Source organism: Calypte anna, chromosome 4, assembly GCF_003957555.1.
Source record: "Calypte anna isolate BGI_N300 chromosome 4, bCalAnn1_v1.p, whole genome shotgun sequence".
NCBI lineage: Eukaryota > Metazoa > Chordata > Aves > Apodiformes > Trochilidae > Calypte > Calypte anna.
This window is the reverse complement of record NC_044247.1, coordinates 3,253,682-3,393,566: the sequence shown is the minus strand read 5'-3', so window position 1 is coordinate 3,393,566 and position 139,885 is coordinate 3,253,682. Positions and strand designations below refer to the sequence as shown.

At 47.8% G+C, this 139,885-nt stretch overlaps 6 protein-coding genes across 8 annotated transcripts in view; 3 read left to right on the top strand and 3 right to left on the bottom strand.

Moving 5' to 3' along the window:
* PIH1D3 (PIH1 domain containing 3) overlaps nucleotides 1–9,909 on the bottom strand; it is a 12,231-nt gene extending 2,322 nt beyond the window's left edge. Inside the window, exons 1-6 of one of the 2 annotated variants that reach the window (XM_030448847.1) lie at nucleotides 9,833–9,909; nucleotides 9,515–9,622; nucleotides 8,397–8,460; nucleotides 6,875–6,983; nucleotides 4,750–4,846; nucleotides 3,195–3,280 (exon numbers count right to left, since the gene is read on the bottom strand). In XM_030448847.1, the coding sequence (XP_030304707.1) occupies nucleotides 3,195–3,280; nucleotides 4,750–4,846; nucleotides 6,875–6,983; nucleotides 8,397–8,460; nucleotides 9,515–9,601 (443 nt within the window). In that variant the 5' untranslated portion in view covers nucleotides 9,602–9,622; nucleotides 9,833–9,909. Of the gene's footprint in view, nucleotides 1–3,194; nucleotides 3,281–4,169; nucleotides 4,236–4,749; nucleotides 4,847–6,874; nucleotides 6,984–8,396; nucleotides 8,461–9,514; nucleotides 9,623–9,832 lie in introns of those variants that run through there. The other variant, XM_030448848.1, reaches the window with a different exon arrangement.
* Nucleotides 9,910–10,353: 444 nt separating this feature from the next.
* NUP62CL (nucleoporin 62 C-terminal like) lies at nucleotides 10,354–19,320 on the top strand. Its single transcript, XM_030448836.1, has 12 exons — nucleotides 10,354–10,797; nucleotides 11,636–12,030; nucleotides 12,897–12,977; nucleotides 13,536–13,664; nucleotides 14,805–14,900; nucleotides 15,497–15,602; nucleotides 15,718–15,862; nucleotides 16,226–16,275; nucleotides 16,394–16,528; nucleotides 17,080–17,191; nucleotides 18,020–18,086; nucleotides 19,097–19,320. Exons 1-12 carry the CDS (start codon nucleotides 10,514–10,516, stop codon nucleotides 19,186–19,188), a joined length of 1,692 nt encoding a protein of 563 aa, XP_030304696.1. The 5' UTR covers nucleotides 10,354–10,513; the 3' UTR covers nucleotides 19,189–19,320.
* A 1,890-nt stretch (nucleotides 19,321–21,210) lies between these two features.
* RBM41 (RNA binding motif protein 41) lies at nucleotides 21,211–29,173 on the top strand. Of its 2 annotated transcripts, none has more exons than XM_030448840.1 (7): nucleotides 21,211–21,521; nucleotides 22,385–22,501; nucleotides 23,064–23,256; nucleotides 25,757–25,961; nucleotides 27,261–27,637; nucleotides 28,206–28,356; nucleotides 28,693–29,173. In XM_030448840.1, the coding sequence occupies exons 1-7, from the start codon at nucleotides 21,514–21,516 to the stop codon at nucleotides 28,848–28,850; spliced, it is 1,209 nt and encodes a 402-aa protein (XP_030304700.1). In that variant the 5' UTR covers nucleotides 21,211–21,513; the 3' UTR covers nucleotides 28,851–29,173. The 2 variants fall into 2 exon arrangements, with proteins under 2 accessions (XP_030304700.1, XP_008499979.2); XM_008501757.2 differs by having other exon boundaries at nucleotides 28,209–28,356; nucleotides 28,693–29,172.
* A 2,427-nt stretch (nucleotides 29,174–31,600) lies between these two features.
* Nucleotides 31,601–38,179, bottom strand: CLDN2 (claudin 2). The gene is made up of 2 exons (XM_008501711.2): nucleotides 37,248–38,179; nucleotides 31,601–31,707 (listed from the first exon to the last, which is right to left on the bottom strand). The coding sequence occupies exon 1, from the start codon at nucleotides 38,015–38,017 to the stop codon at nucleotides 37,322–37,324; it is 696 nt and encodes a 231-aa protein (XP_008499933.1). The 5' UTR covers nucleotides 38,018–38,179; the 3' UTR covers nucleotides 31,601–31,707; nucleotides 37,248–37,321.
* A 9,955-nt stretch (nucleotides 38,180–48,134) lies between these two features.
* CNGA2 (cyclic nucleotide gated channel subunit alpha 2) lies at nucleotides 48,135–54,206 on the top strand. Its single transcript, XM_030449391.1, has 6 exons — nucleotides 48,135–48,247; nucleotides 48,438–48,548; nucleotides 49,012–49,182; nucleotides 51,473–51,580; nucleotides 52,025–52,131; nucleotides 52,783–54,206. The coding sequence occupies exons 1-6, from the start codon at nucleotides 48,135–48,137 to the stop codon at nucleotides 54,204–54,206; spliced, it is 2,034 nt and encodes a 677-aa protein (XP_030305251.1).
* A 41,399-nt stretch (nucleotides 54,207–95,605) lies between these two features.
* Nucleotides 95,606–124,601, bottom strand: LOC103535678 (gamma-aminobutyric acid receptor subunit gamma-4). Its single transcript, XM_030448839.1, has 9 exons — nucleotides 124,546–124,601; nucleotides 119,167–119,315; nucleotides 118,896–118,963; nucleotides 102,468–102,688; nucleotides 101,793–101,875; nucleotides 100,945–101,082; nucleotides 99,309–99,461; nucleotides 97,009–97,211; nucleotides 95,606–95,899 (listed from the first exon to the last, which is right to left on the bottom strand). The coding sequence occupies exons 1-9, from the start codon at nucleotides 124,599–124,601 to the stop codon at nucleotides 95,606–95,608; spliced, it is 1,365 nt and encodes a 454-aa protein (XP_030304699.1).
* Between the last annotated feature and the right edge of the window lie 15,284 nt (nucleotides 124,602–139,885).

The following is a 139,885-nucleotide window of genomic DNA, read 5'->3' as shown; positions in this document are numbered from 1 at the left end:
TGGCCTCAAGTCCCCTACTATCTTCAACATGATGCACCATGGCTGGGCTTGCCAAGGGGTAAAGCATCCTCTCTGCTAGATGCAAGTCACTCAGTGTCAAAGGAGTGACTGGGGACAATAGTGCTGTGTCTTGTTTTGTGCTCCAAAAAGTGCCTCTCTGCTCAGCTCTCCCAAAGTGGTGTCTGTTGGGAGGGGGTAAACAGGAAGGACAATTTCCCTGCCTGCTGCTTCAATTTCTGCCATGCTGTTGGTGGCAGAGCCTGTGTGTGAGGAATACAACTTGTTGCAGCAATTCCTGTGGCTGCATGTAAAGTGGTGTTAGATCCAAGGAATAGTGATTTCTGGGCAAACAATACCGTTTCCTGGCTTACAGCACTCATTTTCAGAGGAAGTCTACAGCTCTTTGGGATCATGAGGAGACACTTTCTCCCCTTGCAGAGCTCTGCCTTTTACCCCCATGAAAGAGATGCAGAGCTGCTCTCACACTCACATAGTGAGGGGGACTCTCAGCTGCTCTCTCCTCTGCCCGGTGGCTGTGTGTGCATGAGTGACTTGGTATGTACCTGGGAGATTTTTTCACTCTAGAATAATGCAGAAAGCAAAGGAAAAGTTGTAACCCAGTTCAACATGAATGCTATGGGACGTGACATTCCCCTTGCCTCCCAACTCACCTGCAGTAGCAGGGCTGGAGGGAATTTTCAAACCCTTCTGTGAGCAGCAGGGTTGCATGGCTTTTCTCCATGCAGGTGTTGAGAAGCAGAATGAATGGAAGACACCACCTAAATATAAACTCTGATTCAGAAGATAAGTGATGGTAAGTGCTGTCATTGTTTGGGAGCAAGGACGTCTAAAGTGTTCACTGTAAGAGGCAAAACCAGCCTCATCAAGCCAGTAACTAAAGGCAGTGGTATGTAGCCCATTTCAGCACTAATAAATCAGTGAATGGAGATTATGCTCCCCCTGCTGCAACAGTAAAACCAGGACTCCTCAGCAGCTAGGCATCTGAGGGAGCTTTGTAGAGTAGGAATAACAGACATTCAGATACAATTTAGGGAAACTTCAGAAATAGAAACTGGAGTAGCTGCTTAGTGTTGTCAGCATCTCTGATAGCTTGTGATGTATGATAACTGAGAAACCAGCTTTCCAGTGCATTAACACTCAAGCAGAGGCTGGGTAGTGTTATTCTGACCCAAGCAATTGATTTACTTTCAAGGGAAGTGGTTGAAACGTAGGCATCAGTCTAATTTGTCATGGAATTATAGTAGTATATTACAAATATAATGTAAATTTTGAAAGTTCTTAAAAACCAAAAAAATATACTCATTGTCAGTGTCTTCAATCTTTCATGGAGAACTCACCATATTACAGTCTGCCATACCTTTAGCTGCATGAATACTTCCTACAACCTAGCCAATCAATTATTTTCCTCTGCTTCTTCACCAGAAGAATGCAGGACCCAAGTAATTGTGTTTTTAAAGTGATTACAAGCTTCTGGTTTATATGTTCCTCAAGTTCAACATGCAAGGCTCTGTTTGTCCTCTCCACTTTGATCATTGACCAAATACATGTGTTTTGTGCATGATTAACAATGTTAAATGAATGTATTTGCTCAGTAGCTATTAAGAGACACAGTTTGGTTACCCATATCTGTAGCTCTAGATTGGATCTGAAGGCTGAAGAAAAGCTTTTGCACCAATCAGCCCTTGAAGTGATGCTTTGTTTTGTGAAGTTCCTCTTATTTCATATTTATAAAGTCTCTGGGGACATAATATAGAGAAAGCAAAGTGAAAAGCAAGTGAAATGTTAATCAGAAAACATTCTTTTATTAATCAAGAAGGAACAGGAAAATATCTGGAAGGACAGCATGTGAACAGGTGACACTGAACCATACGTTGTCAAAAACTGTTCAAAGAAAATTGAGTTGTTCAACAATCCAACTGCAGCTGGTGTAAAGGAGCCTCAGATGTGCATATGGATCTCTGCAAAGCTTCAATTGTCTCATCAAGAAGTAGCCAAGGAGATTCTGAACTGTCCCCAGTCCCAGCACTGGAGGCCAAGCAAGAATATTACCACTTCCAAGTCTTGCAAGGGTAACCAAGCACCAGACTCATCTGCCACAGACTCATTGTGCTTCTGTTCATCAGCCAGAACCACAAAAAAGACTTTCCCTGGCTAACAGAATTGTAATCTGTTTTCTGATTCACAGAGCACATTAACAAGAGCACTGCAAGAGCTGGACAGCCTTAGCTTATAGCACATACGGATGCTATGTTACTCCTGACTCATTACATTTCTCCAGGGATATGAAATCTATTTCATGACCAGTTAGGCTTCAAGAAGACTTCAAACTAAGAGATTATTTCTTGCAAACTTTCTCTGTTTCTCAATGCATCAGACAGAATTTATGAAATCAAACTTCCTTGATAGTCTCAAGGTGACTTCCAATGTCTCCTCTTCAGAGAAAAAATGAGCTTTACCATTCTTGCCATCTACATGGTAGGGGAGGTGCAGCAGCAGCTTCCTGTACAAAAGGACACTGAATTTCAAGGTCTCGGGTTGGGTGAGCAGTTGACTTGATATTGAAAGTTACACTTGCAATTTGTGAACAAAAGGAATGTCCTTTCAGTCTATCTTACTCTCATGACAGGTTGTGGGATTCCTGGTGCACAGCTATACAGGCCATGAATATTTCCAACACTATTAATTTCATTGGCTATGATAACAGTTTCCAATGATGGACCGAGGGCTCTCTCCACTGTTCTTGCCTTTTCACAGTGCTGTTTAAGTAGCCAAAATCAGTCAAACATTGGAATGTTCCAAACATTGGAATGGTCTCCCAGGGATAGTGGTGGATTCCCCCACTTTGGAAATCTTCAAGGCTCAGCTTGACAGGGTGCTGAGACATATCATACAAACAATAATATGAGAAAGGTTGGGCCAGATGATCCTTGAGGTCCCTTCCGACCTAGCATTTAATGATTCTATGAAAATCCATCTGAAAGCTATTTTTGCTTGAACAGTATCACAGATTCAAAACTACTACACTATACATCTATGGATGGATTATGTTTGGTTTTGTCTGTATCTATCTGAACTTCATCTTTGCTTTCCACACAACAATCAGTTGGAAGCTTTGCTAAACCTCCTTTCAAAGAAGGTATTAACTGTACTTCTATAAATTTTGTTTCACTTACTTTTGGGGAGTTCGAAGGTCAAGAACCGTGTCCTGGATATCTAATGTAATTTCTGAGTACTTTGTCTCTGGCAGCTTGATTTTAATCTGTAGTGATAGTAATAGGTAAAGCTGAGATTAGATATGTAGCCCTACAAGCCATAAAAAGTCTTGTCTTCATTAATATTTTGACACTTGTATTTAAGAGCAACATTTTGAGCAGGTAATTTTGTATCAAGGAAAATATGACAGTGATAATCATTGCTTGCAACTATTCAAGTATTATACTGTTCAAAATCCTGAGCTGATAATGTACTTGACAGGTATTCTACATCCAGCAAACCCCCCTGGCCTTGACTATTCCAAGCTCTACTCTGTTCTTGTGAGACCCCACCTGGAGAATTGTGTACAGGTCTGGAGTCCTCAACATAAGAAGGACACAGAGCTCCTTGAACGTGTCCAGAGGAAAGGCACTAAAATGATCAGAGGGCTGGAGCACCTCCCCTATGAAGCCAGGCTGAGGAAGTTGGGGTTGTGCAGCCTGGAGAAGAGGAAGCTCCCAGGTGACCTCAGAGGAACCTTCCAATATCTGAAGGGGCTCCAAGAAAGATGGGGTAGGGCTTTTTACAGGGGTGTGTGATGACAGGACAAGGGAAAATGGTTACAAACTTGAAGAGGGGAGATTTAGGTTAGACATTAGGAAAAAATTCTTTCCTGTGAGGGTGGTGAGACACTGGAACAGGTTGCCCAAGGAAATTGTGGCTGGAAGTGTTCAGTGCAAAGCTGGATGGGACCATGAGCAGCCTGATCTAGTGGAAGATGTCCCTATCAGTGCAGGAAGGCTGGAACTAGATGATCTTTAAAGTCCCTGCCAACACTAGCCATTCTATGATGCTCTGATTCTATGAAATCTGATTACTTTTATGACAAGGTGGCATGCTTACTGGATTATGGAAAGGCTGTGGATATTGTCTGTCTTGACTTTAGTGAGGCGTTTCACAGTTTCCCACACCATTCTCCTAGAGAAATTGGGTGCTCATGGCTTGGATAGGCACGTGCATTGCTGGGTTAAAAAGCAATCGAATATCAGGGCCCAGAGAGTTGTGATCAATGGAGTTAAATCCAGCTGGCAGCCTGTCACAAGTGGTGTCCCCCAGGGCATTCCTGTTTCATCTAGATTGGATGTCAGGAAAAACTTCTTTACAGAAAAGGTGTTTACAAAAAGCAGTGCAGCAGTGTGAGAGACTCAGGTTCCTCATGTCACAAGCTCAAGTTTGTATTTAAATTAGGTATGCTTCAGCTTCTGAAAAAGTAGTCCTTGCTTTCTGTACTTCTTGTAAACTGCTTTTGTGCTGGTACCTGTAAGCAGGATTACTACACAATTAAAAATTAACTCTTGTGCCAATAGAAAAATAACTGAATTTTAACTTTGAAGCTTGGAGTGAACTGGAAGACTCCTACAGCAGGCCAAAGGCAGCAATATGGTTTGGTATTTACATTCTGTCCCCCAAGAAGGTGGCAAGGTTGAAAAAGAGAAAGAGTACAAAGAAAGAATGAGATACAGGTTCAGCTCTCACCACCATATCTTCACAGCATGCTGTGGAGGGGTCTTTCCTGTTCATCCCAAAGAAGATATCCTCTGTTCCTAGATGCTGTTTGAATAAAATCTGATACCTGGGGAAAAAAAAAATAAATTGCCTAATCATACTGGAGAATGAGCAGGAGACTAAAGGAGATTTATTTCTCAGAGGACCATAACCATCCTCACTGTGTAGTCAATCCTTTTCATGTCTTTCTTCAAGCCACCTAAACTGGGTTTCTGTCCAGACCCACGACTGGGTTAGCTAAAACACAACAAGATAAAATCACTCACTCCACCTCCCAAGGCACTCACTTTGCTGCCTCTATTTCAATCACCAGCCTTTGCAGGATCAAGAAATACATCTTAAGTGAATATGATACTAATCAACTAGTCAAACACTACAAACTCTTGGGAAATGGATATGAAAAGGACGCTGTTTCCTTATTCTGTCCTATTCAACATCTATTCTGTTTTGTCATTCAACATTTGCTTGCAGTCTAAGCATAACATTATTTTGTCAAATTTTAGTTCTTTTGCATTCAGACAACATTTATTTTCTACTCCTCCACATCAACAAGTTGTAGAAACACATACTCCCTTGCTCTTGATACTTAATGGAGGAGGAGACACAAAATAAAGGTTATATTTAGAACCAATATTGCTCTTACTAAGCTGAGCAAAATAAGTGCAGTGAGGCTTTCTCTGTGCTGTTGGAGAGGGTGCATGCAAAGACTTTTTCACATCTCCAGTTTTCATATGCATATGTAATAATTCCTAGGTCAATGACAAATCTGTAGAAAAGCTCTATCAAGTAAACAGATGAGCTGCTTCTTCTCTAGTCTGCCTGTGTACATGTAGAATTGCTCTAAAAGGTGAGGGGAGAGGGCAGAGATTGGCGGCGTTAGGGAGAGATGTTTAGTGTTTTGGTTATGCCCCATTAATCTTCCATATTGTAAGTTTCAAAGTGTTGGATTTCATTTTTTTATTTCATTAACTTGTTTCTCCCAGAGCTGTGCTGCAGAGAAAGGTAGAAGAGGTGACCGAAGTTTGTGAGAGCCTCCACAAGGAGCAAGAGCACAGCTTTTGGATCACATTTGATTGAGGGGCTCCCAAGTTAGGCGGCTTAACCTGAAATCTCCACAGCACCTGAAGGGCATGACTTACATGCATGCTGACACTCATGCTTAAGAAAAGCACTACAAACTAGCAGGTATAGTATGCAACTTCATGGGCTTCAGTCCACCTGCCCCCGAATTTAGCAGGATATGCCATCAGAACACTGATTAGAAATGGAAAGGATGCTTTGTGGATTGACCCTGAAGGCTTTCTGACCCCTACAAACTTCAACTACCATGCCTGATTGTATCTCTTTCAAGAGTGTTTTTGTGTAGTGAAATGAGGCAATCAGGTGTTGCTAATTATGAGGTGGGAGGCGTGAGCTCGTGTTAAGCCCACCTGTGCCCAATTAGGGCTGACCCCAGCTGCACATGAGCAGGATTGGGTGACCAATAAACCCTTTATAAATAAACCTTATTTAAACCTTTATAAATAAACCAATAAAGGGTTGTTGTGCAGCTGGGGTCAGCCCTAATTGGGCACAGGTGGGCTTAACACGAGCTCACGCCTCCCACCGTGTAATTAGCAACACTTGATTGCCTCATTTCACTACATTTTTGTTACGGTTTTCTATGAGCAAGGAAAAGGACTCAGCTTTTAGGTTGTGCCTTGTCAAGCTAAGATTGAATTACAAGGCTTAGAAGTGGGTAACTGGGAGTGGTTAAAACCACTCCTCACATGTTGCTTTAGATGCAACACTGACACACATCCTTCCTTGTTCTGTGACACAAGCTTTTGCACTCAAATCCAGTAGATCATCATAGAATCATAGGATGGTTTCTGTTGGAAAGGACCTTAAAGATCACCTAGTTCCAATGCCCTGCAAGGGCAGGGACCTCTTCCACCAGCCCGGGTTGCTCAAAGCCCCATCCAACCTGGCCTTGAACACTTCCAGGGATGAGGCTTCCACAGTGTCCCTGGGCAGCCTGTTCCATTGTCTCACCAATGCTGTTTAATTCATGTTTCCATTGTGAAGCCTCTGCAGGCAGTCTCTGTTCACTTACTCTGGCTCTTCTCTAGGGTCCCATATATCATCAAATTCAGATCCTTCTGGGACCTCCTCTGTATTCCAAATAGTTTTCCTGTCTTCAGATTTCCCTTGACAAGAAGCACCTGTAAGTGATAAGAAAATTCAGACCGTCATATTTTGGAATGTCCTTGTCCCTTCTTGTTAGCTGAAAGCTTAGCTTTTTCTAGGCTTTAGAAAAATCCTTGCATTAAAAGCTTTCCAATTAGTGATCACAGTCTCCTTCACTTCAGCATTTTCCGATACGATGAGAATTTGCAGAGGGAGGATGTTTGCTTTTCCTTTGCCTGAAATGTCCATTCCCCAGCTTCAATGTCAAGGAAATCATCCTTTCTTTCAGGCATAAAATATCTAGCATTTCAGGATGGGTAAAGTGTAGAAGAATAAAATGTTAATATTCCCCAAGCCCCTTGACATATTTCAGTGAGAAAAGTAATTTACAAAAGGACCTCCTCCTTGCCTAGAAATCCAGTCTTTCTCAGTAATTATCAGCCCAGATAGGGTACTGAAGACACATGGTGGTTCACAGGAAGAATAAATCCCATGGTTTATGCCTTTCCTACATGGGAAAACGTATTTTCTAGTAAGCTGGTAGAATCTCTGGTTATGGTTGGAATCCCAAGCGAAAATACTTGGCCCATTCTATTTGGCACAATTCCTTTCCTGCTTTATTGACCTTTTTTGCAGCTCATAACTAAGCTGCCCCATAATGCCAAGCATTAGCCCCAGGAAGAGCTTTACATAAACTTTGCCAAGACTAAACTTGTCCTTCTTTTCTTTCCTGAGTCCAATACAGGTTTTCAACACAAACTTAGGAACTCTTGGGATATTTGTTCTCAGTTGTTCTCTTCTTTCTAGATGATGCCAGCACACCTGGAGTCAGGTAAAGCATATAATTGTCTGGAGTTCCCAGGCAAAAAACCTTAGTGCAGGAAGGAGTGACTGAAAAGCATCTCTTTGTTGAGGGCAGCACTGAACAAAGCTTCTATTTCTTCCCACCAGTGGTCTAAATAGGGCTGTGAAATTCTGGGAGGGAATATGGTATGACTGCATTTCATAATACACTTCAGTGCTCCTCCTCCTCACAGGAAGAGGCTCCATGAAGATCCATTCAGGTGAGTTGTTAAAGACCATCTTCCTTTGCACTAACAATCCCACACAAGAACTTATGTGAAGCTTTTGGTGCTCAGTCATGATTCCCCTCAGCCCATGACCAGGCTGTGCTCTGTCCTCTCTTTATCCTTACCACATGAAGCTGCTGTGCTCTGGAGTCACTCTTTCAGCTTCTCTTGGTACATTTTGCAGCTGAGCTTTTGGTAAAAGAAGAATTTTACAGCATAATTTAAACCTGAAATGCTGTTTCTGTCCCAAAGGTCACTGACCACTCTCTTACTCTACCAGTGATAACATCCTGCAGCTGCTACAGTCTGTTAACATGGGACCAAATGCTAAAACACATATATAATACAAATACAAATAATACAAACACTCCTCCTTACCAGTGGTCTCTCTCTTTAGTGGTCCAATACTACCAGGAGTCATGGCACTAACAGAATGGTGTGGCTGCAAAAAGGGCAAACAGAACTGCAATCATCTTTCAGAGAGCCCAGCTCCATAAAAGCGGTAATGTCAGTAAGTACAAACGTTATCTGGGGACAAGCAAGTTGCTGCTAGAATCCAAAAAGTCCCATCCCCCAGTTTCATGACCAAACCACTCAACATTCTCTCTTTTTTCTCTCTCACCCAGCAGAAAGTGACCTCAGCACACTCGGTTCAAGGAGGACTCCCAGAACAGTATAACACAGAGATGTGCTTTTTGAGTAGTAGTTTCCATGGTATTTGGACAAAACTTCCACACTGCCTGACAAGAAAATGTTGCAGGCAACAAAGGGTGCTGTGTGAAGACCCCTCCACAGCATTTGGCTTCCTTTTGACAGTAGAGATCATTTGAGGCAACAAATGAACAAATTTTTCTAATAACTAATCAATTCAGTGCTAGTAGGTCACTGCAAGGCATTTTTCTATACATGAAGATTCCTTGGTTTTACAAAAGTGCCTCATACGTGCATTACATTAAATCAAAATACAGATTTCAATTTACCCAGGTTGGCTCAGACTCAGTTGACATCCCCTGTAGCATTTTTCCATTCCAAAAGTGTCATTTGTTTTACTAACAAGCTGTAAACAAATGCTTTTAAAATGAGGAATTTTTGCTGCAAAGATGCACAGCAATAATGTTAGCTTTAAAAGGCAGGCACTAAACAGCTGAAGGGTAGCTAGAGAGTCAAGGACCATATCTCCAACCTACTGAAAGGAAACCTCAGTGGTTATGCACCCCTTTTATCCCAGATACCACTACCACTGCTACTGCTAGGGCACAACTGCTGGGTCACAAATCTCTCCTTGTTTTCTGGGGGCATCTTGCTACTTATTGTCTTCTTCAAGAGGAGGTTAGCCTAAAAGTATCTTCTAGCTGTTTCTGTCAGCTCAAAACCTTCTAAAGGATTTCATTCTCTTTTTATATACTTTGGGAAAAGAGAGGTTTGCTTCTCCTTGGTAAACAAGGAGTGTTTGATACAACATGTTAAAGAAGCAGCATTTCTGAGGAAGTACTCACCACGTGTTCATCCTCATCTTCTTCTTGAGCTCCATGAAGGAGTTTGGCAAGGAACTGCAGAGAAGAGCCTGAGGACAGACTGTCCATCTGAATAGCCACTGCTCACCTCTGCAGGAAAAACAAGTGAGAGATGAAGGAAGAACAGAATGTGTTCTGTGCTGCCCATAAATCCCAATCATTCTGTGTGTTCTGGAAGGATAAAGTTTAGTCAAAGTGTGACACGCGTGCTATCTAAAGATATCTCCTGGAATGTAATCAGCCTTTCCTCTGTTCTGGGATCACGGATTCCCCATATAGCTCCCCAGACACCAGTGCAACCCCAGCTGAAGCCCCCAGTGACCGTGAGCCCCGGCAGCCCCCATGCCAACACGGATTCCCAGCCAGGGGGTGGGCAGCAGGACGCCTTGGCTTAGGTCTGACGTTGAGGGGCAGACAGAGGTCTTCACGCAGAATCTCTGCCCACACGCCTTGCTCCTGAGAGGCCTGGAACAGCCCAGCTCCCGACCCAAGGCGAGGACGAAGGAAAAGAGCGCGCGAGGGAAACTTGTCCTCGGCACCGCCCCGGTCTCCGGCGGCACAGCGGCTGCGTCCGCGCAGTACGGTCCCCGGGGCAGCCCACCCTGCCACTGCCACTGCCACTGCCACTGCCGCCCCAAAGCCCCGGTGCCGCCGCACAGCCCACAACCTCCTCCCGCCCGCCGCCTCCGAACGCGTTCCCCGTCGCCGCGGCAACGGTGGCGCCGCTGCCCCGCCCCCTGCCGCCCCGCCGGCCAATCCGCGTGCGGCGGCGGCACCAGCCGCTGAGGGCGGGAAGCGGCGGGCACAGGGCGGGGTCTGGTGCGTCATCTGTGCGCGCGCGGCGCTCTCTGCGTGTCGGTGTCGCGGGTGTCGGAGCGGAGCGGGGCGGCAGCGGGAGCCGCGGGCGCTGGGCCACCGGGCCGCCGCCTTCCCCGCCTCTGCTGACCGCGGCGGTCCTGCTTCCCGCGGGCCGCAGCCGCCATGAGCCAGTTCAATTTCGGGTCGGGAGCGGCGGGAGGCGGCTTCACTTTCGGCACGCCGAAGGCGGCTGCCACGACGGCCACGAGCGGCTTCTCCTTCTCCACGCCTGTCGCCTCCGGGGGCTTCAGCTTCGGGAGCGCGGCTCAGACGCCTGCCGGTAGCAGCCAGCCCGCCGGCCTCTTCTCATTCAGCACTCCGAGCAGTGCCGCGCAGCCGGCGAGCTTCAGCTTCGGGACCCAGGCCACGGCCGCGGCGGCGCCGGCAGCGAACGCGTTCTCGCTGGGGTGAGAGTCCCGGGGGTCGGCGGGTCCCGGCGTGGGGGTGTTGGCTTTGCTGAGCGGCCCCGGCCGCTGGGGAATAGGAGCGGGGGATGTCCTCGGGTCTGCTGTGGGAGTGCTTTGCGAGCGATCCTCGGGGGAGGCGAAACTGTTGTTTAGAATTCCCTCGCCCTGGAGCACGTTTGGAAACGCGTTCAGTGAGCCCCGCTGTTTGTCAGTGCTGCCTTCTGCAGATAAATGTTAATTAAGAATAAGCTGACCGCCCTTCAGTGTGTAATTGGGGCGTTGATGCTTGCATGAAGAAACGGTGAAGCTTTGCATCCAAGCAAAGGCCGTGTGCTTGCTGATCTGAGTCTGGAGTGCTCAGGATGTTTCCCCATCCCAGGGGAACTGTTGTGTCTTTAAGGCAGGCTGTAAGCCTTGAGGTGGTTCTTCAGAATTGCTCTTCTATCAAAGGTTGCCAGGTGGGAGCAGTGAGAAGAGAGCTCCAGAGGGGATTGGCAGTAAAAGTCACTTGAAAAAAAAAAAGTAGTGTTATGTAGAGGTAGGAAAAAGAGCACTTATGAGCAGAGAGAATAAACAACTTCACTTACCCTGCTGCAGGGGGTGTCTTCTAGTGCCTGGATGGCAGGGGGGATAATGAAGGGGAGGGGAGAGTATAAAGAGACTTAAGAGAGGGCTGCAAGTGACCAGAGTTGTAATACAGTCTTGGTCAAAATTGGAGCATTAATCTGGGCAAGTGCACAGCTTTTTTGAACAGCAGCTTCTGCTGTCAGCAAATGGTCTGTATGAAAACCAGTAAGTACTTGATGCCTCAACCAGGTTGGCTTCTTTTCTTCTCTAGGGCAAATGCACCAAAATTAAACTTCGGAGGCAGCACTCAAACTCAAGCTCCTGGAATCACAGGGGGGTTTGGGTTTGGCACCTCCGTACCAACCAGTGTGCCCTCAAGTCAGGCAGCAGCCCCTTCTGGCTTTGTGTTTGGATCTGCTGGCACCACCACCACCACTGCCACCACCACCACCACGCAGTCTGGGACAACTGGAGGGTTCACTTTTTCTGGTGGAACCACAACTCAGGCTGGAACAACCATCTTCAATGTTGGCACTGCAGGCCTGCAAGCAGCACCCACAGGGTTGACCTTTGCAGCAGCACCTGCAGCTGCTGCCACCACTGCTGCCACCTTAGGAGCTGCAACCCAGTCAACAACCCCCTTCAGCCTTGGGGGGCAGCCTGCAGGTGAGTGCCTGGGCTTCAAGTGTCAGCTGTAGTCAGGAAGCCTGACAGCACAGAGGACAGCTGGGGATGATGTGGAGGTTCTGCAGCCCTCCTGTTTCTGCTGGTGTGAGGGGAAGCAATTGGGTGGAATCAGTGGCTTTTCTGATATGCTTATCCAGGGTCTTCAGAGATGAGTAACATTTCTGCTTAGCCCTTGGCACACTATTTTTATTGGGAAGCCAGTGGCTCCAGCCTCACATGTCACTGACCTTGTATTGATTGTTTTCTCAAGGCCAGAAGGAAGTACAGACAGAAGCCCCTATATATTAGGATCCCAGCAGGTGTGTCTGAATCTGTTTGTTTCTTCATATGACAGTAGTTGCTAGAGTTTGAACATGTGCTTAGGTGGGCTGGGGAGTCTGCCTCTTGTCTGGGCCAGTCTGGTCCAGCAAAGCATGTGCTTGTGGAAGTTTCTGAGGACAGCACCTTAATCTGTCTGGTTTTTGTGATAAACCCCTGTTTACCTTCTCAGTGGCAGGAACCTTCCCACTCCTGCAGAGCCTGGCAAAAGTTGATTTTGCAGCTTTTGGTAGTCTTGTTGGTGCCAGTGCAGGCCTTGGAGGGAAGGTCATCAGCTCTGGGGTGAGGGTGATGTTCATCTGTGGTAGAATCCTAGAATTTTTTTGTAGGTATGGAGCCTGTTGGCCCTGTTCATTTCCTGGATACTGAAAAGTATTTATTATCTCAAATGTTAATGTTTTCCTTATGCTCTTATGGCTTCTAACTTGACATCACTGCTGTGATGAGCAGAAATTTCTGCATCTCTGTGTTCCTTTTATTTATGTTGCTTGTGTTGGGTCTGAACTTTGGGTCTTTGCCTTCAACAGCAGCCACTGGTGTACCCACGGCAACTCCGACCACCAGTACCAGCCAGGGACCTGCTCTGTCCTTTGGTACCAAGCTTGGAGGTAGGAAATTATTTGGGGAAATAGATCATCATTGAATTATTATGGAAATAATTACCCAGGACTTATATAAGTTCTCTGAGCTGCTTGTAGAATGCTTCATCAGCCTCTTCATCCTGGTTGGGTGGTCTGGTGTAAGACTCCCAGCATGAAAATTGAAATAATTAACTTGAAATAATAACTCAAGACTCGGTGAGTTTGCTGCCCTTCTGCGAGTGTTCTGCTAAACTGGAGTCTGGGAGTGGGCTGGAAGTGTTTGTTACCATGAATTTTCAATGGCATCTGTAACTTGGGACAGTTTATGCTGCCATAGAACTTCATATCCAGTATATTCTGTTGCATCCCATGTGCCAAGTTCTGAGGAGTACTTATTGCTGGAGCACAGTGGAAGGGAGCCCCGAGTTTAAAGGGTACATTGGGAAAGAGAGAGAGGAGAGGTAGGATATGAGGAAATGGTGTGGATAGGCAAATCTGTAGTGTGTTCTCAGCATGAATCTTCTGAAATGGGTTAGAACTTGTTGTGGTTTGGTTGTACAAGGTGGTTGCTTTCTCTGTTTGTAGTAACATCCACAGCTGCTACAACTGCTGCCACAACCACAACTTCCATTCTTGGTTCCACGGGACCTCCCCTGCTTTCAGCTATAGTGAGTTCTTCAGCATCAACACCATCCACCACCACGGGCCTCTCACGTAAGACACAATATCCTAGGTGTTTTTTTTAATTTCCTTTTCATCCACAGCTGAGCTTTCTAGTGATGATTTAGCTGCTGTCTTCCAGACATCAGTGCCTTGAGTCTGGTTAAATCTGCCTTTGACTCTTGCAGTAATAGCTGTTGGCACTTCTTTAAGGACAGCAGCCTGTGACAGGGGAGATGTAGCATGCTAAAAACAAGTATTCATGCATCTGTATGTTTGTGAGTTCCTCTGGTAATTACTGGCAAGTTTCTTCTTGCAAAATTATTTGTGTGGCAGGAAATGGTGTCTGCTGGCTGATAGCTTTAAGGCAGTAGCCCAGGTTTTTAGAGTCCTAACATCTCTTCCTCAGCCTGCAAAGAAACACTAATGCTTTAGTTTCTTTTGATTAAGGTGACCAGCCACAGTAAGTGTCAGTGTTTATCGGTGTTAATACAACCATTCCATACGTGATGCTGTCTTATACCTACCTCTGAAATTTCCCAAGGACCTTCAAATTTTATGGTAAAGCCACACTGATTACGTTCAAAGTGGCACCTACAAATTGCAGCCTAACAACTGATATTTTTAGTAGCTCTGCAATTCTTGGGTTGCTACTCCAGGTCCAAAGCTGACCCTTAATCTTGGTGTTTAAGAATGCTTTTAAACTAAGGGGGCTTCTGTGTTTTTGGGGATGTCTGAAAACTCACTCTTGGTTGATAATAGGTGAGATGTTTCCAGGCAACTGAAATGTGCCCAGTGTGTTTCCTGTAGTGTGTTGCTTCCTGCAACTGTGTTGCTTTAGCAAGTCCAATGGTGCAGAGATTGCATTTCTGGCCTGTGCCCATTGCTTATTCTAGCATTTGATGGTGGTTAAATGTTAGATAATTCAAAAGAGGTAAAGAGAGGTAAAGTGAGAGAAGCTTGGCACCTGGGTTGATAAAGGCTCCTGGAAGAACCACGGAGCATTCTGGCTGTGTTTATAGCTTCAGCCTCTTTTCCTGTGGTGTCTGGATGATTGTTCACCTAAAGAGTGGCCCTGGTTAATACAAGTAAAGAGACCAGATGGAGATGAGCGAGCAGGCTGGGCAGAGCTTTTCAAAGGGCTGCTGTATTTAATGGGTTATACAAAATCTTACTGTTGTCTTCTGTTTACAGTTGGTGCCCCTTCCACTGGGACAGCCAGTCTTGGAACTCTTGGGTTTGGATTAAAAGTTCCTGGAACAACTGCTGCTGCCACAAGCACTGCCACAAGTAAGAAACAGATGCTGGAAGCAGCTGAAGAAGGGGAGGCCTGCAGTAGAATTTGCTGCTGCAGTGTTGGGATTCAAGACTGAATATCTTTTCCTGTACACAGTTACCAGTCAGTTTTCAGTGTAGTAATTTGGATGCTGTCTAAAGCTTGTTTCTGGAGCGGCTGAGCAGAATTTGAGCTCAGTGCCTAGAAGTGCCATGTGCCTGTCTGACAGTACCATCTGATAAATTTTTGTATATTTCTAAAAACACAGAAATCTCATGCAAAGGTGCAGATGAGCTGGGTGTGCTGGTGGTTACTAGGTTTGATGCTAAAACATGAGAAGGTTGAGGGGGTGTGAACTACTGCTGTGTTTCTGCTACATAATGCCCAGGTTGAGTGCAAGCTGATGTTTCCTCATTTTACTAGAGCTATAAGTAGGGCACTTAGAGTACACTACTTTTGTGTCAAGATGTGCTTCCTTCTTGAGAGATGTGGGACTTACTTTTTGTTAAGGGGACTTATTTGATTGTGCTTAGAAGTGTATATTGGACCTTTTCTCTATTTGTTAGATAGCAGATCTCTTCTGCTGCTTGACTTGAATCTCTTCTTTCAGGCACAACTTTGACCTCTGGCTTTGCTTTGAATCTTAAGCCATTAACTACGACTGGTGCCATTGGAGCTGGGACTTCTACAGCTACTGTAACTACAACCACCACCACGTGAGTATTTCCTGACTGGGGCAAGAGAGAATATTAGTGCTGGTGGAAATGTGTGTTGTTGTATTTGTTTTGGTTGTTGTTCCTGAGTTCTGTACTGTCTGGCACTTCCTCTTAGCACCCCTCCAGTGATGACTTATGCCCAGCTGGAGAGCTTGATAAACAAGTGGAGTCTGGAACTGGAAGACCAAGAGAAGCACTTTCTCCATCAAGCTACACAAGTTAATGCCTGGGATCAGACACTGATAGAGAATGGAGAGAAGGTCAGGTGACATTCAGTAACCTGGTTGTGCTTGCTGAGATCCTTAGAGGTGTTAAGTGTTGCAGATGCAGCAAGCCATCTAGTGGGACTTCCTGCTTGTAAAAAAAATGGGTGTGAATCAGTTATATCTGGGTGCAAGACTTGCTGTGTGTGTGTTCTGGTCCATAGGTGCTGAAGCTTGGGCATCTTTTCCATGGGTTTATGTTAGTAAATTGTGTTGGGGTGGAGCTTCCAAAGCCAAACTCCCCTCATTCAGTTTTTGGTCTAGTTTTTTGTTTCTAGTAGGCATTTGTATGGTGCTAGCTCTCTCAGCTGCACCACACTTGACCTGAGTTTTTGTATTTGGATTGTCTTCTGTTTGCAGATTACTTCATTACACAGAGAAGTAGAGAAAGTGAAGCTTGATCAGAAGAGGTATGAAACTATGAAGACTTGAAGAGATGCAAAAAAGAAGCAAATCTTGCATTGTGGTATGGCAGATATAGAACGTGTATAGCCTCTCAGCTGAGTGGTTAATGTTTTCTCTTTACAGACTGGATCAGGAACTAGACTTCATTCTGTCACAGCAGAAAGAGCTTGAAGATTTGTTGACTCCTCTGGAGGAGTCTGTGAAAGAACAGAGTGGGACTATCTACTTACAGCATGCAGATGAAGAACGGGAGAGGACGTAAGACAAAACTCTGAGCAGACTAATGTCATGATCAGTGAGCAAGAAGTAGAGCTGGGATGAATGCATTGATCTATCATTCATTGGCTTTTGCCAAATACTCTAGGAAAAGGTTACTAAATTTGGCATAATCCCTGAAAATTAGTGACTATTTAGTGATCAAAGTGATGAGAACAGAACACTGTGTGTGGCCCATGCCTCATTGTAAGCCTTAAGTGCTGAATTGTAGCAGGGTAATTAAAATAAGTGTTTGTCTGGTTGAAGAGAGATGAATCTTGGCAGAATCTGGGCTAGCTGGTTCCTTCAGTTCTGACAAAACCTTACAGAAAGCCCTCAAACACTCCTGCTTCTCTATCCCTGTGTATCAAGAGAGGAAGAGGCTAGGAGTTACTTCATCTGTGTGACTGGATGCTGCTGGTGCTGCTGTTCCCATGTATCTGCCAGCCTTGCTTGGAAGGCATGGAGGTTTTGCCTGAAGTTTGTGTGATTCGTAACCCATTTTCTGAAGTTCCCTTCAAATATTCTGACCTTGTTTCCCCTGCCTTTTGCAGCTATAAACTGGCTGAAAACATTGATGCTCAGTTGAAGCGTATGGCACAGGATCTGAAGGACATCACTGAGCACTTGAACACATCAAGAGGCCCAGCAGACACAAGTGACCCGGTAAATCAAAGCTTTTTTTTTTTTTATACATTGGTAAGAGACAAAGGATGTTTTTTTTAACTCTTTGTCCACTCCTGGATACTCTGCCATGTGCAGTTTCAGCCTGGGGAAGGGCTTTTTGGCTTTTTCTTTTGGTTGTTTCTTTTCTATTAAAACTTGCTCTATAGCACCATGCAGGCCAGGCTGACTGCAGTTCTGTTAATAGTTGTACAAGTGTCTTGCTCTGGTTATTTGGTTGTCTAATTTTTGCCTAGATTACAGCTTGTCTCAGAGGCATTTCTTAGTGCTGATCTAGCTGCTGCACAGCTTGGATCATTCTTGTGGCAAATCTAAATTTTGTTCAGAATGCCCTCTGTAGCTGCTGAGTTTCTTTTATATTACTTTTCCTTCCCCCTGAAAACAAGATCTGAATTGCCAGCTCTTGCTGATATGTATTAAACTGATCTTGGTGTTCCTTGTGGCTTTTATGACAAGCTTTTTGTCAGTAAAAATTTCCCTTCAGTGTCTCAGGCTGAGATTTTTCTCACATTCCATTTTTACTTTTGCCATCTCAAGTGTAAGATGATTGATTCCTAGGTCTGAACTGACTAAGCCTGAGCCACAGGTGTGTACTTTCCACCAGTCTTTTTCCTTAATGGTAAAGAGAAGCAAAACAGGACAGTTGCTGCCCAGACTTCCTTGGGAAAGTGGCTGCCATGTTACTGGAGCTGTAGAAAGGAGAAATTTATTTGCATTGTATTCCAAAAGCAGGCACATGCAGGCTGTCTTTTACTGCCTTTGCTTTTTATGGACTGTAACCAATGACTTGCACCTTCTTTTCCCACACAGCTTCAGCAAATCTGTAAAATTTTGAATGCACACATGGATTCATTGCAGTGGATTGACCAAAACTCAGGTGAGAGTCACCTTGTAGCTTTTTTGGAATGTAAATAGACAGCATGTAGCATGTGTGCAAGTGCATTTTGACCATAAATTCCTGAAGCTCCCTGAGCAATCTTCTCTTCCCTTTCAATGATTCCATCCCTTCTGTGCTTGAATTCTTCTGATGTGCATCAAAGGCCTCTGCTGAGAAGTGGTTTCTTGGAACTGCCAATGGTTTACAAAATGAAGTCCTGCTTGAAACATATCAGTGCAAAGCTCAGGACTTAAACTTTATGCTTTGTTCTGTCAAACTAAGGTTAAATATTTCAACTTCTAAAGGGATTTCCCTTTGGAATAGGAAAACTGGTGAAAGTGTGTGTTTAATGCTGTCATTCCCCTCTTTCAGCCCCCAAGGGGAAAGCCAAATCCAGGTCCAACTGGGCAGGATGTGTTTACCTGCAAGCACAGGAGCAATAGCTGATGTTAGCCACACGTGGGGGCATGGCAGCATAAAGCAGTGCTCCTCTCATCACCACTAGATTGGCCTGACTAGCTGCAGGGCTGTGAAAGTTGGGGAAAACTGCTTTTTAAAGCAATAAATGGGCTTTTCTGGAGCTGCAAAGCAGCAGCTTGTGGTTCCTTTTCAGGGAAGGTTTGCTCAGCTCTGATGCAGTGCACCTGAACCTGCCACAAACGGGCATGGCCCACAGCACCATGGCCCACAGCACCATGGCCCACAGCACCATGGCCCACAGCACCATGGCCCACAGCACCATGGCCCACAGCACCATGGCCCACAGCACCATGGCCCACAACCTGTCCCAGGTTTCATCTGCTTATGCCTGCCAGTCCCCAGGTGCCTCAGTACTTTTCAGACAATTTTCTTTGCCCTGGAGGATTATCAGTGCTGTGTGCTGGGTATTCCTCCTTTGTGTGGTGTCAAATCTGAATGACTGAATGTTACTCTTTCTGCTTCTGCGGGCTAAGCTGTGCAGGGTTGTGTTTTGGGGTGGTTGTAAGAAGAATTGCTTGTTTCTCCCACAGCTGTGCTGCAGAGAAAGGTAGAAGAGGTGACCAAAGTTTGTGAGAGCCGCCGCAAGGAGCAAGAGCGCAGCTTTCGGATCACATTTGATTGAGGGACTCCCAAGTTAGAAGGATTAACCTGAAATCTCCACAGTAATTAGAGGTTCTTGGGGATCTAGGTCTCAAATAACAATCGGAGTTTGTTTCTTTTCTTGCAATAAAATCTGCTGTTTGTTCCAAAGCCAGGCCTTGCAGTGTTTTAGTGGTGTTCACCCGCTCCAGGCTGGGAGGCTGCATGAGGCCACTGAGGCAAAGGGCTCTGGAGTGGAGGATTGTGGTGGGGGACCCTCTGTAAAGCAGCAATACCTGGGCCCTTTACGAGATAGACAAGTAACTCAGGTTAGAAAGTGTAAAGATCATCAAAGTCAGCAGAATGGCGACCTTGAACTGCTGGAGGGAAGATCTTGGGCTGTTTCAGCACACGGTTCACAGCGTCCCTTGGGAGAGTCCTGAAGGGCAAAGGAGCCCAGGAAGGCTGGGTATGCTTTAAGGAGGAAGTCTTAAATGCAGAGGAGCAGGCCACCCCCATGTGTCAAAAGACAAGCAGTCAGGGAAGATCAGACTGGCTGGACAGAGAACTTTGTCTGGAAGTCAGAAACAAGGAAAGTTGATGGCCTTTGGAAAAGGGGCAGACTGCAGAGATGCAGTGAAGCTGTGCAGGAGGTAACTCAACTTGGCCACTGCAGTGAAAGATTAAAAAAAAAGAAATGTTTGTACAGATATATTACTAACAAAATGAGGACTAGGGAGATCTTCATCATTTATGGATGCAGGGGGAAATCTGATGACCAAGGATGAGGAAATGACTCAGGAACATGCATTCTTTGCCTCAGTTTTTAACATATAGGAGAGAGGACCCCTCAGTTCAAGAAGGATATTGAGGTCCTTGAACAGGTCCAAAGGAGGGCAACCAAGCTGGTGAAGGGACTCGAACACAGATCCTATGAGGAGAGGCTGAGGGAGCTGGGGCTGTTCAGCCTGAGGAAGAGGAGGCTCAGGGGAGACCTCATTGCTCTCTACAACTACCTGAAAGGAGGATGGAGCCAGGCAGGGGTTGGTCTCTTTTCCCAGGCAACTCTCAATAAGACAAGAGGGCATGGTCTTAAATTGTGCCGGGGGAAGTTCAGATTGGATATTAGAAAGAATTTTTTCACGGAAAGGGTGATCAGACATTGGAACGGACTGCCTGGGGAGGTGGTGGACTCTTCGTCCCTGGAGACATTTAAAAAGCGACTCGATATGGCACTCAGTGCCATGGTCTAGTGACTGTGGCGGTAGCTGATCAAGGGTTGGACTCGATGATCTCTGAGGTCCCTTCCAACCCAGCCTATTCTATGATTCTATGATTCTATGATTCTATGATTCTATGATTCTATGATTCTATGATTCTATGATTCTATGAGGAAATGGTTCATGGGGAAAAGCAGGGGGAAGTCTGGAGTATCTAAAGCTTTTTCACCTGCATGTTCTCTTTTCCTTTCAGCTGAAAAAATGAAATCTCCCTCCCATTTTGTGGTCCCAAATACGTCCTTGTTTTCCAGGAGCATCTTCCTACTTACTGTCTTCCTCAGGAGGAGGTTAGCCTAAAAGTATCTTCTAGCAGTTTCTGTCAGCTCAAAACCTTCTAAAGGATTTAATTCTCCTTTTACCCGCTTTGGGAAAAGAGAGGTAAACAAGGTTCGCGTATGATACAACGTTAAAGAAGCAGCATTAGGAAATACTCACCACGTGTTCATCCTCATCATCTTCCTGAGCTCCCTGAAGGAGTTTGGCAAGGAACTGCAGAGAAGAGCCTGAGGACAGACTGTCCATCTGAATAGCCACTGCTCACCTCTGCAGGAAAAACAAGTGAGAGATGAAGGAAGAACAGAATGTGTTCTGTGCTCCCCACAAATCCCAATCTTTCTGCTCTCTGTTCTGGCCGCACTGCCCACAACCTCCGCCCGCCCGCCGCCTCCGGGCGCCGCTCCCGTCGCCGCGGCCAATGGGCGCTGAGGGAGGCGGTCGGGAGGCGGTGGGCGGGCAGAGGGCGGTGTGCGGTGCGTCCTCTGTGCGCTGCGTGTCGGTGTCGCGGGTGTCGGAGCGGGGCGGCAGCGGGAGCCGCGGACACTGGGCCGCCGCCTTCCCCGCCTCTGCCGATCGAAGCGGTCCTGCTTCCCGCGGGCCGCAGCCGCCATGAGCCAGTTCAACTTCGTGTTGAACGATATGAAATCTCTCTTCCTTTTCCTCGGGCATCTTCCTGGTTACGTTCCCAGCCCCGCCCTCCCGGCCTTTCCGCACTACATCTCCCTGCGGTACCCGCGGCGCTACGGGGGGAGTTCGGGCTCTTCCGGGAGCTGTGGCTGCGTTCCCCGGGGAGCTGATTCCGTGCTGCAGGCATGAGGAGGTGAGCGGAGCGGAGTCGCGTTCGGGGCTTGGCGCGGGAACGGTCTGTGCCCGGGGCGGTCTCCTTGGTTTCCTTTCGAGGTTTCCTCCTATTTCGAAACGCCGAGCGTGGTGCTCGGGTAAGCCTTTCGCCCAAGTGAGGGGACGGGCCAGGGCTCCATCCTGCTCCTCACCTTGCGGGGTGTTTCCTGTAGGGACCTCAGTGCCTCTCACAGCCGCTTTCTGAGCCGCCCCACGGGGCTGTCACACACCCCTGGAGCCGCTCTGGTCCCAGAAGCGGCAGCGAAAACTTTCCCCCAAAACTGGGCGAATCTGTGCTCAATAAAGCCCAAAAAGCTTTCCTGGCTCAGACTTGGGCTTCCCCTTCCAGCCCACGGAAAGGCTGAGTGGAGTTGGTGCAGGAGGCCACGCTGTAGGAGTGCATCTCCTGTGGAAGGATCAGCAGAAGGAAATGCAGCCTGTCCTCGGGGGGTGGTGGATTTGGTGTGGGGGTGTGTGTGTATCTGTCTGCCTGGATGCAGGTCACCCCAGTGGAAGGAAAAGGCAGTGTTCGATAGAGTGCTGCTAAAATTCAGTGTTTCTCTTCTCCCTTGTGGTTGTATTTCTTTAGTTATTTGAAACTAACAATGTCTCTTTAGATACTGATGCAAAACAGCTTTCTAGCAATAAAAATATTTTATGTTTTTTTTTTTTTTTTTTATTGTGCATTTGTTGCTTTGTTTCTTTGTTTGCTCTTATAAAAAAAAGCAACACAAAAGCTGGCTGGTAAAAACTTCCAAGAGAGGTTGTAGTAGTGATGAGTTTAAAGCAGTGTTTTTTCCATTGCCTTACTGACCACCTCTCTGCTGTGTTTATGTGCCCCAGGGTCAACAGCAGCCTGTCCAGTGATGAGCTTCTCTTGGAAGACTTGGAGACTGAAGGAGAGAGGCAGCTGAAGAGCCTCCTTCACCACCAGCTTGATACCACTGTCTCCATCGAGCAGTAAGTCCTGAGCTAGGCCCTGGGAGGGCACTGCTGAAGGAGCTGGTGAGCAGGTTCTGGCCAGCAGCATTGATGCCTCACTGGGGCCTCCTTGAGGAGATGGTTGGTGCAGGCTGTTGTCTGCCAAAAAAGCTGTGCAAACCCTTCTTCAATCTTTGCTAGGTCTCCTGTCTAGATATCCCAGCAGGAGACTCTTTGTCTCCCAGAGCAAATGCTAGCACTAACTTATTTTTACTCATTAGGTGAAAAACCCTCATTTACCTGGGTGAGACACAGGTGAATTACTAGCTGGGAGCTCATCCCCACTAGGCTGGCCTGTGTTTGCACCTCTGGGAGGTGTGTGGTGTTACAGTATAACAAGGTGCTCACGTTGGGGCAGGATCCTGCCCTGCAGGTTCTTGTGGCCTTGGAAAAGGGCTGGGAGAACATAGGTCAAATGTGTTTTGGAAACATGGATTCTCTGCCATGGGGGGGGCTTTGTTGGGGGCATGGTCCAGACCCTTCCTGCTCTCCTGGTTTCTCAGTGCTAAGTTGTTTCTGCTTCTGTTGCTTTGGGTTACAGGTGCAAGTCAAAGCAGAAATGCTTTGCCCCTTCAGCATTTTACAAGCCTTTTGGGGAAGAAGCTGCAGGAGCTTTGACCTTGTCACAGTTCCAGGCCCTGCAGGAGAGCAACAAAGAAACTGCCACTCTCCGGGAACTGGGGCTCTCCGACTCAGAGATCCTGCTCTGGAAGAATCGGGATTCAACAGGGAAGGTACACACACCCTTCTCTAATGTCAATGTGGTCAAATCTCTCTAGCTCTGCTGCCTGTGGCACCCTGGTAGAAAATTCAAGGCCTTTGTGTAAGCCCTCTGGCAGAGAATCACCACTCCATGTATCTCTTGCGTTTAGGCCAGCATGATCCCACATTTCTTCTGTCCTGTTTTCTTCGGTGGAATGCTCTGTGCTAAAAGTACAAAGGGTCAAGTTGGTCCTTTGGAACACAGCAAAACTTGACTGCTTCACTGCCTCTGCCTTGGTGCTCTCAAGCAAATCATTTCACTTGCTTATACCTACAATATTGAGCTCATTGCCAGGATTCACAGAACAAGTCTTCCCCAAAATCAGACTCAAATTAGTTGAAAGAAAAGTTTAACAGGAGTCCTTCCATGGAAAGACTTCAGTGTTCTTCCTGAAGTCATTCTCAGACCTCATTCTGGTTTTCTCTCCCTTTTATGCTGGAGCATACTGCCACATGCAATTAGTACAAAGCACCCCCATCTTATTTGTTAAGCCCTGGTATGTGCCCACACAAACACCTGGGGGGTGGGAGGGTGCATTTCAAGCCTGATGTTAAGCTCCCAATTTCACATAAAATGTCTGCCCTCTACAGACCAAAATTATTTCCTCCAACACAACTGTGTAAGAAAGATTTAAAGGTGGGGGAAAGAAAAGGAGGAAACATTTCAAAGTGCCTCAGCCTCTTTTCTATATTCTGAAACATCTCTGGATCCCAGGCTGGCTTGGGATAGCTGCCTGTGGTTGGCATTTTTTACGTTTTTCTCAGGGGCTTGTAGATGCTTGAAGAGACTTAAAACAGCCACATAAAAATAGCAGTGCAGAGCTGTTAGACCAAGTGTGCAACTGCAGTGATGTGCTCCTCTTTGAGTGCAGTTTGTAGCAGAGCAGTGCCAAAGTATGTTTCTCCCCCTCTATTTTTGCTCTTTCACATTCCAGGGACAAGGATCTTTTTGGGGTTGTCCTGTGTCAGGTGCACTGGAGTGTCCTGCTCGTAATGTGCTAAACAGAAGGTGCAAAATAGGATTTGGGATGACCTTTGGCTTCCCTCTGTCTCTCCTTCTCTTCACGAGCAGTAGCTGTGTGCAGGAGGAAGCAGTCTTGGTAGTCATGGGTTTGCTTTTTCATCTGAAGTCATTATTTTTTTTTGGTGTTTAAATATAAACCCAGCCCTTGTGTGGCCTGTATTAAAACATCAATAGTACCTGCTGTTGTCTTTATTGTATCAGTTCTGGGATGTTTAGAAATAAAGATTAGCATGGAAAACATTACTCTGACAGAAAGAATCAATGGCATTAAGGTACATCTGCAGAGAGAAGATGAGAGAAAGCCTGAATCAGGTATTGATGTGGAGCTTTGTATGTAGAGGTCCTTAGTGAGATTCTACCAAGAAGGAATCATCTGAGATAGAACTTCAGATTGCTCATGAAGCTCCTTATAAAGTACTGAGTGCAGCCTTCTGTTACTTTCAGCTGCTAAGTTGAAGATTTTTTTTAAAACAAAAGATTATAAATGCTTTCCTGGAATTTCTTCTCCATATAAACAGCTTTTTGTGCCTCTGGGAAGCTGTGAAATGGTGAATGGATGCTATGCAGCTGTGAGCCCATGCAGTCAGGTGTTAGGGGAGAGGTTCCCATGGGAAAATCTTTATTAGATTACTCAGTGCAGTTAGCCTGTTTTTTTTGCCTGAGACAGGAAGATCTGCCACAATAATTCTTAAACTGAATTTGAAAAAAGTAAATCCACCTACAGCCCCATTAAAGTGTATTCTTTGGATTCTGATAGAGGTGGATGGGGAACAGAAATGCCCCTCCAAAAATTGGGGTATATCTCTGTGCTTTTGCAGCACAGAACTGATGAATTTTAGCGTTGCTCTGGCCCCATGCAGTGAGGTTTATTTATGCAGGAGTGCTTGGTTTTAGACAGGTCTGTGCTGTGGTAGCTGGGTGGTTTCTGGGAGCTGGCTTGTGTGGCGATGGTCAGGGATTTAGTCCTGAGCATAAACTTACCCTCAGGTGCCATATGCCAGTTTAAGATTCAGTTTTCAGCTAATAAAGTTCTCTCAGTGATGCCAGAGTCATAGACCAAAAGCTTGTTGGAAATTTGAGCTTGGGGTGGGATGCCAAAGGAGGTTTGTGCAGATATGCTCAGTGGGCTCAGAAAATAGCCATAGTTAGGAGAGGCAGGGACTGCTAGGACAGAGGGACACAGGCACCATCAGGCAGTGAGGCCAGGGAAAAGAAAGCAGCACAGAAGGGTCAGGAGAAAGGATTGGTTTGTCCACTTCTGTGAAGAACTGAGGCTTGCTGAGTGGTTGTATTTCTGTCCTACCCTTCCAGTAACAGGACCTCTTGGTGAGCTGCTTTTTAGGGTATAGTTCTTTATCACACCCACTCCAGGGCTGAAGGATACGAAGTTTGAGTCTCTGAAAAGGAGGCACACGCTGTATCTAAGCAAAACTGTGCTTGTTTTCCAGGGCTCTGGGCTGGGAGCAGCCCCAGAAGCCACCCAGGACCGACTCCATGCCATCCAAGAGAAGATGGAAGAGCGTCAGCGCATCCTTGCTCTGCCCCAGAGGTTTGCTGGCAGCAAGCAGCTGAGCCGGCGGGAGATGGAGATTGAGAATGCCCTGTTCCAGGGGACAGACAGACATTCCTTCCTCCGGGCACTCTACCACCAAGGTTTGATGGCTCAAAGCTGCTCCTGCCTCTGCTCCAGCATGGGGAACCAGGGAGTGTGGGAGCCCAATACAGTTTTGTTTTGCTTTCTGTCCCTGAAGACATGATTCTGGTTTTGCACTGTGTGGGAGGAGATGTTTTCATTTCATATAAGAGCAGATAGACAGTGGGCTCTCTGAAGAGTTTCATACAGACCCTGGTAAAGTCCATCTCTGGAGGGCAGAACTGAAGTGCAGCACATGCTGCACAGCCCAGTTTGATATGTGGAAGAGCAGCTGGGGTTACAGTTCCATAAAACACAGAGGTCCCTACTGAGCTGCACTGAGTGACATGAGGTGCTTATGTGGTGCTAGAGATCATCCATTTTCCAATTTAACTGCACTCTAAGAAGGGTAGGAGGGAAACAAAGGCACAGAACAGGAAAGAGTAGGAGAGACTTATTAAAGGCCTCTCACAGTATCCTGTCCAAGGGATGAGAGCACGTCATGCCCCAGCATTGTTGTCCCTGAGCCTGTGGCTTAATGTGAGTTTTCTGGATGGATAGGCAAGTGTTGTCTGGAGATGGGAAAAACATGCTTCAGACTGTTTTAGCTGGAGAACATACAGGTATGGAGCTTCAGCCCAGACTGAGTTTTATATGTAAGATGAGGAAGAACTTTTAAATTCCAACTCCTTAACTCCTTAAACACCACTTTGATCAGTGTTTATGCTGACCTACTTTCCTCTGGCATCTGCTTCCTCTTTTGGTGTCAATATTGTGGTATTTAGCAAAACCAAGAGGCTCACAGACTGGGAGAAGACCATCCTACTTCTATTGTCACTTCCATTAAATAGAATAAAGGACATATCTTTGTCAGTCCATGCCTTTGAGTTTTTTTTTTAAACTCGGGACCTTAATGTGATGTCCCTGGAAGCAAAAATATTATATTCCATGTAGCAGTGTAGAAAGGCAGTGTGGCCTTTCTACATCCTGGCCATACATACAGGAGAAAAGTATGTTGAAAGAGTGACTAGAATGTGCTGAAATGTGGCTGCAGATAAGCTAGTGAGGACATTTCTGAAAGAAATGAGCTCTGTACAGAGCAGAGTTGCTGCTTTCTGCAGGTTCATCCTGAGCTGGGACACCAGCATGTGCTGACTGCTGGGGCTGCTCTTGTTTTAAAGAACCTGCAGGGTCTGGCTGGCACATGCATGGAGGCTGGGTCGGAACAGGGCTTCTCCTGTCTGTATCTCTTCCCACAATCTTCATGTTCCAGGTTCTTGGCAGTAGTCACATTACCATGTTTCTCCCTTGTGGATTAGATGACACTCGGAGGAGAGTAACAGATGAAAATGACCCTATGGTTGATCTGGAGTGTGTTTACCAAGACGTGCTGAGCAAGAAGAGTCCTGAAGACATCCAGCTTGCCAAGAGTGACCCATGCTTTTGCCCTTCCCTGGCTGCAGAGGGGGCTGTGGCTCAGGAGTCATCACTTCCTGACAAGGAAGAGCAGGCAGAACAGGCAAGAAGTCCCAGCGTTCCTGCAGCAAAGCCCCACCAGTCCCCCCCAAGGCTTGTGATTATCAGAGATCCTGTAGAGTTTGTCCCAGAAGAGGAGATCTGCAAGAACCGTCTCTCAGAGGAAGAACTTCGGCATATACCCAGGTTCTCATCCTACCATCCTGGGGAGCCAAGCAAGGTATCTTAAAATAAACCCAGATTTATTGTTCCTCCTCTCGAGCATGCCCTGAAGCTGCTTCAGCAGGCAAAGGCTACTGCTGTTGACTGGCTGTTGCCTGGACCATGCTTGGTTGATCCTCCTGGCCAAGGAAGAGCAGCCACCACTCTAAGAGGGAAGGGGACCTTTGGATCTATTGGGAAGTTGCCCAGCCTTGGAAAGAGCTTCAGCCCATAGCCCTGGCTCTGGCAGGTCACTGGTCAAGGTGCCCTCTCCCTGTTTTGGCCTGAGACCATCTGTGATTTTACTCAAACTGTTCTTAACTGGTAACTGGAGCTTGTTGCATTTTACAAATAACTCGAGCTGTCAGCACTAGGTGCAGGCAGGAATGCTGATGCCTTATATCCAGAGCTGCCTTTCTTTGTGTACCCACCTTCCAGTCTCCACTGTTAGCATGCAGGTAGAAGAAGAACACTGGGATGGCAGGAGAGGGGAACTAATTCATAACTTTGAGATGGATGGACTTGGGACCATGTTGAAAGATGTCTGTTTGCATAGCACAGGCCGCTGACCCTCTTTCTATCTGGAGCAGGTGCTGTATTTGAAGAACCTGGCCCCTCGGGTGACAATGGAGGACCTGGTGTCCCTGTTTGCTCGGTTCCAGAAGGAGGACAGCCCCCCCATCCAGTTCCGCCTCCTGAGCGGCCGGATGAGGGGTCAGGCTTTCATCACCTTCCCTGGTAAGTCCCTGCCTTGTACTTCTCAGTTCTTCCATGATCCATAAAGGTGACACAGAAGTGCATGGCACTGAGCTGTTACCAAGCCTACTCTATAAGAAGCAGCAGTTTCACTCTTCTGCTCAGCACATCAGTCTTTTAACTGGACTGGAAGAAGATTAATCAAAACACAAGGGATGCAGGCTGTTATGTGCTGTGTTTATACTCAGCATGTTCTGGCTGGAGGATCACACACTGGATCATGGTGCAGGCTGAGACTCCAGGAATATTTATGTGAACATCATGAGTCTGTGCCAGACCTTGTGTGTAACCTGCACCCATTTTGTTCCCTTGTTGTAGATATTCAGTCAGCTCAGGATGCCATGCTCTTGGTGAATGGGTACAATCTGCAGGGCAAGCCACTGGTGGCTGAATTTGGGAAAAGCAAGAGGCATTTGCCAAAGACTGACCCTGCCGTCCCCTACTCCTCTGCTGGAGAGAACCCCCCTGCTAAGTAAGGGATGGATAACTGGGAAACTCATGAACTTGCATGAGCCATGGGAACATCTTGGTCATAACTGGGACAGTGAAGCACTGGTGGAGTTATGGTGGAGGTCCATAAAGCTCAAAGTGGGGAAAGGAGAGAGCTGGAGACCAGGCTCCTCCTTGGGATAGATGGGCACTGCCTTTACATTGTTGGGCTGTGCTGGCTTTTTCATCCTGTTCTACATTAATGTCTGCATTCACAACACTTTGTGGAAAGGAAGGAGGAAGCTATGTAAATAAATGTATTTATTATGGTATTCCCATAGTTTATTAACCCTTGTCCTGTGCAAGACTTCTAGAGGCAAGTGTGCTGCACTCTGCTGATGCAAGATTGAGTCAGCAGATTTCAGGCCTGGCTGATAAGAGCTGGAGTTACCTGACTGACTGATGCAGGGACTGGGGGAGCTGCTGCCACATCTCTGATGGCAGAAGAGATGTTTCTTTAGGCCGCTTGCTATCCAGATGCTTTGGCTGAACAAGTATCTAATTACACAGGTGCTTTATGGTCACAAATGTCTTGGCCTTGTAGCATGGAGGATGGTTGCTGTGGTGGGGTGCGGTTGTGGCAGATGCCATGGTTCATCTGATGAGCTATTTTAGTGCTTTTTTTGTACAAGGCAAGCTGCTGTCATGTCCTTACTACAGTATCACAGCTCAAGGAAGAACAGCATCTGAGCTCTTCATGATAGTGGCTGAGGGAACCCAGGTTTGAGTTGCAGGTTTCCTCTGCATACCTAAATATACACAGCTCTGCAGAGAGCAATGTTCCCGTCAGATGTTGTTTTCCTTCCTGCTGCCATCTCCTCCTCCTCCTCCTCCAGGCTCTGTGACTCCCCTCACAATTTTGCTTCTGGTAAATGCACTTTAAACCAGACACAGGCTGCACTGGCTCTACAGAGCAGTGCTCCTGATTCAGAGCAAGCTGAGAACTGAAAGAGAAAAGGGGCTGTGGTGTTGCTGACCCCCTGCTTGGGCCCAGCATTGGCATGGGGTGGTTCTGAGACCCAGTGCTGGTCCACCTTTGTCAACAGACGCACTGCCCGCCCTGCCCCCTTCTGCCCCGCCCTGGCATACCCAGCCCCGCCCCGCCCTGCCCTGACCGGCCCCGTTTTGCCCTGCCCGGTCCTGCCCTGCTCTGCTCTGCCCAGCCCTGCCCTGCCCCGCCCCGCGCTGCCCTGCCCCACCCTACCCTACTCTGCTCTGCCCCACGCTGGCCAACCCAGCCCCGCCCTGCCCCAACCAGCCCTACCCTGCTCTGCCCTGTGCCACCCAGCCCTGCCCCGCTCTGTCCAGCACTACCCAGCCCCGTCCAGCCCCGCCCTGCCTTTCTCTGCTCTGCCCCTCTGTGCCCTGCTCTGCGCTGCCCTGCTCTGCCCTCCAGCAGCGGGGTCGTGAGGCCATGGCAGAGGTAGGGTCCCAGGTCTCCTTTTTAGCCCCGTCACCGGGAGAGTTGCCCGGGCACGTCCGTGCCCTCGGCTGCGGCTGCTGCTGGCCCCTGCCCTAAGCTGGGGTTTGCAGCCATAACCCCCACCAGCCCGGCCTCAGCACTATCACTGTCGCCGGCCTCTGTTTTCTTACATCCACAACCTTTGAAGGGAATGGCTGGACCCTCCCCAGCCTGTTCCCCTGGTGCTGCCAGCTGGCCCCCTGCTACGGCTCAGCGCTGGGCGCCGCCATCTTGAGCAGGGCGCTGGAGGCCGCCATGTCACCGCGTGGGGCGGGGCCGATAGGAGCATTCAACCGCCCGCGTGGGGGCGCTGCCGCTCGGGGGGGGGGAGCGGGTCCGGGTGCGGGTCCGGACGGGTCCGCAGTGATGGGAGAGTCCCGGGCAGGAGGTGCGGGGGGGGTCTCTGTCCCGTGGGGTGAGGCCCCGGTACCTGCGAGGCTGCCTACGCACGGCCCTTCAGTACCATGGTCGAGGTGCTCGGCGAGCGCGGAGCACTGTAGGGAGAGGGGAGGGGGGAGGGGCCCTCACCGGCCTCGCCCCCGGACAGGGCTCGGCGCACCCTGTCAAGAAGTCTGTCAGCTCTGTGGCTTCAGCCCCGAGCCCAGAGCACCAGAGACGTCGGCACAAGCAATGGGAAGTTTTCAAAGAAATACCCACAGACATTTTGTAACGCGTGTGCTGCCCTGTGAGGGTTTGGAGATGGCGGGTACCTTACCAGCAGTCGCTGCAGCGGTTGCTGCGTGTTCTGTTACAGCTCCCGCAGCCTCTGCCTCCCGCACTGCCTTCCCGCGGGCTCTGCCTCTGGCACTCCTGCCCTGCCTGACATTACCACTGGCATTCCCTGCCGCGGGAGGTTTCACCGCTGTGCCAGCTCACTTCACAGACAGCAACCTCCTGTTTGGAAGGGAGGAGTTTTGAGAAACTGCCTTTTGTCCTTGGAATTGACCTGAGGGCAAAGAGGATTTGGGAGGGAACAAGCATAAAATACCATTATTTTGAACAGCACGAAATTATTCTTTCCAAAAATAATGTTTCACGCCACAATGGGATAAGATTTTTACATTGATGTTGTGTACCTCAGAGGTCCCCTTTGTCTAACTTTTACATAGAGCAGGGTAGGAATAACTCATCACAAGCTCTAATGTTTGCTCAAGTAATGAGCTCTGAGCCTTCTCATGCCCAGCTGCTGGGCTACATTCTTGTGTTTCTGTGACGTCTCAATATTTTCGGAACCTGCTGTGTGATGGGTGTTCAGGACAGGAGAAGCAGTAGGTTCCATTGTTGGGCACCAACACTGACTTGGTTGGAGGCATTGTTGTACTCTTCTGGTTGCTTGTAAAACTCACTCTTTGTTGGTTCATGTCATCCTGCTACATTACTTCCTGTAAGAGACAAGTCCCATCACAGATTATGTTTCCTCCAAGGTTAAATCTCCTTGAGGCACACACTGGGTCTCCCCATCCTTCCACATTACCCACCAAATGTACCCAATCTAAGCCATGGTGTCCTCAGATGCGTTTTAGGTCCATGTTTATATTATCATGTCCTCAGATGTAGTCTGCACCTGTGCCTCTGTCAAAGTATTCTCAGAGGTGTGAGGATGTCCCCCCTTCTCTTCCTTTCTCTCAGGTTTTATTGCTGATCAGATGTCATATATTATGGAATATCCCTTTGGTCAGTTTGAGTCAGCTGTCCTGGCCATGTCCCGTCCAAAGATCTTGCCCACGCCCTTCCTACTGGTAAGGAGAGCAATGTTGGAGAGACACAGCCTTGATGCTGTGGGACCCCACTCAGCAGTAGCCAGAACACTGGTATGTCATGAGCTCCTTTCTAGATACCAACAGGAGGCACAGCACTGTGGGGGCTGCTAGGGAGACAATGAACTCCATTTCACCTGAACCCATTATAGCTAATTACTGTGTTTGCAGGTCAGTACTGTGGGGATAACACTTGAGCTTGAAGATAGCTCCCTTATCACCATGTACTCATGGTTTCAAGGTAGCATTTCTTATCTCCATTCATGTTTTATCTTCTTTGCTTTTGACACCTTGCCAGCTGCTCCTGAATCCACAAGACTATGTCCCCACCACACTTAATTTTCAGTAGAGTTGTTGAGGAGATTGAATCTGCACCAGGATATCCCAAGGAGACAAGGTTTCCTTTCAGAATCCTTGGGACACTTGCATTTGTTTTTACAGTCGCATAAAATGCGCTTTCTGAGGTGCAAAATAACCAATGATCTTGGGCAGCTGTCATGCTTCTGATCATGTTAGGAACTTTTAGCCCAAAAGCCAGTCATGCTTTGAAGCACCTGCCCTCAGCCAGACCTTTATTTTCTTCTCCAAAGATGCTTCAAAAGCAGGAAGTCTCCTCGCCTCCTTTAGGCTTGATTCCAATGCTCTTCACAGCACATATGCTTTGAGCTGAGCAACCACTGCTGCTCCTCTTTGCATCGTATTTATTATAGCTAGATATAACATCCCATGATAACTATCTCTGGGATCTGAACTTTATTTCTAATACTACTTGACCTTATTTTTTTAGAATATTAATCACAGATGTTTGCAATTGATATGTTGTGTTTGATGTACCCTTGATGTTTGTCATGTCATGTGTGGAGCCCTCAGGCTAGACCCTGTCTCCAGGATGGAGACATGGCAGAGTCTGCACAACTCAGAGCTCCTCCTGGTTAATTCCTGCCACATGAGGAAGGGAGAATGTATTTGCATGATGTACAGAAAGCAAACACTCAGGTGTTAATGATAGGAATAGGCTTTGCTGAATGAGAAACTGGTGAGCAAAGGGCAGATTTGATGCAAGCATTAATTGGCAGAGACCTGTGAGCCTACAGATGTGTTAAACAGCTTGTGAACAGTCAGCATCCTTCATACTGTCACCTGTGTCTCATATTACCAGCAAGACAAAATATATGCTCCTTACAGAAAAATAATGGTCTTTTGACATTTCTTGAGCTCGTTCGTTTTCCTCACATAACACATAGAACAGTTATGTAATGAAGCATTTCCTAAATTGTAAAAAAGCACAGCTATTGTTTTTTCCTCAGATAAGCTGGTACCAAAGCATCTGGATTTGAAACTTGGCACTTCTCTCCTGGGTCATTCAAAGGTTGCTCAGCAGTGCCCATGGCAAGAGGTTGATGCCATAGCATCCTGGGGGACAATAGGTGGTGTAGTGAGGATAAATACTTACTGCAGATGAGGTCAGAAAAGCATTTCAAAGAAAAGGCTGTCTGAATTGATGTGGGTTCTGATAAAGCATGCATTCTCTGCTAGAGATTCACATGTATGCCAGGTTTGCTGAGATCCCTAACCTGAAGCTCCTGTATCATAAACTAGATTCAAATTACAGAGAAATCTGATTGTGATGGTAATATAATACTGGGAATATCAAACCTCCATGTCCTCTTCACAGGTATCATGGTTTTCTGAGATAAGTACTTTTTATAACTCTCCTGATAAGTTTCTGAGCTGTTGTTCAAACCCAGATATGAAAGTGCCTTTTAGCATCCTCTGATGCTTTCAAAGGTCTCTGTCCCTGCAGTGTCATGGAGTACATTCCACCCTGTTTCCCTCATATCTTCCTTTAAATACCAAAAGATCCTTTAAAGGACACTTAAACAGGTCTCTTCCAGGAGTCTATGGAAAGCCATGAATTTGTGGACAGGCTTTTCCTCTGACTGAAGGTGCTCTCTGAAGAGGAGCTGGTTTCTCACTGCCCCTCACCTCCATTGCAATGTCTCCAATTTAAACCAAAAGAGCATGACACCAACCATCTCATAGCAATGTCCTAGCTGCATGACTTCAGATGGGGTCATCCCCATGGTCTTGGGAGGGCAGGAAGCCTTTGGAGGTAAAGTGTGAGAGAAATCATCCAAACCAACCATCCAAACATCATTGATGCCCTGAGGTGAAGCCATGAGGCTGTCTCCTGGGTTAGAGCATGGCCACCAGCAGGGACATCAGATGGGGCCTGGCACATAGCTGGGGCAATGGGCGCATCTCTCATTCCCACCAGCACAGTCCATGACTTGAGCTGTTGCTTAGCCCAGCCCAGGAGTCAGGATTTGAGCAGCCCCTCTCCATAGAATATCCTCTGCTGCTCCTGAAAAGGTTGCTTAAGTGCCACGGGCAGGAAGAGTTTGTCCTTTTCTGTGCCAGCACTGGCTTGCTGAGGGGCTGGGATGTTCCAGCATGGTATGGGAGGCAGCTGGGAATGTGCCACAGCTGGGAGGAGCATGGAGGAATGTGGAGGCCCTTTCCAAGTATCTTGACGCATCAGGATCTTGGCCTGAATTTTCTTACCCCTCCTGCCTCTCTTATCTGAGCATTTCCTGGGGGCTGTGGGCAGAGATGGGTTCTGCCAGCACCTGGTCTGATACTCCTCAGAGTGTTTGCATGGATTATTTGGTGCTGCTTCAGGATAGCTGTGCTAGGCAGGAAAGAAAGGCAGGTCAGGGACAGCAGAAAGCACTAAGCTCTGCTTGTCTGGAAGGCTCCAGGAAGGGAGGAGGTGTGGAATCTGGTCGTGTGTGGGACAAACCTGTGCACTGTTACTCCCTGGGCAGTCCTGCTCAGTGCTCTGCATGAGAAGCTCCACCTGCACAGGGCAGTGCTCAGGTGCTGCTGAAGGTGATTTGACCAGGGCATCACCAGGGGTGCAGTGAGCAGTGGGAGGGGGTGCCTGGTGGGCAAGCCTTGGCATGTGTTGTTCTCCCTTTGGAAGAAGAACTCAGGAGTTTTTGCGTGTTTCCCATGACCATCTGAGGAGGTTGCAGCCAGGTGTGGCTCCAGGTTTGAGTGTGCTGGGTGTTTATAGTGCCTCTAAATTGCTTCTGAAGATAAGGGCATGTTAGTATTTTATTGTCCCTTTTTTCATTTAAGGCATCATTCAGATCAGAGAGAAGGGAAGGACTTGTTTCCTTCTGATGGAGTTGTTCTAGCCTGGTTCTCCAGGAAAGGGCTGCAAAGCTCCCTGTTCCACCATGCAGTCCTGTGACGTGAGGGCTCCAGCCCATGAGTAGTCTATTCCCCTCTTGCCACCCTTTCTCTGTCAGCCCCATGGCCGCCCACCCCCCTCACATCCAGCTCCTATCCTGGGCTAGGGCTGTGCTCCTCTGCAGCTTTCCTGCAGGAAAACCTGGATCGCCCTCAGCTTTTCCCTCTGAGCTGACGAGGGGCAGGAGGTGAACAGAGGACTGGCTCTGTACCTCCCTGCCTGGCTTCATTCACTCATGCTCACTGTTGATGGAGCTGACTCCCAGGGCAGTCTGAGCTTCTGTCCTCTCTGGCCCTGGGCTGGCCTGCATCCAGCCTGCCCTCAAGGACCCAGCTTATCAGTAATGAGGAATGTGGCTATTGCATGAGGCAAAGATTGCCTGCCAGGCTGCCACCACATCTGTGCACTTAGTGTCCTTCTCTTCCCTGTCCCCTGCTCCTTCTAGTAAAGAAGTGGAAGATCATTTTCCACCTTCTCTGCCCTGTAGCCAAGTTTCACATCTTTGGGTGCATTCAAATTAAGGGCCAGGAAAGCTGGAGGTGAGGAACCTTCCCCTCAAAAAACCCAGCAGCAATCAGACTCTGGAATTGAGCATTTCAAATGTCCCTTTGTTTAAGCAGCAGAGACCCTGCCCGCAAACACAAGCAGCACTGTCTGCCCTGCTGTAAAGGGTGGGAGGTGGGAGGCGAGGACACAGTGCCCAGGAATTCCTCCTCTTTGGAGGCGTGACCTCTTGTACCAGCTATTTGCTGGACTCTGCTTCAGCTGCCCAGAAACAAGACATTTACAGCTGAAGGATTTAAGTGAACTTGTGGCATTTCATGGAGGCTGCAGGCTGCCACCTAAGCCCCTCGCATACTTTTCATCCTCTGCACCCAGGTCTGTTTTTTTTATGAAGGCAGCAATAACTAACTCAGCCCAGGGCTGAGCCACTGCTTCGTCCCTTGGCCACAGAAAGGGGGTGACTTCCTTTGCCTTGAAATCCATGCTGGTCCCTTCCAGCAAGTTTCGCTCTGGGGATGGGTCCCCAGGCAGCCCCTTGCTTGGTGAGAAGGGGAGAAAGCCTGACTCACTGTTACCATGAGCATGGTAACTCCATGGTACACATGATTTCACTGGTGCAAGGCAAATAGTGGTGACACCTGAGCAGGGAACACCATCTCTCTATGGGCACTCTGGTTCCAGTAATACCTGCACCCTTAAGAAGCAAGCAGGGCTGGGGAGGCCATTGCCTGCTGATAGTCCTTGGGGAGCCATGGTTGCTCCCACTGGCACCCTGGCACATGGGAACCTCCCAGCCTGGTGCCCAGGGACAAACCATGCAAGGAATGACCCCCATGTCGTGTGTCGTCTCGTCCCCCCCCCCCCGAAAGTGCTCACACTTTCCTGGGCTCCTGGGTGGCAAATCCACAGAGCTGGGGGGACAGGCCAGAGCAAGGGCTGAGGGCACTCTGCACTGTGGACCCACCAGGCAAGTAAACACAGCCCTTACCACAGCCCACCCTGCCAGGGCAGCTGCCAGGGCCCCTCAGCACCAGAGGAAAGCTCAGCCACATCCTGGCTAGAAACACAGATTTATTGTGACACCAGTTTGCAACCAGCACTCAACCCCCTCAGCAGCCATTCCAGATCCACACAGACACTCTCACTCCCCTGTGATGCCTTTGTGGCCAGCAGGCTAGTCACTGGCACAAATCCACCCACCCCCATTCAGGCCAGGGGCTGCCTGGAGCAAAAAGGAGGGAACAGAAGATGGCTTTGGGATCCTTCACTGAAATAAACCACCAGCTGGGATCTTCAGCCACAAAGCTCTTGGGGTCCCTGGGGAGAGAATGGGGTCAAACCCCCCAAACCTGTGAGCAAGAGGGTTAAGCATGGGAGATGCCACTGTGTCCTCTCCTCTTACCGTGCTCCCTTGGTGCCAGCCCAGATCCTTTGGGGAGCTGGGAGAGGTGTCAGCCCAGTTTCCACCCACAGCTGCTACACATATCCTGTCAGGTTGTAGGAGCTGAGCTCACTCTTGGTCTTCTGTGTCTGGCTGATGGAAGGACAGGGTCTTTTGCCTGCCAGCAGCTGGGGCTGATAGGTGCTTGTGTAGGTGGCTGTTGGGTCGTGGGCAGGGCAGGAGGTGCAGAGGATGAAGCCGCCAATGAGCGAGAGGATGGAGGAGATGATGCCCAGGTAAAGTGCTTCCCCAAGCTCAAACTTCATGCTGTCAGGGAGGACGGGGTTGTGGAAATCCCGCAGCACCACGTGGATGTTCCACGCCAGTGGGATGAAGCAGAGCAGCCCCCCAAGGATGAAGACCACACCGCCTGCCACCGCCACTCGGTCCTTGGCTGGTGAGCCCTGGCTGAAGACGGTGCACCTCATGCCCACGATGCTGAGGAGGCAGGCGAGGGAGGAGACAGCACAGGAGCTCACCATCAGGGCTTGGGCTGCCTGGATGTCAGCGGGCAGGTTGAGCAGGGAGCTGTAGATGTCACACTGGGTGATGCCTGTGCTGTACGTGGCGCACTCCATCCACAGCCCCTTGGTGAAGCTGACGGCTGTCACGATGCTGGAGCCGATGTAGGAGCTGCTCTTCCAGCCGGGCAGCAGCGTGGCTGTCAGGGTGCCGATGTAGCCCAGGAAGGCCACGGTGTAGCCCAGCAGCTGCAGCCCCATGGAGACCATGGTGCAGGCTGGCTGTCACCTCCCTGGGGCTTGTGGTTTCTTGCCTGGCTTTCTCGGGGCTCGCTATGGCTTGCTTACATTCCCATGGCTCCGCCGGCAGCTCCACCCTGCTCCTGGGGGTGCTGGTTTTGTGCAGCCACCGGCACGTGGGTGGGAGGCAAGGGGAGGAGAGGTTACCTGCAAGAGTGGATAATAATCCCTTCCCAATTAACGATTGACCCAAGCTTATGGAGGAGCCAAATGCCCTTTCACCTCTACTATCTCTGCAGCCAGACTTCAGAGGCAGAGCGGTGCTGCCCGGGATCAATGCCAAAGCCCTCCCTTGCGCCAGGGCTGTGGGCAGGGATGGAGAGTTGGTGGCTGCTGGGGAAAAGCAGCTGCTGCCTTCCTGGGGTTCCTTTGTTTTCTGTGCTGTCCCAATCTAATGAAGTAAAAAAGACACGGCTGTGTCATGTTATCTGGGACTTGCTGAAGGTGATTTTAGGTTGTGCCCTTAAGGCTTTTCCAGCCAAGGAAGAGGAACTATGTCTCCTTCCCATTTGTTCAGGGCTCACACAAGGCATCTTGTGCAGTCACCCACCACCCACCCTGAGCTGCCAAGGCTCCAGCAGGACAGGGGGATTCACCCACCTGAGACTGAACTATGGCTATCAGGCTTTTTGTGCCACTGGGGATAATACAGTGACACCTTCATCCCTTGGAAAGCCTGGAGGTCTATGGAGGTCAAAGCATGCTGGCAATGTCTTGGAGATGCTTCTCTGAAGTGCCCCAGCCAAGTAAGGTGATCCATCCTTTGGTGGGGTGAGCACACTGGGGTACAGCTTGTGCCCACCACCATCAGTGGGTGTTTCTCTGCCAGTGCCATCTCCTGCCCACAGCCTTGGGCAGGGGCCAGGGTGTTTGGCAGAGGTGGTCGAGTGGGGTGGTGTGTTTTCCCTCTGCCTTGTTTCAAAATTCCCCCTCCCACAGCATCTTGCGAAACTGGGCTGAGCCCACACCATGCCAATACCATGGCCGGCAGCCTCTTGCTCTAGGAATGCTGACATCTGACAGCCCCACTACCGCCCAGCACCTCCACTCATCTCCCTGTCCCCCTTCCAGAACCTCAAATGCTTCGTATAAGAGGTTCCCGTCTGCCTGTCTTGGTTCCCATGTGCTAACCAAGACCTCCCACTCTGCCTCAGGGGTGTTGCTGCAAAAGGAACACCTGGGGTGGGTCATGCAAGAGCTCTGCAGTACTTACGGAGGTGGCTGGAAACACGGTGCAGAACTGAGAGTGGCTGTGGCTGGAGTTTACACAGAACTGGAGGTGACTGGTTGGGGCAGCATGAGCAGCCAGGGCTCTGGCCCAGGGGATCAGGAGCTGCAAATTGTTTAGCTACAGCTTTGCAAAATCCACCTGCAAATCTCTGGATCAGAGGCTTATTGCAGAGCAGAATTAAACCCTTTAGGTGTCGGGAAGGACTGGCAAACTGGGATGCCTTGTTTTGCTTGTTGTCTTTCAATTATCAGGGTAAGTTTGTCTAAGTGGCTCAAGTCTGTGTCTTGCTGTCACTTCTCAGCCAGTTTTGATGGCTGGCAGATGACTGCATGACATACACCATGTGTCTGCTTCAGGCTGTGTCAACCGTCCCAGGGTTGGAGGGGCAGTGAAATGCCAGCAGGTTGCACTCCTCAAGCCCACAGGGTGAGCTTGGGTTCTCGGTTTACTCCTTCTGGCCTTGCTTGTCCTTCATGGGGTTTATTGTTGTAAAACTGTTGGTCCAAATGAGGAGCAAATGGAGACAGTAATGAAGGCTACACTGGCCCTATGCCCCCTCCCGCTTGCCAGCTGCTGGAGTTGGAGGAGGGGCAGGGAGGGCCACTGGTGACAAATTGTGCTCAGAGCTGAGCAGGGTCCAGCTGGTGTTTGGACAGGGGTGTTTGGATGCTGATAGCAGAGCTACAGCAGGGACCATTTGCTATTTTCTTTCCTTGTCCCAAACTGAAACCCTCCTGGGAACAAGAGATGTCCTGTCTGCCAGTGGCACCTTAAGCACTCGGACAGGAGCAGTGGGCAGGGAGGGGACACATGTCAGTGCTGGGGGCACCACCCTCACATGGTAGTGCTGGTGGCAGCACCCTCATATCAAGAAGCTTTTTGGTACCTCCTGGTATGGTCCACATCTCAAAAAGCTGAAGGAGTGGCCAGGGAGCACAGGCAAGTGCATGTTGTCCCTACTGTGCAGGCAGTGTGAGAACAGTGCCTGGGAACTCCTTGGAGTGACCTCAGAAGGCACCATGGATGCCTGAGCAGGACCATTGCCCTGTCTTCACCTGCACTACACCCATGCTGTTTGCCTTCCCTTCCTGTCCTCTCTTGAGCACACCATTACCTGCCTCCTGGTTGCTCTGTGCTTGCCACCATGGTAGCCCATCACACTGTCCACATCATGTGCCCATCACCCTGTCCTCACCATGCCCACTGTGCTGTCCCCTGCACAAGCCCACCACACTGTCCTCATGGTATGCCCATTATGCTGCCCCAGCACTCCCCATCTCAGTGCCCCCTGTGCCTGCCCCCCCACCTTATGCAAATGGCTACAAAGAGCACTTAGTCATTCTTGTTAATCACCTCCTCCCTCCCCTGTCCTCCCCTGGGGATTTTCTCACAAATGGTGTCTAACTTTTCCCTTCTGTATTTTGCTTTTCCACCAGAGAACACAGCCCCTCTGCCCCCAGTTGGATCCTCTGTTTACACAACTGGGACAAATTTCACACCCCAGGGACTGCTGTTCCCACACCTCTGGTCCCTCTCTCCCCTCCCCTTGCCCCTGCCCTGAAGAATTTGTGAACTGTCAGCTGAGGAAGGCCTATAAAGGTGTCCTCACCAAGAGTCTGTGGCATCAGAAGGGACACAGTTTCCTGCCACCATGGAAGCTGCTGCCTGTTGCCTACCTCCTCAGGGGCTCCGGGTGCCTGTGGCCAGTGCTTGTCCAGTCGCAGGGTTGGAGCAAAGGGGAAGGTACTCGGGTGCTGCACAGCCTGGGAGGACTGGGGAAGGCAGGGGGTGCACAGGACATGGGATGGCAAATGCTCTAGTTGGATTCAGGGTGAAGGCTGTGCAGCTCCCTGCTCTCATGGGACTCCACTGATCCTGGCATCTGCAGATTGAATAGAGGGTGCAGAGTCTGGGGAGCAATGCTGGAGGCTCCCAAGTGTGCTGGGGGTGCTTGGAGCAAGGTGAGGAGCGCCAAGACAAAGGTGATATGAGCACACTTGGATAAACCCAGCATGCCAGCCACACACCCGGGCAGGGGCTTGAGCCAGGTGGGGCTGGGGGTGTCTGGCTTTGGTGGTGGGGAGCAAAGCAAAGGGGAACAAGGCCAGGGTGGGTGGCTGTTGTGCTGAACCTGGTCTCTGCACCTAGATCCCTACCTCTCTGGAGACCGTGGCTGCCCCAGGCAGAGGAGAGAACACGGGGGCAGAGGGAGCAGCTGGACACTGTAAGTTTTACATTCCCTGTTGTGTCCTGTCCGGTTTCCTGTTGGCAGGGTTGGGTTCCCTGTATAGCAGAAATCCAGCCTCTCACCTCAGACTCCTTCATCCCCGGCAGTGTTGCACAGCACCACTGTGCCCACCTCCCCTGGTGCATCACCCCTCTGTCCCACCAGCCACGAGGCCTTCCCAGGACAAGGCAGAGACACCCCCACCACCCCACAACCCCTCTCGGGCAGCCACAGCCGGCACAGCCGCATGGCAGGGGCCTGAGGGGACCGCCTGTTCCCAGGGCATTCCGACGGGGGTTAGCAGGATGCCTGGGCATGAGCTCTTGACCACGGAGGGAGATTACGCTGGCAAAAAGCCCATCGAGGAGGGAGGTAGATGGCAGCTTCCCTTGTGGGGGCATGAGGACCTAAACACAGGGGCGTAAGAAAGGGGAGAAGCCGGTGACAGGGCGGGCTGACCCTACGGGGATCTGCCAGCTCTGTGTGGCATCACACCCGCCAATGGGACATAAAAATCCCGGCTCTCGCTGCCAGCTGAAGTCCCCGTGTGTCCCACTGCCTCTATGCCAAGAGAAGGGGGCAGCGGGAGCCCTAGGGAAAATCTCAGCCCGACTGTCTCCTCAGGCTTGGACACGGGAGGTGGCGGGGGACGGCGGCCCCGACAAAACCATGGCGTTTTTCCACCACCCGGTCAGGTAGGTCCCTGGTACCGGGAGCCCGGCCCAGCCCGAGGGCAGCGGGCAGGCAGGGCTCTCACCCCGGCTCTCCCCACGCAGGCTCCTCTGGCCCAAGTCCAAGTCATTTGACTATCTGTACAGCGTGGGGGAGAAGCTGCTGGAGATCTTCCCGGTGCAAGCCACTCTCTGCCTCTACGATGACTCGGACAGCGAAGAGGAGGAGGAGGAGAAGGAGGAAGAAGAGGAGGAAGAAGAGGAAAAGGAGGAGGCAGAGGCCACGGCTGCAGGTCTCTAACTACAGACAGGCAGCGCCGTCAGCCCGGCGTCAGACCGCGGTGCAGCAGCCGGGGCTGCCCCAAGGCAGATGCCGTCCCCGCAGGCCGTGCCCGGGCAGGCAGCAGACACAGACCCCTCCTCACGGCGTCACGGGCTCCGGCTCTGACCGCACCCTCGCTGGCCCAGCGCGGAACCTCCGCCCGGGGGTCCCAGCGCCGCGCTCTGACGTAGCGGAGGACTGCGAGTCCCACAGCGAGCCCCGCGATGATGTGTGATGTGGATGTGTGAGGGCTTATGCCTTAGCAAGCTGGGGGCAGAGGAAAGCACAGCTGCTCCCTGTTCCCTTTGTCCTTTTCAGTCTGCAGGCAGCATGCTGTGGCCTTGGTTTCCAAACATGACTTTCTTTTCCCAGGGAATGTCCTCACCTTGGCATTTTCAGAACACCTTGCCCACAGCTGCAGGTCGAGTTGGCACTCCCAAGGCATGTGTGGGAAATTTGTGCTGTTGTCCCTGACTCTACAGGCGGGGATTGGTGTTAGCCAAATTTATCCATGCTCGGTGTGGGGGCTGTTGGCTGCTGTGGAAAGATATTGCAATTATCTTTTGTGTTGGTTCCCCCAGTGACTCAGGTACCTGCAGCCCTTGCGAGAGTGGTGGGGGATGGCCTAGGGAGGGCAGTGATTATTGGTGGTGGTGGTCAGGGAGTGCTTGTCGCCACCTGCAGCACATGGTGGTTGCTTCTCTGTTCCTGCCACAGATGGAGCTGTGGAAGAGCTCCGCCAGCTCTGTCTGCTCCATCAAGGGCCCTGGGCACATTACAGAGCATCAGACGCAATGTATGGGGTGGTACTCCTCTTGGGAGGGGCTCTTCTAATAGTCATTGACCTCTTCATCATCTGGAGGTGCCAGCTTCAAAAAGCCACCCACCGTTATCCCTGCAGTTTGTATTCTGTAAAACTTGGTATATTTCTGTGCAAAAGAAAAAAAAAGGAAGTATTTATTAAAAAATAAATCACTGAGTGGCACGAAGTGGCTTTTTCCCACAGGGGGATGTCTCACTGGGCACAGCTGGATTTCCATCTCATGGGGGTGCTGGAGCTCAGCTTTGCAGGGTGATGAAGAGAGGTGTTTGTCACCAGCACAAATACCCTGCTTGCCAGGCACCGCGGCAGCACAGTCCTCCATGAGGAGGGGACTGATCGGGTGTGTCCTGCTGTGGAATGAACCTCACACATCTGAAAGGAGCCTTTGACTTCCTGGGCATGTGGTGAGAACTGGAGGGTGTCCTGTCAGCCCTGACCAGGCAGTAGGTGAAGCACAGGGGGATTTCCTAAGGTCCTTGAGGAGATTTAGGTGCAATAAGTTTTCTTGGTTCTCCTCTGTGTGCTCCTAAACCTCTTAGATAATCCTCTTTAAATAGCAAGACTAGGGCAGTGTGGGATTTATTTTAAGCCCGTTCAAAACCAGATTGATTCTATGGTCAGGTCTCTTGGACTCTGTCTCCATTCAAAAGTGTTTAAAATACAGTCGTTCACCCAAAACAGATCATTTTATCTCTGTGTACTCCACTGAGATAGAAGAGATTAACTCAGGGGTGCAGCTCGGTGTTTGGATGATCTCTGTCTCCTCTCCAGCTCTGTGGCGGGACTGCCATGGGCAGCGCCCTTGGGCTGCAGGAAGGTGCGGGGCTGAGGCCTCACCTTGAAGTGTGGGTTGGTTGCGTGAATACAATTTCTGGGCTGCGGGAGCCTCGGGAGCTGGGGGGAGGGAGGAGGGCCCTTGTGAAACTCCTGGGTTTACTCCTGTTCCCCCTGTTTTGCCTCTGGCCATAGTGATCCTTTTGGTCCGGCAAACTTACCTGGGGGATCAGTTCTGAGAGAAGCTGCGGGGTGGCAGAGGGTGGGGATGGCAGGTGAGGCACTGATGAGTAGTGGCTCATTAATTACGCCTGCTGTGAGCAGGGCGGGAGAGGTGCCGGGAACTGCCATTAACATATTCAAGAAGAGGAAATGTGGTTATTAAGAGCTGGGCAGAGGAGAGGAGGAGGTGAGAGAGAGCAACACGTGGAGGGACAAAACACCACCAGAAGAGAGAACAACATCAGAGGAGAGCAATGCCAGAGCAGAGAGACCTGGGCTGGTGAGGAAGGAGAGGGAGAAGTTGCCTGAACTGAGATTTTTCTCTACACCCCATGGTGAGATGGCATCCTGTCCCCTGCAACCCTTGGAGGACTACAGTGGAAAGGACCCTGAAGGATCACAGTGGAACAGGTATTGCGGACCTGCTGCCCGTGAAGGATCCCGTTGGAGCAGTTGTAGACTTGCAGCCTGTGGAAGATCACAGAGCACATGTTGTGGACCTGCAGCCATGGAGGGGACTGTGCCCAAAGTAGTCCATGGCTCTGTGGGCAACCTGTGCTGGAGCAGTGTGTTCTTGAGGAACTGTGCCTGGTGGGAGGGACTCATGTTGGAGGGGTTCATAAAGGACTTTCTCCTGTGGGAGGAGCCTCATGTTGGGGTAGGGGAAGACTGTGAGGAATCCTTCTCCCACCTGGTGATGTGAGCATTTGGGTGCTGATGGTGTTGTCCTGAGATGCTTGGAGGAAGGGCACTGCCAAATGCCAGCATTGTATGGGGTGAGGAAATAACAGGGGTGATTCTGTGTGCACCCCAGGCCAGATGCATGTCTCCTGCCTGTGCACTGTGCCCCACTCTCCCTCCTCACAGGGATGGGCAGGATCTACTCCATACAGAACATCTTCCAGACCATGTACCACCTCAGCCAGGTGCTCTTCCACCATGTCCAGAATTCTCTGCTCGATGCTGTCCAGGTGACATCAGCTGCTCTTAAGACTCTGCAAGGACTTTCTTTTTCCTTATCAAGGCACGAGCCAGGCACAAACTCTGTAAACTGCAGACTGCACCTCATGGTAGCAGGATGGTTCTGCATGGCACTGAGTGTTTGTGGTCCTGTTGCGGTCTTAGACTGTGGTGAGCCCAGTCCTCTGCCCTGCTTGGACAGCTTAATTCTGACCCCCTGAAAGTCCTCAGCCAATTGCTGCGGTCTGTTCTTCATCTTCCACCCCCAAAACTTTTGCAGAATTGTTGTGTATTTTTAAGCTGCTGGTGGATTTTATTTCCTTGCTCAAATGCTCTTTGGGGGAGGTAGCATTGCCTGTTCTCCCCATGGGAGGTGTGGAGCTGGAGGAGCCAGGAGTTCCCATCACTGCAGCTGCTGCTGTGCCACCGTCTGCTTGGCTCCCATCCTGCTGCAGGCAGTAAGACTGTTCCTGAGGTCTGGGTTTATGCAGGAGTTTAGCTCTTTCACAGAGAGGTTTAAATGGAAAACTTCCCCATGGTGACTCTCTGGATTATAAGACCTTGTATCAACAGTGATGGCACCAGACAAGCCATGGAACATTGCCCATTTGAGCAGCAGTAGGTATTTGTTAGGTTGCCAGTGCTGGAGGGCAGATCTCACCCAGATCTGCTGCCAAGCTGTAAATTCAGCAATGGTGCAAGAACACAGTCAGGGGAATTCTTGGCCCACATGCTCTTTAGCTGAAATAAATAAATAAAAAAAAGAGCCCAGTTAACAATGTTGCTGTTTCTTTCCTCCTGAAGAGTTTAATAACACTGGGTTCTGAGGTGACACTGAGGTGATGGGTCTGCAGGCATTGTGCTTTCAAGGCTTAACAGGATCTTTCTGTTCCACCTTTAAGTAACTGTAGCCCCATCTGCAGGTCATCCCGATGTCCCAGAACCTTATTTACAGACAGGGATAATTGGGTGTTTTCTGCCTGCAACTGTGACTGTAAATCTGGCAGTTGGACGTGGACTAATAAATAACACAAGTAATTGCAGGTCTGAACCTGGATGCTGAGCTGAGGAGAGCACTGAGATCTATTGCAGATGAGAGCTGGGATGGTGCTGGTGGGCTTGGACTGGGAGGGGAGCAGAAGCAGGTGTCCTAGGAGACAATCCTAGTGCACTCCCCTTGGCTGTGCCTGTCCCCAGGTGGGCACTGACCCTTTCCCAAGGTTTGCTGGGCACTCAGAAGCTGTTTGGCCCAGAGCTGCTCAGGACAGGAGTAGTCTCCAGCCAGTCTCTGCCCTGAGAGGTGTCTGGGGTCCCTCCAGCCACAGATGAGGTGGCAGGGGGATGCATGGGTAGGGAGATGGAGCATCCCTGAGCAGCATGCTTGCCTCTTCCCCATCCCCCCACTGCTGTTAACTCTTCTGAAGTGTGCCCTGCTGCAGTGACAAGACACACAGACACACGGGTGTGCATCCTCTCTGTGCAACATGGAGACCTTCTGCCCCTGCCAGTGCTGCTCAGCTGCCTCGCCTGCTTCCTTGCTAGGGCAGAGAAGAAGGACAGGGATGCAGGCAGCTCCACTGGTGCTGGCTTGGCTCTGCAGCTCAACATGCAGTTTTAAAAGTCTGAGTGTTCCGGAGACAGCCCAGGAGGCTCCTGGGGGAGGGATGCTCCCTAGCCACCCCTGCTTGCCTGCCTTAGGTAGAAGACAAGTGCTGAAGGCTTCAGGGGATGCCAGGCTCGTAAGTGCAGAGTGGGGTCTTGTCAGCAGCCACTCTGCTAGCTGGGGGAGGTGGGTGACAGCACCGGTCCTGTGTGAGCAGTGTGGATGTGTCCCCGGCACTGCCTTCCCCTGGGCACAGCCTTGGCTGGGGGCTGCAGCCTGTGAGAGCACAAGTGTGTTGCTTCCAGGAACACTCATCTGTGCATTGCAGGTATGGAGGCCACAGTGTGCCCTGAGGTGAACAGGCAGGGCAGCCAGGGGGGGATGTGTATTTCACAGTCTGGGCAATGCCTGTGTGTCTTTGTATGTGCAAGTCTGTGTTTCTGTGAGGTGCTTTTGCATGGTGTCATCTGCACTGGGGTGCAGCAGGACTGTGAGGTCTGAATGTGATGCTGGGGCTCAGCAAGGCTCATGGGTGTGTCTCATTTTTTAGACTGAAAAAAACCAGTGAATGACCACACTTTGCAGCTCCACAGCAGCCTTTGCATATTAATATAGGGTCTCCTCTACTGCTTTCTGAAACTAGATGGTAGCAGAAAACTTGGCAAGGCTCTTTTTATATAGTAAACCTTAAATTCCAATATAGGGGAGATTTCTATGGTGGGGTTTGCTGGGTAGACCAACAGCAGGCTCAGGTTCCCTGGGGAAGGAAGTTAGTCAGGTGCAAACACCCTTGTGCACACAAAGTCTGTCCCTTGCAACTTCATGGCAGCATCACCTGCCAGGGCATAGCCTTGCACTTAAACCCCTAATGAGTTTTCTTGTCCCTGGGTAGGCAATGGTGCTGAGAGCCATAGGCTGGTTGTTATGGCACAGCTCACTGGGGATTCTGTTGTCCTGGCAATGGCTGAGGAGCCTGAATGAGGAGAGCATCTTTCATGGGCCACAGGCAGATGTGGGATCCCTTGGGAAGAGTGAAGTGCTCTGCAGGACTCTTACTGCAGCATCAGTGATAGCTGGAGGTAGAAAATATGGGGTGGGCCCAATCCATGATGTTTGACTTTCTCTCTTCCTGTGTTGTGCTGTATCTCGGTGTTCAAGCCATGTGGTGTGTCCTTCATGACTTCTTGTGGATGTTTTTGCTCTTTTGCAGGTCTCTGAAACAGAGTGTGTGTCTGTGGTCTCCTCACATGGAGGATGATGGGCAAGACTAATGGTCTGCACAGCTCACCAGCCAGCTGCCACCCCTGCCCACCCACCCAAACCCAACTGGAGGGTGATGGAGAGGGAGCAGGGCTCAGCACCAGGAGGTCAGGCTGGTCCCTGGTTTGGATGAGGGGAAGCAGTGGTGGGGCAGGAAAGAGGAGGATCAGCTCGATGTGTTTGCTGAGAGCTGGCATGGGCCAAACCTCAGCTACCTCCTGCCTCCAGTTGATCTTGCTGCAGGAAGGTGCCATGATAGCACAGTGTGACTATGGCCCCCCCTTTTCCTCACTACAGGAGCTGCTCAGCCCAGGATGACACCTCATCAGAGCTGCACAGAGGGGGTCTCCAGGATGGAGGGGAGCAGCCTGCTGCCTCTGCTTTCCGAGGCAGGGGAGCCTTAGCCAGGTACCTGTGTATGGCACCAGTGTGGGGTGAGCCTGAGCCTTTTTTGCCTGGCTTTGACACTGGGGACTTGCACGGGGTCAGGATCCCCTCCTGCTGTTTGGCATTCAAGGGTTGCAGGGGTCAGCACCTGTGAACGCTGCTCTGTGTGTTCCATTGCGCAGGAAGAGGGATGTGGGAAAGCTCCATCATCTCTGGGGCCTCTTTCACTTGCTCTTCCCCAGTCACTCACATGTTCCTCATGTGGGAATGGCAGCAGGACTGGGGAAGGAGCTGCAGGACTCTGCCAAGTGGGCTCTCTTGCTCATATGTTCTTGGTCCCACAGTATTCACTACCAGAGAAGAAAAGGGAAATGTTTGGGCTTGAGAGGGAGCTGTGAGAGTTTTCTTCTCAGTTTACCCTGCATTTCAAGATTTTGCTTTCTCCTTGCTCTGCAGACACCTCCTGACTCTGCTCTCTCCCCAGGACAGTCCGGCTGATGCTGATGCTGAGAGAGTGGGTCAGCAAGAGCTTGCACGAGGAGCAGCAAAGGCCAGACCCCTTCCTTGAGCGTTTCCAGGGCCCTGAGCTCCAAACAGTGGCTGCAGGCACTAGCAGCAATCTAGAGGAGGAGGAGACTGAAGAGGAAAACAAAAAGTAGGGTTCCTTCCCTGTGACCCTAGCTGTCCTTGGCTGGAGATTAACCATGCACGGTGCTATGGGGAGCTGCCAGCAGTGGGAGCAAATGGAGGTGGATGGGATTGGGAAAGGAGGAGGTAGGATGCAGTGGTGGGAAGAATCATCCCAGTCATCTTCAGCCTCTGTCCTGGCAGTAAGCCTGGCTTTGCCTCACCCATAGGGTCTTCTATCTCCTAGTCCACTCCCTAGTAGGAAACACACATTGTATGGCTCATGACAGCTTGCAGACCTCCCCATTTTCACAGCAGTTCAACCCTGGAGCTGGGGTTTGGAGCCAGTCTTGAGTCTGTAGAGAGGTGCATCTTCAGCTTGTGAGAATGAGGAGCTGGGGACAAACCAAGGGGTGCAGGGTCTCCAGCCAGGAGACTACAGCAAGCACAAATACGTGGGATTTGCCAGTCTTATTCATCATCTGCAGGATGAAGGGAGGTGAAGGGATTGTCTTGGCTGCCTATGCCCCCCACAAAAAGCTGACACTGTGATGGCAGCTTTCTGAAAAGGCTCTTTCAGATCCAGCCCTTTCATCTCAGTTCATACTCCCAGCAAAAAGTAATAACCTGGCTTTTCTTGTGGTGGCTAATTAAAGGGCAAAGCTCATAGACTATTCTGGTCCCTACCATTATACATCGTAATTAAAACACCAAATAACTACAGCTTTCTGTAGAAGAAAAGCATTTGAGACTTGTATCTGGGCCTTTATTGGTCATGGAAAAAAATCCTGTACCCTGCAAGGTTTAGGGAAGCTTGTTAATTATCAGAGGGAGCTGATGCATGCCATGAAAGGGCTGCTCAGTGCCAGCAGGCTCCTGGAGAGATGGTGGTAACTTGTGTTGTTTTCTAGGTCCTCAGCTCCACAGGTGAGAAGAGGTGAAATCTGGTAACTCCCGACATGAGCTGTCGTTCACAGCTGTGGGAGCCTCCACACTTGCAGATTTTGGGAAGAGGCAGATGATTGTTCCCTCTTCCTGAGTTAACCAAGAGCTCTGATTTTCCAGCCCTGGCCGTGCCCTGGCTATCGGTGTGATATCTGGCTCCCTGGTGTGGGCAGCAGTGGTGATTTAAAACTGAAATTACCAACTTAATTAGCACTGTTATTGAGTTTATTAGTGCTTTTATTAGTGCTTGTGGGTGTTCCAGCAGTTCTGGCTGGCTGCAGGTGAGTCAGTGCTGCTTGTGTGTTGGTGCTGTATGTCCTAGGGAGAAAAGAGTTCCTTCCTCAAAAAAAGAAGCATTTAACTCATAGTTTTTGAGCAAAGACTTTTAACAGGGAGGTTGTATCACCTGCTCATCTATGACTCTGCCCAGAGTGAATGTGAAGGACTACCACTGGCTTTGCTCCAGTCCTAATGCTCTGGACACCATGGGGAAGGACACTTCAAGGCAGAGGTTTTACTGTTGAAGCTGCCAGAAGCAGCGTGAGGTGGGCACGGGGAATTTGTTAGCAAGTTCATTGGCAAGTGGGTTGTTTTTTCCCTATCACTGAGTGAGTTTTGCATATTCAAAGCTGGAAGGGAGGGAGGAGGGAAGGGGAGAGAGAGGCTTTAGCAGCTAAGCCTATCAGCTCAGCCACAGTTTCTCTTCCCTGGCTTCTCCTGTGAGATCTGTTGACTGGAGCACACACATCTTATCTCAGCATCCCAAGATGTGCACTTGGGTGCAGTTCAAAGGCTGGACCCAGGACTGAGCAGACTGCAGGCAGACAGCTATAAGCAGCACAGTGATGTAATCCTTGCAATGCCAGCTACTCCCTGGGTTGCTGCTCTGGGGCTTGAGCATCCCCTCGTGGTGCTCCCTTATCTGCATCACACTTTCCTTTCTGCTCTAATTAATCTTACCTTAAGATCTGTTTGGTATCGATCCATACCTCATTTGGGAGAGGCAATGTCATGTAATCCATGTAATCAGAGGTTTTCTCATCACCCCCTTCCATACATCTGTTTCTGGTTCTATCAGTGGGGTGCTGTCGGCACTTAGGTCACATACTTCACCTTACTGCCCTTTGGTTTCCTCTCTTGGTACGTTACTGGGACCAGTTTTGGGGTTAAAGCACCTTAAACAGTGCTGGACATTTTTGCTCAACACTGCTGGGGTTGTTTTTAACTTACAGACTGGCACTCAAGCTGCAGCTGCGTTTGAGCCAGTCTAGCGTAGGGGATGAAAAACGTGGCTCAGATATTTCCTTCCAACTCTATTTGCTATTTGGTCCTTTATTTGTATGTTGCCAGCTCTGGCTTCTCTCTGCTTCCAGGAGGAAGTGGCAGACCTTTGTGGTTGACCCTGCAGGTGACTGGTATTACCGCTGGCTGGCTGTCATTGCAGTTCCTGTGTTCTATAACTGGTGCTTGCTCGTGGCCAGGTGAGCTGTGAGGCTGGAAGGTACCAGACTCTTCTAATCTCCTCTTCACATGGTAATCATGGCTCACCCAGGATCAGACAACGGGCACTGGTTGCATTGGGGCTGGTGAGAACCTAAAGGAAAGAGAGATCCATTAGCACTGTGGCTTTTGCAGTGCAAAGGCAGAGCATCCATGTTCTGGTCCTAGCTGGAAAGGACTATGATTTCAGGAAAAAGCTGCAAGGTGCATCTGGGAGGTGGTTTTCAAGATGTTGTTTTACCTAGGTTAAGGAAGGGCAGATTTTGCAGAGAAGGGGGTTTTAATTTTTAGTAGAAGAGAGACAAGTGGCCAAGCTCTGTTACAAAGTTAGGAGCCTCAGAATCAGCCTGTATTCAGCTGTAGTAGTTGGAGATGGTCACAGAGATTTGTTGTTCTCACCACCCTGTTTTATGACCTTCCCCCAGGGCTTGCTTCAGTGACCTGCAAAAGACCTATGTTGTCCTCTGGCTGGTGTTAGACTACATCTCAGATACTATCTACACGGGGGACACAGTGGTTCGCCTGTGCACAGGTAAGCAGAAGCAGCATCCTGGCTTGTGAGTGCTTTGCTTTAATCCCCTAAAACTGGAGATGAGCTGCGAGGGAGAGGCCTGATCCATTAGAGGGAGGGATTTGTCTACCTTGGCACTTACTGGTACGAAGCAGTAGTGAAAGAAAGAACATAATTAGAAGATCTAAGAAATGGAGTAAGTTTCAGAATGAAAGATTAATCATCCCAGCTTTCAGCTTCACCTTTGAAAAATTGTACCTACATTACTATCGGTATTTAGGCATATGCATGAAGCTCTGTATCTCTAATTTTGCATTAGTCAGCTAATGAATTATCTACACAGAAAAATGGTAGAATTTAATGTTCTCAGAACGTGGCAGGTGGCTGTATGTTTTCTTTTGGAACTGCAGTAACTCATGAACTGGAGGATGGAAACCCATTTCTTTGTGGCAACAGACTAAATCCCTAAGTGATATCTTGAAGTGGCTTTTGCCAGAAGAAGGGGTTGGATGATAATGCAAGCTTGTAAAAAAGAAGATCGGGTGGATAACCCTGTGTATATATGCACACACGTGCATGACATATCATAAAATGTTTCTCAGAAATGCTTGCAAAGCCTGCGGAAGAGCTGAACATAAGCCAAGATAATTCTATCATTTGATTCTCTGTTAGGTTTCTTGGAACAGGGTCTCCTGGTTAAGGACCTGAAGAAGTTACGGGATAACTACATCCACACCTTACAGTTCAAGCTGGATGTTCTCTCCATCCTGCCCACAGACCTGGCATACTTTGCTGTGGGATTGCACTACCCCGAGCTGCGTTTCAACAGGCTGCTGCGCTTCTCCCGCATGTTTGAGTTCTTTGATAGAACTGAGACCAGAACCAGCCACCCCAACCTCTTCCGCATCAGCAACTTGGTTCTTTACATCCTGGTCATCATTCACTGGAATGCATGCATTTACTATGCCATTTCCAAGGCTATAGGCTTTGGAGAGGACACCTGGGTCTATCCCAATGTCACAGATCCTGAATATGGGTATCTGACTCGGGAGTACATCTACTGTCTCTACTGGTCTACGCTGACCTTGACTACCATTGGAGAGACCCCTCCCCCTGTGCGTGATGAAGAGTACCTCTTTGTGATCTTTGATTTCCTCATTGGTGTCCTCATATTTGCCACCATTGTGGGGAATGTGGGATCCATGATATCCAACATGAATGCCAACAAGGCAGAGTTCCAGGCAAAAACCGACGCCATCAAACACTACATGCAGTTCCGCAAGGTGAGCAAAGATATGGAAACCAAAGTCATCAAATGGTTTGACTACCTGTGGACCAACAAGAAGGCAGTAGATGAACAGGAAGTCCTCAAGAATCTCCCTGATAAGTTGAGGGCAGAGATTGCCATCAATGTTCACCTGGAGACACTGAAGAAGGTCAGAATTTTCCAGGACTGTGAGGCAGGTCTACTGGTGCAGCTGGTGCTGAAGCTTCGCCCTCAGGTATTCAGCCCAGGAGATTATATTTGTAGGAAAGGAGACATTGGGAAAGAGATGTACATCATCAAGGAGGGGAAGCTGGCTGTGGTGGGAGATGATGGAATGACACAGTATGCTTTACTCACTACAGGATGCTGTTTTGGTGAGATCAGCATCCTCAATATTAAAGGTAGCAAAATGGGCAACAGGCGCACAGCCAACATCTGCAGCTTGGGCTACTCTGACCTCTTCTGCCTGTCAAAGGAAGATCTTATGGAAGCAGTCACAGAGTATCCTGATGCTAAAAAGGTCTTGGAGGAGCGTGGCCGGGAGATCCTGATTAAGGAAGGGCTGCTGGATGAGACAGCTGCAGAGGAGAGCATGGGAGGGGTGAGTGTGGAGGAGAAGCTGGACAGGATGGCCTTGAACCTGAACACATTGCACACCCACTTTGGGAGGCTCCTGACAGAGTACAACGATGCCCTGATGAAGCTAAAGCAGCGCATTACTGTTCTGGAGTCCAAGATGAGACAACAGGATCTGGAGGACTTCTCTTCTGATAGCTCAGACAGTCTGCTTGAGGAGGAGGAGAAAGCTTTATCTAGTGGGATGCAATGAGGAAGTGCAGAGATCAGATAGATGATGTCTGGCCTTATGCTGAGACAGTGCTGGTTCACAAAGCAGATCCTGTGCCTGTCTTGCCAGGAACTTCTTTCAGATCCATAGTGTTGATGCTGCCACTGCCTTGAAGGCGGCTTCTGAGATGGCTCCAAATCAGGTGATTGTCCTAGCTCCTCCTCCAGCCTGTCCCTTTTCTCATTGCCTTGATCCTTGGACTTGGATAACAAAGAAGAGAATGTCTAATGCCACTGCTAATATTTCCTTCTGCAAAAGGTTTGTGTCCATCACACCTCCTTTCTCCTGTTTGCCTTAGTGGAAGGAGGAACACATACCTGGCATGGAAGGGGGCCTGGATACGCTGATCTCTTATGCATTTTGAGGATATGCACAGTCACAGCGGGCAAAGCCTGACATGTACCACCTACCCATCCACACAGGGACCAAGAAGGGGTTTGGAAGATGTTTCATTGTTTGCACCCCAAAGAGAGAGACTAAAACCCAAATCAGAGATTTACAAATTTTGGGTTCAGCCTTTGTAACTCATTTTAGGTAAATAGTCTGCACACAGTGTCTGCAGACACCAAGTCTGCAACAAGAGATTCCTTACCTGCAAGATACCAAAACTCAAGTGAGACAGCTCGATCTGTGCCCCTTATGTCACTGTTGCTACCTAGGTCATCTTCACCATCCACACTGAGACTGGACATCTAGCTGAAAGGGCAGGCAGCTGCTGTTCTCTTGCCTGTCTCTCTTCTCTTCTGCATTGTTTGGTACTGTCAAATGGCACCTGGTATGGCCAGCTCAGTACCCTGAACACCATTCCTGCCTGAGGGATGGCATTCCTGAGCCCTCCTGCTGTGGAGGCAGCATGATTTCCATTTAGGCTGTGGATGACTTGGATGACAAATACAATACAGAGATAAAGGCTGCAGCTTGCTGACCTGACAACATCTGCTCTGCTATGTGCAAAAGGAAGACAGTAGCTGTCTCTCTGCTCTGTCTAATGACAGCCAGATGTGCCATGAAGGGTTTGACAGAAATGACATATTTTTAAGGAACAAAACAGTTGTGGGACCCAGCTGTGCCCATATTTGTTTTGCTGTGGGTAGCTCAGAGAGTGCAGAAAACAATTATTTTCTTAGGCAGGAGGTTTTCTTGTACTCGGTGGGAGTTTTGGGGCTTTGTAGGCCAGTTGCCTTCTGTAGGAGAAATGAGTGACAGAGCCAGAGAGATACATGTTTGAGGCTGAGAAGGTGGCACCATCACATGCACTGGCAAAGCTCTGCCAGGTTGTGCTGAAGCCCTGCAGTCTCCATAGTGCTATCAGCTTGTTGGTGAGGGGTGCAGTGTGGGAAAAGCCACCAAAACCCTCCAAACAGCAGCAACTTCAGCATAAATAGTAATGCCACCCAAGCCTAATGACACTGTGTGGGTGATGGGACTGGGGAATGCAGCCCCATTTCTGGCTTCTGTCACACAGCTTGCCCTGACCCATGTTTGTGTGGTGGAGAAGGGAATTTTTTGGCTAAATTGTTTGGCTAAAATAAGGGAAAGAAGCACTGGGATATCTCAATGCAGAAAGGTTTATGGTGGAAAACTGTGAGGGTATTGGTTTTGTCCTTTCTTTTCCCTCCAGCAAAAGACTGCCTCTCTTCATTTTTTATGAGAATTTTCCATTGAAAAATAATGGCCTTTCTTTGGTTGGGGAGGGAAGGTTGAAGGGCTAAAATTAGAATTTGGAATAAGATAAAGGTTTTGTCATCTCTAAATTACATTGTAGGGCTTCTGTTTGATGTTGATTTTTGTTTGCTTGTTTGTTTTTTACTATTAAAATTATTTTAGCTGAAGATAAGGCGTTTTCTGTTCTGCTGCTCCTTCCAACACCAAGAGCCCCGGTTCCCAGCTTTTCCCGTGAATTTACCGGAATTTGCCGCTCGCTCTTTGCCTGCGGCACTCGAGGAGGATGCGGGCGGGCAGAGCATCCCCCGCCCACTGCGCCGGGGGAGCACCCACACCCGCAGCCCTGGCCCTGCGGATGAGGCGAGGGAGCCAGGAGAGGGTGCTGAGAGCCAGGAGAAGGTGCTACGAGGCAGGAGAGAGTGCTGCGAGGCAGGAGAAGGTGCTGAGAGCCAGGAGAGGGTGCTGCGAGCCCAGCCCGGCATTGGTAACCAGGACCGTAGTTGCGGGCTGTGCAGGTGTGGGAAGCCGAGTGTTTGGCAACGCGACCCTAAGCGTTTCCTGGGGGCGGTGTAGCTCCTTGCAAGGTGAGCTGGAGCCTCTTCCATCACCCCGGCACTTGTCAGTTCCCTCTTGCCTGTCCTATGTAACTCATGTACCTTATCCAAGCCCCCAGTCCCACCGGTTGTCAGCCTGCAGGATTTGCTGCTTTGCTGCTGCAGCTCAGAGCTGGTTTGGGGGCAGCAGGTGCTTGTGCTCCTGTCTGGCCCTGTTGGGCTCCTGCTGCTTCTGGGTTAGAGAGTTACTGAGTTAAGGGATATTCTGGCTTATCCCAGGAGAAAACAACCAACCAAACAAACAACAAAACAAAACAAAAGGCAAACCCACTGCCTCCTCCAGTTTTAATCCAATATAATAACTCACTTGGGAAATTTTAAGCCTTTAGACAAATTACCCAGGGGATGGCTTTGTGAATTCAGAGCAGGTCCCGCTTGTTTCCTCGTGGCAGCAAGCCAGGAAATCATAGATCAATGAACCACTTGATGGGTCTGCTAATGAAATTAGCAGCAGCTCCATGATTTGTTAAAGTGAGAGGATGGGCAGATGTTAGAGAGAAGCACATAGTGGCACAACTGCACATGCAAGCTTCCTACATTTCCACCAGAGTGGATATGGGGCACAGTGGATACAAGTTTGGCTGCTGCCCATTTTACAGGTGGCTTCAGTACCTACATTTGCCCTGCGTAGCTCTCCTGAAGATGGGGAACAGAAGGCTGCCAAAGGCTGCTCCTCAGGGCTGGCATTCAGGAGGAAGAGCTGATGGAGCTCAGTGTAGGGGTCTACTCAGTGCCCTGCAGAGACTTTCCCATATACCACAGTACATCAAACCACTTTTTCCATATATTGTCAATAATTTCCTTCTTTTAGATCTCTCCCATTGCAAAAAATAATCCTCCATACAACAGAAGTTTTCTCATCTGTGTGAGATGGATGGGAGATGTAAAATACATTGATCTCCAGAGAGGTCAGAGTGGAGGGAAACATGTGCCTCACCAGGCAGCCACCCCTTCTAGTCCTACTAAACCAGGGAAGCATCCTGACTTCTACAGCAAGTGTTTTCTGCAAATCTGCTGCTATGAAAGGTTGCATCCTCAGACCTCACTTACCACTACCAGAGCATCAGAAAAAGGGCTAGTGTTTTTGAGTGAATCAACTATAAATACATTGCTTGGTACTGGGTTTTCTTCCTCTTTGAGCATTGCTTCTAGGGCATGAAAGGTGAAAAACAACCAAGAGCTGCTCTGAGGGCAAACCTCCATCTTCCCCCTCTTCACAGTCTTTCTCTTTTCATTTGCCTTTCTCTGTTCTCTGCTTTGCCCTTCTACTCCCTGATCCAACCAGCTACGACAGCTGACACCACTGTCAAAGGTGCCCTTATCTCCAAGGGTACTGCTGGCATTTTGGATTCAAAGGTGGCATTAGGATTGATTTTCAGACTGATCTCTCCCCATCAGGTGTGTCACAGCAGGACTTGCTGAGCAGAGGGCTGGGCGTTGCTGATTTATATTTGTCCCCTTCCAAGGGGATGTTTCAACCCTGCCAAGGAGGGGTTTCCTCTTCCCTGGAAGCAGCACTGTCTTCCAGGCTGCTCAGCTCCCAGCCCCTGCCACAGGCTGCCACGTTGTTCCCCCCTTGGTGTCTCACCTCACAAAGGAAGGGGAAACATGAAAAAGGAGTCTGACATGAACTACGCATTATAAAACAGGACAGGTGTGCTGCAGTAAATCGAGTGACAGGCAGAAATAAACACAAAAGAATGAGATGGATAGATAGGAATGAGGGATCAATAAACCGAGACTAAAGATAGCATGAGAGATGCTCTGAGAACTCTTGTCAGAGAAATAGGTATTGCAGCCAGAAAGATTCTCAAACAAGAGAAACATCAAATGAGAGAGATGAGGCTTAGAGAAGAAGGGTCATTTCAAGTGCACTTTGCTGCTGGGCCAGTATTAGCCCAAACAATACATGCTCAATATTTCCTTTTTTGTTTCCTCATTTTAAACCCCTTGAACGGGTTCAAGTTGGTTGAATGGGAGCAGCTCCACCATCCCCACTCTCTGCTTCTGGATTCAGCCCTCCATGTTAGAGTCAGCCCACTGCAAGGTCTGAAATAATCCTTTCTCAGGCACCAGCTTAGGCAGTGGAAGGCTTCTCGGAGCAGTCATAGGGAGCCAGACTGCATAACTGCTGCTCTTACAGTCTTTTGATCAAACCTGTGTAATGATTCCAGATTTAAATCAAACTTCACCACAGACAGGCTTCATCAGTGTGATCCTTCTTTGCCTTTTCATTTGATACTTTTAAATACAACTTTCCAACCCATGGATTTACTGTTTCAATATGATAAGTTGTTACTTGACATTTTGTTGGTTATCAAGTGGCTTTGTGAGGGTGACAGAGCACTGGCACAGGCTGCCCAGAGAGATTTTAGAGTCTCCTTCTCTGGAGACTTTCAAAACCCCCTGGGGTGTGTTCCTGAGTGGCCTGCTGTACGTGATCCTACTTTGGCAGGGGGTTTGGACTAGAGGATCTCTAGAGGTCCCTTCCAACCCCTAACATTCTATGACTCTATGATTCTATGATTCTGCTCCTCATATTCCTCCTTCTCTCTGGGCATTTGCTTAAACCCTGTGAAACTGCTGAAGGCAACTGAAATATCCCCCTTCTTTCCATGTGTCGTAGGAGGCCCAGACAGAGCAGGCATCTCCCCCTAATGGCACTGATGGAGGCCTCTTCTCTGGCTCTGCAGGCTCCTTTCTCAATCACCTTCACAGCAAAGGACTCGGAGCCTCCAGCTCTGCTGACATTCAGCCTGCATCCTAGATAGAAGAGTGAACAGAACAGTGGGTGTGCCATGCTCTGCAGAGCTGGGCTTCTCTCTACCACCCTGCAGATGGCCAAGAAGGGAACAAGTGGTGGAACAACTGGCACTGGTGCTGCTCTTGGAGTACCTGATGTCCCTGTGACAAGAGATGGGGGAAGAGGGGATCAAAATCCTCTCTTATGCTAAAGAATTGCTTGCAGAGGTGTTTGAGAGAGATGGCTCCAAGTCCTTCTCTGTCAAGGCTTAGGAAATCTGGGGAAGCCTCCATCACTGTCCCTGGAGCCCTCACTCTGGCTGGTCTCTCTACAAACCTCGTAGGGCTGAAAAGCAAGAAGGACTTGGAGAGGTTCATCTGCTCCAAACCTGACCTGAAAAGAGAGAGAGCAGACACAAAGCAACTGCTCAAGGGAACTTATTTATCTGAGGATGGCTCAGACACCATCTCTGGGAATAACATCTTGGATACCATCTCTCTGTTTTGTAGTAAAGGCAGGGGTTGGTTGAGCTGCAAGAGAGGCATGAGCCTGTCCTGCCTGGGAGGTGCCTTCCTCCTTAGTTGCCTCTAGCTTACCCCAGCACAAGCCTTCCCCAGGGATGTATTCACATTCACAGTGCTTTGTTCAAGAGGCTCGATGTGATCAGTGTGCTGGAGCCATTTATCAGTCCCAATGCATATTTAATGCTGAAATGGTGAGCAGAAGTGGAGCAGTGTCTGCAGATGGGCAAGCAGGGGAGCTTTGCTGTGGCCATTAACAGTCCTGCATAAATTATGATAGAATAAATAATTCATAGAGCTAATAACAGAAGCTTGTTTTTAATGGTTATGGAAATACCAGCTTCCTCCTGGAAGAGTGTGTTGAGAAAGCAATACCTGGTTCTGCTTCTGAACCAAGCTGATAGTAGAACACATGGGATCTGCTGCGGATGCTGCACTGGCTGGTGACATTTTGGGATATCTGTACCCCTTGATGGCTCTTGCATAACCCAGGGGCATTGTGGCTCTCCTCAGAACCTGTCAGTGTGTACATAAAGCCCAGGGAGACAAGGGCAGGAGGCATCAGCTTCTCCCATGGGCTGAGGTACTTGTTTTCCTGCTACTTATGTTGGTGAGCAGAGGTGCATCCAGCTTGTGCTCCCTGGACACCCTGCTTGGGTCCTGCACTGTGCATCTCTGCCTCAATGCCTCTGTAACCTCTCTCCTGTCCTTCACACCCCACACTGATGCCGAAGATTGTCTAATTTTGCCTCCTAATTTAACCTTACCAAGTGGGAAGCATGTGGTTCCCAAGCTCTGCAAGGGAATCTGGGGAAGGCAGCTACCGCTTGCCCCCTGCCTGGCAGCTCTGTGGTCTGTTCTGCATGTAATCTCCCCTGTCTTTCTTTGAAGCCATTAATTCCTTCCTTTCTTCTCCCCATAACTTGCTATTTTACTTTTTCAAATATGAATGTAGATGTTTTCTTCTTCCACTATTGCCTTCAGATTAAATTGCTCTTTCCCCCTCCCTGCTCTTTCTCCTCCAAATGTATTTATAGCGAACAAAACAAAACACATCACTGCCAGTTTATTTACCAAGGCTTTTATACCACGTGGCCTCCATTCACCGGCTCTTTCAGGTGCCTTTCTCTGTGCCTTTTAACCTTCTCTAATGTAGATAGCCTTCTGCTTTCACCACCCTGTGGTGAGTGGCCTTTGGCAAAGCATTTCACTTTTCCTGCTTCAGCTTCCCCCCCAACCTATAGATAGAAGACAGTGACCTCATCCTCTGGCATGTGGTGGGCTGAGGTGCTATAAGACGTACAAAGGCTTTCTCCTTCCCAGTTGTGGTCCTTTATGAAGGGTTCACTTCATTATGCTGTGGATTTACATCTTAACAGAAACATAAACTGAAGTGATATGGGACATGAGTCGTCCTTCAGGGACTGTTCCCCCGTGTTCCTCCATGGGCTGCAGGGGCACAGCTGCCATCTCACCACGTGCTGCAGGGAAATCTCTGCTCGACACCTTTCCCCCTCCTTCTCCACTGACCTTGGTATCTTTTCTCCAGCATTTCTCTCTCACTTCATCTTCTACTTCACTCTGTAGGTCCTTGTCTTATATTTTTGCAGTTTCATTTTCCCTTTCTTGAATATGCTACTCACAGAGGAGCATCCAGCTTCAGATATCTGCTTGGCCTTGGACAGAGGTGGGGCAGGGACTGGAACCAGGGGAGCTTTCAGCACCTTCTCACAGGAGCCACCCCTGTGGCTCTCTGCTTCCCAAACACCACTGCACTAACCCAAGGCACTCATTCTCCCCTTTACAAGGACTCAGATCTGACTGTTTTGGGGTTCTCTTCCTTCCTGCATATTTTTGCTTTGGTCATTATGTTTCATGGAGCACCAGCAACCAACACCAGAGTGGTGACACTGCTCTACTCATTTGCATTCTTCTCTCAAGGCAGTTACCACATTGGTCAGGGAGGATAAGCCCACAATATGTTTTAACCCTTTTTCTTTTGTATCTGTGCTGTTCATCACCCTTTTCTTCCAATTCCTGCTTTGCAGCCCCACCTGCTGAGATGGCACAAGCAGAGCACACCTGGAAAAAGTGTCCATTGGCATTTATAAATACCTACCCTTGGATTGTTCCCATCTAAGATGAGAAATTTCAGAGGAGCCCAGGACACCACCAAACACTGACACTGTTGACACAGAAGAATGCAGCAGGTTTTTCCTAGAAAGTGGCTGTTTGAACAGAGGAGTGCAGCACACAGCTCAGAAATGCTTGTGTCTGGAGAGTTGATGTTTACAGAGGGAAATAGCTTCACCTGTCAGAGCACAAAACCAATGTTTGCACAGGTAGAGTGCAGATCCCAAGTTCACACTTCGCATTGCGTGTGTGGCTTTGAAGTGTACATGCAGGGAGGCACTTGCTGAGCTAGTCTTGCAGGTTGAGTGTCCTGCTCCAGATGTCTGAAGGCAAAGCAGCACCTTGAAGAGCTGCTCCTGGTCTCTCCCTGGCCACCTGATGGGGTGGGGTGAAGTGATGGGCCTGGTTAGCTGAAATCACAACTAAAACAGAGCTGGAAGAGGCAGGATCCAACCTGATTCCTCAAGAATAAAAGGATATGAAGTATAGGTTGGTGAAAAACAGCTTTTAATATTAATAATTTTTATCAGCAAATTCTCTCTCCCTCTCTTTCTCTTGTTCCAAGAAGAAGTGGTGAAGAAAGCCCCTGATGGATTTCTTCTCCTTTCCATTGTCACCAAAATAATACATTTTCACATCACCAAATTTCTGTCCCCCTGTCCTGAGCCTTTGAAGAAAGTTTTGGGGTTAGCACCTGCAGTGGTCCTCGTGCACCTGTGTGAGGTGTTGACTTGTGCCTCTTTTGCTTTCAGCAGTGGTGAGATAGGGCAGCAGATGCTCTGAGAATTAGAGATCTACTCATCTTCTCCACACTGCTCATATGTTGTGGTGTGGATACTGCACCTGCCATGGCAGACCATGGCTCTAGGGACTAAACACTTCTCCCACAGCACAGGGAGGAGGAAGAAAGGAAGAGACTAGAAAATGGGCTGGCTTGTGGCTTGGGGGTGGGCTGGTTGATGAAGCAGTGGGGATGCATTCTGGGGAGTTGCTCCATTGCTGATGGGAAGGGCTCATGTTGGGAGTGTGACAAAGTTGTGCATCTGGTGGGGTGGGCAGATTCTCCATTGCATTGCAGACATTGTTTTAATTTCAGAGCAAGCAGTAGTTTTTATGCTGTTAACAGGAAAGGGAATGGACTCAGCTGTTTTTGTCATGGGTCATAACAAGAGCAAAAAGTACCAAACAACTCCATGAAACTTGTCATCCTGCCATCTCCTTAGCCATAAATGTGGTAATTTCTGTGGTCCTTAGGGAGAGCAGGATCTTCCCAGAGCTGAAAGCTTCTCCTCCACTCCACCATAAGCCCCCCTCCTTCATGGCAGCTCCTGGGAGACACATGGGCCTTTGTGGGTGGGGGTGGAGGGCAGTGACAGGCAGGGTGGGGGCTGAAAGCCAGGAGTTTGGGTAGACTGTGGGGATCAGAGGGAGGTGATTGCCAAATGTCTGTGTTAAGGGCTGCTGTTACGGTTTCTGTGCTGAAGCTTGTGGGCTGGAGAGGCAGCAAACCAAAATATTTATACCATGAAATGCACACTTTTTTTGAGCTGAAGCTTGGGCAGCATCCCAGCCCTCCCGTGTGGGTTTGTAGACATTGTTTACCTCATATCTGTCTTCCTCAGAGAGAGCATGATGTGGCTGCTTCATTGCTTAGGGGGAGGCAGGCAGGTCCTGTGCTGGACTCTGGGGATGTGGAGGCTGCAGGGGCTGTGGCTGCTCTTCCCTTGTACTTTTCATGCCCCATTGGCCCTGGCTGGAGCCTGGGGCTTCCTTCTTTGGAAGGCAGCGATGTGGCAGCGATTCATCTCATCTGGTGCCCAGGCTTGAGGAGGCTCCTGGGTTTGTCCTCTTGCTGCTGAGCTCACGCTCCTCAAGTACTTGTCACGAAGCTCTACCCACCTGGAAGTTCTGCCTGGCCCATGAGCCTGCAGAGCTGTGCAAGGACCTCATGGCTTGGGGGGAGCTGGGGACACGTGTGGGGTGCAGGCAGAGTGGTGGGGTCTTCTCAAAGGCACCTGTGTGATGAAGACACAGATGAGTATTTTGGACATGGGAAAGAGGTTTTGCACACCTTGTACTGGTGAGGAAAGGACCTTTTCAGGATATGGCCCACTCCAGCTCTGGGAAGCTGCTGTGAGGCTGTGTCCTCTTTCCCATGTCTGGATTGAGGGACACTGCAGTGGCCAGGCTGGAAATGCAGCACTGTTAATCAAGTCTGTGGGAGCAAGGCTGTGCAGTGCTGCTGGTGTGTGCTACTGAACGGGGCCAGCAGACGATGTCCTTGGAAGCTGAGTCTTTTGGGCTTTTGAGCTGAGCCTTTTGTTGTATCCTGCATTTGGGCTGCAGCAGTCTGACAGCATCCTGATACTCTTCAGTCTTTGGGAGAGATGTTGAGCCTCCTCATAGTGACTCTTGTTATTTAACCTCTCTTCCTTTGTCACTGGCTAAGAGCTGGCCCTCTCTGGCTGTGCTGCCTGGTGCTCAGCCATAACCAGCTCTGAAAGCTTGGGCAGGAGCATGAGCCCCTTCCCACAGGGCAGCAGCCAGCATGGGAGGGCTCATCTTGTCATTATGCTGTGGAAGAGAAGTGTTAAATCTTCAAGCCTGTCAAATGGGGATGGCCCCTCTCATCCTCCCTCTAACAAGATTTAAGATGGTCACAGATAACTGGCTTTAATCACCACTGTGCTCATAAATCCTTCTGCTATCCTCTTGTGGGCCAGCTCCTGCTGTCACCCACACAGTGGCCACTCTCAATCTGCAGCAATAGATAACCTCCCCCTGCTCCGCTCATCCCATGGTCCTTGCCCACAGCCACTGCACCCTACTGCCATGTGCTATTGAATATTGTGAATTTGGTATCTTGTCCCTCCCACCCATTTCTCCTGCAACAGGACTTAGTTCTCTGCAGGTGTGAGAATGCTGGCTGGGCAATTTCACCTGTTGATGCTCATATGGTTTCCCATAAAAAATCTTCAAGGCTTCTTATACTTAGAGGTGTTACCTTCTGCAGACCTCTGGATGTTATATCCCTGTGAGGAGAGGCTGATGATGATCAGTTCTCAGGCATGGACACAGTAATAATCATTAGCAGAGCTGACTGTAGTTTTAGAGGAGTCAGTCTGCAATGAGAAACAGAGCTAGTGTTCACCACAGGAGCTTGTGCTCTAGTCCCAGCCCACATTATTTTGGCTCAAGACAGAGGATTTGATTTCTAGACTCCAGTAATTGAAGCAAAAGTGGCTTCTGTAAATGGATTCTGCCTTGCTGAGCTCCAGAAAGGCTCTCACCTTTAGTTGTGTGTCCCTGGGATAATGGTGAGTAATTCAGGGACAGCAGAGCAAGGACTCCACTTCTCTGGTCTGCCTCACTCGAGCCCCTGGCTTTCTCTGCTCCCATCAAATGCACTTTAAACAAGGGATGTTTTTCCCCTCTACTTGCCTGCTCATTGACTCGATGTCCAATAGATTACAGAAGATCTTAAGGAAAGTTTCCACAGTCAATCCCTCTGAATATAACCATCAGAAAAAGCTTTGCTTTTGCAAGGCTGTGCCTATACTTGTTAGGAGGTGAGCTGCAGCAGGTTTAACTGAATAATCATACTCATTAACTTGTATCTTTGTATCTTTCTTTTGCCTGACAAAACCCTCTCTCCAAAAAACATCCTGGAGGTCTGCTTAAAAACAAAGCAGACAAATGAAATGAGCTTATAAAGCAGACTAGCAGACACAGGACCAGGCTAGAAATTCTTCCACCTTATTCTATAGAGAAAATTTAGAGGGAGAATGTGCCCAATTCCTGGTCCCTGCTGGGCCAGAGGGGACAATCGGAACCAGCTGTACAGGCTCCTGGGCCATGGCTGAGGCCACCAACTCCCCCATCCCTACATCTTCCACCTGCTGCCAGTGACTCCAGCACAGACTTCATTACTACAGCTCACCTGCTTCTAGCCCCTGATGAAAACCTGCCTGCATCACCTGGGGCTGTTTTTAAAGAAAACTCTTAAATTGAATGTGAGTTATTTTTTACAGACATGCTGTTTTGTGTTACGTTTTTAATCCCAGAACCCAGAGCCACTCAAAAGTCACTCTTAGGCTCTGGTTCCAGTGGTGGGCCATCAGGTCAGGGTTGTAATTCTGACTCTGCTGCTGGTGTCAGTGGCATAAGTGATGTGGAATCCCAAGCTCAACTGACTCGTCCTGCAAACTACAACAACCACTTGCTTGGCCATGTTTGAGATGCCGCCAAGTGAGAAACCATGAGACAACAGCTTTAATTCAAGGTTTTTAAGCTCAGACCTCAAAGTTAGTTCCAGGTTTTAGTGTGGCACCGGCGTCTGTCAGGCATCCGGAGGACCCACAGACCTGCTGGGACCTCTCCCTGCCTCTGTGAATCCACTTCCTAACAGCCCTTCTTTGTCTCCTGCTCTCAGCAAGACCCAGCCTCTTTTCAGCCTGTGCAGAGCTCTTCCAGTTCCAACATTCAAAGGAGTGAACTGCACGTGGTCTCCTCTCGTGTTTACCTGCAAACAGTGAAGTTCTCAGAAAAGCAGATGCAGAAGGAAACTAGGGGCAGGAAGAGTCCAGGAGCCATAAGCAGAGAAGATAACAGAGTGGTACCACAGGTCCAGATAAGACGGGGAATGTGGGCAGTGGGCTGTATTTCTGGCTGTGAACCAGTGATGCAGCTCTCAAGGTTTAAGGAGATGTGATCATATGAGAGTGATGGAGAGACCTAAAGGACTTGGGTAATAGAGGGATCCTCATGCAATCTGTGGGATCACTGTGACAGAAGTTGTGAGGTATTTGGGTTGTTTTATTGCATAGCCAGAAGAATATTCTCCTGTCCCCACACTGAAAATTGTTCCTAGGCATTTATATCTCTCTGGGGACATTTTCCCTCTGCCAGTCCTCAGCCTTTCAGAGAATCAGAATTCCTCAGAGCCCATCTTAGGTTGAACAGCTATCTGACTCCTGTCCTTTTTGCTGCATATTTCTGGTCAGTGAGGAGTTTTGACTTTTATTTGACCAGTGGTGTCCTGGTGACAAGGAGCATACAGACAGGGAGAGTGCAGAAGGAGGAGAGATTATTCTTAATGGACTAGAACAGATGAAGCTGACCTTCCGAGGACAAAGCCATGAATCTTCAGACAGTGGAGTGAGTGCCATGTGGATTTACTGTCCTCTGGCTTTAAAGGTCTGACCTCCACCATCCCTCTCCTGCAAGAGAAAAAGGACTAGAAGTACTCATTGGGCAAAGCCCTGATTTACAGGTGTCTCCTAGCTACAAGTCATGAGCACACATGACCTTTTAGGCAAGTTTTCTCTGCAAGCTGCTCACAGCTAATTGTTGAGAAGCAGACATACAACTAGACACAGAGGGACATGGGTTTTCTCTTGCCTTCGCTGGAGAAAGGAAATATTCTCTCTAAGCCCAGGACACTCATTAAAGAGACCTAGAGGAACCTGTCAATTTTCAGTGCCTTGATAGTTCATTCTGGGGAAAGGCAGTACACATTCAAAAAAGAAGTGAGAACCTGAACAGAAAGATCTGTTCAGCCCTGGTTTGTTAGGAGGAATTACCCTACAAACCTTGCAGTGCTCCATCACTGAAGCAGCAGGGATGATTTAAGCTGTGGGTAAGTGCCACCTCCAGAGTGACCTGAAGTATCCCAAATCTCTTACTGTCTTTGAAACAGTGTACTGTGCCAGGACAAAGGGAGGTGGTACAGAATATGCCTTTCCCTCTATTAGGTCAAACCTCATCCTCAACATGGCTACAAGCAGTGGGCACAGTTGCCTGTAGCTGTAGCTCCAGGGCTCAAGTTGTACAAAGTGGGATAAGAAGTAGTAAGTAATGGTAGGGTCCTTCTGTGTGGTTTCCACTTGTGCAGTTCCAGTAGTCACCAACCATATGTTGTTTAGGTGGGAGGATTCCTACCAGATATTTGGTCACTCTGAATCAGCAAAGCTGTTTTGATGTGTACCAGCTGCAGCCTGGCCCCTCCTGTAGAGTCTTGGTTGTGCTCAGTACCAGGTAAGAACCAAAAGAAGAAGATACAAGCAGAGGAGAGAGAGAGAGAGAGAAAGAAAAAACTTTGCTGTCTGAGAAAACTCTGTGAAAATCAACCAATTTCTTTGTGGGAAAACCTAGAAGCATAGCCAGGGTTTGTTTGACTAGCTCAGCTTTTCCAGGGGGGAGCAGCAGTGGTTTTATCTCTCAGGACCCGGGTCCTAAGCATCTCACAGGATCCTATGATCCTATGCCACTTATTCTTCTGGCCCTGCTAGTTCCTGTGAGATGCTTAGGACCCGGGTCCTGAGAGATAAAACCACCCAGAAGAATAAGTGGCAAGAAGGGACAGTGTGTCAACAAGGGAGAAACCAGGATCTTACTGCAGTATGAACATGATGGTCTCTCCAGGAGCTCTGTGTGTGTCTGTGATTTCCTTGCTCCTGTACTAGTGTGTCTTGGTGTTCATCTCTCCTCTCTGCTCTTCCTTGGGACAGGAACAGATATCATGGAATAACGGTGAGAAACTCCTGAGATGCTGCTTGGTGTCAGTGCACTGACAGAATTCATCTCCTGCAGAAGGAAGGCGAGGTTTCCAGAGGGCGGCACTGCTGGCTTGGCTTGTAGGCAAGACAAGCTTCTGCCTGGCAGCTCCAGAGTCATCTGCTGAGTGCTGGGGAGGGAGAGGAAATGGGGAGTGACAGGTCAGCCCTCTGGGTGGTGAGTTTCTCTGCACAAAGAAGCAACAGGAGAGAGCAGAGGGAAACCTTAGGGTCATCCGCATTGCTGGAGGGTCTTCTTATGGCAGGAGGTCCCCTCCCAATTCTCTCTCACCTTGAGGTGCTCTGTGAGATGCCTCAAGACACACATAGAAGTGTTAGCAGGTGATTTTAATGGCCACTGAAGCTGTGTCTCAGCTCATATCCCCTGTGAACTGCCTGCTGAGTCCTACATTTCCAGAGAGACTGCAGTTCAGTAATGCCCAAAGCTACAGCCATTTTCAAGATGCACAGACCCTTTTCCATTGACTTTGCTGCAGAAGGCTTTTTGCTGAACTGGGCTCCTGCCCTTACAGCTCTCCTCCTGAGCAGATCCTCCTCATCCATCATTGCCCTTCCCATCCTGAGCTGTGATGATGATTCTGCAGATACAGAAGAAATACTGATATGGAAACACTGATAAACCAAGATATTCTGGGAGCAGCAGAATATTTGCAGTCTGGTGACTGTGGCTCCTCATGCCATGGTGCTTCTCCAGGGTATGCAAGGAGTATAATGCCCAGGCTCTGAGATTGCTCTGGGGTGGAAAAGTGCAATCAGGTCACTCCTCCCTCTGCCCAGCCACTCATCACACACCTGAGACTGCTCTCTGCTGCTGCCTCTCCCAGGGGTTCACTTAGCACATGCTCCCTGAAACAGAGGAGAGGATGAACAAGCAGGGGGATGTTGGAAGAGAGTAGCTGGAGAAGTTTTCCAGTTTGAAAAATTGTTTTAAAGCTAAAGAAATGGAAAACTAAAATCCCCCACTGGGAAACCCCTTGGAGGACATCAGAAAATAAGCCTGAGGAATCTCTTTGAATCCTGTGAAATTTAACACATTTTTATCATCTAACTGTCAAACCCACTAGAAATGTCTCACTGTCTATTAATATTTTCATAGATTTCAGAGATTTTCCAGCTCAAAAGCTGTTCATCTCTTCTTGCATAAAATGGCCTATTCCTGTATCAAGCCTATGCACTCCAGCCAAAGAATCTTATCTTTCCAAAGGATCTCTGCTGAGATTTAAACACTTTCAGACAGAGAATTTGTCATGTACTTGGTGAATTCTTGCAAAGGCTAATTGCTCTCACAATTAACTGTGTCTTTCTGAACATACCAAGCCTTCAAGCTGCCTCCTTTGATGCTGTAGGCAGGGATTCAGCTCTGCTGAAGAGCTTTTAATCATACAGTTCCCTGTCTAGGGACTTGTTCAGTTCTGTAGCTTTTAGTATGTGGTCTGCTGACCTGTGAGATCTTTCCCAAAGGGTCAGAACAAGGAAATATGAGAAAGTTGCATGTCAGAAATCTTCAGTTAATTGTACACAGGCCACTACCGGGAAAAATATCAGAGGTCTGCGAAAGGGAAAGAGCTGAAACTGTTGGCTTGTGAATCTCTGGGGAAATAGAAACAGGAGGGAGTTGTTTCAGTGTCTGCACCCATGTGTGGGAAGGTGTGGGAGCAGTGGGGGAGCAAATTCTGGAGTTTATAGAGGTGGCACTGTGCTGGAGTGCTCCTTGATGTTTTCTGAAAAATCATTTGCAGAGAGTTGTGCCAAACCTCATATTTAAGAGCCAATAAAACCCTCCCATTGCTGCCATGGATGCTCTCCATGTAGCTTGTTATGACTGCATCCTGAGAAGCTGATTTATAAGTGAAATTGGGGTTGGGGCATTTTTATGAAAGCTTATGCTGCCTTAATTAAAGTCCTGGAGGGACACAGCTGCTGCTACAGGGTTATACTTCTGCTGCATATGTGACCTGTGTCCCAAAGTAGGATGAATGCTACTCCAGGATTCCCTGAGTCCCAGAGGAGTCCAAAGACAGGGCTGGTGTATGTGAAGAAGGGCACGTTTGTGATGTAGGATTATTTTTCAGGGCTTGTCTTCTCAAAGGCCCTGGAATATTGTGCTTCTGCTGAGGGATCATGACACATGTCTCTCTTCTGCAGTGGGCTGTGCTGTACAGTGACTGTCCTTGCAACTAAAGTCATTTGGATGTATGACTTTAGCAAAAGTGAGATCCAGCAGAAAAGAATGCAGCTGAGGGCTGGAGTTGGAACTGTGCAGCCTTTTGGTTTGATGTAGCAGCTGCATTTTTTCCAAATTAAAACATATCCCACTATCTGCCATATCTCTATCTATTCTGCAAGTTGAATGCTCTGATTTATAACAATCTGCACATGGCTTGTGCTTAATAAACAGTAACAAAGTCATGTGTTAATTTAGTTACATTTCTTGATGTAGGCCAGTGGCAAGTGGCCTCAGTGATCCTCAAGGATCCGTGTTGGGACTGGTCCTGTTTAACATCTTTGTTGGTGACATGGATGGTGGCATTGAGTGCACCCTCAGCCAGTTTGCTGATGACACCAAACTGTGTGGTGTGGCTGACACACTGGAGGGAAGGGAGGCCATCCAGAGGGAGCTTGGCAGGCTGGAGAGGTCGGCCCATGCCAGCCTCATGAAGTTCAACAAGACCAAGTGCAAGGTCCTGCATCTGTGTCAAGGCAATCCCAAGCACTTATATAGGGTGGGCAGTGACTGGCTTGAGAGAAGCCCTGAGGAAAAGGACTTGGGAGTGCTGGGGGATGAGAAGGTCAACATGAGTTGTCAGTGTACATTTGCAACCAGAAAAGCCAACCAGATTCTTGGCTGCATCAAGAGAAGTGTGGCCAGCAGGTCGAGGGAAGTGATTCTCCCCCTTTACTCTGTCCCATGAGACCCCACCTGGAGTACTGCATCCAGTTCTGGAGCCCCTACTACAAGAAAGACATGGATGTGCTGGAATGTGTCCAGAGAAGGGCCACAAGGATGATCAGAGGGCTGGAGCACCTCTCCTATGAAGGCAGACAGAGAGTTGCGGTTATTCAGTTTGGAGAGGAGAAGGCTCCGAGGTGACCTTATTGCAGCCTTCAGTATCTGAAGGGGCTACAAGAAAGCTGGGGAGGGACGTTTTAGGATGTAGGGTATTAGGGGGAATAGATTCAAACTAGAAAAGGGTAGGTTTAGATTAGATGTTAGGAAGAGGTTCTTCACCGTGATGGGGGTGAGACACTGGCACAGGTTGCCCAGAGAGGTGGTGGAAGCCCCATCCCTGGAAGTTTTTAAGGCCAGGCTGGATGGGGCTCTGAGCAACCTGATCTAGTGAGAGGTGTCCCTGCCCATGGCAGGGGGTTGGAACTAAATGATCTTAAAAGTCCCTTCCAACCCTGAATATTCTATGATTCTATGAAAAGGGACTTCTGGGCACTGGGCTGAATGGTTGAGGAATCAGGACCACAGCAAGTGTTTTCCTGAGTCCCTTCAGTGGCACTGAACACCGAAAGGAACAGAAAAGCACACCTGGTTAACACATAACTCAGAGGCTGGTGCCCTTGGATGAATTTTTGTTTCTTTGATCATGGGGATGTTTACATGACACCAGGTCTGCTGCCAAAATATGGAGTAGAACTGTCACCAAGGGGTAAAATAATTCTTGACCATGAGTTGCTGGACCTCATCGAGAAGACTTTAAGTTCGAAGGGGCGAAGGATAAAACAAGACCCACTGGAGATGAGGCTAGGGGTGGCTTGTCAAAGCTGGGTGTGAAATTGATAGCACAGCTCAAGTGCATCTATATGAGTGCACACAGCATGGGTAACAAACAGGATGAGCTGGAAGCCATTGTCTGGCAGGATAGCTATGACTTAGTTGCCATCAGAGAAACACGGTGGGATGACTCATGACTGGAATGCTGCAATGAGTGGCTATAAGCTCTTCAGAAGGCGTAGATAAGGAAGGAGAAGTGGTAGAGTGGCTCTATATGTTAGAGACTGTTTCATTTCTATAGAGCTTAATGATAGTGATGATAAGGGGAAAGGTGAATAAGGCAGATATCCTGTTGGGAGTCTTTTATAGACCACCCAACCAGGATGAAGAGGCTGATGAAGTATTCTACAAGCATCTGGCAGAAGTCTCCCAATCACCAGCCATTGTTCTGGCGGGGGACTTCAACCTACCAGATGTCTGCTGGAAAAACAACACAGCAGAGAGGAAGCAGTCTAGGAGGCTCCTGGAGTGTGTGTAAGATAACTTCCTGACACAGCTGGTAAGTGAGCCTACCAGGGCAGGTGCCTCATTAGACCTGCTGTTCACAAGTGTTATTCACAAGGAATATTGAGGGCAGCTGGCAAAAGATCTCACCAAGCTGCTCTCCATCATTTATCAACAGTCCTGGTTAACAGGGGAGGTGCCAGATGATTGGAGGTTTACCAGTGTGACACCCATCTAAAGAAGGGCTGGAAGGGAGCTACAGGCCTGCCAGCCTGACCTTGGTACTGGAAAGAATTATGGAGTGCTTCATCTTCAGCGAGCTCACCTGGCAGGGGTAAGGAATCCACTCACCAGGGGTTTTCATGGCTTGGGCCCAGCTGGTAACAGCCAAGACTCCTCTCACTCACCCTGCATCCCCACTGTGGGATCCACCTAAAGGCTTATTAATGGAGACAAAGATAGGGAGGTTTTCACAGGGGGAGGATGTGTTACTTGTCAAGGTTTTTCATTCCCCAAGTACAGAGTTATAGTTAGCTCATGGGAGTTCTTACATGTTCTGGTTTGTTTCTTAGCAAGACATTAGGGAAGAGAGAGAAATACTGGTAACCAACATTTTGTAACCAGCTGCAAAGCAGCTATGGAGAAATCACCACTGTAAATATAGGGGGTCCACTGTCAATGTCATCCCCTTCACTTTCATGAAGCTTCTCTCATTTCTTCCAAAGCAGGAGCCCAGATCTGCAGCCAATATAGTTTTGGGCATGCAGAGGCTTTCTGGATCTGTTGAGAGCTCCAGGAGATTAACTGTGAATCTAAGTTTTTATTAAACATCTGTAGCTTCACACCTGAGGGCTCATTGATTGAAGGTGGCTGCACTGGAAGGTCTGGGATCCTTTGCTGTTTAACCCAGTGTGGCACAGAAGAGCCTTTAGGAGGTTGCAGTGATTTTACTCCTTCTCCATGGTGACTTAGCTGTGGCTCAGAGGGTGAAATCTCTTCCACACTGTTTGGGGAGGAGATACAGTTCACAGGAGGAGTTCACAGGGAGTGTTTTGCTGCTCCACAGTGCAATGTGGGTGTTACAATTTTCCTTGCCTGTGGGCTCTTCAGCCCCTCAGCAGACAGGGGGAGGTTGATGGTGGGCAATAGGAATGCTCCTGGGAAGGAGCAGTGTAATTTCACTGATGAAGGTTTTTTTTTTTTGTTTTTCAAACTGTTGGTTTCCTGGGTAGATTTGGCAAGTGCTATCACGTTTATGAAAGGAGGCAGCATGGTAAAACATCGATAGAACAAGGTCTGGCTGATCAGGAATTTGATCACTAAATGTCTGTTTCTTGTCCCTGCACTGGTTTATGCAAATAACTATTGAGTTATTGCAGACCTCTGAGATTTATTCTCCTTACATTTACAGTGACAAGCTGTAAAAGGATACTTCTTATTTAGCTGTCTTGTGTTAAGCACAGGTGAAGCACTTCCCTTCTTATAGCATTATAAGATGAAATATTTACCAAGCAGGAAAACAACCACCAGTTTGGAGCCTTGTGAAGCTATTTGAACTCCCCCCAGAACACTCCTCTCTCTCATCTTTTTTTCTCCTGCTTCCCATGCAGTTTATGGCCTTGAATTGGAAAATCACATTCAGGCATATGTAGTGGTGTGACTCTGTGGAATAAATGTTTGTGATGACAGTGCCTTTAGGGAAGCATATTCCTGCTTCCCCCTGTCCTGCCTGATACATCACCCTCGGGCTTGTGAAGATTCTGTTTGTAGGTTTATTATTTATCTTGGTGAGCTGTTTTCAAAGCTGAGAAAGCAACTTCATGACCCTGAATTGCTGCATCAAATCTGTGCGTAAGGACCTGAGTTTCAGCAGTGATATGAATAAATCTGCCTGCAGCCAAAAATAGAAAGCATAGAGAAGGCTTCCTGGCAGAGCTGTAGTAACTTCTAATACAAGGTGGCTCAGCAGCCGTTCCCATGGTGAAGCTTCCTCCAGCACAGTGGGGAAGGCTGTAACGTGCACTCAAGCCTACATTAAAGAACAGAGATCCCTTATGGGAAGCAGCCTGTGAGGCTTAAAGGCCAGTACTGAATTTTGAGGTGTCCTTCTCCCTAGTATGAGCGTGCCCTGCCAAGGAGAAATTACTCCTTGGCTTTGTATGTATTTATGTCTCACTCTCCCATCTGCAAGGGGTCTGGGTGTTGCAGTGAATGCATTTTAGCTGCTTGGTTTTCTTCCTCTCTCTGCAGCATGGGGGGCTGCAATGCCTGGGCACACCTGCAGACCCCAGCCCGTTCCCCTGTGAACCCATTCTTCTCTGCAGCTCCCTGCCATGCTTTTCTTCCTCCTCTTCCATGTACCTGTTTGCTCATTCCCCCACTCCCAAGCCCAGCAGGAAGAGGCACTTTCTCAGTACCCCTGACTCTTCTTCCTCTATGGCCTTGCTTGCAAATGAAGTGTTTTCTTCCTTGCAAGGCCAGACATGTCTGTTCTAACTCTGGAAACCTCCCGCATAACAGAAAGTTATTTCCGTGTTCATTAGGGCTTATCTGAAGTGAAAATCTGCACACACACACACACACACACCCTGACTTCTTCAGAGCATCCATGCCATCAGTCATGCAGTGGTTCATCACAGCTATGCTAATTGCAGTGAGTGGCTCTTTTTCCCCTGTGATGGAGCATATGGTCTCCTGCCTTAACGGTGCCCCATGCAAAGGCTTCTGCCTGAGAAGCAGCTGTGAAAAGGTTTAGTGGATCTCTCCAGGGTCAGCCAAGTGTAATATCCATAAGGTCCATAAGGAAGAGCACTAGACAGCTGCATGGCAAGATGAGGAAGCAGGAGAGTTAGGGTCAGCTCCCAGGAGCATGGATGTGTCTTGAGCACAGGTCTCTTCTGTGCCCAGGATCAACGGTGCTGAAATAGATCTGCCTCTGGGCTAGAGGAGAGCAGCAGGACAGGACTGAGGCAGGAGGGGAACAACAAAGTCTGGGACACTACTGCTGGGCTCAGCTGCTTGTTTGTTTAAAATAAAAGTACTGTAATCTTTTCATCCTTGGCAGAACACTTGTTTCTGCATCAATCTCAGCGGCCCCTTTGTGTAGGACTTGGTACTGTTAGGTGGAAGCTATTGGGGCTATTGCATAGATCAGAAAGTAACCCAGGGGGCTGGAACCTTTACCTGCAAGGGTGCTGAGGCCCTGTATCAGCATGAGAGTAAGTGTAAATGAGTGCTGGGGGTGGAGAAAGGTGCAGACCCTGCTACCAGGGTGTGTGACTTTGGAGAGGAAGGTGGGCTAGTGCATGCCCCTAGACAGTTCATCCTGGCTCTTTGCCACCAGGAACAAACAATCTAGCTTTGAGGGCAAATGGGTTGTATAGGACAGGCTGCCATCACTTTCTTGTTCTGCCCTCTTGCCCCTTAAGTCAATGTTGGCTGGTTGTACAAGGAAGTTGTCCCTGAGGCTTTTTAGGTGGATCAGGGCTGAGTGTAGCTCTTGCATCAGTGTGTTTGTGGGGTGGAATTTAGCAGCCTTGGTGTGTTGTTGGTGCCAGGGGTGTGCAGGGGGGTTGTGCAGAAATTAGATACTAGGGTTCTGCTGTGGGTAAAGACAGACCTTTGCTTGGGATAGGAGCCCTCTACATCTTTGCTCTCCTGTTCCCTTGGTTTCTGTCCTGTCCCCAGAAAGCTTCTGGGGAGACCAGTGACTTCTGTTTTCTCAGTGCAAACAGAGGCCTTTCAGAGGCAAACAGAGGTAACCACAAACTCCTTCTATAGGAAGGCTGTCACTAGGTCTTGTGGTCATGGTCCATCATCGGGTGCTGCCTTTGTGGCATACAGATGAAAGGCAAGATGAATATGAGCCCTGATCACTCACTGATCCATCCCCAGAACAGCTCACTCTCCAGACCCCTGCAGAGGAGGGTGGCTGATGGACCCTGGCTGAGAGGACCTCCCCTGTTCACTGCCTGGAAGGTCTGGTAGTGTCCATGGGACATGTTTTGGTGCTGCTAGATACCAGGCATGCTACTGAATGAGTCTTCCTTGGTTTGCTGTGGTAGTGGCTTTAGGACTGTGCTGTGATGGATGCACTCACCCCACTGAGCTAGTTGAACTTTGGTTCAGGCAGATGCTCAGCAAGCAGGCCTAACCAAAGTTAATCTTATCGTGTGAGGTGACCAGACAAAACTGCATTAACACAGCAGAAAATCTGACTGGAAATCAACCACTTTGCACTATTAATACTTGCAAATGTCAGCATCCTTTGAGCTCCTGCAACACTGATGGACATTCATTGAATAGAAAGTGCACTGTGGGAGTTTAAATATTTTCTCCCATTCTGCTTTGTTTTTCCCCTCTCTGGGATCCTGAATCCCCTGATGGTTCAGCTCAATGAGAGCCTTTCACCTTGCCATGAGTGGGTGAGTGGGATGGAGTGGATTTGTGTCCTAGGGTCATTGTTAAGTCCCCAGTCCCATCCCAGTTGAGAGTGGGAGCTAAGATGTTTCCTACAGTAAACCAGTGCAAGAGCTGGCAGAACACTGATTCTACCTGGTATCTTCAAGGGCAGAGATAATAATAGGAGGGTTGGGCTGTGAGATAGGAGAGACATTTACAGATGTAAGGTAAGAGAGGTAGAGATGCTATGGTTGCTGTGTCTTGCAGCTGGGTTAGGATATGTGCTGATGGTACAGAGATTAGAAAGAGTTCATATATATCAGTGCAGAGGTTGCCCAGGAAGACCCAGGCTGCTGATCCAGGAGGTTAGTGGTGCTTTGGTACTGCTATCTTTGTCTATCACATCTATAATGTGGCTATATCCAAATTTCTAGGAATAAACCTGATAGAAGAACAAACCTGATCCCATTAAAATAATAGTCTTTGAGTCTCTCAGTCTTTTTCATAGCTTTGAAAACTTCTGTCTGTATGGTCAATTCAAAGAAAGGCTGCTATTGTGGGACTTAAAAGAGACATCTAAGGATTGATCATGAAGTGTCTAGGGAGAAAATTGGACTTTAAATATCTGCAAAGAAACCATAGGCTGGGAGCTGTGCCCTGCAACCTGTACATGTAGATCAGCACTGATTTATACAGAGGCCTGGCTGTTTGCAGAGACCTGATTGTACTGGCTGAATTCTTGGCCCACTACTCCATCTCTTCCAGAGTAGAGAAAAACAGCTGAACAAATGGAGATGTGCAGATGATCTGCATGCAGTTCAGAGATTTCCCTTCTGTCTTGTGGTTTTTGGCTTTTTTTTTTTTGGTACTGTTGATCTCCAAAGTGATTTGGATGATTGACTTGCCCCAGTCTCCTGGCTGTGGCAAGAAGGATTTAGCTTCTCAGCACTGGAGAAGATAACTGTGCAATTGTGAGCATTTCAGCCATCTTGGACGTAGAGATGATTTATTGCTCAATATATGGCTCAATAGAGCCATAGAGGAACTGAAAATTGGGGTGTGATTTGTACTCGGGGCTAGCACTGGTTTCTTGGGATGAATTCTGTTCAAGGTGTCACCTGTGATTGCAGCCTTCCTTCCCCTTCACTTGCAAAGAAATAATACTAAAGGGCTTTTACAGTGATCTCTCCCTTCCCACAGGGTTCCCAGATCCCCATATTCTTCTTCCAGCCCAGACAGGATTAGCCAGCACTGACATAAGCTCTTCATCCCTACAGAACAACTGAGAGATCCTGTGTTGGCTGCTTTTGGGCAAAAAAAAAAAGCTCTTTGCCAATTCACAAAACTGAGGGAGGAGGGGAAAAAAAGGAACTAGGGAGAATAATTGGCTTATTCCCAGCAGCCTTGATAGCTGCTCTTAAGCAATTATGGGGACTCAGCAACACCCCTATCACAGCCATTCTAAGAGATTAACTGTCTGCTCCTCTGGCAATTAGAGCTTGTTAAATGGGAAACTGCCTCTTAGCTTTGACTTTGTTGTGGCTGTTTTCACTTCTCCAAGAGGGGCCCGAGGCACTGAAGGAAGTGGTGTGAGTATCTGCAGAGAGGATTAAGTATGAGCTGCCTTTTCTGTGCTAGGAGAGAGGCTTGTGGACAGGGTGGCTGTAAGGAAATTGAAGCTGTGATTTATTTTCTCTCTTAGCTCCTCCCTCCTCTCAGCATTTTTGGTCAACCTGGAAAGCACAGGCTGCTCCCTGGTCCCATCCATGTTTCCTCCTGTGATAACTTTCCATCCGTCTTTGTTAGCAGCCTTGGAAAATGACTTAGCTTGCTGATACCATCTGTGAAAACATCAGTGTTGTGTATTTGTGTGCTGGCCCCATTAGCACAGGAAAAGCACTGAGCAGAGCTATGAAGCACAGGTTTCTCTCTGCTCAGGCCATGTACCTACCCTGAGATCCTGATTAAGTCAGGGTGCACTTCAGGGCTTCTTTGCTACCAGAGAGGTTTATGACGTTCCTGCCTCTTGCACTCTACAGGGCATCAGAAGACCTGAATGACAAAAGATATCCATTAGCCTCGATTGCACTGCAGAGTTTCAGGTAGACCTGCTAGCCCAGCCAGGAGGGTGACAAGGCCTCATCTCTGTCCTCCCCAGAGCTCTGTGGGATTCAGAACTGCCCTAAGGCACTGCTGTGACTCTTGCCCAACTGCTTTGGCAGGCTTGAGGGTCTTGGAGAATGAAAACATAACAACACAAACGAAGTATGGAGGCCAAGACAAGTCCTCTTTCAGCCCTGTTTGTGCCCCACAGGCATGCAGGGCTCGGTATGGCCCAGACTTGCACCATGTCTGTGCTACAAGCACAGCGTGCCACCCGGCTTGAACAGGACCCCTGTGCTGCACAGCAGGTGCCCTGCTTGTGGGGAAAGCCTTGCAGCCCCCTGCTTTTCCTTGGCTATATAAACCACACTGATGTGAAGGGCTCCAGCAGCTGCCAACCGTGGCTGGGTGCTGGCCACCTGTGTCATTGGCAGCAGAAATCACAGCAGGAGATGGTGCTACGTGGTGCCTCTCTCCCGTGGGCTCAGCAGGAACCTTGCACTTTGGAATTAGCTTCAGATTTTTTCTTGCTGATTTATTCTTCGAGTTTTCTAGGCCAGCTGTCCTCCTTTATTATCCTCATACTACCTATTTATCTCATCTGCCCCCTCTTCTTCCTGCTCTGGTTGCCTGTCCTTTGCTGAGCTCTTGCCTGCCAGCAAAAACAAGCCACAGCAATGGAGCATGACAGATCCTGCTGAAGACACATCAGCCCTGGCAGCCAAAGCCAAGTCAGCAAAACTGGTCCCTACTCACTGTGCTCCACATCCAGCCTGTGTTTGGGATGAAGTTCCTGAGGTATCTTGCCACTGCGAGCACCTCAAATGCATTTGTCATCCTGCCTGCACTCTTTCTGATCTGCAAAGACAAATGAGGTGCCTGAAAGCTGCAGTTAGGGAAGAAATTGTTACCTCCTCTACCTACATACTGTGCTCACTCCAGCTCCTTCCCTACACCCTTCTGTCACCCATGTTCCCCCAACATCCCCAGGCTGACAGGTTGAGAGTCAGATCCAGGATGGTCCTGGCACCAGCAGACACGATTAGGCTTCAGACCACCCTTCCTGGAACTCTTTGATTATGGTCTTCAAGCCTCTAGACCTTCGGGCCTTGGTGGTGAGAACACAACTTTTTTGCACACAAACAATAATAATATTCTGCCATTTTATTTTCTATTCTAGGCATGTTTTCAGAGAGACCAGCTGGAGGGGTCAGCTCTGTTGTTAATTTCATGTCACAATCTTCTGCTGTTCCTTCTTTCTGTGTTAGTAAAGTGGGACTTGTTTGTTGAGATGCAAGGAATTTTCTGCACCTCATGTCTCCACACACATATTTCTCTCCTCTGCTCCAAAGCTGTTTTTCCCAGTGGATCTCAGCCAGGTGTGTGGGACTGCTGTTGCTTATAATTCTTCAGCCATGGGTTTGGCTAAATGTCCTGGTTTGGGCCAGGATAGGATTAATTTTCTGTCTTGTAATTTTGCTTTCAGATAAGTCTCTCATAAGTAGCTGTTCTTGCTGAAATTAACAGCAAGCTTCTCATTCAGTGTCTGCTTCTAGGACTGATAACACTTGATGTTCATAGTTACTGCTAGAGACTGGTGTGCAGAGCCAAGGCCACTGCTCAGGTCTGAGGAACATCTTGTGTTCCAGAAAGAGAAAAGGAGTAAAGAGGTCACACCTGCAACCCTCTTTTAGGGAGGAGCGGGCAAGATAAATGACCAAAACTGACCAGAGTATTCCACCCCATACACATCATACTTGGTATAACTCCGAGGGGTCGTGAGCATCAAGCCCCTTCTCTTTGCCTTTGCCCCTCCCTTTGCCCTTCTTTGCCTGTTTCTTTGCCACGTTGTTTTGACATCCTGGGAGGATTCCATCCTTTTGCCTGTGGTCCTGATCCATCCCAGCCCATATCTGTGTGTTCCTGCCTCCAGCTCCCAACTGCTGCTGACTCCAGGATTCCAGCCTGGACTTTCCCAGGGCTGCCCTGCAGCCTCAGTGGTGACATGAGAGTTACTGGGGGGAGGGGAATGTAGTATTGGTTTTTCTGTGTATTTGTATATATATAATTTTTCATTTTGGTTACTTATCATTAAAGCTGTGTAGTTTAGTTTCCAACCCATAAGTCTCTCTCCCTTATTCTCTCTCCTTTCTTTATCAGGGATGGGAGGGGGGTTAATAGAGAGCATCTGTCATTTGGTTAATTACTGGCCTAGTGTTAAACCATGGCACTAAAAGAAGTTGAAACAAAGCTACATCTGTACCTCAAAGGAATCCCCTTCTATAAAACATAGATGACTTTTCTGCCTATCTCACTCCAGCTCCTTCCTCAATAACATATTATGCCTTTAGCTAATTTCACCTAATCTAGAATTGTATAATTATAAATATGAAAGAAAAGAGTCAGAGGTGAGACTTCATCAGTAGTCTTTCTGGCCTCACTGTGAGCTTACAGCCAGGATAACCCCACTTTATGGGGGTGAGAGTAGGTGTTCTTTGGCATTTGTCATTGGCTTGGCTGCAAGCTTCCTGGGGGGGGGGGGGCTATAAATAGGAGAGGGGCTGTGATTCAGCAGCCACTGGAGGACCAGCACCTTCCAGTGTGTCCATTGCTTCAGAAGTCTAAACTCTCTGTGATTTGGATTTTTGCATTAAATTTGCAGCTTCCTCCACAAGTGGAGCAGGGGAAGATGAGTTACTGTGCCTCTGGGGAGGATGGTGTGGAAGTAACCACTGTGCAATGATGCAGCCCACGAGACTGATCTCAGGCTCCAGCAAAGCACCCTCATTCCTTATTGATGTGTACCTGCTTTCATGTTTCTTGCTTCTTTACCTGATGTTTGTTATTACTGGGCAGACAGAGGCACTAAAATAAATTGTTTAGATCAGGCCTGTGGAGAAGCAGCCATGCATTATCATAGTAGCAGTGGTTTTGCATCTGCATAGTAAGTGATGGGAATAATATGAGACTGAGTGAACTGGCAAAAAGCACAACTGTGTACACCTTGAGGCTCTGAGCAGCCAAATTGCTTCTTGCATTTAGGTTCAGATCACCAATTTCATCTTTGCTTAGTTAATTCACCCAGTGCTTTGGGACATTATTGACAGGCATGCTTTTGTAAAGCTGTGTGGGCCTGCTTCTGCTGAGATGTGTTGATGTAAAGGTTATTTTCTGTGTGCACATTGGGGGTAAAAATACTTCTGTGTGTGTATGAGTTTCTGTCAGATACAGCATTTTTTATGTTCTGTCTCCTGCCAAAATCTTAGTGAAGGCCTTGGCTTTGTCCCCCTTTTGGAGGGCTGGTGTAAATCTGTCCACTGTGTCAGGGTGTAAATGACCCCACAGTTTCATGGGGTAAAGCTTGCTGAGCAGAGTTATCCATTTTCCCACTGATGAAAGTGAGAAAGATGTTCTGTGGGAAGGAAAATCTGTTGGCCCAGAGGTAAGTGAGTGGTAACCACGAGAACACGTAGGAGACCTGTGATGCCCTGGGAGATCCAAAGGACTCCATGTGGACCCAGAAGCAGCAGCAGCATTGTGCTCCACTGCTGGCTCAAAACTATCTGGATGTCAGTCCCATGAGATGTTCGCAGCTGCCTGAATGAAGACAGGCTCTGTTCCCTGGAGGAGAAAATGAGAAAACAGTCACAAAGGCATCACATAGGCTTACTACTGAAGAACAGCCAGGGGGGAGGGAAGATTGCTCAACCAGGTCATCCTGTGGCTCTCACCCTTTCTAATGGAGCCTTGTTCCTCATGGCCTCTCAGCCCTTCTGCTTTCAAGTCAACAAATTACAAAAAGGGTAAAAAGCAAAATGGAGGACAAAAAGACAGAATGGTATAATTTTGTGCATCCTCTCCCTCTCTCTTCATTCCTTTGAGCCATTTTTATCCCAAGAGAATTCAGCTGGAAATATTAAAAACCCTAAAAGGACATCACCTCTTTGTAATGAAGTGTAAAGGTCACTTGTGCTCAAATCACACTCTTTTATTTTGTTTTTATATTTGTTTTGAGGAACAGCTCCTCTATTTAATTATTCAGTTTGCTTTTATACTGCAGCTGCTGGTCTCTTGTCACTAATCTCTGACACTTCCCTTCACCCAAGCCCCTGGGAGACTTGGTAATGTGGCCTGCAGGGTCACACTGAGGACCTGTGGATACTGTGGCCAGCAGACATGACTTGCCTGTACGAGGAAGGAGAGGCTGAATGAGGAAGAGGAGCACTGATTCTTTATTTTCAGAGTTACTTTTTTTGATGGTGTGGGTCTGCAGGATGTGGACATGGTAAATTTTTACTGAGTTAAATCTTTGTGCATGAGGTACCTCTTAATGTGATGGAAAGGAGAAGGGCTGGAGGGGAGGGCTGGGACATTTCTGTCTTCTGGGCTCACTGGATAGGAGGATGGAGGTGGCAGGCTGTGGGGTGGAAGTGACCCCTGGCTGCTGACTGCTCACTGAGGAATATAGTTACTTAACAGGCTCTGAGTTGAAGCAAAACCTCTGGCACTGGTGCAATCCTCAGTCTTCAGGTGTCTCTTAGCCCATGATGCCCATGGTCAGAGAGAACACTGGGAGAAATATGAGCACTCCTGTGACCAGCTGTGGGAGTCACCAGCACAAAAATGGGTGATAGATTTGTGGCAAGGTGTTCTCTGGGGATGAATCTGGGGTCACATGGAAGTTCCCTTTGGACAGATGACCAAGAGAGGGATAGGGGACAGGGCCAGCAGAACCATGCCACAGCTCCCCATTGCTTCCAGAGATGCTTTGGTTTAGTTGGCCCACAGGGTCCTTCCCCACTCCATGTTGGCACCCAGTGAGTCTTCCCAGCAAAGGTGCAGCATCCAAACCATGTACTCATTGATACCTTCCCATGTGGGAACAGCTCCTATTGCTCTCCACCCCAGGCCTTTGTTGATGTTTATGGAAAGTGGTGAGGCCCTGGCTGGGTTGGTCTTTTCTCCCTGCTGGGGCACCAGAGCTGTGCAATAGGGAGTCTGAGACCAGAGGCAGCAAGGCAAGAGATAGTATGGATCCCTGCAGGGGCTGAAGGGGCTATTTCAGTGGCTGAGATTATTATTGCCCTAATTATTACTGTAGCAACATAAATAATTAATAACCATGATTAATTGTATGGACCCAAGAGAGGCAGAAACAACTTTCGCCATCTGTAACCCCTTTCTCCCCTGAGCACTGCTCCCTCCAGAACTTTTCTGCAGTGTTTTATCTCCCTGTATGTTTAAATGACTCAAACATTGTGGAGTTTCCTCCATTTCCCCACGGGACACCTCATTCTCTGCTCTAATTATAACACTGCATCAGTTATTAATGCCCACAAACACAGGTCCTCAGTTGCTGGGATGAATTAAGATTTATATAATCATGTGAGGATTTAAGAGCTGAAAAGCCTTTCACAGTGCACTGCATTAATCATTTAAAAGGAGCCTGATGGATAGTTTTTACATATGTATTTGGTTGTTTGCTTTTTCATCCACTCCCCAGGAAGTCCAGCTGTTCTTGGCTATAGTTGGTGTGCTCAACTCCAGCCAAGCCATCACTAAAATCAAAATGATTTCTGAAGACTCACGTTCACATTAACCTGGTGATGCACCCATGCAACACATGAACTGTGCTGGTAGTAAAGAAACATACCAGGATCTCCTTTGTCTTTGGATGGTTTCTGCACATCACTTCATAAAGATTTCCAGTTTGAAAGGGCAGTTGCCTAAATTTAAAAATCACAGAGCAGAAAAAAATGGCAGGCACCAAGGACAAGCTGAATTAATGAAATTCCTTTTCTGTGTCTGGGCCTCACTGCTTTTTATCCATCTGTCAACACATAGGACAGCCTATGTGGACTCAGTTTTCTGTACTTTTATATCTGCAGAGTTCCAAACTAAAGACTTTAGCCAATGAAGGATGGGAATCAATGTGAAACATCTTCTACTTACGTAAATGGAAAAAAAAGCCTTGCAGTTTTTAGAGAGCCTCTTTCCTTCTCTGGAGTGGAGTGTTTTATGTTTGCAGTAGCAACAGGTACCTTCTGATTCCAGGTTGCACAGAGCAACCCCTGAGCTATCAGCAATGTTGAAAAGGCAGAGGCAAAGGAGGGAAGACCCACAAGAAGTTTCCCAGTCTATTACAGTTTTGTTTTACTGCTTTGTGTTCTCTGGATGGCTTAGAGAGAGATGCTTTTTCCTCATCTGTAATTTGTTGTCATATTAATGTATGGAGAAGCTGAATACTGAGAAATCTTGGGAAACTGATGAGAAATGCCTCAATGAGCTTGGTGTATTTCTCAGCTTGGCTGTTAGGCTTTTATATCCTAGTGGTGTTGGGCAGCAGGGTCATGCAGGGAATCTGAGATGGTTACACAAGAGCTGAGTGGTTCTTTTTGTTTTTTTCTTGTTTTGTTTTTTTTGTTTGGTTTTGTTGTTTCTTGGGGGGTCCTTTTTGGTTTTGTGGGTTTTGTTTTTGTGGGTTTTGTTTTTGTGGGTTTTGTTTTTGTGGGTTTTGTTTTTGTGGGTTTTTTTTGTGTTTTTTGTTTGTTTGTTGTTTTTTTGTTTTGTTTAATACCAAAATGGAAGAAGGGGTAGTGATTTTACACTAAAAGAGTCTGGATTCAGAGTAGATATAAGAAAGAAATTTTTTTTAGTGAGGGTGGTAGAACACTGGAGGAGGTTGCCCAAGGAGGTGATTAATGCCTCATACATGGAAGCATTCAGGGTTAGGCTGAACAGGGCACTGAGCAACCTAGTCTAGTTGAAGGTGTCCTTTCTGACTGCAAATAGGATTGGAATAGATGGCCTTTGAATATCCCACCCTAAATTATTCTGTGATTTTGTTTCTTCCTGATTGACCAAAGCAACAACATACAGTCTTACTCACAGATTTATTCACATAGCATTGTACATGCTCTTTCAAGGTGTGATAGTTCTAGCTTGCTATATTCTTCCTATACAGGTTTTCTTTTTTTTCCTCACATTGTCTTGCCTTGGTTTCCTGACCTGTTGTTTTCTGCTGGATGCTGCTGAGACCTGGCTGAAACTCTCTGGTAGGAGGATTAGTTGGTGAAGCACATTTCTGGGGAGGAGGAATAGAAGATCTCCATTATGGCAAGGACCACAGAAGGTACCAAGCATTTTCAAGATGCTGACTGTAAACTCTTGGTTAGGGATTTCTATATTTCTGACCTGATGACTCTCTGTTGCCATCAATATTCTTTGAGTCTACTGGGAGTTTCTGTGGCTAAAATGGGAGAAGAAATAGGCCCAGTTCTGCCTTAAAATTGATTTGAGATCTGCCTGAACACAGTCCAGCTGTCAAGATGGTAAAATAATTTTCCCTTTATGAGAACACAGCTGAAAGCATAGCTGCCAGCATCCCCAAACTGTGTTATCTTGAAAAACAGATTGCAGTGTGAATGCCTGAATTTCTGTCATGGGTATTTCTTTGACCAGACCTAATGAATTTCTCTAAGAGTGATGTATGCAAAGAACCTAGTACTCCACTCCCAGATGGGAAGTTTTGCCTTCAGTTTGTCTCTGAGTCAGTTTATGTTTCACCTTGAAGAGATGAAAACACCAAGAGAAGCAGAATAACGTGGGGAGGTGTGAGAAAAGATTGCCTTTGGAGGTTTTGTCAGGGTCAGTAGCACATGAGAGATGCAAATCAGTCAGCCCGGCAATGTCTGAGAGTTTCCCTACAGCCTGTTTTGCTCAAGTGTGTCAGAGAAGCTATTGCAAAACTGGCTTTCTTTGTTACTGCTACATATGAGGGACTTAGCACCTTCCTTGGGCCTTCCATTCTTCAGACTGATGGAGGGCAGGAAGCTTATGGCAATAGAATGGAAGTTACATCCCAGCAGCTGCGAAACACAACTCACTACCCCGCTTTTCTATGGAGCCTGTGCCTGCCCTTGAAGGAACATGCTGACATCCATGGGTACCATCTCCTCTCCAGAATGCTTGCTTTCTCTTGGAACCTTGCAGACCTGTAGTGGTAAATGTGTCATCCAGAAACCTCACCCAGGGCTGCCCACCACGTGGATTGCACACCCCATGCAACTTTTATTGGTAAGATCAGACTGTGCCTTACCCTCCATCTCTACAGCTGCTGCATCATGGGCCTGTCTGCCATCCAGGTCCCACAAAGGGCAGTCTGGTCATAGGACAGCTGCTGCTGTGTCATTCAGCAGCTGGGGAAGGAATCTTCTCTCATAGATGACCAAGTGGCTCTGCCATCTGATCGCAAAACTGTCTGACTTGATATGTGGTGTCCCGTGCTTTGGTTCAGAAAGCAGTCAGTCAAGAGGCTAAGTTCTCTCAGATAAATGGCTCAGCTTGGAGCATTGTGGCTTGGTGTTTGTGAAACTGCTAATCCTAATTAACAGCTTTTTTTGAGGCCATTTTATACCTCTCCAGCAGCCCAAGAGGGCTTTAAAGTGAATGGAAATGGCCCCATGGAGAGGTCTCTGAAGATGTTGCTATGCCAACGTGCTTAAAGCAACTATTAAGGCTTCAGTTGCTCTCTTCCATCCCGTGGTGTTGTTATTGTCATACGGGCTCTGATGGTACCAGAAGTATGGCTGTGATAGATGAGGCCTGGACTTTTTGAGAAAATATGGGGAGAAGAGGGAAAAATAAGGAGAAAGGGGTAAAACCATGCCAGGCAGCAATATAAAGATTCAGAAACCACCACAACGAGAAAAACAACCTGAAAGACTTGAGATTTCTCTGACAGAAAATTGAGTCAATTTTGTCTTGTATAATCCTTAAAAAAAAAAAACACATACTATTTTTTTCTCCCTGAATACATTTCTTTATTGAAAATTTGAAGGGAACAGGGCATTTCCACTGGGTACTTGGTTTTCCCCACCCAGTCTGGTGAGGACACTGGCACCCTAGCCATGTTGTACCTATTGCCCCTAACAGACTGCCACTGGTTGTACTGTGCTTTGCTGTCAGGTGATTGATGCCATTTATTCAAGAGAAGACAAAGCTAACAAACTGACATGGTATAGCTGGCACCCTGACACCACGCCTGGTGTGGGAGCTTCCATCCCAACCACAGGCATCCCAACCACTTCTATGCAGTCAGAAGTGTTGATGTCTCCCCCTCTTGCTCTGCAATGAAAAGCTTGAAACATTTTTGGCAACGCTCATTCTCCTACAAACGCAATCTTCCCAAAGCCTGTAAATCTGAGGCACTAAGAAAAAGACACATTATAATGAATGCATTTTAGGAATATAAAAAGTGATTACTTATATCACTTTTTCTTCCCCCCGTCCCCTCCTTCACCAACTTGTGTTTTTATCTTGGGAACTGCCAAAGATGAAAGGGATAGAATGGTTGATGGAGAGAGGACACAGGTTTCTCTTTCAGGGCTGGTGTGAGCTGTGTCTGCAGGGAGCTCTTCCCCTGAGCCCACAGACCCTCTGCCCCTGGGTACCTCCTCAGATACCAGCACCCTCCCATGCTCTGCTTCAAATGAAAATAATGATGTCTCATGTAGATACAAAAGTGGAGAAAGAAAGGGGAACAAAAAGCATGATTTTATAGTTCAAGCACCAGCAGCAGTGCTGCAGCATAGTGGTTTCCTCAGTGAGGAGGAGGTGAGAAGGGAGGCTGTGGAGGTTCAACTCCCTGCACTTCAGTTGCTGACGTGAGCCCTGGTTTGCTGGAGCCAGGACAAAACCCAGAAAACAATAAAGAGGACAAAAGTAGTGTGAGCTACAGCATCTTGGAGACAACACCTCTGAACACCCCTCCGTTTAGTAGGCAAGGTGAGACAGTGGCAGGGCCACATCCTCCTGTAAGTTCATGAAGCACATGAAAGGTGTAGAGGAGAGGTGGAGGCATCATTTGGGGCAGCACGATATCCTCAGGCAGGGCTTGTGTGATTCTCTCTGTGTTAGGATTTTCTGATTGTGTTTTGAAGGGGTGGGGATGGCTTTCTCATTAGCATCAATGCTTTGTGTCCTTCTTCCCCCAGTTAATTGGATTTTTAGGGGAGCTTGAGGGTGGAGGGAGTAGTGGCAGTCTGGTGAGGCCATGTAGGATGCAGGAAGGTGAAAATGTTGATGGAGGGAGACCACATTTTGGTGTGGGGAGAGGATTAGTGAGAGCCCAATTATTTTCTTAGTGGATCAGGCATGACTAATGAATGCTTCTCCAGAGGACAAAGGGTAACATTTCATGTATATGGCTGTGTGGGCCCAGGGGTGGACTTGGCAGCTGTGCAGGCACTGCTGGCCTTTGCTCCTCCATGAGGTTTGGGGACAGGAGGCTTGGTGGCTCTAGAGTGAGGCCTTCATCAAAGCTAGGGTTGTCCCTTCAAGCATGATCATCACAGAAGTCACCAGCATTATGATGGGGAGCAGAAAGACCAAAATAAAACCTACCAAACATTAACCCTCCCCAAAACACTTGGATAAATATTGGTATTTTCTTTACAGTGGCAAAAGACTGAGGTGACCAAGAAAGGGTTTCTCTTGCATTAGAAACAATTCTTTTAAGTGGTGGAGACTGCTTCTTAGCAGTGTTGATTTGAAGAAATTACTGTGTTTCCTTAAAAACAAAAGACCATAAAAATCCCCCACTCCGAAAACATCAGACCAACATTTTTTTGTACTTTCCAAAAAGACATTTTTCTCTAAGGGATAATTTTTATCCCTCTTACAAGGTGTGGACAAACAATGGTGTTGAATATATGGGTAGTCAATACACTTGTTTATTATGTATAATAAGTAACATCCAGAAATCTCAGCTAAGGATCCAGCCCCAGTGTGCTAGTCCTTGTACAAACATACAATAAGACAATCTCTGTCCTGAAGAGCATAAAGTCTTGCAATGCTCCCTTACACAGCATAAGTTGGAGTGGAAAGTGAGGAACTGGAGACAGAAAAATGAGAACTCAGCCTTTTTCACAGGGTCACAGAATCAGCCAAGTTGGAAAGGACCTCTGAGATCATCAAGTCCAACCCTTAATCCACCACCACTGTGGTTACCAGACCATGGCACTGAATGCCACATTCAGTCCCAAAAATGTCCAGGGATAGAGAATCCACCACCTCCCTGGGCAGCCCATTCCAATGCCAACGTTTTCCTAAGTTCCTTTAACCTTCCAATCAAAACTCATAAAACAAAAATGTTTTATGTTTTAAAACATAAGAGAACCATGATCATGGTTCCCAGTGCCCATCATTATTCAGATGTAAATATCATAGAATCAAATAACCATCTATGTTAGAAAAGACTCCTAAGATCATCAAGTCCAACCTTAGATTTAATACTATCAAGTCTGCCACTAAACCATGACTCTAAGTACCTGACATTTAAGGTACTTGGAGTTATTTTGAATACCTCCAGGGATGGTGACTCCCCCACTTCCCTAAGCAGCCTGTTCCAATTCCTGACAGTAAAGAAATCCTTTCAGTAAAGAAATTTTTCCAACTGAAACCTCCCTTGTTGCAACTTGAGGCTGTTTTCTCTTGTTCACTTGGGAAAAGAAACCAACACATAGAGCTCAGCCTCCTTTTCTCTAAGTTAAACAACCCCAGTTCCCTCAGCTGCTCTTTGTAAGACTTTTTCTCCAATTCTTACACCAGCTTTGTTGCTTTTCTTTGGATATACTCCAGTACCTCGTTGTCCTACTTGTAGTGAGGAGCCCAAAACTAGCCACACTATTTCCAATTCAAGCCAGGATGCTCTTGGCCTTTTTGGCCACCTGGGCACACTGTTGGCTTGTACTCAGTTGCTTGTCATCCAGCACCCCTAGGTCCTTTTCTGAAGAGCACTTTCCAGCCACTCTTTCCCAAGCCTGTAGCATTGTCTGGGGCTGTTCTAACCCAAGTTTCTCTGTACTTGGCCTTGTTGAACCTCATACAATTAGCCGTGGCCCAGCCAGCCAGCCAGCCTGTCCAGGTCCTGCTGCAGAGCCTTCCTACCCTCAGGCAGATCAACAATGCTGCCTAACTTGGTGTTTTCTGCAAGCTTAGTGAGGATGCACTTAATCCTCTCATCCAGATCATTGATTTTAAACAGAAGTGGCCCCAAAACTGATCCCTGGTGGTGCAGAAAGGAGACAGCTTGGCAGTGAGTCGTGCTGTTTGTTGATGCTGAAACCATTCCCCTCAAGAATACGATCCTCAGGTGCTATTCTTCCATCTGCAGCAATGACAGAATCCCACAGGACTTCCTGAACAACTTTGTTTCCTCATGAGGTATTTATCCCCAGGTATCTTCATCCTCAACTCTTCTCAGTGAATTTTGGTTGTGTTCACTTCAGCCATAAGTGTAGGTCTCTGAGGAAGGTCTTTTCCAGTCTTCTCAAAAGCTTGATTAACCAGTTCAGGCTCTGCAGTCCCTGGTGATACCACAGCATCTACAAAGCTTCTGCCACAAGTGGTGATGCTCCACTTAGTATCTCTTGATCTTTGGGTGTGTTTGTCTCTGTCTTGGTAGGGGGATATTCCTGTCCTTTGTAAATGGGATTAATTTTCTGCTCTAGTTCAGATTTGTATTTCTTGAAACCAGGACACCCATCTACAGATGAGCTTCACAGTGCTCCATTGTCTGCTGCCACTCTGCCTTAAAAGGATGGAAGACAAGTCAGGTTATCCAACAAGTTTCGTTCTAGAAGGCTGTAGTTGTTGCATTGCTGGAAATAGAGCTTTTTCCAATCCACAGGATGAATTTATACTCCTGCATAAAGTTTTCAAGGTATTTGAGAGAGTTCATATGTCCATAAATTGGAGTAGGACCAAAAGGCAGGTATGGCAGGTGAGTTCATTGTCCACTTCATCCTGGAAATTACAGAGATGATTGTTTAGCAAGAGGTGGAACTGACCACGTTCACAGCAAGGTTTACTAACTTAAGATGAGTGTTGTTCTGCTATGCACCCAACCATGATATCCAAGCATCAGGCCTCCAGTAAGAACACTTGTCATGTGGCTGTCCAACAGAGGTGGTATGTAGGCTCCAGGGGTGAAAAGCTGACTCATTAGTCCCTGGGAAGAAGGAGGTGAGGGAAACTCAGCACCAGATTGTCTGTGATGGCAGCAATACACAGCTCTTTCACCAAGTTTCCAAGTGGGTAAAAAAATTGAAGCCTATGTGAGAGGAGGAGGCAGCCCAGCCACCCAAGTTCTTACAGCCACCCAGGTTTGTCACAGTTGCTTAGGGGTCTCTGTCTTGCCTGGTGCAGCACAACCTGAGGCCACAATCCTGGGAGTGAATCAGTCAGATGCTGGTGAAAGGCAACAACTGTCCTGGGCTGAAAGATGCTGCTGTACCATAACCCCCTCCAGCATGATGGAAGAATCTATAGACTACAGGGCAGGGCAAGTCGTTTATGCTGGTCTAGGTGGGGACCAGTTGTGCTCAGGTCCCACTGTGTTGCTGAGGAGGGCTACATGCAGCTCTTGGGTGTCCCTGTGCCCTGGATTCCCTGCTGATATCAGGGAAACCTTTTCACAGGAAACTGGAGTTTTGCAAACGAGTTTAAAAAAAATTGTGATTTTTCTTTCTGTCTTTTCTTAGCTTTCCTTTTGTGAGATACTGTAGAAATGTAAAAACATGACTGAATTAATGAATGCCTATATTTATTGAGCTATATATGATGGGCACAGATTTTCCTAAGCCAAAAAGCCCCTCTCTCCTCCTTCCTCAGCCTTAGTAATCAGCTTCCTTGTGCTTCAGCCCACGCTCAGGTATTTTTCTCTGTCAAATCCTCCATCACTGGTTAAATTACCTAGGTGCATGTTGGCATTATAATTTTTGTTGGATTCTTACAATCTTTCAAATCTGCTTTGCCCAAGTCCCTGTTATCCTCTTCGGTCTCTTGTACACACCATGCTTCTTTCCTTGCTGATTCTGTAAAAGGTCTAATTTCAGCAAGCTGTTTCTCTCAGTGCTAAAGTCTGTACTCTGGTGGTCATGATGGTTATCTCTGTCCATCAAGGCTTTCTAAGTGCTTTGAAGCTACAGTGAGTTGCAGATGTTTGGACTCTTTCACACACAGATGTGAAATTTTCCCTTCCACCATCCCTTTCTCAGATGTTCCCCTTTCCCATTTTGCAGCCTACATTGCCTGCACACCCTTTATGCCACCATGCTGTTAATGAACCTGTTTGGTATGGGCCTGGTTTGCCACCAGTGTGTCCCATCCTACTCACACACTGCCTTCTGTTATGTGAAGACATCACTCAGTCTGATTTGTGAGCCTGTTAGAATAGGATGATCTTTCCTTTTGGCTCCCCACAGAGATCACAGGACCCTGTTTAATCCCTGTCAAAGTATGGTTGAGTCACAGGAGGTTTTTCTGTTGCTACATCTAATAGTGCTTTGCTTTCAGGAGCAGAACATCAATCTGCTTGGCTGGGAATTGGTACTGTCACCCAGCAGCTTGCCTTTTCTGCAAGTTGTTTTGTTTCTTTTCTTAGACTTCTCCCTCTGTGTCTTTCTCTCTAAAACATTAATTTCTTCTAATTAGAGCCTCCTTAACAATTCTTTTTTTCCCCTTTCCTCGGTTAATTTCCACTAATTAGAACCTCCTTAATATTTCTTTGGCTAAATAATTTTCCTCAGTTAGAACTACCTGCCATAATTTCTTTCCATCCTTTCAAAAGCTGACAGATTAGGGGTCATTAGCTGCATGATGTACTACTGTATACTTAATTAGGAGGTCTAGTTACCAAGGTAATGTCGTATTTATGAATGAATTAAACATGACACTTCATCATTCACATCAGATTTAACAGTGTCAAAATCTGTCTTTAAACCAGATCAAATTGCTCCCTAAGAGTATGTAAAACTTCCTGCCCCTGTTAGCTGTCCCAGGAACAGACTGGGACTAACTGTTCCTAACTTCTCAGCAGCTATGCCAGCTTTCTCCTCATGACAAACCTTTTAATTACAAAACTTGCTGGTTTTAAAACGTTTTTTTTTTTATTGTTTGTGATTTACACAGTAAGTAACCTTTAATGGCATGTTCCTTTAAACCACCACCCTGTGGGGCATAACAGCAGTTGCTATAAATGCAGAAGCAGCTGATTTACACATAATGGACATTGGGCCTGATTTTCCTCTTCTTCATTATGTGGCTTCTTCTCAGTTGAGACTGCATTTCTCTAGCCCTTTAATACGGAGCAATAGGAATCATCTCGCTACATCTGACCTTTCTGAAATTTAGTAAGGATGCTCAATCTCTTGATTTTAAGAAGGGACAAGTATTGGTGTAGTGGGATGAGCCATACAGTTTTAGTGAAGTCTGAATTTTATGTAATTATTTAAAAAATAAATAAGGAAACATATTTAAGCTGGAGGGTTGCTCTCTCCCCCACACTGGTAGGTGCAGCACTGATCATGTAGCTAATCATGTTCAGTTTCTAGTACTCCTTGCTCAGGTTAGCACCTACTGCCAAGCACAAATCTGATGGTTTGAACCAATGTTGTTGTGAAGGAGAGTGCTGCCCTGCTACAATGCACAGAAAGCAACCAAAGATGTCAAAGAAAGCAACTTCACAACTGGCTCATGATACTACACTACTTAGTAGCATAAGGGCTTTCTCTGTCTTACATAAGGTCGTGTCCCACATAAGCTGCATAGCCTGCTCAAAGTCCTGATCACATAGCAGAATGTCACCATGGCCCCTGAAGAGTTTGCTCCAGTAAGGCAGATGGCTCCAAACGTGTGAAGTGCTTTTTACCACAATCTGCTGAGAATCAGGAATCCCTCAGTGAGTGGATGCCTTGGTTGTACAAATGGAGTGTTCCACAGATATTCTGTGGGGAATTGGTGGAGCCTTGCAGCTACTCCATCCTCATCAGTGTCACCCCCAGCTTTCTGTTTTAGCCAAGTCCAGCTACTGTGGGAAAGCTGTTTGGGCTGCCATCTTTCTAACTTTCCTAGTGACTTTTCCAAGTCTCTAGCACTTTGTGAAGTCTATTCTGGTGCAGAAGTTGTACAGAATACTTTATTTCCTTGTGGCCACATTAACTATACAGAAAACTCCATTTGCCATCACTTCCCATGGAATTATGGAATAGGATTAGATGGAAAAATGAAACACATTAAGGTTTTTGGTTTTGACAAAATCCCTAATGTTTGAGATGGGAATAGGACATTTTTTTTGAAATCTTACAAGAAGTAAAATGCTGGTAGTGCTGGAAAGGGGGTTGTTTGAGAAGGACAAATTGTCTAAAAAGATATGTTAGAATGCTAAAAAAAAAAGCTGTCTCATTCTTCTCAGAAGAGATGAGAGCTCAGGGAATCACCAGGCCGGATTGTTCAGATTGACAACAGACTTCAGTGGAAGAGGTGCTGTTCTCTTTGCTCCTTGAGAAGCCCATCTTGCTGATGTCCATCCAGTCCATTCCAGTTGAGGACAAAGGATGGCTAGAGATAGAGATAGGCAATCCAATAGACAATGTTGAAGAGCAGGAAGGCAGTGGGGAAGAAGACGCGAGAGTAGGAGTCCAGGCGGGAGATGTGAATGCGGACCCTGCCCTCCCGCCACACTCCTGTCTGACAGTCCTCAATGCAGCAGAAGAATCTCTCACATTCCTTTCCTTCCAGGCACGGGGAGCCAGGGTCTTCATCCTCATCATCCTCTAACTCCGGGGGCCAGTGCATGATGTTGTTGATGTTGATAGTGGTAAAGGATGGCATCACCTGGGCACTGGCGGGTGGCTGTAATGAGGAGGGGTAGGTGGATTAAAGGGAAAGAATAGGCAAGAAAACATATTCTAGACACCAAAACTCATCCAGCTGGCAATAGATCAGTCCATAGCATAGGTGCAGCTCAATGGAGAGGGATGACTGATCATCCATCATCTCTGTACCTGGTTGTAATTCAGCACCTTGGGATACTGTAGGGACTGGCATCTCCCTGCATGACTGTGAGTTTCCTACCTGGCACCCTAGGCTATAGACGTAATTATCAAAGATCTAATTGCTCTGATTCCCCATCTCTGCCACTAAAAGTGCAGAAACAAAATCTTTTTTGTTTCAGCTGTGCTAGTCTTCTCCCTCACTCCCCTGAGCTCAGCTCTCTCTGAAGACACAGCACACAGTCCAGATGTGTTTTCTGGTTATTGTCAGTTGCTAGAGAAAGCTGGTAAAAAGCTTTGTGTCTCCTAACCCCTTGACCAGGAAAATAGCTATATTTATATCATCAAACTCATGGAAGAGCTCTCTCCACTTATACTGGGGAATGAGGCTGGCACAGAAAAGATCTAGGTTTTTTTGTTTCAGTTCTGCCCTAGTTCAGAGACCCGTTTCAGCTGATATGTCAGAAGTACATGCCATGAGCTTGGGCAGATCTTTAGAGGATGATGATCAGTCTGGGTTTGCTGTCCCCATACTCAGGAGGTCTTATGGACAAACCACAAAAGGAAGTAGGTTTCTGCATCTCTGTGACCTAAGATAACTCTGTAATCCACAGAGATCAAATGGGTATATGTGAAAGAACCTGGGTGTGGATCACCCTGTCTTGAAGTGGACATTTACATTTAGTTATGTGAGTCATCCTAAACTATGCTGATGAGACCAGCAGTTTTTAAGAGAGCACGGAGTACCTGGCTCTAACAGGGACTTCCTTGTTTTAGGAGAGCCTCAGATGCTATTTCTGGTTGTGTTTCACCTTTCAGGTGCTCAGAATCAGCACATAGAGTGGTTTGAAGACCTTATGAACACCGTATGTGTCAGGCACTAAGCCACATCAGCAGTTTCCAATGCAGGCCCAGAAAGGATATTTCTGAATATCATGAAGTTCTACTCTACTGCCCCCTTTGACCTACCAGCCTGGCTTTCCTGTTGTTGTGCCCAAGTAGTTTCTTGTTTCCCACCAGGTAGTTGAGTGTTGCATACTCCATGAGAGCTGCAAAGACGAAGATGAAGCACACAGAGACAAAGAGGTCCATGGCTGTGATGTAGGAAACACGGGGAAGGTGCTTGCGGGAGATGGTACTCAGGGTGGTCATTGTTAGCACAGTAGTGATTCCTAAGAGAGAAAAGAGCTGGTTTAAGCAATGAAGAGGAGCACTTTTGCTTTCGATATATCTCCAGGCTCCAAAAATCCCAATTTCTCCTCTCCTGTGGGGAGTCCCACTTCTGCTCTGCTCAGCAAGACTCTGATCTTGAGGTGCTCTCTGACAATGCTCTATGGAAAAAGAGCTGTTCAAAACCCAGGTGTCACACACTATCAATGTGTACTTGTAGAGGACTGGGGAACTCAAATTCTCCTTAAGGCTATACACAGGAAAAACTGCTTGGATAATGGGAGGACACTCCAAAAGCAGCACATGGTAAGAGGCAGTAGCCATTGGCCATCCTTCTCTGTATGCAGCAGTACATGGTCACTGCAGGGTGCCTCCAATCTTGATGTTACCAATTAGCTCACTTGTGCTGCTGACCATCAGGTTCAGTACCACATCCTCTCTGGTAGGGGTGTCTATTGCCTGGCTTAAGAAGTTATCCTCAGTGCCCTCCAGGAGTGTCCAGGATTGCCTAGAGTTTGCTGTGCTACTTTTCCAGCAGATGTCAGGGTGGTTGAAGCCCCCAGCAGAATGAGAGCCTGGAATAGTAATGCCTCTTGTAGGTGGAGTAAGAAGGCTTTTTCCATAGGCTCCCTGTGATCAGGTAGCCTGTAGTAGTCACCAACCACAAGGATCCCTTTGTTGTCTTGGTCTATTATTTCTTACCTATAACCTTTTCAACCTACTCATGACTGTTTTTCAGTGACAGTTTTTCACAGTCTATCTATGCCTTGACCTCTAGAGGCAAGGGTAGAAGATGATCAAGAACCTCTTTTCACTTGAATGAGGCTTGGACTAGTTTGGTAGCAGCAATAGTGCTCACAGGTCTGTTTCCAGAAATGAAGTATCAGGAGCCAACAAAGAATCACTTGCAAGACTTGTTATCGTGATCTCCTCCACTGTTTTTTCCTTTTCTAACATTCATCTAAATCCACATGCCACCCTTTCCTGGGATCATCCTAATGGCTCTGGTGGTAGCATGGCAAGAGGTGCTCATATTTTCTTGCTTTGTTTGCATTAGCAGATGTGATGTAACTTTCCATATATTTGGAATGCAAATGGAACTGGTCCAGTATACATTTTTTTAGTGTAGACTTTGGCCATGGAATGTAATGGGGATAATTTGTATTAAGTACAACAAGGGCTGTGGAGAGGATGCATTACTTTTAATGTGGTGAGGTTCCTCCCCACAGAGAGGGTCCCCCTTCTGGGGAAACTTGCTTTTTTAATTTTTTTTTGGTGATAGCCACCATAGTGGTGTCAGCTGTGCAGAACATAGTGCCCTTTGCTGTTCACTCCTTTCCCACCCATGAACTAGGCTGTACCTTCACCTCCACTGAAAATGGCACCTTACTTCTCCTCCTGCTTTGTTTTTGATTTTGATAGGAAGGTTGCTAGAGGTGTTCAGAATGGATATGCTCTTATTAGTCCTGACTGATGCTGAGAGGTCCTTGTCTCTCCCTCCCTGCCTTCAGGCAGGGCTGGGAATGCTACCTCAAATTAGAAGAAAGTTAGCAGGGCTGATGGGAAGGAGAGTGCTGAGGACCAGAGCTTTCTGCAAAATGCATTTACAGCCAAAGTGTACTCAAGATTCATAAAGACCTCTCGAGTACCTATCAGAGCAGGATTCAATCAACATAACATCTTTTCTTGCCTCAAAGAGCCATAGCAAGTTTCTGGGAAAAGCTAAACAATTGGCAGATGCTGCTGTGTCCTGGACTCCTCTTCGGCCTTTGTTGCAATGCCACAGCTCCCCCCTTCCCTCTTCCTTTTCATTCATGAGAATACCACATTGTCAGTTTGCAAAATATTACGTTCAGGTCGCAGATAAAGACATGGGAGTGTTGTGCTATCCTGAAATAATACAGTAGTCCAAGCCAGCAGGGCTGGAGATTTGATTAAGCCTGAGGATAGTGTTACAAACAGGATGATGGAGGAGTGGACAGTAAGCTGAATAATGACAGAAAATGGCAAAGTGTTTTAGGAGGTTTTGTACCCCAACAGTGCCAGTCTGCTAGCCTTGCAGAGTTCAACAAGCATCAGACATACAACCTGTCTCTTACCCAGAGATGTCCTGGCTGGTGTAGAGTCTCTCTTGATCCAGAAGGAAACCCAGGAAAGAACAACAGTCAAGATGCAGGGAATGTAGGTCTGAATGGCAAAATAACCCATACGTCTGCTTAGGTCAAAGGAAACTGTCATCACCATGTACTCCCCTAGGAAAAAGCAATGGACACACTGGAATCATAACATATGGCTTCCTGGAACACAAAAATCAGCAAATTTTCAGAATGTGGAGTGTTTTTGATGAGCTTTTCCTGTTGTTTTGTGTGCCTGACCAGCTGCCTGTGTGGCTGCCCAGCTTGTTGGCTTCATGGACAGATGTGTGGCCAGCTGAGTAGGTTTGGTAACTTGCTGGCACTGTGGCTGACTTGCTGTTTTTTGACTGTTGGACACCCTAAATACCTGGTTGTCCTTGTAGCTGTCTGACAATGTCTTTGTGACTAATTTGAGAGCTGGCTTTGTGTTTGCCCAACTAGCTATCTGCTTAGCTGGTTATGTGGCCACCAGGCTACATTTCTACTGTCCTGGCTGTGTGCACACTGGGGAAGTTTCTGAGAAGAAACTATAGAGAGTATTCATCTTCAGATATTTCCTACAAGGGTTTATTTTCCACAGAAGCTGTAACAGACTGGAATGCTGGCATGACCTGGCTTGCCAGCTAAATAACTGAGCTACAAAGGAGGTGTCCTTCAATCACTTAATTGAGGCTCTGGTTCTGACCCTGGAAGAGGCATGTGGTGCTCTACATCCTAATTGCTCATTTGGTAACTTAGAGCTGATGTTTTCCAGAGGCTCCTTGTGAGTACTGGAAGAAAGCCATCTGACAACTCTAAGGTTAAGATGGAGCTTGCAATCAGTTACCAAAAGGGAGATTTACAAATGTCACATAGCCACTGGTGCATTCACTTCTTGTCCTGGTTTGTGCTGCCTTTCTACCCCAGTTAGAGGCTGTCTCCCAGTGCTGGCAGCAGCATCTTTCTGCAAAGTGGGAGCAGAGCACTACCTGAACTTATTGCTTCAGAGGGATTAAAAATACAAGCTCATCCCACCTGCAGGAGCCCAAAGAGGCTTTCATCATTTGTCTGTGGAAAGGAAAGGAGATGTGAGCTATTATGAAGAAGAGGAGCTGAAGAGCCTCCATTCCCTGGTTTCTTCACACATTAAGCCTTATCCCTTAAGTGTACTCTTAAGTGTAATTCAGCTGTTCATCAGCCCCCCACAACTTTACAGAATTGAAGTTCTGATTTCCCCACCCCTGTTCCAGTTTTAAGCATCACTCAGGGATCACATGGCATGCACATACTGCAGCAAGAGGGGAGCTGAGCTCCATCTCCTCTCCCTCCTGACCCTCCACTTAGGGATAGATTCATTCACACCATCATTGTCACCCCACAGTTCACAGATTCTGGCCCACCCCTGCTCCATCGTGCCCTCATCCTTCATCCTCATCACTTCTGCTCCCCCTAGCAAGTGTCTATCCCTTAGTTCTTACGTTTCTCTAACTGTGCTGTTGTGACCTTCCTTCCCCACCATTATGGGGGGGGTTGGGTGAGGTGGGGTGTCTGATGACTCCTTTGCCTCCCACGAGGTCGACAATACACAGATGTTACTGTCAGCTACCTCCTTTTGCCTCACCTGCCCCAGTCCTGAGAATTTCTGAGGTGTTTCTCAGCCCTGTGAAGTCAAACTGGTAGAGCCTCCAGGTGCGCTGGTCGGAGACTTCAATGGAGTAACGCCTCCAGCGATAGACAATCTCCTCCCGTGGGTAACCATCTGGAAAAGGAGCAAGGATGTTATGGATGTATGGATATATGGATATCCATATCATGGATGGTATGGTTTGAGGGGGGCCAGGCTAATTTTATGGTTCCAATATGACGACCTCGAGAGAGAGAGAGTCTTTCGGACCCTGAAGGACAGACAGGGGTGCTGGGAGAGGCATAGCTCTGCCACAAGGGACCCTCAGACACTTATGTCTGTGATCATCAAGATGGGGCTTTGTATATATTTGTTCCTCATCCTATGTGTTACTGCCTTTTCTCTGTTCCAGTAAACCTTCTCCATTTTTAAATTCCAAACTCTATGTCCCCCTGTGTTGGGGAGGAGGTAGAGAAATTGGGAGTGAAGTAATTTGGGTCTGGAAAGAAGGGAGGGGTGGGGGGAAGATATTCTGTCTGATATTTCTGTCTGAAATATTCTGTCTAGTAGGTCAAAGTGACCAGAAGGTCAGTGAAATAATAACCTCAACCATCCACTCAACTTAAGGAGAAACTCAGAGGTGCTGCAAATCTGTCCCTGAAGATCTGTTCTAGCCCAGAGTGAGAGAATGTTTTAGACCATGATGGGGAAGGGCCCAGGATGACAGTCATAGAGATTGGGTGAAAAGTGTAGCTAAAAGGCAGGAAGATTTCCTTAGAAGAGCTTTATTCCACTAAGATTTTTCTATTTGCCCTCTAAAATGGTTGTAAAATATGTATACTCACAACTGGAAAAAACCAAGGGGCAAGAGTGAGTGTCCATTGGGAAATTCTGCAGCTGGAGCAGACATTCAGCTTCTATCGTCAGCCTGACAGAGAAAAAGAGAGAGGGGGAGAGGGAGACAGATTTTGTGTTGTTGAAGGTGCTTTGAGCCCAACACCCCAATGTGACAGAGGGATTCTCAGTTCCTTGAATGAGAAACAGTAATTTATTGAAGATCAGTCTGTTTGCAGGAATATTTCAAAACATCACCAAAAGAAAAAGTGTTTGTATATTTTTAAAGTGAGAAAAAACATCTAATTTTCATGTTCAAAAAGGATTTTTGTTTCGTGAGCTTTTCATTTATGGGAATGAGAATTTCTGTGAACAAAAGCCAAATGTTTATTATCAGAATGAAATAGCTGGACTGAACAACATAAACTTCTAAAGAATTTTTGTTTAAGAAACCATTTGTAGTTTTGACTTTTTTCTAGGTATGATACAGAAAACATTTTGATTTTTTTTTTCATTCTTCATCCTAGGAAAAGGAACCCCATTCTGCAAACAGCACTGCATGTGAACCCTCATCACTGGCAGACAGCTCCACTACTTTCTCCCAGGGCACCTAGAAACATCCTCTACTTTGACCATCTCCTTGTTCCCTCCTCTCAGCAACCAGCTATGGTGCCTGCTGAATGTACCTGAGCGTGTAGAGCACTTTTCCATCATTCCAGATGCGAAGGAGCTGATTAGGAGTGGTTATCCAATGAGAATCAGCCCTCTTGGAGTTCCTAAAAAAGGTGTCTGGGATCCAGATGCGGCTCACCATGTTGGTGTTCAGTGTGAGGGCCTTCAAAGTGCTGTTGAAACGAAGACGCCGATCATACCATGTCTGAGCAAAGAAGATGTCAATGGTGTATTCCTGTGAAAAAGAAGGAAGAATGTGTCTTTTTGAGATGAATTCAGGCAAAAGCAGAGCCAAGTCCTTTGATCTGCAGGCCATTCTTTTGGAGTCACAGCCAGAACACACTTTTTAAGTATGGGAGCAGGTGCAGGTGACCACTGAAACCTTTCCAGGCTCATTTTTAGCTTGAGGTCAGGGCATCCACTGTACACTTAGGAAGAGCCAAAGACTATGAGTTAACTGGTGGACTGAGATGTAGCATGTTTGGCCTGACCCATGCCTGGAAAGCCATGTAAACAAGGGCTTGAGATTCCTCATGATAGACAACTTAAGCCAAACACTCCTTTTAAGCACAGGTCTAAAAGGTCAGCGTGGATGTTGTCTGAATCCAGTCCTAAGTTCAGCTACACCTTTCTGGCAAGGAGAGCTGCCAACCAGATTAGCAGAGAAGGCAAACAGACAGCTCTTTCTGTTATTTATTAGAATACAGCCCAGCAGTGCTCCATACACCTCATTTGCACATGTAGCGATAGTGATGCTGTGCATAAAGGTACTGAGAACCCATCCATTGCTGCAGGACTTGTACTGGTGCATGTGAAAAAACAGGGAATTAGGGTTTCTGGGCAGATACCCCTTTCTGAAGATGAGACAAGGAATCTGGGGCAGGTGCTGCTGTGAACATAAGCTCTTGATGCAACCAGTTAAAAATCTTAATTCTTTCACAGAGCAGAAAAGAGTTTCCACCATAACAAGGACCTTTGCTTTTGGTGAGAGACAAGGTGTTCTTAGCTTACCCATAACTAACATTTCTGGGAAGCAGCACCTGTCTGGATTGGACTGGCAGTAGTCCATGTCATTAGATCCCTGTTCTGCTGCCTGCTATGGCAAGCCAATTTGCTCCTTACCTTCTTTTTCAGCCAGCCTGAGAAGGTGCTAATTAGTGCTATGCAGGAGCATGTCTGGTAGTCAGTATCTGTTCAAACCAGACCCCTAAATCCACTTCCACCAGCCCACACTAAAGGCTGTCACTTGCTCCTTACTGCTTCTCTTCTTACTTGGATTTTGCTCCCTTTCACTCCTGTTAAATCCCCATGACCAATGAGGCATTGTCTCCCTTTCTCCTGTGAACAGAGATGAAAAAGGTCTGACTTTGCCATCTCTCTCTCCCATTCCCCTCCTCTCTCTATTGATTTATCTTGGTGGAATTTTTATGCCTGTAGCCCATTCTCCCTCTGCTGCTCTCTCTGCTTGTTCAGAGCCAGCTTCTAGAAGCCATGCTGATAAAACAGATGTGGTGTTCTTACTACACTCCCTTGGACAGCATGTCCTTACTGGGCAGGCAAAGCAGGGCAGCACATGACTCTGCTTCATTTTCCTCATCCTTGCTCCACTGTCAGCGAACTGGTGCTGAGTGATTGGTACAGAAAATGTCCCTTGCACAGGAATGAGATAATGAGAAAAGAGAATTTGCCATCAGGCAGTTGAGTCACTCCCTGGGCTGATCCTTAACGCTCGCTAGACACAGGATGAGTGAAGATGATGAGGGTGAGGTCCTAACATACCTCTAAATGGGGACAGATTCAGCACATTCAAAGTGATGGTGTTGCCTCTACAGTTCATTCAAAACAGACATGAGGAGACACAGAGCTAGGATAGCAGCAGCCCTCGAATAGCACAAGCATGGCTCCTGTCTGAAAATAAGGGGTGGTGAGAGCCCTTTCCAGCATCTGAATGCACGGGATCACACTGGGTACTACTTGGGAGTAGGTGATGTGGTGATGAAGACATGGATCAGAGCCACAGCAGGGACAAGATGGGGTCCCAAAAAAGTGACATATATGGTGAGGGCTGACTTTATTCTGCTTGAGACCTTTTTCTTTTCCTTGCCAGCTGTTGGGGCCAAAATGAAACCACATTTGACATACTCTCCCCCATCCCTGCAAACCCCGTTTGAGCCAGTATGAGCTTACATTGCTCCTTCTCAGTAATATCTCTGGTGTAGGAGAAAGCAACCAAAAATGCAGTGATAAATCCATGTTCGATGCTACTATTGGTTTCTACCTCCCAACTGGAGTCACTTGTGAGATTGTGCTTCTGGGCTGGAAAAATTCATCATTCATGTCTCAGATAACCAGTGCTAATAGCAAAAAATAATGTTTTGGGGGAGTGGAGGTTAAGCTGTTCCAGGGGTTTAGTATTTTTTATCAAGCTCAGATTTTCAGAAGGGATAAGCATTATAAGAATTGCTCTTGCACCACTCATTGCCAGCCTTTGCAGAAGGTGTAGTGTACAACTCATTCAGCTCTCCTGAAACATCTAAGCTGTTACTGTCCTGTGGTTTGCTCTAATTTCAGGTGCTTTAAATAGATGTTTGGCCATGGGCTCCCTGCAGTCATTTGAGAGGGATTTGCTCTTCTGGAGGGAGATCTCAATCTGAAGCAGACCAGGTTGTCTTCTGGAAATGCCTCACACTCTTACTGACCTCAGAACAATACAGGCTGATGAAGGCTGAATTGCTGAAGTTCAGTAGGAAGCCCTCAGCCCCTAAAACTTAGGGCAGTGCTGTTCCTTGAGCTCCTGCAGCCACGTAGTTTCTCTCTGCCCCTGACTCATTCTCCAGCATAAAAAAGAAGAGCTTTCTCTGGCAGGTCGAGAGAGGTTCTCTTGCCCCTCTTCTCTGTCCCAGTAACACCCCACACATTCCTCTCAGCCTGACATTCCTCCCATTTCTGACAGACCCTGGGCTGCCCTCAGCAGCCAGCTTCATGTCCCATGCTACGCTTAGAAGTAGCAAAAAGTCCACAGAGATTCTCCACACTCAGATAACTAAATAAAATAAACTTTTTATTTAGAACAGTCCTCAAATCTAATGCACAACTCCTTGTCCCCATAGCTTGCTGGCAGGAACATGCTTCTAGTGTTACATGTGCAGGCACTCACTTTCCAAGGCCAGGCAAGCAGACTGGACAGGTACTACTAGCAAATGCTAATGCCTGACACTCACCACTTCAGCAAGTAGTAGAGCAGTGCCAGGCTTCTCTCAGTTCTCCCATTAGCAGTGTGAGACTCCTTGCTTGTGGATGCCTCCATGTCCCTGCTCTGACTGAGTTTTTTCACCCCAACAAAAAGAGCAAAAGAATGAGAATATGAGTTTCATTATGTTTCCAAGGTCCTCCTCTCTCCAAATCAGAGCCCAGAGAACTTTCTGGATAAGACACTAGAGTGAGTAGGGGAGATTGCAAGGACAAAAGGAGCAGAGCTCTGATGATCTGTGTTCTCAAGGTGACACACTGAACTTCCCATCTGTTTCATTTTTGCAGCAACACCAGCAGTGCTGTCCTTGTCAAATGCCTTTTCAGTTGAGACAGCATTCTTTTTATAATACAACCTTGCTATTAAAAACCATCACCATATCCTATGCTTGTGCCAGGAGCCTTCAAACAAGACATGAGGTACATGCTACTCTGTCAATTGTGACCTCCCCAGTCATGGCTTGCTCACCCTTGGAGTCCCTGCAGATGGGAACAGGACAGGGCTTTTCAAATAAGTGCTGGCTTCTGTAATATCTCCCTGCCCATTCCCACACACCTCTGCTCATGCCTGCTTCCATGCATGTGCAAGCAGGGACATCTAAAGGTCAGACTTTTATACTCATGACAGCCAAGCACACCAGACTGTTTAATTCCCTTCAAACCCTTTCTTCCGACCTTTTCCCTCATACCACTGCTTTCTACTTTCACTTTTTTCTACCACTTCAGTGTTGTCTTCTCACACGCACCCCAAGATGGCTGCTGATTGCCATGGTGCCTGTTCTGCTGTTCATGGGAATGTAGCCTGGCTACTGTTAGTCCCAGGGCATGTGGCCTAGGCTTGTGTGGTTTCTGATTTGTCATTAGAGCAAAATATTAAGGCAAGTCCTTGAGTTGAGACATGACATCAGCCAGACCCTGGTTTGTAGAAGCACAGTCTGTCTCCACTGTCCCTGACCAGGTTATTACTGGAAAGGCAGAGGCATGGACACAGGATGCTTTATGCAGATGGGGCAGAATTAATTAAAGAGGGAGATACTGAACACTTCAATGAAGTATTATGCAAAGCACAACAGGGAAGGAGCCACCTCCTTTTAGTTTGTTCATCACTCTCAGGTCAGGACGTGGTCTGTGTGGAAAGTCAGGTGTTAACAGCTTCTGATGTAAGCAAGGATGAAGCCCAGTGACCATGATCTCCAAAAAGTGCCTGGGCTGCTTGCAGAGCAAAGCCATACTTGTCCAAAGTCTTGTTTGCATGTCAGGTGTTACTGCTAAATGCTCAGATGCTCTCCACGATGCTGGGCTTGAAGCAGCTGGTAGAAGAAAGTAGGGGAGGGAAGTGTTGAGGACAGAAGCACATAGGATAACTGGGAGAGAGCACTTAGCACATTAAGCAGGTGCTCTTGTTTATGTCCTTTATGCTCATGGGGTGCTTGATGAGACAAAAAGGAATTTATTTTGAAAGGCCTAGAAGACAAAGCTTCTTGCTTCATACAATTAACTCCCAAAGATTGCTCCTTCAGGACAACTTGGCAAGATTCAGATGAGAAACTAGAATTTCTTTAATTGCACTTCCTATTCCCATGCGACTCACCTCAATTAAAATGAAACACTGGGATGGGCAGTCTAATACTGCCCAGAACTGGGAGAGTAGCTGCTGCAGCTCCCCTTTACTAGGCAAAGCAAGGCAGAAGGCCTCACAAGTCACCTAAGGTGTCTAGTCCTTAACACTCTTGGGGAGGGGTGTCTGGGTCAGCTTGTCCCCATAGAGATATCTGCAAATCTATTATTGCCTAGGAACGTGATCTGTTCCTCCATCTCTGATCTGCTCCTTGCCCTATCTCTCTGTCCTTACAAAACTCACTATCCTTGGCTGCTGGATTCTCATAAGGCTGCCTGCAAGCTCCTGTTCAGTTCAGGAGGTGGACACTGCAGCCTCACTACCTCTTGCCTCAGATGGAGAGGCAGGAATGAGAGCAGTATGATGTTTCACAAAACCAGAGAGGTTTGCACCTTCTGCAGAAATCCTCACTCCTGACGCTGTTCTCTCCTAGCCCCAGATGAAGGAGGAGGTGGGGACAATGTACTCTGTACCACCAGCTCTTTCAAGGAAACATGTTTCATGGTGTTTCTCATGCTCCCTTGCTGTTCTTGCCAGATTTCACTTCCTGCCCTGCCAGTTCCTTGATTTATCTCCTCTCCCTATTTTGCTTTCTTTTCCCTTCAGCAGTTCTTCTTTTCAAGCCACCACAAAAATCACAGCCTAGCTCTAATGAGATTTCAATGGAGCACAAGGCTGAGGAAAGCAGCTGGAAGAAATTAATCAGGTTAGAGAGAAAGAACAATTAATTTCTGTCTCCCCTATTTGGTATCTGAAAGGCAAAGCAAGCTGGACTGCAGTTACAGAAGGGATGCCAGGCCAGCTGATGCTCCTTTCCAGACATTCTTCCACTTCAGACCAAGTGTGGCTGTCATTTGGAAGCCAGGACACCAGTTCCTGGACAAGCAGGTCCTGCAGAGCTCTGATGCTCTGGGCAGCTCTCTGCCCATGGCACGTGGAAGCTGCAAAAAGCTCCCCTCAGAAACTAAGTATTCCCAGTCCCTTTTTCCATCTCTCAAGTGAGTGCAAGTTTTGTAGAGACTCAGTCTGCTGTAGATACCTGTTTTAAAATTCCAGAGAAGGGCCACAAGGATGATCAGAGGGCTGGAGCACCTCTCCTATGAAGACAGGCTGAGAGAGTTGGGGTTATTCAGTCTGGCGAAGAGAAGGCTCCGAGGTGACCTTATTGCAGCCTTCCAGTGTCTGAAGGGGCTACAAGAAAGCTAGGGAGGGACTTTTTAGGATGTCAGGTAGTGATAGGACTAGGGGGAATGGGTACAAACTAGAGGAGGATAGATTTAGATTGGAAGCTAGGAAGAAGTTCTTCACCGTGATGGGGGTGAGACACTGGCACAGGTTGCCCAGAGAGGTGGTGGAAACCCATCCCTGGAAGCTTTTAAGGCCAGGCTGGATGGGGCTCTGAGCAACCTGATCTAGTGAGAGGCATCCCTGCCCATGGCAGGGGGTTGTAACTAAATGATTTTAAAGGTCCCTTCCAACCCTGAAAATTCTTTGGTTCTATGATTTTATGATACTAAGGTGGGAGGGAGTGTTGATCTGCCTGAGGGTCACAATAACCCCAGGCAATCTTCCAGTCTCAGGGAAGAGTGGCTGGAAACCTCTGCCCAGTGGAAAAATAACTGAGGGTACTGGTTGACAGCCAGCTGAACATGAGCCAGCAGTGTCCCATCTGGCCAAGAAGGCCAACAGCATCCTGTTCTGCATCAAAAATAGTGTGGCCAGCAGGACTAGGGAAGTGATGGTGCCCCTGTACTCAGCACTGATGAGGCCACATCTTGAGTACTGTGTTTGTTTCTGGGCCCCTCTCTACAAGAAGGACACTGAGCTGCTGGAGCCTATCCAAAGAAGAGGAACAAAGCTGGTGAAGGCTCTAGAGAGCAAGTCTTATGAGGAGACGATGAGAGAACTGGGGTTCTTTAGCCTGGAGGAAAGGAGGCTGAAGAGAGAACTTATTATTGTTCTCTACAACAACCTGGAAGAAGGGTGAAGGATGAAGGGCATCAGTCTTTTCACCCAAGTAACTGGTGATAGGACAAGAAGAAACAGCCTGAAGTTGCACCAGAGGAGTTTTTGACTACGTTTTGGGGAACGTTTCTTTACTGAAAGTATAGTCAGGCATTGGAACAGGCTACCCATGGAACTGGTGGAGTCACTATTCATGGACGTGTTCAAAAAACTTGTAGATGTGGCACTTCAGGATGTGCAGTGATGGGCATGGTTCTGTTGTACCTGACAGTTGAACATGAAGATCTCAGAGGTCTTCAACCATGACAATTATTCTCTGATTTTATGATTCTATGACCCTTCTCTCAGTGAGATTTACTCTTCAAATCCCTCTGGCACACGGAACCAAACCATGTCACTGTGGGAGCTATTTGTTGTGGCAGAGGAGCCAGCATCCATCATGCCCTCTCACAAGATGCAGATTCATGGGACAAGCTAAGCTGCAAGCTTTGGACAGGTCTGTCAGTCCATCACTGCCAGATCATAAAAGGAAATAGTTTTCTTGAATATTGCGGAGTTTTTTGCCTTAGGAGCAAATGAAGAGATCAGTCAGTTATCATGTTGACTTCACCCCCCTACCTTCCCGTCGCTGCGGGAACAACCCACCTAACTCCCACACATTTTTTGTACTTCCTTACCCTGCTGCTTTTCTTCCTCTCCTTGCCCTCACTACATTTGTATGGTGGCTTTGGAGTGTCTGTGGAGGAGGATGACAGACCAAGGGACACAGGTCTGCTGTGGGAGTAGTAACAGGTACACTGCCAAAGGTGGAGGGAAGCACATCAGGCAGAATGTGTCAGAAACAAGGTTTAATATAATTGCAAAATCCCTGCTCTGACCTGGTGGGACCTTCCCAGTTCCCCAGCCACATGGAGACAAGGTGTTCCTTCACCCACACTCCTAAGTGTTTTGGGTCACACTGCTATCTGCCCTTGGGTGAGCCATTATCACTATCTGCAATTTTCCTCTTGAGAAAAGCTGATCAGGAGCTTAGAGCCATTCCCAGCTAGCCACAGGTCAGAGAAAAAACACATCATTCCTCACAGCAAACCCATTGGACATGAAGATGAACAAGGTGCTACCTCAGCTCTATGCTACCAGCACATGCTAAGCCCAGAACACAGCAAGAACAGGACCCCTGAAGCAGACTTATTTCCCCACCCACAGTGCTACATGCAACCAGCATTATTTCCTTGGGGTTTCCTACTTATTCACAAGCTGTTGTGTTGTGAATTGGTGGGCTGAGTCTCAGCTGCACTGTTGTGAAATGGCTGCAGCATCAGCAAACCTACAGCAGGAAGGCTGGGATGCTACTGACCACCATGAGCAATCCTGGCAGGTGTACCTGCCCACCCACTTGTTGACTCTAATACAGATCTCTTACCAGCACAAAAGGCATCAAGCTAAAGACACAGGTGCATTAAGGAAGTGCCTGTAGGCACAGAGGAGACTTGAGGGGTTGAGGGATTGCAGGGAGGAGAAACACAGCACTGCCTCAGCCCTGCTGCCCTGGGGAGGCTCAGGCTGACAGGATAACCAGTCCACTGCTGCTTACTTGCAGTTTGTATCATGGGCAATTAAACCCTTCCTGTGCACTGAGATGGGATGTAATAGTCTGACTATTCAGCATTTAACATCGAGGCATGAAGAGGTCCTTGAAGCATCTTGCCTCTGGTCACCCACAACCACTGAATTCTGAGAAACAATCTCCATTTCCTAACACATTTATACCAGTCAGTTCTCACATCAGACTTTTAGGCAAGATGGTAAAACTGTTTCATTTGGTGATGCAGGAAATAAATATAACAAATTTCTACTGAGGAAAATGAAGTTTTGTTGAAAACAAATTAAAACTGTCAAAATCTAAAATGAATTAGCCCCCAACCATGTAATTTCATTCAGAAACTTATTTTCTTTGGTAAGCTAACAAAATACTTTCCTTTACCCTTATCTATTTGATTGACTTTGTCTTGACTTCTATTGGCAAATACTCTCTTCTTATAGGACAGAATTTATCACTGCATGAAAAGCAAATAAAAACAATCTGTTAATACTAAATATAAATGTTTTGATTGTTCCTAAACCGATTTTCCCTCAGAAATGCTTAAGAAGTTTGGCAGTTTGTCCCAAGAGAGGGGAGCATGAGACTCCCTATCCTACAATGCTGGCTGTTTTCCTGCAAGTAGAAACCCTGGCCTCTTGCCAGCTCTTTGACTTGGCTCTCATGCACCTGAAGTACCCATATCTCTACTGTGGAGACATCTAAAGCCTTCAGTTTGGATAAATCAGCTCTGCCTTAAAAATAATTGAGACCATCAAATGACAACTACTGGTACAGCTCAGAGCCTGTCTTTCAAATTTGACACAACAGTGCTTTCCCTTTGACTTGGAAGAATCAATTTAATGAGTTTCAGAACACAGATCACTACCTGAATCAAACACATGCTTCCTGGCCTCTCCATGTGCACACCTTTCCATATGGAAAAGCTGGGGAACTGCAGAGCAGCCCCACCAGCTGACCCGCAGGGGATGTATAGTGCTGCATCTGAGCTTTTCTTCTCAAGATGATGCTGGATGCAGCAGCTCTGAGCCTGAACCTCTATGTCCCAGACACATCCCTACCAGTGTGTGTGTTGGGCAAGGTGACATTCCCACTGCCCAGTGACTGAAGCCATGGCCACACCAATGCATCCTGGCAAAGCCTCTTCTAATGTCCTGCCAGAGGGCAACATTCCTACCAAAATGAGAGAGAGCTGTGAGCTGACAAGAGTTGCCAGGGCAGAGGAGATCCCTCCAGCCTGGTCCAGGCCCCAGTAAGGAGAGTCTCCTGGTTCCTGAAAAGCTGTCATCCTGGTCTGTTAACAAGCAGAAACCCAGTTGCTGGGAGAGGCCTCTGGAAAGGGACACCAGGAGTAGCTGCTGTGGTCATGAGCTACGTTAGATATTGTGTGGGGAATGATAAGTTAAAATGGTCTCAGTTCAGGCAAGGTGAGCACATCAGCTACTTGGGAAATCCTACATTAAGCATCCTTCCCAGGCTGCCCATTCAGGGCAAAAACCCCAGACCCTTGCATTCAGCCTGACTAAAGAAATGTGAGTTTTCTCCAAAGGCTGGCATGAGATGAATGAGATTGAGCCATTCCTTCCAGTAGAAGGCTGGAAACTGGATTTGTGAAGGAATTTACAAAAGATGCTTACTTAGTTATGAATGTTGATTTATCCTGTACTGTCCAAGGGCCAGAGGCTGCCTGAGCTATGGCTGTGTGGAGGTACCTGTATGCCAGGACTGATACTGCAGTTTAAGAAACCTGACTGAGTATGGACACATTCCCTATTTACTGTCAGATCAGGGAGCACAGATGTAAATTAACTTTAGGGCACTGCCCTCCAGAAACACCTCTGAAGAAAAACACTTTTACCCCTAGCAGGACACTGCCCAGATTTTCACATTTTATTTAACTTGAAATTTTAGCAGCAAATGCCCTGATTTCTGTTCATTTGCCCTGATAACAGATTCCTTGTGTTTTCTGCACAATAAATAGCCTACAAATAAGATACAGACACGGATGTCACACAGAAAATATCTAGAGGGGATTAGTCTCTGTTCTGGGTAATAGAAGGATCTGGTTCAATCATTCATTATGAATAAAACAGCCCTTTTCCAGTTTAGGAGCAGACCGTGAAACTTGCAGAAGCTCTTGGGATATGTCCAAGATGGGAGTAACTAATTTATTTCATTAGACCTTCTGTTGCTGTGCATGATTCGTCCTGCAAGTCATCTGTTTGGTGTTCTTCTTTAGTGGCCTTGTGATTCTTTTTTCTTAAGGCAATGACAAAATGCCCTTCTCCATGTACCCAACCTCAGCACTACGTGAGTGTGAGCAGCCCACTGAGGCACAGGCAGTCTCCTAGCACTTGGGCACAGAGAAATGTTCCTGAACATCAAGAAATGGGGAGATTTGAGCACTCTACAAGCAAATGAGTCCTTCTGAAGACATTATAAACACACTGCCAGCTCCAGCAATGCTGAGCCATCACACAGCTATGGAAACCAATGGCCAGCAGAAGCACTGGGGCCCACAGTGAGCAGCACCCGTATCCCAGCATTTTAAACTTCTTCTATACTCTATCAGGGAACAAAACCTGATGTAGCTCTTCACACAAGTGCCTGTCCTCTGCAGCTTCACTGGATTTATGCTGATTTCTGATTCTCATTGCACACCAGGCAGGCCAAAATGTGCATGCAGCCCTTGGCAGAGGGCTGTGGCATGCTTCAGACATTGCAACCCACCCTAGAAGAGGCTGCATCCGGGCTATTGTCTCCTAGACAGGATATCTGTGAAGTATTATTATGTCCTTTCAGTTGAGCAGTACTGTGCAACTGTTGGGAGTCTATTATTACGAAGGAAGAAGAGTGTGCTCGTGTCTGTGTCTCTGTGTGTGTTAACAAATTTCCTTTACCTATAGGCTTATCTTGTGCTCCAGAGCAACACATTCACAAGCATCTTAAAAAGTGTGCCATTTTCATTTAACTGCCTTCCTACTTATTCCAAAGCAGACAAAGCTAAGTATAATCAAGACTTAAGTGTTCCTCAGAGCCAGACAATTATTACTGGTCTTGCTTTCCCCATCTATTAAGAAGAAAGGAACATATTTCCCCAAGCCTTGCAGCAGGACACCAGGGCTTTAACCTAAGGCTTCCCACTGTGGATTCTACACTAATTGCTTTCCAACCAAGCACAGCTACTGATTCTTAGGATGCAGATTCTCTGCTTCTGTGCTGAGATTCCTCAAGCTGCCTCAGGGCCCTGTGCTTAGCCCTGTATGGCTTTTGTAGAGCCTGGCTCCTCTCTTGGGGATCTTTGCCCCTGCTCCTGGATAGCTGTCATTCACAAGCAGCTGTTGGCTTCCTGCACACTGATAATGTGGCACTGGTGGGGATTTTATGCAAAGAGGCAGCTTGGCCACCCACAGCTCTGAGCAGAAAGAGGGAAATCCTTGGAAGAGGGTTGTGCAGATAGTCACTGCCTCCCTCCCTCACTAAGCCATCTCTGCATAGAAAGCACCCACAAGACAAACCACCCCAGCTCCCCAAGCTGGTTTTGTCACAGCCCCTTCCTCACTGCTGCTCCTTGACAGCTTTAACTTCGAAAGACAAACCCTTGGCTCCTTGGGATTTACATGAAAGCAGACAGTGGGGAGTTATCTTCATTCATGCTGGGCTTATGCTTATAAATTATAAAGTGTGTCAAATGAGGATTTAATTTATATTTAACAAGACAACATTTGTAAATCAATTATTCATCAGCTGATAACAAATAAACATTTCCCCCCTCTGTCCCTCCCCCTTTTTCACAGTGTTTTCACAAATGCACCATTCATGGAAATCTATTAAATCTATTCTGCAGTACTCCAAATGTGGAAAAATAATTTCTTCATCCTCAATTTCATTAGTGTGTTGCATGGTAACTAATGCAGCCAGGTGCAGTATTATGAATTTAAAAGGGCACAGCATCTCTTTCCTAAAGAAGTACTGGTACATGTATTTGGACATATCACCATCTTCAGGTTCCAGTCCCCAGCTCATAGGCAAAGCTAAGAAAATTTTCTGTAATAATGGAGGCAGGAGCTTAGCCCTACCCCCTGGAAATCACAGGCACTTCAGAGGCAGTAAAATCTGACTGGTGGTGAATGATGGAGGCAAATTTTGCTCTTTCCATCTTTATTATCATTAAATAATGAGATTGAGGTGGTGCACAATCCCAGCAAAAGGGCTGTCATCAAATTTTGCTAGAGAATTTGGCACATGATGGCATCTCCTCACACATACCAAAGAGAGGAATCCCCAGTACCTTAACCAACCCTGACTGCATCCTCTCTGATCCCAGACACCTGAAGCAGGTAACCAAGGCAAGAACTGGCCTCAGCACATCAGTCCAGCCCGTCCAGGTCCTGCTGTAGATCCTTCCTATCGTTGAGCAGATCAACACTCTGGCTCATCTTGGTGTGACCTGAAAATTTTAATCCCCTCATCTAGATCACTGATAATAAATAAAGATAATAAACCAGACCAATCCCAAAACTGAGCCCCGGGGGACACCACTGGTAACTGGCAGACAACTGGATTTAACACCACCAAACACAACTCTCTGGGCCTGGCCATCCAGCCAGTTTTTTACCCAGTGAAGGCTACACCTGCCTGTGCCATGAGCTCCCAGATTTTCTAGGTGAATGGAACTGAGTGGGACATGGAGTCAAATGCTTTACTAAAGCCCCAGAAGACAGCATCCTCAGGCTTTCCCTCACCCACAAGGTGAGTCACCTGGTCACAGGAGATGAGGTTGGTCAAGCAGGACCTGGCTTTCCTGAACACATGTCTGGGACTGATTCCCTGGGTGTCAAGCACTTAACACGTGAAACCACTCAAGATGAACCTCTCCATAACTTTCCCTGGTACCAATATCAGGCTGACAGTCCTGTAGTTCCCCAGATTCTCCTTCTGGCCTTTCTTGTCACCTCTGGTCATCTGACGCCTCCCTGTTAATCAGAAATCTTGATAAATGATGGAGAATGGCTTGACCCAATAGACTTGTGAGTGTCCAGGCACTGTAGCAGGTCATTAACTTCTTCCTCCTGGATTATGGGGGGATTTGTTCTGCTCTCTGCCCTTACTTTTCAACTCAGGAGGATGAATACCCTGGGGGTAGCTGATCTGACTGTTAAAGACTGAGGCAAAGAAGGCATCAAGTATCTCAGCTTTTTCCTCATCCTTGGTTACAATGTTCACTTTCCTGTGGGAAAGTGCATATTGGCCTTCTGTTCCCCTCAGAAGGGAATCTCTTATGACAATTACCCTTATTATTTTTAGTAGAAGCAGTTCTGATATGTGGGGCTGACTGCCTTGTTTGCTTGGTCCTCCAGTTCCAGAGAGTCCTCTGTTGTGTAGGGACAACTGGGAATGTGAGGGTGGCTGGGAGGAGATTCACCTGCTGCCCCAAGCAGGGACTCCTTTCTGTTCCTCCCCTGTCTCTTAGATCCCTTCTTTCTGCCTGGTGACAAGAAGGCAGTGGATCCTCTGCTTCTTGTGGAGCTCTGACCTCTGTGAGGAATCTGAGAAGCTCTGGGCAGGACTTTCTGCACCCCTAAGCTTCGAACAGAAGTACTTTTTCCATTCCCACCCATGCTGGGTCTCATGGACTGAAAGACGCTCAGCCCCAAGCTTTGGCAACCACTTTACTTTTGCGGTGTCATTTTTATGAAAGTTAAGCATCCCTGAAGGAAGGTGATGCAGAATTCTAGGTGCCCTTGACACCAGTTAAAGCTAAAATCTATAGCAATAAAGCCATTGCAAAACAAAAACAGGAGCAAACAACCAGTCAGCAAAAAAATTGAACCCTTAAGTCTCCTCCATGGATTCCTGTTGCTGCAGCACGCCCTGGAAACTCTTCCTGCAAACATGCTCAGAGAGGTAAGGTGAATCTTTGCACCAGGCTCAGCTTAGTGATAAGCCAAGGACACCTAAACACTGTGTTAATGGGAATCTAATTGGACATCCAGGTGCCCAGGAGATGACTGGGATGATAACTAATTCATTTGGCTTGAGGTGATGCTGGCTGGAACCCAGCAGCAGCAGGCAGCTCTGGAAGGGCTTGTGGCCAAGGACATCCTTTCCCTGATGGTGTGAATGGAGATTCCCACCACCATGGGAGGTCTCAAGTGCCCCAATCCCACCCAGGTTCATGTGAAAGGTGAGGAAACCACAGTCCATGGAATGACTGGAGCAAACAGCTGTAGGACCTCTTGGTTCCACTTTTCTGCACCCTTTTCCCACCCTCTTTCAATGAAACTCCATCCCATTTCCTATCATTTAACCATCTTCTAGCTTGATTTCTTGTTACTGCCACATTTTGGCTGGCAGAGCACAGAAAGTCCTTTCCCCAGGGAAGAGGGAATGTAAAATTTGTTTAACTACCTAATTGGGAAACAAAAATGCCATTCTGGTCTACAAAATATACCAGGAAATTACTTTACATTTCTTCCCTCTCCAAATCTGCCCTCCTGCTCACTCCTGGACATTAGTGCTATTTATGGCTAGTGATTGATGAGAGGGATGCAGAATTCACACCCAGCACAGGGCATTTTCAAATCACCTTTTCATTTTTAAGGACTGAAATCAGTTTTGTATCCTGACATGATTTATCACTCGGAGGTTGAGCTGCAGCTATGCACAGCCAGCTTCCAAGCCCTGACAGAGCATCACTAGGCTGAAGGCAATGGTGATTTGTTAACCCTTGGAGGGGTGAGCAGGAGCTCACAGAACACCAATAATCAAACCACATTACTCAGGCCATCCTATAGCCTTCAACTTTAGATGCAGAGACCATGCTGCTCTAAGCTATTAGCCACAGTAATGCTGATATAATTCTTAGAAGCAGAATGAAGTTTTTAGCTTCTACTTAGCCTGGCTATGCGAAAGAGAAATATTTATGTAAGATGCTGTCATTGGAATGCACCTAAAAGAGATTAATGGGACATTTCCCCTCCAGTGGACCTTCCAGCTCACACGAGCCTCTATCTGTGGCACAGAGAAATCTCACCATGGGCTTAGGAGAGATCTAGCTTTGAGTAAAATTCTTGTTTCCCTTTCTCAGAAATGTGCATTTCCTCAGGTTGTGTACAGGAAAAAAGAGAAAGAGCAGAATTATGGGATGGACATGGAAGTTGGAAGAAATCTTTTCTTCTCAGGTTGGGAGAAGCTATTTAAAAAGGGAAAATTGGGACTGGCATGTCCCCAACAAAGACATCTGTATAATACATTTGTAGCCAGCCTGCCTGTAGCTGGCATGACCCACAGAATGATTTAATTCATTGCATCATCATGGGAAAACAAATAAACTGGACCTTCAGACCAAGAAGGACCTCTATTGAGTGTTTCTGCAGTTCCCAGTGATGAGGAGAAGCCACTGCAGATGTAGTGGCATCAATCTAAGAATGTGTATGGAAGAGGAGCCTCTGGACCTGAGGCACCCTGCCTGCCCCTCCCCAGCACCACTGGCCAGGCCTTGGCACCCAGGTTTCCCAGCATCAGACCATTGCCATGGAAACCATCTCTAAACCATCTCTAAGCATCTATTTCAGCCCTCCTGGGAAGCACACTGCTTCTACCACCAGACACCACAGCACTGGCTCAGCCAGGGTGCTGCAAGGTGCCCCACGCATCTTTATGCCCACAGAGGAGAAGGGCAAGGCCTGCAGACAGAGGTGTCTGTCCACACATTGCAAATGGAGACCAAAGAGCTTGATCATCACCCTCCCTGAGCTTGTGAGCATGGTATGGTTGCTGAGCTCCCCAGGCACCTTGCTCCTAGCCAGGGATGGCTGTCAAGCCTCTCTAGCTCCAGCTATTAGCAGGGCAAAGCACCTCTTCCTAAGGGCAGGGAAACAAATCCACCTCTTCTCACAACACCACCACCTTCACAGCATTTTTAGCCAGCAGGACACAAACTGCCAGCTCTCTCCCATGCTTTCAGCTGCGGTGACACTGTGACCCTGCAGCAAAGGCACCACTCACCATCTGGATGACAGACACTGGCCCAATGCTGTTCACATAGATATCCACATCGATAAACGTGGGCTTGACTGCAAAGAAAATAAAATAGGTATGGGTGAGCTGGGGCTAGGATCATTTGTGAAGGGCTGAGTACCAGGATGTTACCATGTAGGATCAGCATGGATCCATCCACCAAAAATCTCAACTACATGCCACAAAAGCATGGAAAACACAAAATTCAGCCAATTCAGATCACTACCCGTGGCCATAGGGAACTTCAGGGGACACTTACTGCCAATGTCGGGTCTCAGCTTGTTGTCATAGTTCTTCAGCAATGAGTTGAGGATTTGTGTAGCATCAGTTTCCTGTGTCTTGGGGGTGAGGACCCAGGTTTTATTGATGCTGAGGTAATCATAGTCATATTCCTCTGTGCTCTCACACCTGGAGCAGAGAAACAAAAGGAGAGAGAGATCTCTGGCATCTCTCTGGTGCTCTGTGGGACTAGGGACACAGCTAAGTTTCAGAGATACTAAAAGAGGAGGATGAAATGCTGCTAAAAGACAGAATGTGAGAAGGTCAGGGATTTCCTCTCAGTCACACTGCTAAGACACAACTCTTTTCTCTTTTGCTGCCTTTTCTCACTTCAGGGTACCCAGACATGCCGGGTACCCTGCTGCCAGCAGTGAGGAGTAGTAGACATGGGGTGCTCCACATCTTCCCCAGTTCCCTTTGTAGACACACTGTTCATCCCCTGCCCTTCCCTACCGTGTTCATGTCTCATCTCCTTCTCCTGGAGCTGCACATTAACCCCCAATACCTACCTCAGTTGCTCTGCATGACACTTGCACCTGAAGCAGGCTTCCTCTGAGGAGGATGAAAATGACCAAACAGCATATTTTGGCAAGGCATTGAATTAAATTAAATTAAAACATTTCAGAGAAAAGAGGTCCTAAAACTACCAAGCAGGCACCATGCACATCTGGCTTGCCAGGGACTCAGCCATCTGTACTGAATAGATCCTAGAAAATTAAAGCCTTATGCAAACTCCTCTACCCTTAGGCCAAGACCTATCATAACCCATTTAAAGTTCCCATTTGAAAATATTGCTTCTTCCTGATCTTCCAGTTCCAGCCCAGGCAAGGAAAGTTTTCATCCTCCTTTATACATGACTTGCCCTGTAAATCTTTTCCATCACTCCCTTTTCCTAGGGGAGTTTTTCTAAACCCCCTAATTAAATTAGGTCCATAGAGTCACCTGGGAAAGTCCAACTACCCTCTGCTTCTCTGGGTCCTTCATTCACAAGATTGTCCCTGGAATGTTACAGCCACATGCAGGAGAAGATGCTGAACAATCCCACAGTCCCACACCCACCACAACCCCATTGGCATCTCTCATGTCAGCAAGTCATCTGCTCCAGCACCAGAAAGGGTGCACAGTTCCACTGTGTTGACACTTCCCATCTGGAGCCTTGCAGCTTCACAGAGCAATCAGGCACCACCAGTAAATATCTTCCTTCAATGCCTAGGGAGGCTGAGCCTGGCAAAGGTACTTTGAGGGGGAAAGAAGCATTAAATTGAAGTGTTGCAGTCAATTTACCAGATGGTCCTCTTTAAAACCCCAGACAAAACTTGCTTCCACAGTCACTTTAAAATTCGTTGCATCTTCCCAGGTTTCAGGCACTGGGATAGGTTTCCCAACAAGAGCTGGGTTGTGTGAAGCTGACTGCTTGCTGCCACACGTTACTTGTTGGCTCATCAGCTTGTTTTTTCCTGTCTGATTGTGCTGCATTTTCTAACGATGCTTGTAGAGGCTTAAGCAATGCTGTCAGGATGTACTTCCCCATCTGAGCAAGGACAACACAGGCTGGCCTGGCTGTTGTGTTATGGGGTGTCTCAGAAACACAGCTGAACAGACAGCTCTGCCATATCCAGCAGCTGTGGGAGGCACAGGGGACCACTGCTGTGCTCACCTGAAAGCTGATCAGATTTGAAATTTGCAGCTAGCCCCTCTCCTGCAGGGGAAAAAAATGGGACATGTGTCTCTGCCCACAGCCCAGCCCAGGGTGAGAAAAAGCAATCCTGACTGCTTTCCCTGGCTGGCAGCATTTTGGGTGAGGCAGCCTGCTCTATCAGTGGGAACAGCTACACCAAAACCTTATCTCAGTGTTCCCCTGTCTCTTCCTAAAGACATCCCAAGACAGATCACTTGCTGGCACTGAGCTCTGTGTGTCCCACTGCGCTGCCAAAATTCAGTTCCTGCAAGCCAAAAGTCCACAGGGGAGCCTGAAACATCCCCTGGGGACAAACAAAACCAAGCTGTCTAATCCGACCTCAGCCTTCTGGCTTTTAGCCATTTAGTATCACTGATTAACACCCTAAGGCTTGGGGTAGCACTTCCAGGGAGTCACATTCTGATTATAGATACAGTGACATTACCAAAAATATGGTTTTTTGCTAGTGCAGCTAATCCTGGTTTGCTAAACCACCTTAAGCCATCTTAGCATAAACAAGCCAGCTTTTGCTGAAAAAAATATGCTTGTGCTGGGTGTCTGTGCACACACAGACACATACCAACTCTTGCTGGTCAGAATCATGACTCCCAAGCCACCCTAAATGAGCCCCTGCCTCTTCCCCAGTTTCTCTGCCTGCTGGCTTCACTTCAAATCTAAAAGGGAAGAGACCAGAACCTATTGCAGAGGAGAGGAACTGAGGTGATGTGTGCAAGTGCCCCCATATCTGATAATGGGAACGTCACACTGCAAAACTGCAGTGGTACCTAATGCCCTGTGAGTGCTTCCTGGCCCAGCAGCTCCACCTCCTTGTGCAAAGTGACTGGCTCAGTGACAGAGGACAACCAGTTCTCATGTCTCCTTGAAGCCAGGAGGAAAGACAGAGCCATGATTTCTCACCTCTGCTTGTTGAAATGTCAAAACAGTCACCACACAACACTCCTGCACTCAGCCACGGGGCTGCGATGCAGCCGTGAGCATGGGCAGGTGGTCACCAGGGTGGATGGTGACAGAGCAGAGCTAGGGACACTGTGAAGAAACCCCTGGTCTGAGAGACGTGGTCAGGGCTGTAGCAGCTCCCACTGGTGCCCAAAGAAGGAGGTCTGCATGTCAGGCAGGTGTCCTTATGGATGTGCTCACATATATAAATGGGGATGGACAACTCTCCTTGCATAACCCTTGGCATTGCAGCAGGGCAGTGGTTTATCTTGCTTCTCTAATTCTGTTTTACTCAAGCAGACACCTGTTTTATTGAGGTTTGCAAGCCCACTGATGGCCATAATAAAAGCCACAAATAAAACACAAAATAAAAGCTGATGGCTGGCTCTTTCCCCCACTGCTCAAGCTTTTCAAGAAGAGGGGAAGTGCAACATGTGCCATGAGCCCTCTGGGACACCTCTGCTCCTTGCCTGGCAGGACAGCTGATGATGCTTGACCAGGATGTGTTCCCATTGCACCCACTAGGGAGGTGACACAGTCCTTCTCATCCCTCCCTAGCCCTGAAGCAGGAACTTCCTGGAGCAGATGCAGATAACTGGGTCTGTGACTGTCCAGCCTGTCTTCAGATCCAGCTCAAAGCCTCCCCTGCTCCTAAGGAACAGGCGGAAGCAAAATGCAAGAAAAACATTTCCCTTGCTTGAAAAGCACTGTGGTCAATTCTAATTACTACGTCCTAATGTGTCTTTTTAGTCACCCACCCCAGTGACACCAAGGCTTACAGGCAGAGGAGTGTTTGGGCAAATTAGTCTAAATTAGAAGCAGGATGAGGATTTAAGGACAGGGGACTTACTAAATTGCATCCTACCCGTTTTACATGTCTTTGTACCTCTCCTTTCACAGCACACTCCATGAAGCCACAGTGCTCAAGTCTGCACAGTTTCAACCATCTGACAGCGGTGAAACACTGAGCAGAGATCCTGCCTTCAGGGCTCAGAATTAGGAGCCTTGGTCCAAGCCGTGGCAGTGCCCTGGGCAGTGCTGGTGAATTGGGCTCTGTGGTGGTGAGACTGGGGAGTGCTGAGTCACTCAGCACAAAGCATCCAGCCTGCTCCAGCACCAGGGATGGGTCTCGCAACTTGTGCCCACATTCAGGTGACACCTCACCAGGCTCCCACACCCCAGCACCCACCATCAAATGTGGGGTAGGTGAGATTCACTCCCTACAAGCTGCAGCAAGGAAAAATGCAGTGAATGCAGAGTAAGACCCTGCTACAACTTACTCCTTTTCTCCTTCTTCCACAGGCTTCCCCTCCTTCTCCAACTCCATCACTCCCTGCAATCTGCACAGACAGTGCTCCTGGCAAAGTGGGAATCGCTAGGCATGAGGGACTAGGCACAAGGGAAACCTGCCAAGCTACAGGGTAAATCTTCCCACTCAAGGGCATGTGAATATATGACTTAACTACTCCTCCATGTGATCTTGAAGCCTACGGACTCACCCTCTCAAAATGCAGTGGTTGTGGGACCATGCTGCTGTGGGATGGTAGGGCACAGGAACCAGAACCATCCCCCGCTTGTCACTCAATTGCCCCGGGGCACCAGCAAGCTGGCAAGAGGCTGGGTGTCAGGGCATGAGCCATGGGGCAGCTCTTGACTCCAAGAAGGCCAAGCCCCAGAGAACCGTGGCAGGGCTGGGCTTTCTTCCTGCACCTGAGGTTGGAAAGCCTTGGCAGAGCAGACCAGTAGTAGCAGAAATTGTGCTCCCTGACTCTGACTGCATTTGTAATGGGATTTGATCAGCTTTAAGGAGGCTTTTTATGCCAATTAGCTTCAGCCAGTAAAATCCCTCTTCCCATGAGCCCGGGGGCAACATCTGCTGACAGCATCTTCTTTCCCCCATCTAGCCATTAAACTCATCAGCAAAGGCTAGGAACTGTAAAAACAAACAAAAAACCAAAACACAACAAAAAACAACCAACCAAACCTCCACCCACAACTAAAAGAGGGAAAAGGAAACTTGAAAAACCCTTGTGAATGGGGCCTTTCATTGTTGTTTACAGACAAGTGCTACAAACTGCTTGTCCTGGGAAAGAACTGTAACCTGCCAGCCCTACACCTCCTCTTGCAGCCTCTCCCAGCACACCAGGCCGGCATCAGGCTCCCAGCCAGCACCCAGAGCTGGGAACTGGGGCCAACCTGTAGAGCAAGGCAGGAGCCGGTTCTGCCTTCCTCCTGCCAGGCTGCAAGCCCTGAAGAGGCTTTTGGTGTCCCTAGGGATGAAGAGCAGGGAAGGGGATACAAGGTCCTTTCCACCCAGCCCGACTCTGTGGAAATGCCCTGTGATGGATAGAACCGTGGAACCTTCATGAGGTTTGGAGCTCCCTCTGGTCCTGCATTAGGCTCATTCCCCGGCAGTATTCAGCCAGCGAGGTGGTAGTGGGCTGGAAAACGGGATCTCCTCTTCATTTCCAGCATGCAAAGGGGAAACCCAGGGTGCAAAGGACATGCAGGCACTAGGTGAATCCTCGACCAGACCTGATTCTGGGTCGGAGCCGGCTGAGGAGAAACCACTGGGAGCACAGAGGTGCCCAAAACCCCGCTGAAGACAGGAGAAGGGGGGAAAAGGAGGGAGCAGAGGGCGAAAGGAGGGGGGTGGCTGGGGGGGGGGGGGGAAGGAGAGGATGTGGGGAGAGGAGGGGGCGTCCGTGTCGGCGGGGAGCTCACCTGGTGCGCAGGAGCAGCCCGATGGTTAGGCAAAGCATCAGCACCGTCCCGGGCATCTCGGCGAGAAGAGGACCGGCCCCGGGGCGGGAGGCAGCAGCGGTGTGTGCCCTGCTCGGCGGGGCTCAGCGCGGAGCCGGGGCGGGGGCGTCTGCGTGGCACCCCCGCTTCCCACCGCACCGCGCTCCCGTCCCGCCGCTGCCCGACCGGATCCGCGCTCCGCGCAGCGCTCCACGCCGCCGGATAGGAAGGGGAAAGTTGGGCATCTCTTCTCCGACTGGGCAGTGGGGAGGGGCTGGGAGCAGGGTCCTACCTCCGAGCCGCGCAGGGGCTGAGGGGCTGGCTCCCCCCTCACCCCCCGAGCGCTGATCGCCAGCGAGGGGAGCACACGGCGGAGCCAAACCTGAGCATCTGTCGCCGCGGCGCTGGGGAGACAGCACCGTCAGCTGGTGCAAGGATCTCTCGCTACCCCTTTGCGTAACGAGGCACTTGATTGCTCTTAATAGTAGCTTTTTTTTTTTTTCTTTTTTAATGCACAACAGTTGGGGCCTTCTTCTTAAAAAAACCCAAAACCAAACAAACCAAACCAACCAACCAAAACAACAGCAACAAAAAACTCCACAAACCTGTGGGTAATTATGGTTAAAACATGCAAGACGTCAGTCCTTGCTGGGCTGATCTGCAATAGGGTCATTTCCCACCTGTTGGGTCTGCTGTCCCTCAAAGAAAAAAAAAAAAAAGAGCCGGGAGGGTGCATGGGCAGGAGGCTATAGACAGACGGAGTATGAGGGTGGGCTTAGGGTTTTCAGCCTGCCATTCTTTGCTTGCAGTGTTTGCCAAGGTGCACTGGAGTATTTTAGGTTTTGTTTTTTGTTTTTGTTGTTTTGGTTTGTTTGGTTTTTTTTCACTGCTGGCACCCAACTTGTAAACAGGAATAACAGATTTCTTCTTGGCGAGTTTTGTATGAGAGTTGCTCAGAACCAACTTTATTGCATCTACACGAGTTACCAATAATTGTCCTTCGTCATCTGGCTACATCCGTGAGTTGCAGGAGCCCATTCCCAGAGGGTCCTGTTCCTAAATCTCCCAGAGGGTCTGGTAACACAAATGACGAATGGGGTTTTCGTGCCAGACAGGAGTGGGACCATCCCTGGTACTGGAGTGGGACCGCAGACAACTTGCTGATTCCTGGCCCTGTCATAGCCTTCCTTCCACACATGCATGGCCAAATCCCTACTCTGGTCTCCATCTGCAGTGAGCTGGTAACCACTGACATTTGGTCAGCTCAGCACGACTGAAAGATACCTTTTCCCCAGGCATGTTCAGTGCCCAACAGCCAGGACCAGTCCTGGTGGGAACTGGGATTGCTGCAGGAGTTAAGGAAATAAATAACAGCAGCTCACTGGGGTGATTTTCCAAGGCTCTTCTTACGCAGGGTCTTTCATGCTGATTCTTGCATTGATCACCTTAAGCCCAAAACCATGAGATATGAGCAACCTCAAAGCTGTAGGAGCCAGCTGAAGGCATCACAGCTTGAAGATGGAATTTCCCTGTAACTGAGCAGCTGCAGATTATGTTTCCTTTACTGCATGCAAAAAAGCAAGCTCTGGCGTGGCAGAATTTAGAGGAAGCACATGTCAAAACAGTAAATAGTGAATATCAAAGCAGCAATGAAGGTGAAAAGAGCCCTTTAAGCTTCAAAGCAAGCCAGCGGCTTGTTCCAGAAGTTCTTCAGAGATCCAGATGAAACCAAAGCTGGAAAAGATGCAAGAGCAGCTGCAGGGACGACATAGTTGTCAAGAGTTCTGTTCATGAACAGATCACAGAAAATCCAGGTTTTCATATATACACTTTCAGCTTCTCAAGACACAGGAGGGAAATTTATGGGGCTGATTTTTTTGACCACCCACTGAAAACAGAGAGATCTGTGGTGGGGTGGACTGCTGAGCCAGAGATCGTTTGAGCAGTGTTAGGTGATCACAACCTCCATTTATGATACTGTTTTGGGGACACCTGCCAAGCAGCTGTATGCACCAGGAACATCCAAGCAGCTGTACTCCCCAGTCTTCTTCATCTACACTTCTTGTAGCTGATACTGAGTCTTTTACATTCTTACTGGATAAGAATGAAGTATGTTGATGGTGTAGGAGAGTAGAGGTTAAGAGCTGCTTTTCAAGCAAACACTTTGTTTATCAATAACATGAGCTCAGCCTCTGAAACCCATTTCAAATTCACATTGAATTACTTTGATTAGGAAAAACCACCCTCCATCTAAATGATGAGAAGAACAACATGTTTTACACCAGAATTTGGGAGTAAACTTTTAAAAGACATTTGCTTGGAGGTCTACTTTCATTGGATTCTCCAAACCTAAACAGGAGATGAAATGTTTTATTCAGGAGACTTTTTTCCTTTTTCTGGTACTTCAGTTTTGTAGCTGGAGGAGCCTTTCTTTCTCCTGGGGCTCGACGAGCTGCTGGCCTCTCCATTGCCTCACACAAGAGTGAGCTGAGCTGCTCTCAGTGGGTGTGAGTCCACCTGTGCCTGGTTAGGACAGGCCCCCTATTACCAGGGGGCCAATAAAGGTGGGACACACACCCACTCTTTGGCAACTCGAGGCACCTGGTTTATCTTGTTTCTCTACACAGTTTAACCAGCAAACTAATGAAGCCTGTTATTTACAAAGTCCTCATGAGCACAGAGCTTGGGGGCCAAGCTGCCACAGTAAATGAGGGTTTGATCATGCAGTCCTCACTGCAGGATTTAGTGCTGGGAGATGAGGAGAGAATTCCAGCCCAGGATCCCAAACCTTGCAAGACTGTCAGTGTTTTCAGAGGGAACATCCCAATAGCCAGAGAGTCCTGCATAAATCTGGGCACAACTTTCTGAATCCCACTCTGCTCTCAAAAGCTCCTTTGCAGTGTCTGTTATGAAATCCATGCTGCCTGCTGGGATTTATGAATGCAGGCTGGAGGAGCAGGTGAAGGCAGGAGAAAATGCTCTTGTAGAAGGGACTGGTCACTTTTTGCCTCAGGCAATGCTAAAGACAAGTAATGTCTCTCCCCAAATAGAGTAGTTTTCCTCTGGCCTATGTAAGCAGTGAAGGAAAATAGATACAAGTAGAGAAAAGGTGTTTAGGAGCCAGTTTCTGAGAAGACAGTCTCTTGGCATCTGCAAAAGCCTCCTCAGCTTTCAAAGGTGGAGGAGCAAAGTGACCCTCAGTGGGACTGAAGGACCCCAGGCAGAGACAGATCCCATAGGACTCTGCATGAACAGGTCAGACTTGAGAGCACTGCTGGAGAGCTGTGATCACCAGGACAAGGAGCTGGCAGGGAATTGTGCAGGAAGCCACTGCCAGAGCCATGCAATAGACAACTCGGAAAGGTTGCATGTAGTGCATTTGCCTTCTCTTCCTCTTGTCACTGATCCACATCATCTGTCTGAGGACAGAGAACAGCTAGAGCTACTGTCCTTGATGTTCACTGTCCTCCTGGTAATGACTCAGGGCTGATGCTACTACCTAGCCAGTGCAACACAGACAGCAAGGCAGGTTTCCACTTGAAGTTTCCAGTGGATCTCTTCCCTTTGCCCAGATCTCTGGGCTCTGGTGGTCAGGCTGTGGCTGGTCAGGCTGTGAGTTTCCTACAGCAGCATCCTTGAGGCTGAGTATGCCCACGGGTCTGTGATTAGAGCAGCGAAGGATATCTGAGGAGAAGCTGGTGACAGAGTCCCTTTGGAAAAGTTGGAGGATGAAAGTCCCTATGTAAGCCCCAACCCTTTTCACCTAATTGGAGCATGTGAGGCACAATAGAAACATTTGTTTACTCTACCTATGCATTTGTTCAACATAGCTGAGGTTTTGTCTTTTTCAGGCTCACCAGAAACACTGGACACAGCAGCAGATGCTGCATCTGGGCTCACTTGACATCAATAATCTCTCCAGCTGGGTTATGGCTTCCCACCATTATGGACAGCAGTGATGTATGAAGCAGACAGGACAGTTTGTTTTTTTGGTACTGTGCTCAGTGCTGACAGATTCAAAAAAAAGGTCTTTGGAGCCTGAACAAAAGTGACATGAACATTATCCAAGGAGAATGAAGGGTGTGGGAGGACAGCCCAGACCAGCAAGAGCTGGTCCAAGTTGTTCCAGAGGGCAACAAGAGTGTTGATGGGAGCAGGAACTTTGCTTTGACCCTGAAAGTCAGGGCCTGAAGGAGACTCCAAATATCTTCAGTTGTGTACAGTCCTTCTTGAAAGGTGGTTAGAGGGAAGGGTTCACCAAACTGATAGGTGATCTGGTCCTGGCTGTCTCGCTGTCATCCTGGGGATGGGAAAGATGACATTTCCTGCACTTTTATGACTGCCCTTCTGGTGCTCTCCTCAGCTCATGGATTAACACATCACTTTCCTTGGAGTGACCAATATGTTAGGGAATTTACCTAGGGGAGGGGAAGAGAATTGGCAGCATTTGACAAAAAGGAGAAAGTCTCAGCAAACTGAGCACCAGGTGTTTCAATGCTTTTTCAAATTGAATTCACAGCTATGGCATCTGCACCTCTGATGTCATGCATCAGTACAGGACCATGAGTTTGGTGTGTCACCCCTAAAATAACTCCCAGACAGTCATCCATGTTTTAAATACTGTGCAATTGCTGGAACAGGAGCAGCTACTTCTCTTCACAGTGGAAATGTGTCTGACTCTGGAGGGAGGCACACCAGTTCCTTGTCAACCCATGCCACAGTGGTTCAGAATAGGGGAAAAGGAGCCAGGAGGGTCATGGTGGCAGCAAAAACTGTCACTGGATGCAAACTCTATTTCATAAAGTGATTTCTCCCAGGGTTGCTCAAGAGCTGGAAAGTGCTTGGGCTTGAAATTTTCCAGAGGACATGCTGAGATTCGGAGCAGAGCATGCAGAAAGTGGTGCTCACAACCTCATGGATGGACCTGGCCAGCAGTAACCCTGCCTGACCTTTCCATCTTGCTGCCCACTCTGAAGGCACAGCTGAGAGCACATCATCACCTCCTGGCCTCCCTGGTAGGATCTGAGACAGAGAGGGAGGCAGAGTTGGCTTTTATTGTTAATACCCTTAGGGATTTCAATCTTCAGTCTCTTCACACTGGCTTGAGAATGTTTATACACCAGTAAAAAATGTTAACTGCTCCTCTGTAGCTGAGTTTAGCTGTTGGAGTTACAGCTGTTTCCAAGAGCAGGTCTCGTTTCCTTCACTCTGCTTTCCCTCTTGCCAGGCCCTGCCATTTGCCTGGCAGTTTTATATCTTGTCAGCCTGAGAATAATGCCGAGTGGCTGGGAAGTGGAATAACTCCTGAAGGAAGCTTGCCTCCCAGAGAGGCAAAAATCAGTCCCTGCTCTTGCAGCTACTGACTGACCTTGTGTCACTTGAGCTGTATTGCTCTGCTGTTATGGGACTATATCTGAAGCTCTGGGACAGATGTCTGCAGTGAGTCTATTTTCTGACATCTCTTTCTTTCCTGGAAACTACTAGGCATTTTTCAGGATCTCTTTATTTTCCTCCCCTGTTAATCTCAGGTGTTATCCCCAACAAGAAGGAGATGGCTTTCTCACTCGAGTGTCTGAACTCAAGGGACACACATTTTGGAGGGGCTGGTTTTTTTGGTGTGTTTTAGGTAAGCTGTGGTTGGGACTATGGCATGGTGGTCCATAGTCCTACCCCAACAGGGCTTTATTAGCAAGACCACAACAGGAAGGGGACAGATTCAAAAGAGCTTGACACACACTGATGAACTTGGCCCATCTGGTGTGTGGGGTCCCCAGCATGGGTCTGCTGGGGCAGATGCAACACCTGCTGCTCACTTGAAGCAGCTTGGCACCCCTCTTCCACCCATGGCTGAAAGCATCATTAATTTAGGAGAGGAACAGAACATTCTTTGTGCTGCTATTACCCACTCCCAGACAGGGGGAAGTAATGGGACTGCCTTTTCTTCCACCTCTTCTTGGACCAGGTCAGGACAGCTGGCCCCCAAGGCAGCCCTGCAAGTCCTCCATGGTAATGCCATCAGGGCCACGCTAAAGTCCATGACAGAGCAGGTCTGCTCTTCCAGACCAGAATCCATCCATCAACCAGCTACTCTCTGATACTGGCACTTTTTCCACATCCACACCCTTGTGAGCCCCTCAGCCTGTACCCCCAGGCGTACATGGTGAAATGCCAGTACTGCTTTATTCCTCAGCTCCAGGATCTCCCATGAAACACTGATCTAGATCAAACCTGTGCTACACATGAGCTCAGGTTGTGATGCTGTGACTGTCAGGCACGGTGAGGCCCACACAGATATCCCCTCTTTTCAGCATTTTACTTTCCAACCTAATGGTCCTTACACCTCATCAAGTGAAAATCCAGACCGTGTTTGGCCGGTGCAGCCAGTGCTACAATGGTCAGCATCCACCATTCCCCTTGCCCTTGGTTTTCTCCCCCTCTATCCCAGCCCCTCCAGTTGCCAAAATCAATCAGTGGCAGCTGAAGAGCAAAGAAGTCGACACCGTGAGCCACAGCTTGGTGCCCTCCAGCTTCTGCGTTCCCAAAGTCATTAGAGCAGAAATGCCTGCACACACAGCACCTCTCCAAAAGAGAGATGCTGGCACTAGGATCTGGTCATTGCCAGCACATCAGAAATAAGAGATCTTCTCCTAATACTCACTAAGCTCCAATTTTAATCTTGTTTGCTGCTGTTAAGTCTCAGAAAAATTGGGCCAAATCATTAAAAAGAGGTAAAATAAAACGACTGAAGAGGAGGCTGATGCCCGTTCAGAAAACTGAAGAGAAATAACCTTCAAAGGTTTCCACAAGCCTGCATTCTCTGTCCTGGAAAAGCAGAACAGATGAACACTAAGAGCAGCAGTGGGAGCCTTGCTGAAGTTTTTCTTTGGTTTGGTATTTTGTAGGAGTAGACAGAAGAATTAAAGCTGGAATATTAGAAAGTAGTTACTCTATCTCAGCACCCAGGTCTCAGTCCCTCCCCTCAGTAGGGTCACTTCTGCCTGGAAGCCTCAGGACCCAGAGGCAAAGCCCAGTTTCCATTTCCCCACCAGGCTAGGAATGAGCTGGAGCAGCAGCACAGGAGGGGCTGGATGCTTTTCTTTGGGTGAGACCCCCCCCAGGTTGGTATGTTGTCCCTTCCCACTGCCCCACCTGCTTGCAGGATCCAGCCAAGTGGAAAGAGCTGCAAAGAAACAACCTGTTTTGGAGGGATGGAAGAAATCACCTCAGGCAGATAGCTTCTGCCCATGTCCAGGCAGGGCATTTGCTGCCTGTCATCCTGGGCTTTCAGGGAACCAAGCCAGGGCAGGACAGCACCTTGCTTCCACCACCCTGCCTGGGGCTGCCTCACCCTGCAGAGTGTCCCATGTCAGCAGCCTTCCACCCTCATTCCAAGGACGTGCATGGACAGGTGTTTTCTCTCCTTTTATCCTCTCCTGTGGCCTGGGGGGTTCCTGCAGAGGAAGCTGCTTCCAGACTATGTACTGCTGAGCTACTGTGGAATCCCTTCCTCAGTTCACAGGAACTTTCAGCCCAAGGGAACATGTTGCCATTAAATAAGGCCCTACTATGAAAGATGCTGCCTTTTCATGTAGCAAAAAATGATGTGTGTGTCAAGGAGAGCCAGGCTCATCCCTGGTACACTCCAAATGCACCCCAGCACATCCTGCCAAGCACCTTTGTCCAACACCCTGCAGAGGGAAGAGCCCCAGTGAGGACTCAGAAAGGGTTGGTGGTGCCCACACAGGTGTAGCTGAACCATGAACTCTGTGCAAGCAGAGTGGGATCTGCTGGGCACTTGCAAAGCAGGGGCAAACAGTTCAGAGTCTGTGGCAGGGAGGCAAAGTACTGACTCCCCTGGCAGCTCTGCCAGCTTCAGGCTTTGCAGCAATTTTTTCCTTTGCCATTATCCACATTGTTTTTGGACAGGAGACTCCAGGACTCTACCAGGCAGCTGTTAGCAAATGCCTCTAAACTGCAGTCAAATTCATCCCCCCCCCCAAAAGTGCAAGCCATAATTACACCTACACAAATCTCCACACTGTGCTAAGATTCACCCCCCTGTCAGAACTGCACCCTCACTGATAAAGTGGATACGTTGATTAAAAGTCCCCCAAAATGAATAGATCAAGAGAAATCTGCCATACCCCTGCAGCAAGGGTGAAGTGCTTTTTAATTAAGGACAAAGAGATGCTAATGTCCTGAATCATCACAAGCAAATGGCAAAATAGCACCTGTCAGAATATTAAAAAACAAGCACTCAGCGTTCCCTTGTGATCTGCTCTGAGGAGGCCTTGAGTGGAAAAAAACCCAAAAAACCCAACAAAAAAGCCCAGTAGGCTCAGAGTGAGGGAAGAAAATGACTTGATAAAAAAACCTGGGTATTATTTGCTGCTGATTTTGGTGCTGAAACTTGTAAGGGAGACTTTGAGAAGGGTCTGGAGCATCCCTGGCCCCAGTGCAGCCTGCACAGGCTCTGCTCAGAGCCCAGCACGGTGGATGCTGCCCTCAGGAACAGCACCAGCACTGCTGACCTGCCCACAGCAAATCACCCGTGTTCCCAGGTGCCACATCCCTGCTGCCACCCTAAAAAGCCCACAATCATGAGCACTTAAACAACTTCAGTCAGCTGGGAGAAAGTGACTTAATGCACACTGAAGTACTTTGCTGGAGGCTCAGCCTCAGGGGCTGCTCCATGCCCATCCCCTCGGCTGCCCCTGCCCAAAGAAGGGGTTGAAGTTTTTCTGGGTAATGAAGGTGACAATTGCATTTCAGAGTCACACAGCAAGACCCTGTAAGCTGTTCTCCTTCTCACCATGCATTTGTTTGCAAAGCAGCCAGAAACGCTTAGGAAGGACCCTGTATGTGTCCAGAGACTTTATTATGAGGACTGATTACAGGGGAAATTGTCTGGAAAGGATGCTTGGATGCTGATGCTGCTGGAGAGCTGTCTCAGGCTGATCAGTGTAGTCAATTATTTTCCAAAAATAAAAGGGTTAAATAGGGAGGTTTGGGGAATTAATTAATTAATTAATTAAAATTTTGGATGTTTTCAATGCTATGGTTACTGGCTTTCACCTACATCCATTTGTGTTCAGGTTAAAAACCCAGGCATGGGAGAACATGGTACTGCAAGAAACACCTCATGCAAGCCTCAAGCTGCTGAGCTGAACCCCAAAGTTGTGGCCTTGAGCACCCCCCAGCTTAATGACATGACTGAGCCCACTGCTGTCCCTAATGCTGTACTGGAGCCAGTGGGAGATGATGGCCAGGAAAGGAAATGAAAGGAGCAAGTGTTGGAAAGCACAGCAAGAGCCAGCACAGCCCAGAAGAAGTGACAAAGGGCTGGGGCTACAAAAGGAATGCAAAGCAAAAGGGAAATGCCTAGAATAATAAGTGATGGACAGATGTCTTTGAAGGGGCTTAGATATCCTGGGTCTCCTGCCTGACTTACTTAAAACTGGTGTAATGTGATGAAGGAGCATCCCTTGGCTCTAGATATAAACTTTGCTCCTCTTTATTTAAATTCCTTCTCTCTGCTGCCCAGGGGTAAGACTGTGGTCAACAGCTGTGTGCAAGGTTCTGTACATATTCTGTAGGTCCCAGAGTCCTGCAGAAGGACCTCACTTTTCCATGAAGAGCTGGTGACCTCAGGGATGCTGCCAGGCCCTTTTCCAGGCATTAGCACAGGGCCAAGATGGACACTGCTGGCATCATGCAGTTTGGTAGCAGATCATTTATGAATAGGGGTAAAATTGCACTACACAAGGCATTGCCTACAAAGGAATTAACTAGGTTGTCAGGTATCCATTCCCAGTAAAAAGTGCAGAAAACTGAAAACGAGGATCCAAAAATCACGGGTATGTGTATGTGTGATTTGTAGTCCAAAGAGTTTTCATTTTAAATGAACTAAAAATCTGGTGCACAGCAGAGTCCTGAGGTCTAAGCAACTGGGAAATTTTGGCAGAATTTTGCAATTAGTTAAAGCAAGAAGAAAAACAAAACCAAATTCCAAGAAAAAACAGCTACAATGAAAGCACTTTCCCCAGTCTTTTTGGAAAGAAAATGTTTTGCTTAAGAATGCAAAAATGTTTCATTGATCCATTTCGGAATTAAATGCTTCAATTTTTTCCACTTCAGCACACTATTTTTCGGTTAAACCTTGACTTTCTTTAAATAAAAAAGGTAGAAAAGCACCATTGTTTTAGTTTGAACAACATGCTGAGATGACAAGATGATTTTTTTTTTTCATTTTTCATGTTTCACTGGAAAGCCATAATAAATAATAAGAATAAAAGATGCTTTGATTCAATCTGAACCAATTTTAATCCATTCCTCACTCTGCTCCAGAACAATTTCCATAGCTGCAATGTGTATTCCCCAGAGAGCCACTCTTGCTGCAGCCCCAGCCCTGTGCACACTCCTGGTCTGCACAGCCAGGGCTGGAATGAAGGGGATGTTCAGCCAACACTCAGGTTTGTTCAAACTATTCATAGAATCATAGAATCAGCTGGTTGGAAGGCACCTCTGAGATCAAGTCCAAGCCTTGATCCACTCCCCCTGTGGTTCCCAGCCCATGGCACTCAGTGCCACATCCAGGCTCTTTTTAAATATCTCCAGACACGGAGAATCCACTACTTCCCTGGGCAGCCCATTCCAATGCCTGATCACCCTCTCCGTAAAGAAATTCTTCCTCATCTCCAACCTAAACCTCCCCTGGCACAACTTGAGACCCTGCCCTCTTGTCTTGCTGAGAGTTGCCTGGGAAAAGAGCCCAACGCCCCCCTGGCTCCAACCTCTTTTCAGGGAGTTGGAGAGAGTGATGAGGTCTCCCCTGAGCCTCCTCTTCTCCAGGCTGAACACCCCCAGCTCCCTCAGCCTCACCCCATAGGACTTGTGCTGGATCCCTTCACCAGCCCAGTTGCCTCCTTTGGACCCACTCCAGGACCTCAATCTTCCTTCAGCAGTGACCAAGTGTCAGGCTTGGAGTCAGCTTTGTGAGACCACAAAGCTGGTGGTAAATATGACCCCTAAGCAGTGAGATGGGTGAGGGCAGAGCACAGGGAGCACATCTTGGTCCTGCTCCTGTGGAAAACCCATCAGCAGCATCTCCCTGGCTGGCAAAGGGACACTGTGCTGTCCCTCAGCAAGAGTGGCTGCCACCACCCTGGACTATTGGGATGGGACACTGCACCTCTGCTTCTGTCCTTCCTACAAGAACTACAAAACCAGGATGTACCAGGGGCTTCTAGAACTTCAGATCTCCCCTTTGCCACATGGGGAGCAAGGCAGGTTGGGTGGGAACTGTCAGATCAGTGTAAAACTTAGAGTTTTGTTTTGTTTTTGTTTTTGTTTTAATCAAGGTCTTTTGTCAAGCCCTTACAGTTCACAGCCCTCTAAGGATATAAAATTTGCAGCTCAGACCTTGGGACTTTATGAGCAATTTATTAAATGTCATACGCTTTCCTTGCTTTGGTGGAAAAAAAACCTATGTGGAATTAGGAAGGAAAAACAATTAAATTAAAAACCAAGTAATTTCAGAAAGCTAGCAAGCTGAACACCCCTCAGTACCACCATCAGAATTAGATGTATTTGTTCCCTTTGTGAAGATAGGCCCTGTAAATTCCCTTTCTCCCTTGTTAAAACAACAAGGAAAACGTTTGCTTGGACTTTTTGTCAGTATTTATGAATCCTGGGAAGCTTGGGAGAACAAAAATTATTTTAATCTGAAATGCTATAGATGTTAATTTTTTCCAGGCTCAAATTTAGGATGAAATTTGAACTGACAGAGTCTCCTTGAAGGAGGAGAAGGGGCAGAAGAAGATATTTGGTGAAGAGAACGACAAGACAGGCAACGTGGATTTTTCTTAAGCTTGCAGGGAGGTACTAAGTTCAATGATCAGACAGGAAAGGCAATGAACAACTATCAAAGCAGCAGCCATTTTAAGAGCTTTACTCATCTGAAAGTGACTTTTCTTTCTTGTGAAAACTGCCACGTAACAGCTGTCCCCATTAAAGCCAGCCGGAAATTTCCCAATGAACCCACATTTTTGCTAAAAAATAATTCTCTGAGTCTGAAATGCTCCAAGTTGGCTAAACTTTTGTTGAATCAAAAAGTGGGGCTTCAACTGGGTCCAGTGTTCAACTGCCAGGTTTGTGCTAGGAGCAGGAATTCTGACAGAAAAGTCAATTTTGCTGAGCAGCTGCAGGCACCAGGAGCTGCCTGGTTCCCATAATTTATATTTAGGATTTGGTTAGAGTTGAAAAAAAAGGCAACCGAGTTCCTTATAAACTTGAGCCAGATAAATTTGCTCATGCCATGATCCCATATGCCTGATCCGTTTTAAGATCTGAGTCTGTGAGGGAAAAAATAAGCTCCATGGTGCTGTGGAGAGGCCAAAGCTGGAATTGGCTTTTTTTTTTTTTTTTTTTTAGCAAAGTGAAAGCATCAGCTACAGCTATTAGGGTTTTTTTTTTGTTATATCTTTGAAAACTGATGTGTTACCACTGGATATATCACTGGATTTCTTTCAGCTGCCTTACTGCATCAGAAGCTTATTAAAAGAAGGAAAAATCCACAAGACTTAGTCTAGGAGACCCTGTGAAAAGCTTTGTATGAGCACGGAGAGATTTTAGCTAGCTGTATTTAAAGTCTGTATTTTTTTTTAAAGTCCCAGGTAGGACAATCCTGACTACCCCAGCCATGCTCTATGGGACCAAGGCTGCTGCCAGCACCAAAGGAGGTCCTGGGACAAGCTGTGTTTGTAGGGCAAAAAGGCTTCTAATGCTCCATGCAGTTCCCAACCAGCAGAGATAAGTCTGTGAGTGGTAATGATTAATTACTAATGATAATTAACCTATAGCCACAGTGGCCCTAGGAGACTTCAGCAGAGGCACACATCTCATCACCTGCAGCACTGAATGGAAACAGAGCTCTTGCCCCAAAAGTATTTCTTTTTAAAAGTGCCTAGAAATTATGACCACACAACTGGAGCTTTGCCCCATGTGAGCCTCCCCACAGGGGTTTGCAGAGCCTGACTTTCCATGCTGGTGCTCATGCAGGAGCTTGGCTGCTTCCATGGGTGGCTCTGAGGGCATCTCCATGGGTCCTTGGTGCACCAAGGCTTCTGTGTCCCAGGGAGAGGTGATTTGTTGGGGCCATACCTGGTGGACATATCAGGACATGTCCCATAACCTTGCAGGTGCAGTATCAACACTGCCCATCAGGCTGCCACTGACATCAACAGCAATGTAGGGGTATGGGGCTGGAGCTTGAAATCATCCCACTTGGGTTCATTAAAGTGATGCTAAGAGCTTCTTGTTAAGGGCCCTCTGAAGCTAGGGAAAAAAAAACCAAAAAAGGATCTGAGACATTCTCCATTTCGTTTTGCAAGCTGTGAGATCCCACCTCTCTCACTGCGTATCCTGGCTGCCAGGTGTGCTTCCTGCAGAGCAAACGGGCTTGAAACTGTGATCAGTCATTTGCATTGATTTCCATGGCCTGTTTTTTCCACCTGAATTCTCCCCATTCCTGTAGCTGGCCTGTCACTTTGGAGTGGCAGAACCCAATGTCTTGCCTATTTGGGGTTTAGCTGTATTGCTCTTTCCTTCCTAGAAAAAAACCCCAAAATATTGGTGCTGGATGCCAGTGTTTACCCACAGGCTCTCACAGGCATCACACTCACTGAGCTGCTTTTGCTTGACCCAGTCCTAATGCTGAGGTGAATGGTTCCCCACACACTTTACCACCAGCTCCCTCCCATATCAGATCAGCAACTCCCCTCTTCCCAGGCTCTGTTTCCTGCCAGCATGGCACCTGTGGCAGCCCCTGTTCATGCCCCTTTAGCCAGTCTGTGCCCTGAAAGATTTTCAGACAAATTGCTCTGCCCTCAATGGGCTTTGCTTTGGATACCTCCTGGTATGTGGCAGTCATTTTCCCCAGCCCAATCCCTCCTGAAAGGGCTGTTTCTGCTTTCTGTCCTGCTTAAGAAAGGACCATACCAGTAGCTCTCAATCTGGGAAAAAACCTAAATCTCCATGGTAGCTAGGAACAGCACTGGCATGACAGTAAGACTGTGTAAGAAACTTGGTGTTCGGGTTTTGGTTTTTTTTCTAGAGAAAATGATTCTATTTTTGACAAAAGGCCTTTTTGAGGTATGAAACTTCTCCCACATTAGTGCTTTACATAAACTATTTTGCTGCAGTTGTGTTATTCATTGCACACATTTTACACCAGCGTAAAAACCAGTTTATCTCAAGAGAAACAAAACCAGAGCCTGACTGTGGGACAGGGGATCCTGCAAGCCACATCCTCTGCAGGTCATCTCATCCAGGCCATGACCATCACATACAACACTTCAGCCTGGTGTGACTCCTCCAAACAGAGCAGAGCCACACTACTGAGTGAGAAAAGGATCTCACCACCATGAATGTCACTCTTAGCTGAGCAGGAGATGAGTGTAAATGGGCCAGGAAACCACACAGGTGCATTCTGAGCCAGAGCCTCTGATAGTGGGAGCTGTGAAGGTGAACATCATCACGCTGACAGGCCCCCAGAGAGCCCATGTCCCTAGAGTAAGTGGGAAAGGCAGCCAGCTACATCCTCATGGGGAGTAACAGGGTGAAGGGTCCATTCACTGCATTAGCATCACAACCTTTTGTTTTATTCCATGACTGAGGTGTCAGATAGTTTGTTTCACAGTGAATGTACAGCAATAGGTCAGGGAAACAAGTGAAAATGCCACCTTTGTGGGGAATTAGATCATTAAAATGTCATAGTAGTACCTTGGGAAGTCAACCGGAGATTCCAGCTGCATTTTCTGCTCTCTTTGCTAGGAAAAATAAGTAACACCTGCCAAGCAAGACCAGGTCTTTCTTTTCTACTATTTTTATATCACCGTTGTTTCAAACCACTGTGCCAGCAAGAAAGTCATGATCTCATTTTCGATTTCCATGAATTCTCATTTTGGGTGAGTAAAAGCTCTCCTATAAGCCTGGACAACAAGATAAAGGGAGTGCTCTGGGGACAGCAGAACAGAAGGCAAATGTATACACCATCCACCTCCCATCACATCTAATGAACATTAAATTAAAGGCAATGCTATGATAGGTTTATTCCTTTTTCTAGCTTTTCACCCTCAGTACATTTTTTTTCCATCAGTGATTTGATTCTGGGGGTCTTTGTTTCTGCTCCCCCATCCATGTTGCTACTGCTCATCACCTAAACAACCTAGAGATTGTCAGACATTCTTTCTATCATGTGAAGAAGTACAGTCGATTGAAAAGTGTGATGGTCTAGGGCTGTTTGCAGCTCTGAAGCTGTCTC

Coding starts and splice junctions, on each gene's coding strand:
- CNGA2 (XM_030449391.1), top strand. CDS start 48,135: ATGATGGGCAAGACTAATGGTCTGCACAGCTCACCAGCCAGCTGCCAC. Junction 51,581..52,024: donor TGGTGCTTGCTCGTGGCCAG/GTGAGCTGTGAG, acceptor ACCTTCCCCCAG/GGCTTGCTTCAGTGACCTGC. Junction 52,132..52,782: donor AGTGGTTCGCCTGTGCACAG/GTAAGCAGAAGC, acceptor ATTCTCTGTTAG/GTTTCTTGGAACAGGGTCTC.
- NUP62CL (XM_030448836.1), top strand. CDS start 10,514: ATGAGCCAGTTCAATTTCGGGTCGGGAGCGGCGGGAGGCGGCTTCACT. Junction 15,863..16,225: donor TGATAGAGAATGGAGAGAAG/GTCAGGTGACAT, acceptor TTCTGTTTGCAG/ATTACTTCATTACACAGAGA. Junction 17,192..18,019: donor CAGCAGACACAAGTGACCCG/GTAAATCAAAGC, acceptor TTTCCCACACAG/CTTCAGCAAATCTGTAAAAT.
- CLDN2 (XM_008501711.2), bottom strand. CDS start 38,017: ATGGTCTCCATGGGGCTGCAGCTGCTGGGCTACACCGTGGCCTTCCTG.
- RBM41 (XM_030448840.1), top strand. Junction 23,257..25,756: donor ATCGGGATTCAACAGGGAAG/GTACACACACCC, acceptor CTTGTTTTCCAG/GGCTCTGGGCTGGGAGCAGC. Junction 25,962..27,260: donor CCGGGCACTCTACCACCAAG/GTTTGATGGCTC, acceptor CTTGTGGATTAG/ATGACACTCGGAGGAGAGTA.
- LOC103535678 (XM_030448839.1), bottom strand. CDS start 124,601: ATGCCCGGGACGGTGCTGATGCTTTGCCTAACCATCGGGCTGCTCCTG. Junction 102,689..118,895: donor CAGTGTCTGTCATCCAGATG/GTGAGTGGTGCC, acceptor TCTTTTTCACAG/GAATACACCATTGACATCTT. Junction 95,900..97,008: donor ACAACAGGAAAGCCAGGCTG/GTAGGTCAAAGG, acceptor TCCTCATTACAG/CCACCCGCCAGTGCCCAGGT.